At 54.2% G+C, this 121,896-nt stretch overlaps 3 protein-coding genes across 3 annotated transcripts; 2 read left to right on the top strand and 1 right to left on the bottom strand.

The window, feature by feature from the left end:
• Positions 1–14,122: 14,122 nt before the first annotated feature.
• ARSI (arylsulfatase family member I) lies at positions 14,123–20,113 on the top strand (the record flags this gene model as incomplete). The annotated part of the gene is made up of 2 exons (XM_082835586.1): positions 14,123–14,439; positions 18,709–20,113. 2 exons carry the CDS (start codon positions 14,123–14,125, stop codon positions 20,111–20,113), a joined length of 1,722 nt encoding a protein of 573 aa, XP_082691712.1.
• Positions 20,114–27,440: 7,327 nt separating this feature from the next.
• CAMK2A (calcium/calmodulin dependent protein kinase II alpha) lies at positions 27,441–89,862 on the top strand (the record flags this gene model as incomplete). The annotated part of the gene is made up of 17 exons (XM_082835587.1): positions 27,441–27,502; positions 43,790–43,884; positions 51,863–51,922; positions 58,883–58,937; positions 59,827–59,892; positions 60,005–60,077; positions 63,063–63,165; positions 64,475–64,558; positions 64,706–64,800; positions 65,877–65,999; positions 66,588–66,671; positions 68,198–68,240; positions 70,819–70,859; positions 76,568–76,616; positions 83,099–83,174; positions 85,796–85,890; positions 89,630–89,862. 17 exons carry the CDS (start codon positions 27,441–27,443, stop codon positions 89,860–89,862), a joined length of 1,437 nt encoding a protein of 478 aa, XP_082691713.1.
• A 12,241-nt stretch (positions 89,863–102,103) lies between these two features.
• SLC6A7 (solute carrier family 6 member 7) lies at positions 102,104–120,674 on the bottom strand (the record flags this gene model as incomplete). Its single annotated transcript, XM_082837346.1, has 14 exons — positions 102,104–102,313; positions 106,012–106,179; positions 106,727–106,827; positions 107,019–107,118; positions 107,609–107,740; positions 108,066–108,178; positions 108,868–108,992; positions 109,115–109,218; positions 110,131–110,265; positions 111,796–111,934; positions 113,608–113,842; positions 113,978–114,109; positions 115,803–115,986; positions 120,642–120,674. The coding sequence occupies 14 exons, from the start codon at positions 120,672–120,674 to the stop codon at positions 102,104–102,106; spliced, it is 1,911 nt and encodes a 636-aa protein (XP_082693472.1).
• Between the last annotated feature and the right edge of the window lie 1,222 nt (positions 120,675–121,896).

Consider the following 121,896-nt stretch of genomic DNA (forward strand, 5'->3'; position numbering starts at 1 on the left):
TCTAAATTGATGCAACAAGCATGTTGCTTTTATAAACAGAAAGGCTTTAGAGCTTCTTTCCAGTTCTCTTTTAGCTCTGATCTTTAAAGGTTCTTTTATTTATTAAACAAAAGTATCATTTTCTAAGAAGAGCACGTCGTCTCCCACCTCTTCAGGAAATGTAGCTTCTCCCAACTGCAACCATGTAACCAATGGGAGCTGCCATCTCTTTGCACATCCACCCCTACTCCCTGTTGATTGGCCAGGGTGGGCACCTGATCTCAAGCTAGGCCAATCAGAGCTCTCCTATGGGACTTTAAAATTTTACTGTGGTGAAATTCACATAACCTATGATTATGTGAGTGAACAATTCAATGCAATATTGTGCAACCACCACCTCTATCTAGTTCCAAAACGCTTTCATCACCTCCAAAGGAAACCCCATACCAGTTAAGCAATTGGTCCTGATTTCCCCTTTCTAACTCCCCTGGCAACCACCAATCTACGTTCTCTCTATGGATTTACTTCTTCGAGATCTTTCACATAGATGGAGTCATATAATACGTGAAGTTTTGTGTCTTGCTTCTTTCACTTTACATGTTCGTTTTGAGGTTCATCCACATTGTAGCATGTTTCGGGACTTCCTTCCTTTTCATGGCTGAGTACTATTCCGTTGTATGTATTTACTACAATTTGTTTATCCATTCATCCCTTGAAGGCTATTTGGGCTGTTTCCACCTTTTGGCTATTGTGAATAGTGCTGCTATGAACATTCATGTACAAGTATATGTTTGAGTCCCTGTTTTCAATCTTTTTGGGTATATAGCTAGGAGTGGAATTTCTGGGTCATGTGATAATTCTATGTTTAACTCTTTGTTTCCCACAGTGGCTGCGCCATTTTACACTCCCATTCACAATATATCTACAAAGTCTCTAGGACTTCTTAACTTGGACCAGGAAAGACTGGCTCTGAATCTCTTCCTGGTGAGTCTGGGATTACTTGTCTGGAATAAAGAAAATGACACCCACAGAAGGGAAAAGGCAAAAGATGGGAAGAATGCAAGTCATCCCCGAAGCTCCCCTCCATCCTCGTGGTGACGCAATTCTTGCCTAAGCTGGGCACTTGGGTTTCTGTGCCCCCAAGCGTCCTGACTGATACTCTCTTCTCAGTGCTGAGCTCAGAATCTTGATGGCTCAAGCTGTGTTTGAGGGTACTCCAGACGCAGCCCTCTACGTCGGGAGCCACCTGGACCCTGCAGCCGAACCGCTCAACCAAAAGCTCCCTCTGCTGCTCCCCAGGTCCTTAGCCAAAAGCCCAGACAGACCCTAAGGAAAATGTGATGCTGGCTGGTCCTCTAATGAGAGAGTCAGCCAAGGAGGCTGGTGGTAAGCACAGGCGGGAGGTGGGTTAGAGGGGAGAAGAGGGCAGAGGTTCTCCTGAGGACACTGTGGAGCTGGGAAAATGGAAGGGAGGCTGGAGGCCAGACTGGGGGTGGGGGGTAGGGGTGCCGGGTCTGGGTGGTAGGAGGAGGAAAAGGTGGAAAGAAAAACCCAGCAGAATTGCCAATGTTAAATGGCCTTTCACAGGGTAATGGAGACAGCACTTCCGTGGCCAAACATAAAGGCAATGTTTCTTCAGGTTCTAAGAGGAAATAACTCCAATTTTGTTTTCTGGGTAGGCAAAAGGGATGGAAAATGATGGGGAAAGGTGGTTTCACAGGTAGAGTCCAGGCCCTTCTTACCCCTTCATTCTTCAGAATCTCAAATCTGTGATCTGGGCCCATGGGAACAGACCCAGCTGGTTGTTTTCTAAACAGGATCTGGGGAGCACACACTGGCCCCAGGATGAGGGCCCCAGGGGTGGAGGTAGGGAAGTCCTAATCGTGGACAATGGGAGAAAGTTCTGGATGGCCAGAGCAGTGTATTATTTAGGGAATGAGGGCAGGCCACAGGTGCCATCTCAGGTATACTGTTGTTAGGATAGGAAAACGACTTTGTAATCGTTTTCTATAGAGAAAGTGGAAAGGTAATCCACTCTTTCCTCTTGCATGGTTTTTTAAATTAATTAATTAATTAATTAATTAATTTTTGGCTGTGTTGGGTCTTCGTTGCTGCGCACGGGCTTTCTCTAATTGCGGTGAGCGGGGGCTACTCTTCGTTGCAGTGCACGGGCTTCTCGTCGCAGTGGTTTCTCTTGTTGCGGAGCATGGGCTCTAGGCGCGGGGGCTTCAGTAGTTGTGGCTTGTGGGCTCTAGAGTGCAGGCTCAATAGTTGTGGCACATGGGCTTAGTTGCTCTGTGTGGCATGTGGGATCTTCCTGGACCAGGGCTTGAACCTGTGTCCCCTGCATTGGCAGGCGTATTCTTAACCACTGAGCCACCAGGGAAGTCCCTCTTGCATGGTTAATTGCATTTTTCTTTTTAGTTTCTGATAGTTGGAATGCATACAACATGGGACTTCACACAGGGATGTACTCACCATTTGTGGTACTGCTCCAGGTTTGTGGAGTACAGACACAGGTCTTCTGACAAATTCTATTCCACATGTGTATTAGTTCACCAGGGCTGCCATAACAAAGTAACACAAACTGGGTGGCTTAAACACCAGAAATGTATTGTATTATTGTCTCCCATTTCTGGAGGCTAGAAGTCTGAAATCAAGGTGTCCGCAGGGTTATTCCTTCTGAGGGCTGTGAAGGAGAATCTGCCCAGGTCTCTCTCCTGGCTACTGGTGCACTGCTGACCATCTTCTGTATTCCTTGGCTTGTAGATGCTGTACCCCAATCTCTGCCTCCATCTTTACCTGGGGTCTTCCCTGTGTTTGTGTCTCTGTATCCAACTTCCCCTTTGTATAAGGACACTGGTCATATTGGGGTAGGTCCCATCCTATTGACGTAATTTTAACTTGAGAACACCTATAACCCGTTTTTCCAAATTAGGTCACATTCTGAGGTACTGGGGATTAGGGCTTCAACATATCTTTTTGGAGGGACACAATTCAACCCACTGACAACATGATACTCATTAAAAGGAAGTAAAAGGTTACGGTGCACTTCTAATTGTATGAACTGTTTTATAGAGAATATTGCTGACAGGAAATAACTTCCATTTTGTCTAAGTATCTCTGAGCACCTAATCCTCTACTTACAATTGGACAGGCCTGATAATTGGAAGAATTTTGCACAGTCTAGTTTCTGGCTCCTTAGATTTCAAACTTCACTTATTCAGACACATAGTTCTGTTGCCAGTTATTGAGGGACACGTTCGCATCACTGTGTGAGCTCTGAGCCTGCACCTTTGGACAGGTGAATTGGCTCAGTGGACAGAAAGGGGGTCCCGATGGCATTTACATACAAAGACAGCTGACTTAACTATACATGGAACCTACACAGACACCAGATGCAGACTAAATGTTTTCCCAATTCACCTTCCCCTTAGCCAGACCCCAAGATGCCACAGCCATTCTAAAGCCATCTGACAGGAGGAAAATATGACAGTGAGGAAGGAGGTCAGAGTGGAGTCAGTGATCTCAACCCATTGCAGTTAAAATGACTTGTGCAAATGTTACAGAAGCATATGACCATGTGAACACATTGCTAGGGCCCCTCCTGGGGCTTAGGGAAAGGCCCGTGCCAGCAAGGGATCCTGGAGCTTATGCTGTACTAGTTTTATGGTCAGTCTGCCTCAGAATGGGCACCACTCTCCATCTTAAAAAATCCCACAAACATTCATTTGAGAAAAACTTATTCATCTACTATATGCCAGACCCTGTGCTAGACACAGATGAGGCGGAGACAGATAAATCAAGCTGAGTGCAAATCCAACTTCTAGACATCACAGCCTCCCTGAGGGACCCAGCCCTGGAGAGACTGGGTTTTCCCAGGCGTGAGTCATCGGATAAAGTAGAAAAACTAGCCACAGCTTAGGCTGGAAAGTGGGGCCCTTCTCTTTGAAAAATGTATTGAAAACTCCTGGGAGAAGAAGCCTCCTCCCAGATTTTTCCTCCCAAGATAATCTTGTTGCTGGAGAGCCTTTAACAATCAGAGTTCCAGCTCAAAAGGAGAAGTTGTCCATTAAGCCAGGAGCATGGGAGTCAAATCCCCCAAGTCAGATCTCAGAGCCATGCTCCTCCCAGGAAACTGTCACCTGCCTGGAGCTCTGAACCCAGGCGACCAGAGCCTCAGCCTCTGCATCCAACCTCTGGCCTGGGCCCAGAAACTTCCTGCTTTGACCTGGGATGAGCAGAAACTCATGACTCCCTAAACCAGTCCTGCTGGTAACTGACAAGTCCCAGCTGCCTGCCTCAGCTGCTGCCCAGCTTCACTCAGGGTCTTGGTCCTCTAAATTGTCTGAAGGGCACATACTTTGGGGCATCCCCCTCCCCGAGCCTCAGTCTCTTCATATGTGAAGTGAGATGACAATAGGCTATTAACTCCCAGAGAGCCTGGTATTATCCTCTCCACCACTGTAGCCTCAGGCCAGCTGAGTGGATGGCAACAAGTGTTTGTTGAGTGAATGAATGGGATAAAGAGATCCTTGACTTCTGTGTGGAGGAGCAATAGTTGGTAGTTGTTCAGGTGCAAGTGACAGACATCAATGCAAACTGGCATGAGGAAGACCGTATTGGTTCACGTCACTCACAGCCAGGGGGGTTCTAGCTTCAGGATTCTCATGCTCAGATGCTGTTATTATGGGTCCATCTGCTTCTGCCTCTGCATTTTGCTTTCCTCTCTGTCAGGGTTAGCCCCAGGCAGGTCCAGGCTTATATTTCAGCAGAAAAGAGAAAATCTCGTTCTCAAAAATTCACACAGGGCTTCCCTGGTGGCGCAGTGGTTGGGAGTCCGCCTGCCGATGCAGGGGACACGGGTTCATGCCCCAGTCCGGGAAGATCCCACGTGCCGCGGAGCAGCTGGGCCTGTGAGCCAGGGCCGTTGAGTCTGTGCGTCCGGAGCCTGTGCTCCGCAACGGGAGAGGCCACAACAGTGAGAGGCCCGTGTACCGCAAAAAAAAAAAAAAAAACAGAAAAATTCACCCAAAAATCTCAGACTCGAGTCTCATTGGACAGACTTGGACCCCTTGTCCATCCCTGAACTAATCACTGTGGCAGAGGGACATCTGATGCTCCGATTGTCCAAGCCTGTCCCTGGAGTTGACACCAGTGGAGAGGAGTAATTCTGCAAAGGAAAATCTGGGTTCTGTCTCCAGGAGAGGGGAAGTGGCCCCAAGGCAGACGGCAGGTGCCCACCACAGCACTCAACTGATGTCTGAACATTTAGGCAACTCTTCCCCTCTCTGAGCTCAGTCTCTTCGTGTGTCACTGATGATAACACTGACAAAAGCCCTGCCCTTCTTCATATCCTAGAGCTTTTGTGGGGACCAAATGAGACCCCACAAAAATGATAATAGCTAACATTTATTGAAGCACCACTAGATATCTGACCCTGTGCTAAGTAAACCTTTTACACTTTTATTTTATTTTTTATAAATTTATTTTATTTATTTTTGGCTGCGTTGGGTCTTCGTTGCTGTGCTCGGGCTTTCTCTAGTTGCGGCGAGCGGGGGCTACTCTTCACTGTGGTGTGTGGGCTTCTCATTGTGGTAGCTTCTCTTGTTGTGGAGCATGGGCTCTAGGCATGTAGGCCTCAGTAGTTGTGGCGTGCAGGCTTCAGTAGTTATGGCACACGGGCTTAGTTATTCCACAGTACGTGGGATCTGCCTGGACCAGGGATTGAACCCCTGTCCCTGCATTAGCACGCGGATTCCTAACCACTGCGCCACCAGGGAAGTCCCTACACACTTATTTTAATATTTACAGCAATCTATTTTACTGATGAGAAGCCAGTTGAGAGCATTTCCAGGGCTTGTACACTGTCACACAGCTAGCAAAGGTGGAGCTGGGGTTTAAAGAAGTACCCTCAAGCGTGAAGCTATATATAAACTGTTAATAATTTTACAAGCATAACAGATTATTAGTAATGGTCTGTACTGTTAATAATAGTAATTTTTAAAAACCTTGAAAGGGAAATTCAAATAAATTCAGACAAATATTTGTTTAGTACCTACTATGAGCTGATCACTCACCAGGGGCTCAGAAGGAGACATAAATAACTGTGAAACAGGCAGACTGTGATCTAATAAAGCCATAAACACGCCCCAGGGGAGTGTGGCAAGCAAGAGATTGACTCCACGTGGGGAGGGGAGGGGTGAGGGAGTATGGAAAGGTCTCTTAGAAGAGGCAGGATTTGGGCTGAGCTTTAAAGATGAAAGGATTTCAATAAAGGGAGGAAAGAGAAAGTCAACTTTATAAGAGACCTGGAAGGATCTGAAGACCCGGAACAGAGTTCCTGGATATGAGTTAAGCATTTCTTTGCAAAATAACTTTCACACCAGCAGGAGCTTCAAAAAGTGATCGACTAAGTGGAGGGCCACGGTTGCCATGGAAACAGAGGCAAGCTTCATCCCTGTCATTAGTGAGCATCCCTGCCTTTGAGCTGCCTAGCCAAGGCCAGGAGGCAGCAGGGGCTGCATTGTGCTGTCCCTGAGAAGAAAATGCCCAGCAAGATTGCTGCCCTGAGAGGCTGACTCTTGTTTCACATGGAAGCAGAGCTGACAGGTGACATCTGGGTCTGAGAAGATAGACAGCCAGGGGAAGCCTCTGCCATGAAGGGCTTTGGGACATCGTGAAGCTACTGGAGCCCGCAGTGGGGCCTCAGGGACAGGGGTTTGAGGGCAGGGAACAGGCCTGAGAGCAGGCCTCCAAGGTGGCTCCCATCCCCCTCGGGGCCTGAGGGGTGAAGCCCTTCAGGAGGCAGCTCCACCTGGGATATTGATGTGAGGGAGCCTCCCAGGGTATGTATCCGTGATATTTCCAGGCCCATGCAGACCTCTCAGGGGCCCTGGGACTGCCAGCTCATTCCAAGTACATTGGGAGAGTTGACATTTAACCACTCAAGTGCAGAGGGAAAAATGGAAGTGAAGACACTATTGGCGGGCCTGGTGTCTCTAACGGGAGGGAGAATGGTATGGTATTTAATACAGCAGGTGTTAGATTTTAGACCTAGGCTCAAATCCTGGCACTGACACATCCCAGCTGTGTGACCCTGGGCAAATTACTTACTCTTTTTTTTTTTTTTTTTTTTGGCCATGCCACAGGGCATGCAGGATCTTGGTTCCCTGACCAGGGATCGAACCTGCACCCCCTGCAGTGGAAGTGTGGGGTCTTGACCACTGGACCGCCAGGGAAGTCCTGCAAATTACTTACTCCTTCTTTGCTTCTCAGTTCCTCCATCTGTGAGATGATGATAATAATTTTACCTACATCAGAGGACTACATGAGAATTGTGAGATAATGGATATAAAGTGTCATGCGTGGTACCAGGCATATAGTAGATATTCAATAAATGCAAGCTATTATTATTATTACTTCTGAATTTCAATTTGGTATTGATTCAGGGTTGTTTTTGTTCCCCCAGGCAGGGTCTCCTTATAAATTTGTGCTAAAAGCCAGTTTCTCCAAGTAGTACAATAGACGATGACCATGACAACCGTAATATAGTGATGGGACTTATTTATCTTCCATGTATCCAGTGACTATTATGAAGGAGGAAATCAAAGTTCTACCCCTAAGTGCCAGGCCAAGGGGCTGGATTTTTTACTGCAGACAGTTGGTAGCCATTGAAAATTTTGGAGGAAAGGAACGACTTGATCAAGAGAATGTGGATTTTTGTCCCTGAAAGTGGATTTTGTACAGTTGTAGGAATAGATTCTAAATATAATGACAATAGAATCTAAGTATAATGACAATATCTAAGTATAGTAACAATAATAACAATAGTTATCTGTTCTCAAGAGCTTATTATGCACCAGGCACTGTGCTAAGAGTTTCACTTGCCTTGTCTGCTGTGATCCTGACAACAACCTTATGAGGTGGGTACTATTATTATCTCCATTTTACAAGTAAGAAAACTGGGGTACCAAGAGGTTAACTCAGATAACTAAGTCACACAGCTAGCAAATGGCAGAGCTGGGCTGGAACACAGGCAATCTGGTTCTGACGTCTCACATTTAAACCGAACACTCTTGCCATCTCTGAACCTGCAAGGAACTTGGAGCCCTGGGGTGGGCGGGGGTGGGGTGGGGGGGGTGGCAGCGCTGGTGCGCAGCCTGCCATTCTCTCTTTGAGGAGCCCCTCCATTTATCTGGATCTCAGTGGCCCCCACTCTCCATCTGATTCTCTGAGATTTCACCTCTTTCTTTGAAAGTCCCATCTGATGTGTGTGTGTGTGTGTGTGTGTGTGCGCGTGTGTGTGTGTGTGTGTGTGTGTGTGTGTGTGCGCGCGCACATATCTGCATGTGTGTGTATGTGTGAGAAAGAGAGAAACTTCAGCTGACCAGTGAGGACAGACGCCTCTGGACATCAAAGTGGGCAGAGCCTCAGGTAGATGGATGGATGGATGGGCTGGAGGCAAGCCTGGGACACGTTAGGCTAATTCTGCCCAAGGCTGGCAGAGGTCGCAGCGGGAACTTCTGAGAAGGCGGAGAACAAGTCCTTTCATACGGCCTCCCTCTAGCGAGCTGGCCTTGAGGTGGGGCCGGGGTCGGGTGGGTGGAGGGTGGATGGTGTGCGGAGAGGGGAGGCCGCAGTCGGGCTGGGCAAACAGATTGGGCAGTGGCTGTGAGCACAGAGCGCCCATTGTGTATCCAGAGCTCTGCTTTCAATAATCTACTCGGAAGAATGTTTCATTGAGCGCCAGAGAAAGGAGCCATTGAAATGCCCAGGGCCAGAGCCCAGTGAAGGGTTAAAGGCAAGGGGCTTTGGGTGCCCGGGCTCTTGCCACTCCAGGCTCAGATGTCTGATATGGGATTCTGACAGACAAGGGGCACTCAGCGAGACCACCAAGAGGGCCTGGAAGCAAGGGTCAGGGGAATGTGTGTCTCCCCTGGAAATGCTAAAGGGGCTGCCCCAGCATCAAGGAGGAAAGCACTTTTCCTCCCAGAACCATTTTGCCCAAATACAGCGATATCCAGCAAGAACCGGGCCTCAGCCTGCCCACTGGGGAGAATGGCTCACCCTGGCAGGCCGGTCTCTACCTGGACTTCTCACATGCACCCTTAACTGGGACCCTGGCAATACATTCTCCATAGGGCAGCCATCCTGGCTTTCTTAAACACTACTGACCTTACCATTAATCATTAATTAATTATAATGAATGATGCACTAGTCAAGAGCGTGGGGGTTAAGGCGAGAACCAGGGGTTACTAGACAAGGTGAACAAGGGCACCTGTGGAATATTCTCTTGCGGGAGGTCTTTGCTCTTCCACAGGAGGATACAGCCCACCTGTGAGAAAGGGAATTTCTGTGCTCCCACTTGGCATGCTGCTTTCCGAAGTGCCACTCACCCTTTCAAGCTACAGAGGCTTACGGGGCTTGAAGTGCAGGGAACATAATGCTGGCATCTGAGGGCAGTGAGGAGGAGGTAGGAGGTGGATGAGCTAGACCTGTCCCTGGGAAGCATGCTCTATGGTTGCTGAGCCTGACCTCCAGCATCACAGCTGTGCAGGATCCTCCTCGCCACCCCAGAAGCACTGCAGAAGGTACTGCCTCCTGATCCTGCAAATTCTGGGAGGATGTTCTACAATGGAAGCTGAGCTTACACCATGAACTTGTCATAGTGACCATTTTGGATAGAAAAAATAGTTGATGCCTTCCCCAGTTTTCTTCAAAAGAGGATCCCGAACAGGATTTAAACTCTGGAGGGCGACCCGTCATTCATTTCTATGCTGGGTTGTGATCTGGTGATGCCCTTGGTTCTGTTCGGGTAGATATGGCTCTTTGCTTCTGCATCAAATGGCCCCAAACTCCCAGGCTTTGGGAACTCATCAGTCTGATTTTATGTTTATTCTTTTGTTTCTCCCTAATGTTTTCACTATGAAACTGTATTACTATAAAACAGGCAGGTGCCTCATGCCACCTTCTTATGTATTCCCTCTGAGCTGCTTCCAATATTCTTGGGCTGGCAAATGAAATCATTAGCCTTATAAGATTTGTATATGAAGTAAGAGTCAGTAGGCTTGGAGTGAGGAAGGCCTGAGGAGCTCTACTCTAAGTTAAGGGATTGAACTCTGTGACATTTTTGTCTGTCCAGAGGCCTTCTATGTTTTCTTGTAGCTCCTTGATTTGGTCCAGCATAGACAAATTGACTTCCAGAGGATGACAACATGCACAATCTGTACATAAGATCTTTGCCAAGGTCAATTAAGTCAGAAGGAAATAATAACTGTACTAAGATAATTTTACTTCAAAGACGGCCAAACATAACTTACACAGCTGCACACCTACACACATACACACCTACACAAGTATACACACACCTACGCACACACAGCCCCCTACACAAATACACACACACATACCACGCACAGCAATGAAAGACAAAGACACAAAAAAGACTCCCCTGCGTTTCACTTTTATATCTCTGTGTCCTAAAAAAATTGTCTGGGAATAAATAATTAGAATCATAACGTTTTCAAGTTGGAAAGAACTTTCAAAGTCCTTTAGCTTTGCTCCCCATTTTAGTTCAGGAATCTCTCCTATTACCTCCGGGACAGACGGGCACTTTTTCCCCTTCTTGCATAGTTCCAGTAATGAGGAACTCAGTGCTTTTTGAAGTCTGATTTCATCAATGGAAATCTCCAACAGCAAGTAACAACACCAACCCCTGCCACATCTGATCTGCATTTCGTGTGCATGTGTTACGCTTCTAGCAGGGTTTTCATGTAGGTGTCCTTTGGGGGTTATGGCGTATGTGTGCACCTATGGGAATGGGGGGGTGGAACTTCCCTGTGGATGTTCCTGCTGTCAATCATCTTGGAATCATCTTGGATCCTGAGATAGGAACTGCAAAGGCTGGTTTAGCTGGAGAAGGGACTTCTGTTTCTCTGAGCCTTACTTCTTGGGTCTGAACTGAAGACATCTTGGAGTTCTTGCGATCTACCTGGATGGGGTAGGGCTGATGGACATTGTCCCAGGGAAGAGGACAGGTAGGCATACGGTAGAGAACACAAAGGGAAGATGAGTGAGCCACATTCTGAAAGTGGCATGACCTGGATTCACATTACTCTGTGTGTTTATTTCCCGGTTTGTCATCCCTAAGCCTTTGGAAATGTCTGGCTTCAATGTTGCACCCTGGCCCAGTTGTGTAATGGCATTAAAGGAAGAGTTGAGGGTCAGAGTTTATTTCCCTAGAACATTAGAGGCGGGGGGGTGGGGGTGGTGGTGGTGGGGGGTGGAGCCCTCTGAAGCCACTGTGGGTTTCAGTGATTACTGAGGGACTCTTCAAAGAAATGTGAATATTGGGGAACAAGAGTCCACCCACTCTTCTCCACATGGTGATTCACCCATCACTGCCATCCTTTTATTAAGCAAGCTGCCAGGTTTCCTACACAAGTAATCCCTTAAATTGGCCTGAAATCTGTTTCCCACTAACTTTCACCCACAGGACGCAGTCTTTTCTCTCAGAAGCACAGAGAACAATCATCATAACCACTGACATTCGTCAAGTGCTTACTATGTGCTGGGCATTTACTGAGCACTGTGTTGTATCTCATTTATATTATCACCCCATTTTACAGATGAAGAAATTGAGGCTGAGGGAGGCAAAATAATTTGGCCAAGGCCTGACCTCAAATAAGTGCCAGGATTTGAACTCAAGCAGTCTGATGTCAGAGCCCACGGTCTTGAACTCTCAGAAAGTCTGCTTGTCTTGTCCGTGTGGCAGCTCCACAGAGATCTACAGCCCATGGGCTGGCCTCCCTGGACCTGTTTCTTCAAGTCTGAATCCCCACCCCAACCCCCTCGCTGTTTCTCCTTGTGCCATTTCTCAGGAGGAACTTGGTCAGTTCCTCCTGACCAAGGTCTGGGACAGACAATGTGAAGAATACAAAACCCAAGTCCATCTGACCTCCTGTGACCTGTCCCACTTTGACACCCTGGACAGCCTCAGGCTGAAGCCTCCGGAAGCACCATTTTAGCTGCATTCCCCGCAGGAGGCTGTATTTTTCCTGTCCATCCTCAACATTTCTTCTGCCGGAACAACAGGCTCAGTTTTCCCTTCTGATAAATCTGGTCATCCTAAATCTGGGGCTTTGAGCAAACAGGAGTGGCCAGCCCCACGCAGCCCTCATTTCGAAATGCAGATTCACTTGGGCTGCTATTTTGGAGGTCTGGTTTCTTTCCCCACACACAGTGGTTTTAAAGAAAAGGAAAGGGAACATGGCAGAATATTGGCAGGGGAAAGATGCTGGGAGAGAAGACCCACCTGGGCAGTCTTTGTGTTTCAAAGTTCCCAAAACACGGGCTCTTGGAGAAGCTCTGTGAAAAAGAGGGTCCTCAGTCACATAAAATTGGGAAATACAGTTTTAGCAACCCCTACTTTTGGAGATGAGCATATTAAAGATTGAAGTTCCGGGAGTAAAAAAGCCTAACTAGTTTTGTTTAATTCAGTTTTCCCACTAAAAAAATACAGCCTCGTTAAAAATCTGGAAAACAATGATGCAGAGTGGAAGTTGCAAACAGGCGCCCGATGGCCTAAAATATTCCTCAGATAGGTTTGATTTGGCCTATACAGGGCTTCAATTTACTTTAAATTAGTTACTAGCTCTTAACAATTGGAATATTTCTCATAATAATCTGTATTTGGGTGTTCTCGGGAAAATCAGAAGATCTGGAAACACTGGTTCACATTCTTTCATGAAAACAGTCAGCTGGACACGAGGCTGAGGTCTTTTGCTCCATGCAGTCCCTGCCTTCCTCGGCCAACACGGTGGCCTCTCTGCTTTACTCATTTGTGATACTTGCCTGGCCCAGGAGTTCCCCAACCTTGCTTTCCCTGCTGTAGAGATTTCCTTGGGTGGGTGTTGGCCTGGGCGACCTCTGAGGCCTCTTCATCTATTCATCCCTGCAATATGTACTGATCGAGCTTCTGGAGCCTGTGGAGAACAAGATGTATACAACAGCTTCTGTCCTCGGGATTCTAGGGCTGCCAGTCTAAGATTCAAGCTGTCAATTGAAGAACGAGGAGGGGGAGGGGTTGGGGAGAGAGGTAAGCCCCTGGCAAGGCCAGAACCTACTTCTGGTGCTTGCCAAAGTCGGTGCTTGCCAAGTCGTCCCTACTTTCCATTGCTGTCTCTACTGCCACTCAGCCAGCCGCTGTTAGCCCCAAGAGGGAAGAAGCCACCAACTTGCTCGTGATTTAGACGAGTTCCCGGCCATCTCAGGGCCTCAGTTTCACCAGCTGTAGAATGACCGGCTTGGCATAGAAAATTATGCGCCTCCCTTCCAGGACTGGCACTCGGAGAAGCTAAGACTCCATGATCGAGGAATGTCCGACCGGGCCATTCCAGAGCTGTTCCATCGAATTCCGCGCAGCCCCCTCCCTCCTTTCCCCAGTCTGGGCCAGGGCGGAGGCTGGAGCCAGAGGGCCCAGCCGACCCGGGCTTCCCGCCCAGGGGCGGGGCCTTCGCTGGACGCCCCGCCCCTCTACCTGGGGCTCGGCCCCGGCAGATGTTACAACTTTTTCGCATTCTCTCCCGCGGTGTCCCCCACAGACCCGCCCAGCCCGTGCTTCCTCCCCCTTCCCCGCTGGGGTCCTGCCCACCACCCTACGGAGCCGACAGTTCTCCGGTCTCCGGGCGGGGCGAGAGGCTGGGCCAGGGGCTGGAGGGTCGGGAGGAGGAGAAAGGGAAAGCAGAGGCAAGAGAAATTAGGAGACGGGAGAAATCGAGGGCTAGAAGGAAGAGGGGAGTCAGAGGATGGTGGAGAGCACTTTTCGGAAGCCGCCACACCAAGTCTCAGGCTGGCCTGGCTGAACTGGGGGAGAGGGAGCACGGGCGGCGCAGAGCTGGCGCTCAGGCAGCGGGAGGCAGCTCGGCGCGGGCCTGACCTCCCCAGAGCGCCCCGCTGCGGCCGCGCAGGTCCGGCCTCATAGTCCAGACAGTCGCGGACTGGCCGCTGGGCCTCCCCTGGGGACGCTGAGCGCTCTCGCGGTGTCCGGGCGGGCTGGCCGGAGGGCGTGCGGGCCGTGCGCCCTGGGCGCACGAGGCGGTGAGGCCCTGGGAGCCCTGCGCGCCGGGACGCACGGGCCGGCATGGCGATGCACGCCCTCACCGGCTTCTCTCTGGTCAGCCTGCTCAGCTTCGGCTACCTGTCCTGGGACTGGGCCAAGCCGAGCCTAGTGGCTGACGCGCCCGCGGAGGCCGGCGATCAGCCCTCGGCCGCTCCACGCCAGCCTCCCCACATCATCTTCATCCTCACCGACGACCAGGGCTACCACGACGTGGGCTACCATGGCTCAGATATCGAAACCCCTACGTTGGACCGGCTGGCAGCCGAGGGTGTCAAGTTGGAGAATTATTATATCCAGCCCATCTGCACGCCTTCGCGGAGCCAGCTTCTCACGGGCAGGTAGGCATGGCCCAAGCCACTGATGCTGGTGGTTCAAGCCCCAAATAAACCCAACTGTAGGTCTCACTTGTACCGACATTACCCCCACCGGGAAGCTCGGGCTCACAGCCAGTTCTGTCCCCAATTGGCTGTGATCATTAGTAAGTCCTTTGCCCTTTATGGGCCTCAGTTTCCCTACTGTACGCTGAATGGGTTGGATCATCTTTGGGGTCTTCTCCCCCTGATGTTCTAGGACATTCAAACTCCACGCCATGTGAAGGAGACATCTGCTCATCTCTTTGTTAGAGGGACATGGCAGCCTCTGACACTTAGCTTTGAGTGCTGCTTCAATTTACACACCCTGAGACTCTGAGCAAATCACTTAACTCCTCCAAGCCTCAGTTTTCTTGTCCATAAAATGGGGTGAACAGTTTTAAATCTTGGAAAGGAGTGGTGAGGATGAAACCAGTTGCATATAGCCTGCTTGACTATCAATAAATGGCAGCCTCTATGTCACTGGAGGGATTAGGGTCCCCAAATTGTTTGATGACAACATTGGGAGGAAGCCAAGGAGTTGATAGGTGGAGGAGAAAGACACACACAGGATGCAGTGACCTGTGTAGCCTTGGGCTAGTCACTTCATTTCTCAAAGCCTCTGTTTTTTCATCTGCAAAATCCTCCCAAGTTGGCTGGGGGCCCCAAGGAGATGTGTTGCTTTCTCCATAAGGAGTTGTCCACAGGCAAGGTGGTAGGATTACAGGATTAAAAGAGCAGGGAAACAGGAGGCGTGCGTGTGTGTGTGTGTGTGTGTGTGTGTGTGTGTGTGTGTGTGTGTGTGTAGAAGGCAAAACGCTGGCCACTTAGGAGAAAATCCTTTGGCACGGCTGAAGCTAATCCTTGGATGGGGCATGCTTTCTCCCAAGTTCTACCCAAAAGCCTCTAGTGTGATCTCAGAAACCAGACCCATAGTCTCCCTGTTTCCTGGATGGGAGACGCTGAGGCACAGAATCAGGGGGGGCCAAACTCGATGCCTGGGCCAAACTTCGGGGTCTGTAGGAGAGAGGACTGAGAGGCCAGGTGCTTTAGAGGGGCCCTGGAACTGGGAGTCAAAAGGGATGCCTTTTCTTTCTTCCGTCTGCTGCTCAGCATTGAGCTCTAGGAACTGGGAAAGAGAACAGGAAAGAGGAAGGGACACCAGTGCAAGTGTTGAGGGTTGGGGGCTGATGGTAAAGACCAAGTGTTGACCAGCCTCCAGAAGAGGGAGGAGGAATCTGCATTCCTGAGAGCTGTGCACATGTTTGCATTTCTCTCCGAGAGATGACTTTTGGTTTAAGCAGGGGAATGAACAGCATGCAGGGCAGTGTTCCAGCCCCCCCAGCACTTCCCCACCCCCCTGGATCTGCAAAGTTAGCTGAGCGTGGCTGGGCAGCGTCTGCCCTCCGCCCCCTGCAGCTGGCCCCATCTGACTGATGCTGACTACTCTCATTAGTGTTTGTTAGTGCGTCCAGTTGTGTTTGGTAAAGCTGGAGAGACCGTTTCCTGCATTACTCACTTGCAGACAGGCTGTGGTGACTTAGCTGGCCCACTCACTTTATGAACCAATGTTCCATGGCGCCCAGCCCCTATGAAGAGAGGCTCGCTGTGACTCAGGGGCCTAGGGTACTTCCTGTATCAAATCTAATCGTTCATTCGCTTGACTGAGGTCTGCAGAGGCCACGTCACTGAGAGATTTTGAGCATGAGTCTCAGAGATCTGAGCTCAAGGCTCAGCTCCACTGCTTGCCAGCTGTCTGAACTTGGGCCCGTTGCTGCACTTTTGGGAGTCTCAGTTTTGTCACCTGTAGAATGGAGCTAATAGCAGTCTTCACTGTAGGTTTCTTATGCAAAGTAAGTGAAATAGTGTGTGTGGCATAGTGTTAAAAATGGCAGTAGTGGGTCTTCCCTGGTGGCGCAGTTGTTAAGAATCCGCCTGCCGATGCAGGGGACACGGGTTCAAGCCCTGGTCCGGGAAGATTCCACAGCTAAGCCCATGCGCCACAACTACTGTGCCTGCGCTCTAGAGCCCATGAGCCACAACTACTGAGCCCATGTGCCACAACTACTGAGGCCCTCCCACCTAGGGCCTGTGCTCCGCAACAAGAGAAGCCACTGCAATGAGAAGCCAGCGCACCGCAGCAAAGAGTGGCCCCCGCTCGCCATAACTAGAGAAAGCCCATGTGCAGCAAAGAAGACCCAACGCAGCCATAAATAAATAAATAAACAAATAAATGGCAGTAGTAGCTAATGATAGCTAACAACCAAAACAGCTTTTTTTTTTTGCAGTCACTTTTGGAGAGGGGCACAATTCAACTCACCCCAGCAGTGAAGCAACGGGGCCAACAGGCTCCAACTTTTTTTTTTTTTTTAATTTATTTTATGTTTTGGCTGCGTTGGGTCTTCGTTGCTGCGCGCGGGCTTTCTCTGGTTGCGGCGAGCGAGGGCTACTCTTCGTTGCAGTGCGCAGGCTTCTCACTGTGGTGGCTTCTCTTGTTGCGGAGCACAGGTTCTAGGCGCAGGGTCTTCGGTAGTTGTGGCTCGTGGGCTCTAGAGCACAGGCTCAGTAGTTGTGGCGCACGGACTTCGTTGCCCCGCGGCATGGGGGATCTTCCTGGACCAGAGCTCAAACCCATGTCCCCTGTGTTGGCAGGCAGATTCTTAACCACTGTGCCACCAGGGAAGCCCAGCAAAACAGCTTTAAAATAAGGAAACCAAAACAGAAAAACCCATCCCAGTGCCTGGCTTAAAGTTCTCAGGAATTTAGGTCTGGGCTTGACTCTGATGCCCGGGAGTGAGAAAAACGTGTGGGGTTCTAATACACGTGTGAAGTTCCAGGCTTCTTATTTAGTTTGGGACTTGTAAGACTTGAGTAAAGGCAAGACACCCTAAGCAGATCACATGGGTGCCTTGACCACAGAAGGAAAGGGATATGAATGAATAAACGAGGAATGCAGAGTCCTGCTAACCATTTGCTCCTGCCTCAGGGTGTTAGCCTGTGTGAGTGACCTGGATCTAGGGGCCACATAAACTTGTGGACAGACGCATGAGAACTGGTCTCATAAAATTTGGGAACTGGAAGGTTTTTAGAGGTGTCCCATTCCAACCAACTCACTCCTACACATGACAAACTGAGGCCTCAGTGGGGGACGAGAAGTGGCAGCCTAGTTTGCCAGAAGAGGGTCTGTGCTTGGACTCTGATTGGATTTATGTTCAAGTCCTGGCTCTGCTCCTGACCACTGAGTGACCTTGGGCAAGGTCTTTCCCCTCCTCTGGACCTTAGTTTCTTTTTAAGTTGAGGTGAATAAACTAGAAAATGACTTGGGTCCCTTCTGGCTCTAAAATCCTTTGAGGGCCATTCTTCATTCATTCATTTCGTAACTGAGTGTCCTTGAAACATCACCTGAATGCTAGGAATGCAAGGATGAGTAAGGGACAGTCTCATTAAATATCATCGGGCCCAAGAGCATGTACAGATGACTGAGTAGAATCCTACGGCCAAGTTGGACCAATGAAGATTTGTACTAAATGCTGTGGGAACCCAGAAGCAAAAGTGACTCATTCTTTGAGTGAGAAACTTTACAGTGAGGGTAGCATTTGGGCTGGGCGTTTAAGAGTGAATAGGAGTTTTCTTGGGAGTGTAAGACTTGCTCTAGGCCCCATGGCAAGTTAGTGGCTTAGAGTGTAGGGACTCTGAAACCTGGAGTCAGACTGCTGGGGATACAAATCCCAACTCCAGTTACTAATTGTGTGAATCACTGGACAAATGACTTAATTTACTGAGTCTCAGTTTTCTTATTTGGGAGACGGGAATAATAATAACGATAGGCACCCCCTAGGTTACGGTGAGGATTTAGTGAGATAATTCCTATAAAGGGCTTGGCACAATGCTGAGCATACAGCAAGCGCTTGGTGTCAGCTTTTATTATTGTGGTTGTTATGATTAGCCTGGGTTCAACTCTTAACTCCCCAGCTTCCTAGCTGTGTGATACTGCACGGGTGGCTTAGCCATTCTGAGCTTTTTCCTCCTCCTCTGTAAGATGGCAATGAGACCTGCTTCAGTTGATTTTGAGGATTCAATGAGATAATGCATTTGAAGTGCTTGGCACATTTGATAACACCTACTGGTTACTGTTACTTTGCTTACTGGTAGCGCTTGGGTCAGAGCCTACCTCAGGGTGAGTGTTGGGGGTTGGGTGGCCAGAGCAGTGGTTTCTGGCTCACTGGTGCCTTCTGTGTCCTCCCCTCTTCCCACCAGATACCAGATCCACACAGGACTGCAGCATTCCATCATCCGCCCTCGGCAGCCCAACTGCCTGCCCCTGGACCAGGTAACACTGCCCCAGAAGCTGCAGGAGCTGGGTTACTCTACCCACATGGTGGGCAAGTGGCACCTGGGCTTCTACCGGAAGGAGTGCCTGCCCACCCGCCGGGGCTTTGACACCTTTCTGGGCTCTCTCACAGGCAACGTGGACTACTACACCTATGACAACTGCGACGGCCCGGGGGTGTGCGGCTTTGACCTGCACGAGGGCGAGAGTGTGGCCTGGGGGCTCAGCGGCCAGTACTCCACTCTGCTCTATGCCCAGCGCGTCAGCCACATCCTAGCCAGCCGCAGCCCCCGGCGGCCTCTCTTCCTCTATGTGGCCTTCCAGGCGGTCCACACACCCCTGCAGTCCCCTCGCGAGTACCTGTACCGCTACCGCACCATGGGCAACGTGGCCCGGCGGAAGTATGCGGCCATGGTGACCTGCATGGATGAGGCCGTGCGCAATATCACCTGGGCCCTCAAGCGCTATGGTTTCTACGACAACAGTGTCATCATCTTCTCCAGTGACAATGGTGGCCAGACCTTCTCGGGGGGCAGCAACTGGCCACTGCGAGGACGCAAGGGCACTTACTGGGAAGGGGGCGTGCGGGGCCTGGGCTTCGTCCACAGCCCCCTGCTCAAGCAAAAGCAATGGACAAGCCGGGCACTGGTGCACATCACTGACTGGTACCCGACCCTGGTGGGTCTGGCGGGTGGCACCGCCTCGGCAGCCGACGGGCTGGACGGCTATGATGTGTGGCCAGCCATCAGCGAGGGCCGGGCCTCGCCACGCACGGAGATCCTGCACAACATTGACCCGCTCTACAACCAAGCCCGGCATGGCTCCCTGGAGGGTGGCTTCGGCATCTGGAACACTGCCGTGCAGGCCGCCATCCGCGTGGGCGAGTGGAAGCTGCTGACGGGAGACCCGGGCTACGGCGACTGGATCCCACCCCAGACGCTGGCTGCCTTCCCCGGCAGCTGGTGGAACCTGGAGCGGATGGCCAGCGCCCGCCAGGCTGTGTGGCTCTTCAACATCAGTGCTGACCCCTACGAACGGGAGGACCTCGCTGGCCAGCGGCCGGATGTGGTCCGAGCCCTGCTGGCCCGCTTGGCGGACTATAACCGCACAGCCATCCCCGTGCGCTACCCAGCTGAGAATCCCCGAGCCCATCCTGACTTTAATGGGGGTGCTTGGGGGCCCTGGGCCAGTGATGAGGAAGAAGATGAAGAAGAGGAGGAAAGCAGGGCTCGAAGCCTTTCCCGATGGCACCGTAAGAAAAAATGCAAGATTTGCAAGCTGCGATCCTTTTTCCGTAAACTCAACACCAGACTGATGTCCCACCGGATCTGATGGGGGGAGGTGAGGTCCTTCCCCACGCAAGCCTGGCCCTGGTCCTCACCAGCGAGGGGCCCCAGGTCAAGTCCTCATCTGCAGGGAAATGGAGGGCGTCGAGCCCCTCAGTTGAAGGGTGGGGAGCTCGGTTTAGGAGTCGGGAGAGAATACACTAGACTGGGATCCCTGGGTCCCAGTCCCACCTCTCCGTTGACTTGCTCTGTGACCTCGAGTGACCTGCATGAGCTCTCTGGGCCTCAGTTTCCTCATCTGGAGAATGAGCTCTAAGAGCTTTGTCGCTCTGTGGTGTGGACCTGGTGCCTGGGGCTGTGGTGGAGTTCCCATCAACTTTGTCACCTCCTAGCGCACTTAAGGCCTTGCTCTTGAACCCTGGACCTCTGTGGTACTTCTTGGGTGAGGGACCACCTGGAGGCAGCTCCAGGCCTGGACCCCAGCCGAGGCGTGGTGATGCGGCTGCTCTCTGAAGGGACCCGGGGGTGACCTTCCTGGATCTTCATGTGGCCTGGGCTAGTCCTGGGAACAGACTCGTGGTGGGAGCAGTGGTGGTGAGCTCGTCTTCCTGGGAGGGCAGGGGAGGACTGGGCATGGCTATTAGCTCCTGCAGGATCAAGCTATGAAAAGAGCCGTGCACCCACACTCAGGACATCTGGGTTCTACTCTGACCTTCGGCCCAGTCCTTTTCCCCTGGGCCTCGATTTCCCCACCTGCAATGGGAGTGCTAGCCCTGGCTCTGCCTACCTCACAGGCCTGTAGAGGACTGGCCGAGGTAATGGTTGTGGAGGAACCCGTGAACTTGATTAAAGCGCAGTAACACGGAAGCGAGGGCTGCAGTGCGGTTGCGAGCTCATGTGGGTGTGTGCACGTGCATCCTGGGCCAGGCGTGAGCTCACTGTTGGTCCAGGGAGTGGGAGAGGAGGTGGGCGCCCTGGGCAGGGGCAGAACGTATGGGACCTGGTCACAGAGCCACTGTGGGGGCCTCGGCAAATCTCAGGCCCGCTCCGGGCCTCACTGTCCCTGTGTACAGTGGACAAGCTGAGAGCCCTCCCCCTAGGTGTTCTGGGCGCCCCTAGGTGTGTGAGTGTTGGGGGACACGGGCTGGGCGGTGGGGAGAAGAGGCACGGGGGTCTCGGGGCTCACTGGCTGTGTAGCGGGCCTCTATCCGCACACTGCGTTCTGCATATCTCCCTTCAGCTTCCAGTCGGTGCAGCGTGTGTAGGCGAAAGCCCTGCTGTGAATTTTGAAAATAGTTATTTTTGTCTCTGGCAAAGGAGGCCTGTTAGGACTCGTCAGCATGTGGATGAGCGGGACGGGTGGGGTGGGTGCGGTGCAGTGAGGGGGCTTCGAGAATTGGTTACAGAGCTGCATCCCTCCTGCAGAGGTTGCTGAGCCCAGGAGGGAGGGGCCGGCCTGGGGCTGCGGGGTGGAGGTGACCGTCCATGTCCTGGGGCCCTTCCTCCCGGCCCTGCTCTCTTTACCTCTTAGGGCCTCCCCCCAACTGGAACCCTTCTCTGTCTCCAGGATGTTGATGCCTGGGTCATGATGGGGCAGGGGCAGGACCAGCTGGGGCCTCTGGGTTCCGGCCACCCCCAGTTCTTCTGCCTGCTCTGGAGGGAAACTCTGAAGTCCCAGGTCTGGCATACCCCAGGGATGGGTTATCCATGGTCTGCCCATGACCCAAGATATTCCAGCTCTGCCGGGTCCTTGTCCCAGCTGCGTGGGCTGGCCCTTCCGGAGTGGCTTGGATTCAGGGCTCCCCTGCCGCTCCAGGCTTACACCAGTTGAGTGGAGGCCTCTCCCGTGTGTGCTGAGTTGGCCCTGCCCAAGGTGGCCCAGCCTCCAGCTCCAGCCCTGCTTCTCTTCCTGGGTCTCTGCCTTTTGGGGCCACAAGTGCAGGACCATAAAAGGCCAATTTCCGCTCTTCCCTAGGCACCAAGGCCTACCCCCTGTGGCCGATCTGGCCCCCAACATGGAGAGTCCAGCTGGGGCTGGGGGCTAGGGGCTGGTGCCTGCTCCCCATGCCCTGAGAAGGAGGCTTGATCTTATCTTAAACCCAGCCTAGAGCTCATCTGCCTGAGTCCTGCCTAACCCAGAACCCAGCTAACAGCCCAGGAGCCCCACTCAAGCTTCAGTCTGTAACCCCGTCCACAGCCCAGCAGTCCCCAAGCCTGCCTAACTGGGGCACCGGCAGCTGGCCAGGGCCTGGGATTCGTTGCCCAGGATGAGGGGCAACTCAGGGCTCAGGGCGTTGTGACGAGAGACTCAGCCTGCTTGCTGTGGCATCTGCTCTGCCCAGCAATTAGCATGGCCCCCGACCCCCTTCTTCCCACCCCCTCTGGCTCCTGCCTTCCCCCCAGCCAGGGCACCTGGGTCTGGACTCTGTGTCAGGCCCCTGAATGGCATCTCCAGGCAGATGCTTGCACCGCCTATGGTGAGGAAGGATGGAAGGAAGGGCAGGACAGAGGCAGCTCTGGCCCCTTAGGGGAGTGGAGCCTGGAGATGCCAGACAGGCCCCCTCTTTCCCCCTTGGCTGATCTGCCAGCCAGATAGGTTAGAGCCAGGGGCGGCCCTGTCGGAGTTGGGCCCTGTCTGTGGGGCCCTGGGCAGGGATGACCAGTCCCCTAGGAGCCAGGAGAGAGCCCTAACCTGGCTGGAGGAGCAGGGCTCTGGGCCCCACCCTGGGCCTTGGCACTATTTCCTCTTCTTGGTTGGTGCCTTTGGGTACCTTGGGACCTAGGCGAGTAGCCCCGAGTGCAGGAAAGAGCGGGGCAGGGAGGGGAAGGGAAGGAGCGCTGCTGGGGGAGTCAGGCATTCTGGCTTGTCATCCTGACTGCCCCGGACTTGTGCGACTGCAGGAGGGCAGCTTCCTCTCTCTGGGCCTCAGTCCCCTGTCTGTAAGGGGCCTGGGCCAAGTGGAGTCCAAGGAACACAGGGTAGGGTGCTGCAGTCAAACAAACCTTATATTGGTTAAGTCCCGCCACATCTCTGCAAAACGGGAGATGATTGTACCTCTCTCACGGACATTTGTTATGAGGTATAAATAGTGCAATATGTAAAGTGCTTAGCACAGGGCTTGGCTCTGAAGTGGAAAGAACTATTTTTCACGTCCTTGGAGTCAGTGAAGGAACATCTTGTCTTTACATTTCTCAGGAAGGAATGGAGGCCCCGCTGGGAAAAAGACCTGCCGTACACACTGACAGCCAATGGCAGGACTTGAACTTGGGTCCTTGAGCTGAAGATTGTGCCATGCAGACATGGGCCCAGTAGCTGTGGTTCTCTGTCCCTTGGCTCCCTGTGTCCCTCTCCCCTGCAAGGAGTGCCACGTATGTGGGACACCTCAGGGGACTGAGCTGCTGCCTGACCCCTAGCTCCTCTCCCTTCTGAGTGCGAGGCTGGCATGACTTACTGCAAGTAATGAACCAAATCACTCTCCACCTAGACCCTCTGCAGAATCATTTCTCTCTTGGCCCACTTTCCACCGATTCTGCCCCCATGCTCACTGCCCTTAATGGGACAGGCCTCATGGGGACCGCGCAGATGGCACGTGTTCTGTGGTGCCTACCCAGACCCTGCAGGACCCTGAGGCACTCGGGCGTGTGTGTGTGAGCACACGTGGAGGCTGTGCAAGGTGGGATTTGAGTCGGGTGTCACCCCCTGCTGTGGCTCAGGAACTTGGCCCTGGTCCCCGTTTGTCCCTCTCCAGCTCCATGGGGTACAGCCTGTGTTCCGGTTCCCTGTCCTAGCGTGTCAGAGCCAAGCTCAGTGCCCTCCAGGGCTCCCGCCCCTGGCCACCAGCAAGTGGCAGGCAGGCCTGCTCTTGAGTACGGCACGCAAATTGCAGCTGGGGGCACACGTGCTGGCTCTCCTGCTGCCACATCCCTGGGAAGTGGGGAGTCTGGCAGAAACAGTCCCTCTGCTGCAATCAGCAGCTCGTGCTCTCAGCGCCACCGAGGCAGGGCTGGCTCCTTGCTGCCCGCTGCCACCGGGCACAGCTGCCAGCTTCTCGGGCTCAGGGGAGGCAGTGAATTAGCGGTTGTGCCTCCTTGGCAGGGCAACAGTTACAGTCAGGTTGGGGGTGCCTGTCTGAGGCAGTGCCCACACCCCTGTGCTAGGCTCTCGAAGGTTCGGAGGGGTGTGTGTGTGTGTGTGTGTGTGTGTGTGTGTGTGTGTGTGTGTGTAAGAGAGTTGCCAAAGAGACCTTTTCCTCTTCTCCCTTCTCTTCCTCCCTCTCCATCCTCTCCGGGCATCTCGACACCATCAGGATCCTACAGCCTGGGTCCTGCCCATCCCCCCAGGACCGTGTGCACAGGATCCAGGCCAGCACCGGAAGGGAGAGAAGGATGACTGAGATTGAGAGAAGGAGAGGAGGGGAGATAGAAACAAGAAAGGGGATGAAAAGGAATAGGAAGGATAGGCACACCTGAGAAGGAAGAGCTCAAGGGAAGGAAAGGAGGGGTGAGGAGAGGGGAGAGGATCAGGCCAGCTCCAGGCCAAGCAGAACTATCACCTCCTTTATTCAGAACATTAGATTCCCATTAATACAGCCTCAGGGCACAGTTGCCTTTTGTCTTATTTGTTAATTTCTAAAGCACCATTAGGTTGACACCTGACAGCTGGAGGCCTTGTGACCCCTGCCTTCTAGCCCCAGTCCTTTGTTCTGTGGGAATTTTGCAAACCAGGCCAGGGCAAGGTGATGTTCAAACCATGAGCTCAACTCCAGTGGGGACTCAGAGAATGGTACCCAAAGTGCTGGGACTTGAAGATAGTGATGTGTACTTGCATGATTCAGAGAGAGCAGTGTGAAGACGGAGGGACTTTTCAGTCCCTTAATAAGAATAATTTCCCATCTATTGAGCATTTACAGTGTGTCAGACACGGTGCTCATCTCATTTAATCCTGAGAACAGCCCTGGAGCTAGGGAATGTTTTACTCTATTTTGCTGATTAAGAAATTGAGACACAGGGAAGCTAGGATACCCATCCCAAATCACACAGCCTATAGGTCATGGAGTCACTCTAACCACTGCAGAACGCTGCCGCTTCTCTGGACAATGATGCAAGTGGTGACTGAGGACTGTTCCAGTGCTTTCGTGTGTGGTAGGCATCCCCTCCTGGCGACAGGCTAGAGGGTCTGGGACACGGAGGTGGCGGTGCAGCCCTTCCTCCAGTTGTGCGCATTCGCCTCTGGCCTCTAGCGGTATTCTGTGCCCTGCCCGCTGCCCACCGGCTGTGCGTCCCCCCGAGCAAAGGCCTCTCTTCTCTGCCTCTGAATTGCAACGTTGGCGGCAGAAGCAGGAAGCATATTGTGCGCAGAAACAAAACTGAGTGGTTTTTCCCTTTTGTGAAGGTGGTAATGGTGCAATTAGTGGCTAAGCCATTACTCCCTCCTCCCTGGCTCTCCTCCCCTCCTTCCCCTCTGCCTCCCTCCTATTTCTCTCCTGGGAAGAAATGGCTGCATCAGAGTCAACTCCATCTTTCTCTCCCACTCCCAGCTCTCAGGAAGAGGGGCAGAATTGTGGGGGGGTGTACCCAGATTTCTCCAGGGGCTCCTGGACCTAGGGTAGTGAGTCAGGGATCTGCTGGGGTTGGGGATGACCAACAAGCAGACAATGTGTCCAGCAAGTGAGGTGACCAGTAAGGCAATTTGGAGGTTCAGAATGGGTGGGTTAGAAACCCAGAGGGTTTGGATCCTGGATCCTTTTATCCTGTGCTCATTGTGGGCAAGTGCTGGCATGAGACCTCAGCCTGGTGGGCTGTGAAGTGAGCTTGAATGGAGGAGGTGGGTGTGAGGGTCTGAGATTCTGAGTTCAAGCTAGAGCGATGGGGGTGGTCATGGTCTCACTTTAGACCTTCCTTCTCCTCTTCTAGAAACTAAAAAGAGGCCTCACAGTTACATACTCCCCAAAGGCCTCTACAGCCCTCAGCCTGTTCTATCTTCACAGCCTTCCTCTGCAGTGGCAACTTTGTTCTGTTTTGTAGAAAAGGAGCTAGAGGCTCAGAGAGGGGCTGTGACTTTCTCAGCGTCACACAGTTAATATATGTTAGGACTGGAATTGAATTCAGACCTTTAAACGCCAGTCCTTTTCCTTCTTAACCCCCCGGGCCTTGGGGTGAGATCTTGGGGCCATAGATATGGTTATTGCCCTGAAGAGCTGAAGTTGGCCAGGAAAGTGCCCACAAAATTTGGGAATGAGGATTTTAGGGCAGGTCCACGGCCACTCCCCTCCAAGCCAGGCCATGCTCCCCTCCCCACTGCCGCCTCCACCTCTTTCACCTTGACTTGAAGCACAAGCAGAAACTGGGACATGAGCCCCAGGAGACCAGATCTCCATGGCCCCTCTGGCAGCCTGGGGTAACGGAGTGGTTATGGAAGAGACCTCAGGAGGGGACCAATTGTCATGGCTGAGAGGGGTTGGGGTGAGCAGGCAGCCAGGGATATTCCCTCCAGAATCCTGATAGCTTCTGTGCACTTCCCCCTAGCTAGGGTCCCAGTGTGATGGACAAGGTGGCAAAGAACAGAGAGAGAAAGAGAGAGAGAGAGAGCAAAATAAGAAAGACAGAGGAAGAGGCAAAAAAAAAAAAAAATTAGAGGGGAGCAGAGAGATAGTTACAGAGGTTACGGTGAGCCATTGAGAGAGAGAGATCCCAATGAATTAGCCATCGTTTCCCTGTAAACCTTAGAACCTGGCTGTTGCCAGGGCAACGGGGCAATACCTGTCTCTCCAGAGGAGATGAAGTTGCCAGGGTAACTGCATCCTGTTTTTCCGGGGGACCATCCCAGAATGTGGCACCCACCAGCTGTTACCATGGCAACTGCCTTTTTGCCCCATTTAATCCCATCTTGTCTGTTACAAGGGCCCCACAGTTGGAAGTGGGGGAGGTGGGAAGATTGAAGATTACTTGTGGACTAAGTTTGTTCTCCTTCGCCTCCTCCAACCCCTCCCTTGGTCCATCACCTCGGGGGTGCTGGGTCCGCCCACCCCCGGGTCCACACAGGCCTGCAGTACTGTGTGCAGTAGGGCCAGGGCGCCAGGGAGCAGGTTTTGAAGTGGAAGGCAGGCAGGTGTTGGGGAGGCAGTTACCGGGGCAACGGGAACAGGGCGTTTCGGAGGTGGTTGCCATGGGGACCTGAATGCTGACGAAGACTCGCGAGGCTGTGAGCAGCCACAGTGCTCTGCTCAGAAGCCCCGGGCTCGTCAGTCAAGCCGGTTCTCAGTTTGCACTTGGCAGCACGGGCAGGCGAGTGGCCCCTAGTTCCGGGAACAGAGCAGCGGCATCCCAGTCCTGGTCCTCCAGCCCCAAGCCTCGCCTGCCCACCCAGCGCCAGGATGGCCACCATCACCTGCACCCGCTTCACGGAAGAGTACCAGCTCTTCGAGGAACTGGGAAAGTGAGTTGCACCTCAGAGAGTCCTGGAGGGCTCAGGGAGTCAGTGTCATGGGTGGGGGTGTGCACCTGCAGTGCTTCCAGTGCACACACAGGGAGGAAGGCTGCATGTGTTTGGGGGCACTTGTACGTGCAGAGTGCCTAGAGCCAGGTGCGGGCATGTTTGCCAAGATGAGCCAAGGCCAGCCCGGCGAGTGTGTGCGTAGAGGTGAAGGGTTGACAGTGCATGGCAGTGTCTGTGCGTGTACACACACACACACATACACACACAAATGCACATGACCTGGGCACACACAGATTCTTAGAAACAGGATTAAAAAGGGATCTTCCCAGTCAGCTGAGTCTAAGGCTGGAATCCCCTGTTGAGTTTCTCTTGAGGTGGCCATCTCCCTCAACTTGGTTACTTCTGGTGACAGAGAGCTCACCACCTCCCAGGTAGTTCCTCCTGCCTTTAGGCACCTACAGCAGCTGTGCAGAGTGGCCAACTTCTCCCTGTAAGCACATCCCCTCCCCACCTCCCCCCTGCCAGCTCCTGCCAGGGGTGAGGGCAACGATACAGCAGGGGTTAATAACGGAGCCACTGGTGAGGCTTCCTAGGTGTTGGGAGGAGGGGAGGGGATGAGGGGAGGGACAATCAGGCGAGCAGTGGGGGGACACTGCTGTTGCAGGGGCTAGTGATGTGAGGGTGCACCAGCTCTGGTCTCTTGACAAAGTTGTCCAGCCCCAGAGCTCGTTTCCTGCCTCTGATGACTGGTGTAGAGAGAAGGGTGGGAGGATGTGGGGGGTGGAGAGCCCTTTGGGGTAGCCCGATAGATTGTGGAGTGTCAGGGAAGCATTCCCGGATGCCGCCAGCTAAGTCTGGATCCATGGTAGGGGTACAGTGTAGAGGCAGAGTTTTCCCCGTGGGCAGAGCAGCTCCAGTGCCCTGGGTGGTCCCCACTGTAGCAGCAGGAGTGCAGGGGAGAGGGGCCTTGTGAGCAGGTATGTGCTGCTGTGAGGTCTGGATGTGCACACACAGGGGTGTGCTTTGTTGTGTGTTGCTGCGTGAGGACTGACTCTGGGGTACACTTGCATGCACTGAAAAGGTGTGCATGTGTTCACATGTGTGTGTACCGGAAGGGAGGTGCTGGTGTGTGCTTCATGTGTAAGGCCTAAAAATGCAAGTGTGCCCTGCAGGGGTGGGTGGATGCAAGTGGCACAAGCAGGTCCATTGGCTGGTTTGCAGGGGAAGGAAGGTGTGTACATGCGTCACTGTGTGTACACATGTATGGCCGGTCAGAGCTGTATGCACATCAGCTGTGCGTAAATATATGTCTGTGTAAGGACGCACACGTGGGACTGGGGCTCACTGGTGTTCCTGTGAGGTCTGGACCTGCACGTCTGTGAGGAACAGGGGGGCATGTCCACGGGAAGGTTTATGTGGGTGCGTGTGAGGCCTGGACCCATGGGCTCGGGTGGGAGTGTGGGTGTTGAAGGCGTGTGTGAGCTCAGGCTGGTGTCTGCATATATGTGGGAGGTCGGCCTGTGGCTGTGTACAAGTAGGCTGCCCGCACACACACACACACATGCACTCACACACACACACACTCACACAGTTGCACACCAGGCTATCCTGATGCCTACAGGCACACACCAGCTCCCTCATACAGACACACACCCATGTGCAGATGTGTGCTCACTCCTGTCTGCAGACTTCCTGTCTTTCTGAGTGTGTTTTTGTGCTGGGGATGTGGGGGGCTGGACAGCAGGAACGAAACGTTTGGGGCTGCTCTGGAGGACCGAGGCTGTCTGCTGCACTTGTGCAGGGACCCCTTCTCAGCTGGGTTCTGGCACCCACGGAACCAAGGATTCCCTGATCAGCTGGGAGCTGCCTTTCAGGGTGCAAGCAAGCCTCGGTTTCGGGAGGACTGCGTCACAGAGTGCAGTGAGATGGAGTTGAGACATGACTCAGGCGCTCAAAGTGAAAATAAAAGTGATGTTTTGCCCCAAGAGGAGATGGATATCATGCAGACTGGGTGCTGTGGGGGTGACTTGTCAGGGAGAGCCTGCGTGAGCCTTCTCAGCCCCGCTGTCTGCTGGGGCGCTTGGAGGGATTGGGGCAAGGGCAGAATTTCAGGGCACAGGGAGCCCTTTCGTGGCCATGGCAGGAAAACTGAGGGTGGCAGGCATGGCCAGGCCTAATCTGATCAATTTCAGACCTTTTCCTTCCACAACCATCAGCGCTCTTAACCTTTTTAAGGTCACATATTCCTCCAGGTATATGATGAAAGTCTAAGTCTACCTTCCCTAGAAAAACACACAAACTTACGAAATGGTCCAGGCAATGTCAGGACTTGCAGGACATCGGAAAGGCTAAGGATGGGCCTGAGGTTCAGGATGCTTGTATCGGAAAAAAAAAGGAGATGAGGCTCTACACCTCTAATGCCTGGATCTAAAAGGCCTGGGCGCATCACCGAGGAGACAGGGCTTTCGTGCTCCGCGTGCAGCTTCAGTCCAAGTGCCTAGTGGACAGGAAGTGGCAGTGCCCACAAGGTCTGGACCTCACCACCCATAGCGCTGTGACACTGGGCGGGCTATAGCACTTCTTTCCCCCCACCTGCAACCTGGAGATAAAAAAGCGCTGGGAGGATGAAATGAGATGGTTCTCATAAAGACATAGTGACAAGCCTGGCACGCTGGGGTCACTGTTGCCCTCAGACGAGCAGGCTGAAGCTGACCTGCCACGTCTTTACCTTTTGTCTGGGGTTTGCCCAGCTTGGCAGAGGGGGCTGGCCAAGCCCTGCCCCCCACCCCCACCCCCAGGCTGGCAGGGATATGCAACAGCTCCTGTTCTGTGGGGATAAGCAGCGAAGGTACCTGCAGGGCCCATCCTTCAGTTGGTGACCCAAGGTCCCTGTCAGCCGGGACACTGCTGTTACCACCCAGAAACCGAGCCCCCATTCTGGGAGCCCACGTCAGATCACTGGCACGGTGACTGCCTGAGGCAGCTGGGCTGGCCCTCCAAGGGGACGTGGGGGTCTTTGGACCTCCTTCTGAAGGGCCCTGGCTGCCCAGCTGGAGAGGAGGACACGTGCCTCTCGAGGGCTTCCTGGCACCCTGCCCAGTGAGGCCTGGCTCCTGCCTGCAGGCCTTTGAACAGCTCGTGGGAGGGCTGGCAGTCCCTCCCCCGCCTGGTGGGCAGCCAGTTGAGGAGGCGTCGGCTGGAATCAGGGCCCTGGGGCCTCTTGATGCCACTAGACGAAGGTCGCACTGCAGCATATGATTCACGTAAGCCAGGAACTTGATTCCAGTCTCCCTAGAGGGTTGAGGTGGCGCTGTCTCTTGGGACCCGGAGACTAGCTCACTCCCTCCTCCCTTGACCCCAATCCTCCTTCCTCCCATGGGAGAGAGAAATGGAAGCCCAGACCTTAGGAGCACAGATGCCTGTTTGGAGGCAAAAGGCAGGCTGCAACGACGCCAGCTGCAAGGTCAGCGTGGGCCCGGGCAGTGGGACCAGAGCTCCCCCGCAGACCCAGCCTTCGCCAAGACCAAGATCAGGGGAAGGGGTTGGGTTCCAAGAGGTGGAGAAGGAGGATGCCTCCACCAGCCTTTGACACGCTCTGGGCTTTGGATCCCACTCCCAGGAGAGGTGAGTTAGAGAGGCAGAATTACCCTGCAGCCCGTGTAATCACTGGGCTGCACAGAAAGAGGCGCAGAGGGGATTTTACTTGAGAAAGGGGTGCGGGAGGAGGGAGGGAGGCTGGAGAGCTTGCAACCCACTCTTTCCTCTCTAGAAACAGGGGCCTGAAACTGACTTAAGGGCGGTGTTGGGGCTGGGGAGGGGCTGCAGGCGCCAGCAAGTTCGCCCAAAGGAGTGGGGAGAGCTACCTCCAGAGCCCCCCCAACCCCGCTTACCTCCATGGCTTTGTATCATGAATGGGGCTTAGGCTGGGATGATCCGTGGGGGACACTGGGGACCAGAAGCAGCTCCTTGCGCTGGGCGGGGGTCGGTGGGGGCGAGCCCAGGGTCCTGGGTGCTTAGGTTCTCTCTTGGGACACAAGCTCTAACATCTGCAAAATGTGTTCAGCAATCCCGCCCTTCCCTGGCAGAGCTGTTAGGAGGATCGATGGTGTAATATTGGAGAGGGAGAAAATACATGGGCATCGATGTACTCCCCCCACCAAAGACCGGTATTGTGCTTTTATTGTGCTTCTAATAACCTCTCACCTTCACAGCATTTGGGGGCCGGTGTGACACTTCTCCACCCATTAGCTCTGAGGGAGGCAGAGAACTTACTCGCCCATCTTACAGATGAGGAGACTGAGGCTTGAGAAGGTGGAATGACCAGTTCAGCAGACTGGTGGCAGCTCTCAGGCTTGGGTTTGGGTCTCCAGCACCCTGCGTGTGGGGGGAGGGTTGATGAGAGGGGCCGCTTCTGGTGCCCTGTCTGGGGAACACTTCCAGGGAAGAGGGGTGTGGCCTTGTGGGTGAGGGAACTCTGAACTGTCACTTATATATGTCCAATCATGATTCTCCTTCTAATTTGAGGCACCACCCTGGGTGGATTCCTTGTCCTTGGTGTACCTCAGCTTTACCATCTGTGAAATGGGGATCAGAACACTTCTGCAGATGCTGAAATGTGCCGTTAGAGCTGCTACCCTCTTTAGCCTCCGTCTGTGGAAGGCACCCTTGAGGAATTTCGGGCTTCCAGAACACCAGAGCTGGGAGGACCATAGACACTGTCTCTCACAAGCATCAACGGTGGAGCCAACGCCCAGGGAGAGGTGGTTTGCCCAGGGCCACAGGGAGAGGCAGAAGCAGGGTCTGGTAGGGGACCAGATGGTGTGCAGGGGCCAGAGGCCAAGGATGGGAAGTTGGGGGGCAGGTGGGAAGGGGACAGCCTTTCCTCCCTCCTCCTCCGAGCCAGCAGAGCGGAAGGCACGCACATGTTCTGGTGCATGCCGCAGGCCTCCGCCTCCACACAGCCTGAGACACACTGACACTGCCGAGCTTCCCTCCCGCCTGCCTGCCTCCCTGCACAAGCGCGGTGACTGCTGCCAGCACCCCTGCAGTCTTGGGCCCCGGTCCTCTCAGTGGGGTGATGGCAGAGCCTTGGAATGCAGCGCCTGCATCCTGTTGCTAGTGCACGAACACACATACACATACACACACACACACACACACACATGGGTGCATGTGGACGTGCAAGTACACAAACACTGGCTCCAACAGGGCATCGAGCAAGAGTCTTACCTCCCAGTGCAGGGAGAGCCAGATGATGCTGGCTAGGCTTCTGGGCTGTCTCTCTCTCTCTCTCTCTCTCTCTCTCTCTCTGCCCTTGCCTCTCATCCTTCCCTGTGTCTCTCTGGTCTCTGTTTCTTTCTCTCCCCTTCCCTCTTTTTTGTGCTGGTCCCTTGGCCACAGTCCACCCCTCCTGCATGCATGTTGCCCGTGTCACGGTCTCTTCTGAGCCTCTCTCTGGCACAGTAGGAAGCCTCCCTCCCCAGGCCAGCCTGATGCAGCCCCCCGAGCATGCCACAGCCTGCTGACATCCAGCCCAGGCACTAGATCTAGGTCCTCGTGGGGCTTAGCTGCCCACCAAGGCATCAGGTGGGCCTGTAAGGCCGGTGGGACTTTCTGTGCTGGAAAACGCTGACAGCCTTGGTGTCTTGGCATCACATAAAAGGAGGAATGCTTCTGTGACTCTTGCATCCACTCAACAAGTATTTCCTGACAACAGACTCTGTTCCCAGCCCCAGGCTGAGCCCAGCAGATACCACATGCCAGACTTATGTCATCTCTGCCCCTTTGGGGCTTATGGATTAGTGAGAATCTGACATTAATTAAATCACTTCAGATATTATTATTTAAATGCAGCTGGTTAAGGGCTCTGAGCACAAACATGGGGCTATGAGCTGCAAAGAGACCTCAACTAGTTGGAATGAGGGAAGTATCAGAGAAGGCTCCCCTGAGGAGGTGACACTGGGGAGCTGGAAGCTGAATAAGAGTCAGTCAGAGGGAAGAGGGTGGAATAGTCTTCCTCAGAGTGGGAACAGCACAGGCAAAGGCTTTGAGGTGTATATTTTGATGGAGCATGTCAGCCCCAGGGAGGTTGGTGGGCCTACTCTTCTTAGGCCTGCTCAACTTGCCTCCAACTTTTGGATGCCTGGGTACTAAAAGGAATATTAAAAACCTATAGAATGTCTAGAAGAGGGGGCCTAGGCAGGGTGGCCAAGGTCTGGAAGCCAAATTAAGTGAGAGAGGGCTGAGAAGCTGGGGGAATGTAGCAGGGAGAAAAGACCCCTCAGGGGTGTGTCCTCTCCCCTCATCTCTGCAGGGACATCATGTGGCCCCAGAGATGAGACAAGGCTGCTCTGTATGGCCCTGGAGGGCAGAGCAGGACCAAATGTGTAGAGTAACAAGGAGGTGGGTTTCAGCTCAACGTAAGGAAGAACTTTCCAATGGTCAGAACTGCCCTTCCACTGCCCAGACGGACATGGCCTTGGGAGATAGTGAGCACCCTGCTAGCAGAGATATGCATGCATTTCCACAGCCCTCTTCTCACCCCGTGCCTCCAGTTCCCTCCTGCCCTGCATCCCTGTCCTCGCCTGGTGAGATGCCGTGCTGCAAGCACGAAGTGGGCGACGGTTTCGGGGCCAGAATAGCCTCAGTTCTGCACAGAATACCAAAATGAAGAGTGCTCCCTTGTCTTAGGGACGGGGAAATAAGGCCCAGAGAGGGTCAGGGCCTTGCCTGAGGTCACACCAGCCAGTGACACATGAGGTTTGGGCGCTCCAGCCTCCTTCCAGTCCAGTGCTTGGCTTTTTACCCCTTGGAGCCTCTCTCTCTGAAGCTCTGAAAGTCTTTGCTGTGTACATGTCGATGGAGCCAGGCCAGGAGGCCCTTGGAGCCTGGGGAGAAAGCAGACCCTCAGCCTTTTTCCTGCTTTGCCTGCTCTGATCCTGTCACCAAGCTCTGTGGAGATATATATATATATATATATTTACACAGCAGGTTCTTATTAGTTATCCATTTTATACATATTAGTGTATATATGTCAATCCCAATCTCCCAATTCATCACACCACCACCTGTGGATTTTTTTTTTTTTTCCTTTTTGTAACCCATTCAAGAAAACCCAGGCATAGCCCAAACAAGGAATATGTTGGAACTTTTGTTGGTTCAATGTTCCCTGCAACAAAGAGACTCTTCTGGTTCCCAGGCCTTCTGTGTCCCCCACAAGACTTCTGCTGGGTTGGCGCACGGCAGGCCTGGGGGGGTGTGCAGGATAGCTTGAAGACACTGTGTCCCTGCAGGATCTTTTGGAGTCTGGAAGTGGGCGGCTGCAGCGGCTTGGGGAGGGATGTGTGGTTTCAGAAAAAGGTCCTAGGATTTTCTGGCTCTCAAATGCTAGTTTGCGGAGTTTGGGGCAGAGCTGCCATGCTGAGCTGGGGAGAAGAGAGAGAAAACGAAGTGGAAGGGGTCCTGAGCTGCCAGCCCCTACCATCTCAGCTTTATTTGCCGTCTGGTGACCTGCATAGCTGTGTTTTGTTTGTTTGTTATTAAGAAATGATACTATTGGGCTTGCCTTGTGGCGCAGTGGTTGAGAGTCCGCCTGCCGATGCAGGGGACACGGGTTTGTGCCCCGGTCTGGGAAGATCCCACATGCCGTGGAGCGGCTGGGCCAGTGAGCCATGGCCGCTGAGCCTGCGCATCCGGAGCCTGTGCTCCGCAACGGGAGAGGCCACAGCAGTGAGAGGCCCGTGAACCCCCCCCCCCAAAAAAAAGAAATGATACTATTGCTTCAAACGAAGAAAATAAAGAGGGCTTAAAAATGATCAACAGTTGATTTCACAGATGGGTAAACTGAGGTCCCCCCAAAAGTGAAGGGAATTGCTTAAAGTATGTAGAGGTGGGTGTTTTGGAAACCAAGATGTTCATTTCATTTCTGAACAAATCTGATACCAGATTTTTAACTGTTTGAGGAATCCAGGAGCCCTCAGAGAATCTCATATGAGCCATAGTCACCCCTGAAAACACACACTCACCGAATGTTGTATAATATTTCCCACAGGTCCCCCCACCCTAACGCCCATCTGTGGACCCCAAGTTAGGGCCCTCTGATCCGAGAGTATGGGTTATTGGAAAGAGCAAAAGACGATGAGTCAGGAGTCCTGGGTTCAAGGTTTTGGCCTCAGTTTTTTTATCTGTAGAATGGGGAGAGAATGGACCTCAATGGCAAGATACTATTGCAGCTTCCGATGTAGCCACGTGTGGCCCACACTCTGACCCCTGCGGTGGAGCTGCTCTGGTGGCCAACCCCAGCTCTGTCCCTTCCCCCAGCCATTCAAACTCCATCTGCTCTGGGTTCCATGCCCCCAGGGCTTGCTCTTTGCCAAGTGATCAGATCAGCTAACCTGGTCTGTAAGTTACTGACCACCAAGAGGTATTGGAAGCTAATCCTCTCGGAGATAACAGGTCTATATACATTTGAGCAAGAACGTTCCTTTTTTTTTTTTTTTTTTGGCCACGTGATGCACCATGTGGCATTTGGGATCTTAGTTCCACAGCTAGGGATTGAACCTGTGCCCCCTGCATTAGGAGCACAGAATCTTACTACCGGACCACCAGGGAAGTCCCGAGCAGGAACTTTCTGAAGTCACCCCAGCTTGTCTCAGAGAGGTAGAATGCTTAGGTATATTAACCCAGAGTGGGGAGATTTGGGGGGAGGAGAGTGGACTTTGATTAAGAGGTGCCTATCACATAGCATCCAGGCAAGATGGTGAGTAGCTAGAAATTTGGGACTAGCATTCTGAAGAGAGGAGGGGCGGTATAGAAGAAGATTTCAACCTTGGGTGATAGTCAGTGGCTTTCATCATTTTTGGGGGGACGGGTGTCAAAGAATCCTCTGTCAAGCTAATGAAAAATATACATCCTCTGCCCAGAACAATGCACAGACATAGAATAAATTTGTTAAAGTTTTAGGTGTGTTCGTGAACGCCCAGAGCCTCCCCAGAAATCCCAGCTAATGGTCCTGGGTAGAAGGGATGGAGGGGGAAGAGGTAAGAATGGGTGGAGAGCGAGCAGGGAGCAGCAATGCTGTGGGGAGGAGGGATGAAGCAGTGAAAGCACTGTCAGCAAGTGGTGGGGGCGGTCCGGGGAGAGTGTGGCAGAAAGAAGAGGGAAGCTAGGTCTCAAAGCTGGGTTGTCAGTGGGGCAATCTAGGCAGATCAATCAGACCTAGTGGGGGATGCCGGGGCTGGCAGGGGGCTGGGGGGACGGGCCTGGCACAACTTTTCTTCCAGGGAGCCCGGAGGTGGGAACCAGATTGTGGTGGGTTCATGGAGTGTGGGAGGTGGGAAGAGGAGGCGGTGGATGTCGGACACTTGTTCTGGAAGTTTGGCAGCAGCAAAGGGAGGAAGGAAGTGGCCCAGGTTGCTGGGTCGAGAGAAACACTCTTGCTTTTTTTTCAATTTTTTAAGTTTGGGAGAAGGAAGGTTGTTTATTGTTGCAGAATGTGGGAGACCTGGGTGTGTTTGAGGAAGCAGCCAATGAAGGGAAGACCCTAGAGATTGTCAGGACTCCTGCTCATCAGACCCCCAAGGAGGGCAGAGTGGAGAGGGGGTTCGGTGACTGAAGCCCCGTAAGCAGTGTCCCCATCTGCTGACACCCACAGGCAAATGCCGTGGGCTCTGGGAGGCTCCGGCATAAAGGAGGGGAGGGTTCCTTTAGGGGAAGTTGGCAGTAACCAGTCTTGGGTATCAGGAACCTCTTCTTATCACTATGTAGCAGACACTTCTCACAGCTGGCCCAGGAGGAAATGGGGCTGGGGCTCCTCATCTCCATTTTTCAAATGGAAGGATAAGCAAGTTGGCAGCCAAGGACCCAGGCCTCCTGAGTCCCCATCTAATGTTCCTGGTGCCGCCTCTGCAGCCATGTCAGCATTTTGGGGTGTCTTAGGCCAGAGAGGGTGATGAGCCTGCTGTGGGTGGCAGCCAGCAGGTCCCAGGACACTCTGCTTACCAGGCAGCTGAGAAGCAATCTCCCAGTGTGAATCCTGCTTCTCACGGCCCATTAGCACGTCCGCACATTCTCAGCCGCACTGGACCCACTATCACGGCAACCTCCCCATCCGTCAGTCGGAGAACCAGGTGCGGCCTCCCTGCCTGCTCATACCCAGGGACAGGCTGCTGGGCCCTGGGGAGCACCCCACCCCCTCACCATGGCCTTCCCACACCTCCTGTCCTGGCTTGCTCCTTCCCCGAGCTTGGCAGACAAGGTCCAATTTGCCTCTGATGATGCTGACTGTTCTCATCACTTCGGAGATCACGATGCCTATAAAAGGTGTTTCTTGAGCATTTACTATACTCCAGGGACTGGGCTAAACCCACTGCATACCTTACTCTCTCACTGGATCCTTGAAACAGCTGCTCAGGGTGGGTACTATTCTTACTTACATTTTACAGGGGAGGAAATAGTCTTACCAAGGTTAAATAACTTGCTGGTAAGAGGCTGAACCACGATTTGAACTCTGGTTTGCCTGGTTCAGGAGCGCCTGTTCTTATCCACATAAAACCTCACTATTCAATATGGTGTTCACTAGCCACTTATAATGATTTAAATGAAATAAAATTAAAAATTCAGTCCTTCAGTCCCACTAGCCACACTTCAAATGCTCTATAGCCATATGAGGCTAGTGCCTGTCACAATGGACAACACAGGGTATTTCCATCATCACAGAAAGTTCTGTTGGACAGCTCGCTACAGAATATTGAAGGTGGAAAGGCCTGTGTACCTTTTAGCCCCATGCCCACCCCACACCCCAAGTTGCAGATGAAGAATTTGATGCCCACGCTGGGCCGGACCCCTGCCCAAGACCTCCCAGCAGGGCTGAGAGCTGAGGTCTCATCCCTCCAGTGTCTATCTTACACACACACCCCTCCCAGCCCACATTCTGTGACCCTCTCCTAACATGGGTACTTACCCAGGGTGACGCACGTGTGCTTTGTCACACCCAGAGCCTCTTGACATCACATACACAAGGGCATTGATGGGCTGCTGACACACACCTGTGGGCAGACACCCCCCCCGCCCCAAACACTTTGCACCCAGGAACGCTGTCACAGGCACTCCCAGTACCCCCCATGGACATCCCCCACTCACGTAGGGCCCTCGCTTGCAGGCCTTATCCCTTCTTCTTGGGACCCCTGGTCTCTCCCTCCCACCCTGCCCTCCCCACCTTGGCCTCCTCCCCTTTTCCACCCTGTCCTGTTTCCAGGCTCCTACCCACCCACCCACTGGCCACCTGCTCAGCTCAGGGCCGTGGGAGGAGTGGGTTGGCTCTTCCTTTTGCCAAGGCTGCTGGGCTGTGGCCACTGGCTCATGCGGGACGAGAATGCAGAAACATGCCTTTTTTAAACAAAAGATAAAAAAGAGAGGAAGTTAGGGCTGCGAGCTTGCTGCCCACACTCTCATTTTGCTGCAGATTCTCCTCTGCCCCTCCTCTCCCTGATCCCCAGCACCGGGACAGGCAGGGAGGAGCCCTTCCACTTGTGGATGGAGACCTGAGGCTGTGTGGGTAGAAAGAGGGGCTCCTTGGCCCAGACCCTTTCCTCGCCCCATTCAGGCATTTGTGTACCTGGCACTGTGCCCAGTGTTTTGCATGTGTTACCTCCCTTAACCTCCCCAACAAACCCAGGAAGGAGATATTATTATAGACCGCATTTTATAGGAGGAAACAGACAGTTGAAAGGCCAAGTTCAATATCACACAGTCGGGGCTCAGTCACGATCGGATCACAGGGCTTTGTGAGCCCAGAGCCCCTGCTTTTTAGGGTCACACTCTCTTGCCTTTGGTGGAGTCAGAAGAACAAGGGCAGGTGACCTGGATTCTCTTCACAGCCTCGAGAGGATTATGCCTGCTCCTTTAAGGCTTCAGTTTCCTGATCTGTGAAATAGGGGATCATAATTCCAACTTCACAGGGTTGCTGTGAGGGCCAAGGAGCTCAGTGGTGAATGTGCATTTGAAGGGAGGACATCTTCTGGGTATGTGAGAGGCTGGTGTTCTCTGGGTCAGTAGCCCTGAACTGGATTTGATAAACTCCTCGCTCTGAGAATCTGCTAAAAGCTATGCATTCTTGCCCCAGAAAAAAATGCATATGCCTACGTTCAGAGACACAGAGTTCCTGCCGCTGCTCCGCCCTTGGCCCGGACCCCTAGTTAGAGCCTGGGATTTACACAAATCTTGGTGCTGTGTTTTGAGGAGGAAGTTCAGCAAGCGTGCCTTCTCTTGTTTTATAGACATGGCTCTTAGGTCCTCAGCTCCTGGGGCAGAGCCCAGGGTCATAGAGCCTCTTGAGCCTCTCTGCACAGAGCCCCATGTGATGGCCCATCAATGCTGATTTCTAGGGGGACCAGGCATTTAGCAGGACTTCCCCAGAAGGCGGGCAGGGCAGTGCCAAGCTGGCTGGGAAGCAATCACTTGGGCAGCCTGTTAACTGAAAATACTGATTTCTGGGCCTGCATCTGAAGGTTCTGATTTGGTAGGTCTGGGAGATGCCTTGGAATATGTTTTTTTGTTTGTTTTTTTGAAATTTATTTTTGGCTGCATTGGGTCTTCGTGGCTGCGTGCGAGCTTTCTCTAGTTGCCGCGAGCGGGGACTACTCTTTGTTGTGGTGCGTGGACTTCTCATTGCGGTGGCTTCTCTTGCTGCAGAGCACGGGCTCTAGGCGTGTGGGCTTCAGTAGTTGTGGCATGTGGGCTCAGTAGCTGTGGCTCGCGGCTCTAGAGCGCAGGCTCGGTAGTTGTGGCTCACGGGCTTAGTTGCTCCACGGCATGTGGGATCTTCCTGGACCAGGGCTCGAACCCGTGTCCCCTGCATTGGCAGGTGGATTCTTAACCACTGCACCACCAGGGAAGTCCGGGAATCTTTTAAAAAGAGATGGCGCATTGGTTAAGAATCCGCCTGCCAATGCAGGGGACACAAGTTCGAGCCCTGGTCCGGGAAGATCCCACATGCCACGGAGCAACAAAGCCCGTGCGCCCCAACTACCGAGCCTGCGCTCTACAGCCGCGAGCCACAGCTACTGAGCCCACGCACAGCAACTGCTGAAGCCCGTACGCCTAGAGCCCATGCTCTGCAGCAAGAGAAGCCACCACAATGAGAAGCCCACACACCGCAACGAAGAGTAGCCCCTGCTCGCCACAACTAGAGAAAGTCCGCACGCAGCCACGAAGACCCAATGCAGCAAAAAAAAAAAAAAAAAAGATTCCCAAGGCATTCTGAAACAGCCAGTTTGATAACCATCGATCTAATGTCTTTATCTAGAATGGAGTTTTGTTTCTCTAGTGAAGAAATTATATTTCTCCCTCCCTGCCTCACATCCTCCCTTTCTCCCTCACTCTATCCATCCATCCCTCCATCCAAGTTAATTAAACTCCAACTCTGGCCCAAGCATGAGCTAGATGCTGGTGAGTGAGACAAGCCCTCCTTCTCTGCTCCTCCTCTCCCTGGAGTTCGCAAAACCTTTCCCAGAAGTGACCCCTTGAAACATTTTCTCTCCTGGGGCTTCTGAGAATCATGGCCTCCCACTGGGCAGAAACCTCCCTGTTTGGGTAGGGTGGGCACCTTTGAGAGACCAGTGTGCGCCCCTTCCTCAGATGCCTGTTCCTATTCCTAAAACCCCAGACTGAAATCTTCTCCCCGTCTCATTTCAGAACCTCTCACCTAAATGTGCCTCCTGTTCCTATAGTAACATTTATGGAGGCCCTGTTGGTAGGTAGCATTGGGTACCTGTGCATGGGTGTGGAGAACATTCCAGTCCTGGCCCTCAGGAACCCTCCGTCTGGTGGACAGACAAGCTGAATGAGCAAGCCCAGTCCTAGGCTAGATGGGGAGGTGTGGGGTGCTCTGGGAGCACAAACAACGGGACGTGTCGCCAGGAGGCTTCTCAGGGAGGGGCACCCGGTCTGCTGCTCTCTCCAGGTGGAGGACAGGCAGGGCTGCACACCCCACGGACGGTCTGTTGCTGTGCCCATGAATTCTGGCCTTCCTCAGCTTTCCTACGAGGTCATATTTCCTGGTCTCTAGCCCTCCTCCCAGATCTTTCTTACTTATCCTTCGCCACAGTTTCCCACCCATTCCCTTCATGCTGCCCGGACACGAAGAAGCCAGTGACACAACGCCCAGGGGTGTGTGTAGGGCAAGCACCTCCGCCAGCCTGCGGGCTTTCCCGGTGCCTGCCAGCATCCGCCCCAGCTCCCATCAGCCTCATTTTTGTGGCTTGGACCTGCCTGTGTGCTTAAGAGAGGGGATCAAAGTTTGGAGGATATGGTGGGGTGAGGCCATTTCAGGAACCTGGGCATTCAGGCCAGCAAGCGGCAGGCTCCCTGGGTGGAAGAGAAGCCAAAAACCTGGGGGAGGAAATACCTGAGTTCTAGACATGACATGGCCTGTGTGACCTTGAGCAATCAATCTACCCTGAGCTACACTGAAGCTCAAAATCTTGGGCTCCGCCTCAGACTTAAGGAATCAGAATCTGCCTTTTAAACAAGATGCCTGGGTAATTCATATGCACATTAAAACTGGGGAAGGCTGCCCAGGAGACTTGCTTCTTGACATTAGCCGGTGGTTAAGGTGGTAATGGTGGTGACCACAGGTAGCGTCTGGCCCCTTAGGGGGCCTCCTCTGTGATGTGAAGGAGCTGGACCAGCTGACCTTTGTGGTGGAGGGTATAACATGGCACCTAGATGACGGATCTAGCCCTCAAACTAGTTTTGTTTGGCAAAATACTGTGTTTAAATTTTTTGGAATAAGGTACCAGTATTTAAAAATTGGGAAATGTCACGAAAATACCCAGACTTCCAGTTTTTCTCGAAAAATCAAACAATCTGGGAAATGGGCCACATTCCACATGGCAACAATGTCTTCTATGAGCAGTGAAACCCACAGCCCTTGCTCCAAGTTCTCCCAGCCACGAATACGTTGAAGATAAAAACCCAGGAGTCTCTTAAAACATGAAAAACTGCTCAGCTTTGCTCTTGATATGAAAATTCCAAATCAAATCTGCACTGAGTCACCACGTTCCACATCTCACTAGCAAAGATATGAAAGTTTGATAACACGTTGTGTTGACAAGGGTGGAGGAAAATGGTCCCCTCACATCCTAGTACGAAAGTAAGTTGGTACACCTCTAAGATGGATCATCTCTCATTATCTATCAGAATTACCACACAACACCTACCCTTTGACCAAATAATACCAGTTCTAGAAGTTTAGTCGAAAACACTTGTACACATGGGAAATGTAACTGTAATGCACGCATACAAGGTTAGTCATTGCAGCACTGTTTGTAATAGCTATAGATCGCAAGTAACCTAATTGCCCATCGACAGGGGACTGGCTAGGTAAGTTATAGGACAGCCACATGATTAAATGAGGAACTCTTTTTTTAAAAAACATTTATTTATTTTTAAATTTTTATTGGAGTAGAGTTGATTTACAATAGGAACTCTTTATGTTATAATACAGAAGGAGGATCTCTAAAAAATTTCTGGGGTTTCCCTGGTGGCGCAGTCATTGAGAGTCTGCCTGCCGATGCAGGGGACACGAGTTTGTGCCCTGGTCCGGGAAGATCCCACATGCCGCGTTGCGGCTGGGCCCGTGAACAATGGCTGCTGAGCCTGCGCATCCTGCGTGTCCGGAGCCTGTGCTCCGCGGCGGGAGAGGTCACGGCAGTGAGAGGCCCGCATACCGCCAAAAAAAAAAAAAAAAATTTCTGAAAAAGAGGAGAATGTAGAACAGCACGCAAGGTCCAGTATCCAGTATTGGGGAGAGTATCTGTGGAAAGATGCTCTGGTAACACTGGCCATCTCTTGGGAGGGGACTTTGGAGACTAGTGTACAGGGATGGGGAGGACTCTTTTAACTATCTACACTTTTGTACCTTTTGAACTTTGAACCATGTCAATGTGTTACCTACTCAAAGAATAAAAAACTGAAAATTTCCAGGGACCTAGATTCTGTGATTCTAACACTGCATGATTCTAATGTTTTAGAATTTGGTGAACCTAACTTATTAGGACTCTACAAGTCTCATGTCTCATGAGGCCAAGCTCCTAAAGATTTACTACCAGTGGTTCGCCTGGGTCTCCGGGCCTGCTCCGTCCCTGAATCGGGCCCCAGCAGCCCCTACGAGCCCAAGCAGCACTGAGTGAGGGCTCCCTCCCAGCACGGTGTAGCTGCAGGAACTGTGGTGTCTCGGGAACGCAGCCCTTGGGCCCTCCCTCACCCTCTTTGCCTTCTCTGTCCTAGGGGAGCCTTCTCAGTGGTGCGCAGGTGTGTGAAGGTGCTGGCTGGCCAGGAATATGCTGCCAAGATCATCAACACTAAGAAGCTCTCGGCCAGAGGTAGGCGGTGGATCTGTGCCTGGCCTGCCCTCCGGGGCTCTCCTCCCTTCAGCCCTCCCTCTACCCCTTGGGTTAGAACCAGGATCTGGGTCTGTCCGCCTGGATGTTGCTGCTGTCAGAGGTGGGGGCTCTTCTTCCTGTGGGTATGATGAGAATAGACACCTCCATATTCCTTCCTTAGAGGGTCTGGGCTGGAGGCCACACCCTCTCCCACAAGCCAGGCCCTCTGCCCCTCATCCACCCGTGCAGGTAAAGACTAAGGTGCTAGGTAGGCCTTCCTTTCCCTGCTTTTCTGCCGCTTGCCTCCATTCTCACCGCCAGACCTCTGTACCTACCTTTCTCTCTACCTGGATGCTCTTACCTGGCTCCTTACAAGGATAGCTCTTTCTCAACCTTCAGGTCTCAGTTCAATGTCACATCCTTTGAGAGACTTCCCTGACCCCCAGGCCTGAGGGGGACTTCCCCATTTTATATCTCTCATTACTGTTTCCTCTCTTTGTGGCTTTCTATCAACCTGGAGCTATCCCACTGACTGGCTTGGTGCCTTGTTTAATATCTATGTTCCCTCACGACCATAAACACCAAGAAGGTGGGAGTGGGTCTCATTCCCTACATACGCCCAGCACCTAGGACGGCGCCCGACGCGTCTGGGGGCTCAACCAGTGTCCCGTGAACTCCAAGTGCACTCGGCTTCAACCAAACCAGTCCACCCTCTGGTCCCTATATACTCCCTTGGACAGTGGCTTCCAAGCCTGGAATCCCCTGGAGAGCTTCAAACACTCCTGATGCCTGGATCCCGCAGGTTGCGATTTAATTAGTCTGGGCTGCGACTTGGGTTTTGGAAATGATCCCCAGGTAATTCTAATTAGGAAGTGGTCCTAAACCAGTAACATCAGCATCACCAGGAGACTGTTAGGAATGCAAATTCATGAATCCAGATATAAGGAATCAGAACCGCATTTTTTTTGGTTTTGTTTTGTTTTTTGTTTGGTTTTTTTGCGGTATGCGGGCCTCTCACCGCCACGGACCCCACCCCGCTGTGGAGCACAGGCTCCGGACGTGCAGGCCCAGCGGCCATGGCTCACGGGCACAGCCGCTCCGTGGCATGTGGGATCCTCCCGGACCGGGGCACGAACCCGTGTCCCCCGCATCGGCAGGCGGACTCCCAACCACTGCGCCACCAGGGAAGCCCCAGAACCGCATTTTAACAAGACACTGGTGATTTGTATGGACGTTAAAACTTGGAACGCCTGCACAGAAGCTTTGCTTCTTGCCCTTAGCATGTGGTTAGGGCGGTAATGGTGGTGACCATAGTCAGCGCATTGGGGAGGATTATCTTCAAAGATCTCCGCGCTAGGGCTTCCCTGGTGGCGCAGTGGTTGAGGGTCCGCCTGCTGATGCAGGGGACATGGGTTCGTGCCCCGGTCCGGGAAGATCCCACATGCCGCGGAGCGGCTGGGCCCGTGAGCCATGGCCGCTGAGCCTGCGCGTCCCGAGCCTGTGCTCTGCAACGGGAGAGGCCACAACGGTGAGAGGCCCACGTACCGGAAAAAAAAGATCTCCGCTCTGAATGGTGGGTCTTTGCTGCCTTGGGGACCCCCAGTGGGTGGAGGACGTTGTGTTGGGTGAGGCGGGTACAGGTGCGGTCTGTGCAGCCCATGGCTTGTGCAGTGTGGAAGACATCGTGTGAGGGATTGGTGAAGTGTCCAGGTGTTTGCCTGGCATAGTGGCAGCTGTGTCTGGGCCAGGGCCCAGCAGGTGTGGATTTCACAGAGGCTGGCACAGGATGCCCATTGTCCCCCGCAGGCCTCCCAGCATGTTCCGTGTTGGACTGTGTGCTGCTGCCTTTCATCTCTCTGGCTCAGTGTTGCTGGGAGCCCAGTGCTTTCTCCTAGTTACTGAACCCCCCCCCATAGGCAGACCAGTGTCCTTCAGGGAGGAGAGGCTGGGCTGGGGGTGGGGGTGCTGCTCTGAAGACCAGGGCCCGCCGTGCCACACAGTCCACATGAATGCTGGCGTGGAAGGGCGAGACCTGTGGAAGGTTGAGGGCCAGAGCCGGGGGCAGGGAGCCAGGGCTGGCAGGAAGGCCAGTAGGAGGGCTGCCTCACCCAATTGCTGGGACTTGCCTTGCCGTTGCTGTGTGACTAGTGGCTGTCTGGTGCCCTCTCTGTGCTTTACATCACTATTGATCAAGGGAGATGTCCCAATCCCTGAGATACAGAGGGGGCGGGACTAGAGCCACGACTTGGGGTGATTGGTTGGGTTGCCCCCAAAATGAGGGAGGGTCAGAAACCAAGGTCTTGGGACTTCCCTGGTGGTCCAGTGGTTAAGGCACTCCTGCCTTCCAATGCAGGGGGTGCAGGTTCAGTCCCCGGTAGGGGAGCTAAGATCCCACATGCCTTGTGGCCAAAAAACCAAAATATAAAAAAGAAGCAATATTGTAACAAATTCAATACAGACTTTAAAAATGTTCCACATCAAAAACATCTCAAAAAAAAAAAAAAGAAAAGAAAGAAACCAAGGTCCTCCTTGGATTCTGGGGAATCTTGGGCCAGTTCACCACATTCTCAGAGCCACATCCACACAAGCACACGACAGAAAGAGACAGATGCATATGGGGGGCATGGAGGGAGCATTGCCTATTTTCTGGAAGGTGACTAAGCGTTCCAGGGACAGTGCAGACTCTGGGCTGTGCAGTAACTGCCCCCTCTCTGGATTTGAGGGGCCTATGAGCTCCTGGGAGGAAGGCGCTCAGGCCTAGGTGAATGTGAAGGGTGGGAGTGGGGAGCTTCTGAGAGAACCTTCCCAAAGAAGTCTGCCAACTGCCAACGCGTTTCTCCCCAGCAGGAGATGAGGGGCAGAGCTTCTTTTAGCAGGTTTCTTTGTTTGCCGCTCACAGTGCCTGGGGTGGGGACTGGTTTGATGCTGAATATTTGCCAACACGTTCCAAGCTTCTCCTGCTGGCACTCCCCCCACCCCCCCCACCCCCGTGACTTTGGCAGTTCCCAGAGCGGGGGCATGCCCCCGTGGGGTGTCGGTTCACTCCCCAGGGAGCTGTGTCTTCCTCTTCTCCACGGGGTCAGCCTCTTCTATCAAGCGTTTCCCAAACCCCGGAGAGAATTTTTGTGTCTATTTTTAAACTACTCTTTTATATAAAATGCTCATAGTATAAACAATTCGAGGAAGCCATAAAGACATGAAATGAAGGTAAAAATATTTTCCTGTCCCAGTCCCTGCCAAATCCCCCTGGGGGCCTTTTGAAAAATACAGCTGCCCCAGTTCCACCCCTGAGGGTGTGGGATTCAGGAGGTGAGGCCCAAGCTCTTGCATTTAAAAAGTCCTAAAAAAATAAAAATAAAAATAAAAAAATTAAAAAAAAAAAGTCCTGTCAGCAGTGACAACAGCCAGTACATGCTCAGCGCCAGCTCCCTGCCAGGGGCTCTGGAAGCTTCCTAGGTATAGCCTCGCCAGGCAGGCACACACAGAATTCATCAACGTTTTAGGGCACGCTGGGCAAGCGGATGTGGCTGGTGCCGCCAGAGGTGACTGGCCCTCATACAGCGACCTCCGTTAGCCCCACTGTCCACCTGAGCGCTGAGGGGTCACTTCCTCGGCTCCCTGGCCATCAGTCCCAGGACACTGGGTGGGAAGCACGGGGTGAGATCATTCAGGCTGCCTCTGAGCTTCAGGTTCATGCAAGGGAGCCTTCGAAGAGGCAGTAAGACACGTCTTTCCGGTCTCTCTCATCTCCTTCCCCACCCCTGCCCAGGACTCCTGGCCCTCGGGATTATTTCTCCAACCTCCTAGGATCTGGAGGCTTGTTGAAGACCTGTGGGGGGAGGGGACATTTTCTGTTCTGAGACTCAGAGGTCTATTTTCTGCCCTGGTTCCTGTGCCTCTAGCCAGAATCCCGCTGCCCACCTGCCTGCTAGAGCCCACCCCCTCTGCAGGCAGAGCCCTCAGGCTGCCTGACTGCACTTCCCGGGGCTCTGCTTTGCCCCGCTCTGCCCTGCTGGTACTGTCTGGCCCCAGGAACCTCTCCCCAGAGTTTCCACCCACCTGCTGCCTGCCGAGCTCTGGGCAGGGCTGGCCCCCTTAACCCCAATATCTTGCCCCCAGGCCTGCCCCAAGGGACAGAGGGAGAAGCTTCACAAAGCATTTATCATAATGGGCATTGGGGGCAAGTCTTCCTGGTACCCAGGCAGGAGGCTGCAGACTAGCTTCTCTCAGACCCCTCACCGTCATGGGCCTCTACTGCGCTGGATGGATTAATTTATCAATTATGAGAATGGGAGGCAATATAGTACAGTAATTATGAACATGGGTTGAAATCACAGCTCTGCCACTTCTTGGCTATGGGAACTTGGACAAGCTGCTGTGTGGCTCTAGGCCCTGGGAACAAGGCAGAGACCCACAGACAAGGTCTTGCTCTCATTGCACCTGTTTTCTACAGGAGGGAGACTGAAAAGAACATTAAACACACAAGTAAGCTGGGTAATTTCAGGTAGCAATGAGTGTTACAAAGAAAATAAGACAGGGTAATGGGGAAGTGATAGGGCTGGAGGGACATTCAGAAAAGGCAGCCGGGGAAGCTCTCTGAGGAGGTGACATTGTGCTGGGACCTGCCTGAAAAGGAGGCAGCCATGAGAAGACCCAGGAGAAGAGTGTTCCAGGCAGAGGGCGCATCAGGTGCAAAGGCCCTGAGGTGGGAAGGGGCTTGCAGTGCCTGAGGCCGCAAAGGAGGCCAGTGTGGCTGGAGCTTCAAGGCCAAGATGAGGTCGGACCCAGCACCCAGCAGTCTTCCTGGATGTGGTGAGGAGTTTGGATTGTATTATAAGTACATTAGGAAGCTGTTGGCAAGTTTGAAGTCAGTATCTAATTTATATTTTAATAAGAGGTCTGTGGCTGCCCAGGACTATTGGCTGGGGGTTGGGGGGAGTGTTCAGGAGTAGTTTCTCAGAGCTCTGAGTTGTAATAAGGCTTGATCACCTTGATGACCACCTTGATTTTGATAAAGAGACTGCTCCTTTAGCACTGGGCCTCAGTTTCCCCATCTGCCTAATGGAGCAAGGCCTCAGAGGTCAAGAGGAACTCAGTCCCTACGTTTCTTGAGGTTCCCTACATATTAGAAAATGAAAACATTTCAGAGTTACAAAAGTTATTGTATAAAGTACATGTTTACATTCAACAAATTAATGATTTTAGCGCTGAAATTTGCAATGCAGTGTAATTGTACTATGCACAAGATGATTACAAGATTTATAAAAAGAATTAGTCCCTAGCTTTTCCAGCAGTGAGGTCTGGTAACCAGGCACATTTTCTTTTTTTAAAAAATAAATTTATTTATTTATTTATTTTTGGCTGCATTGGGTCTTCGTTGCTGTGCGCGGGCTTTCCCTAGTTGCGGCGAGCGGGGGCTACTCTTCGATGCGGTGCGCGGGCCTCTCATTGCAGTGGCTTCTCTTGCTGCAGAGCACGGGCTCTAGGCTCGTGGGCTTCAGTAGTTGTGGCTCGCGGGCTCCAGAGCACAGGCTCAGTAGTTTTGGCGCACGGACTTAGCTGCTCCACAGCATGTGGGATCTTCCCAGGCCATGGCTCGAACCCGTGTCCCCTGCTTTGGCAGGCGGATTCTTAACCACTGAGCCACCAGGGAAGTCCCCAGGCACACATTTGAAGCTGTGTGACGAACGTTTTCTTCTTTCAATCCTGTCAGTGTAGCTCTGCTCCCCGGTGACCTCACGTGGAGAAAAACATCAGAATTCTGGATTTAGATCCTTTATCCCTTGAATGTGTAGCCTGGGTCAGGAGGCCCCCAGACCCCACTGATAGGCCCCACTTTGAGCTGCCTGGTTTCTGGTTCTGCTGGGGATGGGTGGGTGGGGGGCAGGGTTTGGAGCTGGGGAGGGTCCAGCCTTCCTCAGCTCAGGGATGGACCTTGACCAGCCCTGGATGGAGATCCCCCTCCTTTGCCTGGGAATCAGCATTCCTCCTCCCGCCCTGGAGGATATGGAAGGATGCAGAGAGGGAAGAGGAACCAGGGGATACCCCTAAGCCTGGACCAGCCTCCCCTCCCCTAGCCTGTAGCCGCCTTTAGCTGGGGAGTGGAGCTTCCACTCTATGGAAGAAGGATTGGTCTTAATTGCTTTGCTGATGGAAAAGCCACATGTTAGTATTGATCTTGGTTTCTGCAGCCCTTGGAGGACGGCTGGTGATTCCTCTAATGGAGGAGGAAGGGGAGAGGGAAGCTGGCTGCCTGGAGACAGGGCTGGGACTTTCTCCATCCTCATCATCCTCCCTGGTGCCCACCTGCTTTGGAGGGGCCATTCAGAGACAGGAGTTCTAGTCCTGGCTCCGCTTCTGAGTGTCTGTGTGAGTTCCCTCCTCTGGGCCTCAATTTTCCCATTCGGGAATAGGGGGCAGGTGGAGGAGGTGGTGATGAGTCAGGGTGTGGAAAATGGGACAGCACCGGGTTGTTTGTTGTTGTTTTGTTTTGTTTTTTTGCCGTGACACACGGCTTGCGGGATCTCAGTTCTCTGACCAGGGACTGAACCTGGGCCACGGCAGTGAAGGCCCGGAATCCTAACCACCAGGCCACCAGGGAACTCCCTGACTTAAGGTTTTAAAGCTTACGCCTGGAGCCTGACTGCCTGAGTACAAAGCGTGCGGCCACTGCTCACCACAGTGTGGCCTTGGGCCAGATACTTAATGTCTCTGAACCTCTGTTCCCTCCTCTGTAAAGCCAGCACAGTGGTAGCACCATCCTCAGAGGACTGTCATGAGGGCTTACATAGTCTACATTTGCAACTGGCTCCTTTTATATACTGTTTTGTTTTTTAAAATTAAGGCATTAAATACCAAATTGGAGAAAAGCACCAAAAAGGAAATTGCAAAACGCTTAAAATGGGGACAGTGATGCCCATCGCCCAGGGCTGTTGGGAGGACTGAGTGGGGTCACGGGTGTGCTTGCACTCAGCAGCCTCGGTATCAGAGACCACAGGTGCAGACCCCAAGCAAGGCCTCTCTCCCAGGTGGGCAGGGAAATCCAGGGGATTTGGACAAAAGTCCTGAGAAGCAGGTGGGAGATCTCTGAGTAAGCCCTGAGGCTGCCATGGCCAAGTTCTACCTGCAGATTCTTTGGGGCTCTCTGTGTCCCTGGTCCCAACTCCTCTCACGGGAGGCGGCTTCTGTGAATTAATATGGCCCTTCTCCTGCAGAGAATTCCCACTCCCTTAGAAAGTTTCGTTCATTCAGTCGTTTGTTCTTTCATTCAGTTATTTCTTGAGCACCTACTATGGGCCAGGCATTTGGGTAGATGCCACAGGCACAACAGAGACCAAGTCCTCGTCCTCAAGGACAGCGATCTCCCTGAGACAGAATGGGACGTGCTGTCCAGGGGCCCCGAGAGCACAGAGGAGGAGCCCCTACCAGCTGGTAGTCAGGGCAGGCTGCCAGGAAAGGGCGACATCGAAGGATGGGTAGGAGTGAATGACAGCCGGTGAGGAACAGGTGGGAGGCCGAGAGGGAGCTTTCCAAGCTGAGAGAACCGCGTGTGCGAAGGCTCCAGAGTGGGAGGGCTGAGCAGCGCGTGCCTGGAGAGGTGAAGTTCAGCAGTTCAGTCCGTCTGGGGTGTAGTGTGAGGGGCAGGGCTGGAGGAGGGGCAGCTGGAGCCTGTTGTGGGAGTGGGGATGTTCCAGGCTGCCTGGAGCTTGGCTCTGATACAGGAAAGAGATGCCCCTCGTTTGAGAGCCCTGAAAGCCAAGGGAGGGGAAGGGACTTCTGCGTCACTGCAAACCCAGCCTCCCTCCCTTTCGCTGCAGCCCACTGCCTTCCTGGAGGACACAGAGGCTCTGCCCAAAAGGCAGGCGAGCTTGCCCGGGGCCCAGGTGCTGCCCTGGAAGGTGGAGGCTGTGAGGAGGGAGAGATGGGATGGGTGGAGGCTCCTCCCTCACCTGGACTCACCTGGGCATCTGTGTTTCAGACCACCAGAAGCTGGAGCGTGAAGCCCGCATCTGCCGCCTGCTGAAGCACCCCAACATTGGTGAGCATGGGGGATGGGTGAGGGGTACAGGTGGGGCCTGGCCCAGCTCCCCTGCCTGCCCTGGTAGGTGTTTGTTGAGGGGAGCGGGTAGCTGCTCTCTTCTCGGGGACTGAGGCGATAGAGGTGGGAAAGGGTGTGTCTTGGTTTCCGCACTCCTCGGAGAGCAGCTTGGTTGGGGGGGGAAGGTGAAGAAGGGGGCCTTCCTCCCAGCCCACGCTGCCGGCAGCCTCCTTCAGAAAAGCTGTTTCAGGAAAACTCCCCAAGCTCTGAGAGAGACGAAAATAGGCCAAGCTTGGCCTTGACCGGTGCAGCCCACTCCCCAAACCTACCCCCACGCTGAGTCAGCCTGGCTCCGTGGCCCTGCCCACCTGCATAGACCTGCAGCGCCGGCCTCTCCGAGGCCAGCCCCAACGCGGCCCCTGCCCAGGGTGGACTGAACACAGGCTGCATGGAGCGGCTGAGCCCAGGGCGGGCAGGATGGCGCTGAAAGAGCACATCGCTACCTGACCTCCCCTCCCCCACCCCTGCACAACTTGGGGGCTGCGTCCCAGCCTGGCAGCGTTCTGAGTCATGGAGGGGAGGGAGTGCAGAGTCTAGATATAGTTCTGTCAGGGAATGGCTGTGTGACTTTGGGTAGGAGCACTACCCTCTCTGAGCCACTTCTCCCATCTTCACGAGGAGGGGACTGTCTGGACCAGCTGGGCATCTTGTTAAAAGGTAGATTCTGGTTGAGTGGGTCTGGATGGGGCCTGAGGTTTTGCATTCCTAACACACTGCAAGGTGATGCCACGGCTGCTGGCTTACCAACCACACTTGAGGAACAAGGTCTAGGTGCTCTGTAAGGAGCATTCCAGCTCTGACAGCTACCAAGCCTTCTCCCTCAGGAGGCAAGCATCTCTCTATGTCCAGGGCCCCAAGGGTTAACTTCCCTGATGAAGAGAAGCATCTCCATCTGCTATTTATACCCAGAAGGCACCTCCCCTTTCCCAGGGCCTGGGAAAAGGAGCAGAGCTGTACACACAGCAGCTAGAGGTTCCAGGGCTAGAATCAGAGAAGGGGTGGCAAGGTGGCTGGTGGGGAGCAACCCTGGTTGGATCCTGGCCCCTGACCTGTTTATGACCGTGGGCAGCTCCTACCCTCTCTGGGCCTCCAGCTCCCCAACTGTACAATGGAGGGGGTCATGAGTGGTCTCTGACTATATAATCCCATGGTGCTTAGAAAGGCCATCAGTCCTGGAGGAAGGAGGTGGGGAGTGTGTGTGTATGCGCGCACGCGTGCGCCAGTACACAGTTGCAGCTGTCTCAGGTCAACGCTGCCTCCTCCTTCGCCCGCTCATTCCCAGCTCTAAAGGGGAGGAGTAAGTTATGGGCTCTGGGGCTGACAGACTGCAGCTCAAATCCTGGGTTTGCTGCTTAATTGCTGTGTGATCCATGACATGTTGTTTAACTGCTCTGAAGCTCAATTTTCTCATCTGGAAAATGGAAATGATACATAGCTTGTAGGATTATGATGATCACATAGAGCATAGTACAATAACAACCCCCCGTAAGTGCTTTATTATCATTAAGCTGCTCCACTTTTTCTCAGCCTATACCCTCCCACAGAGCAACCTTACCTGGAGTCTTGCCTCTTGCCTAAATCTTCATATGATTCTCATTCCTTTGAGCCATGAAGATTTTGAGTCGTCAGTTTGGGGCATTATATATAACACAGTGGTTTAGAGAATGGAGTTTGTAGTCAGACACACCTGGATTCAAATCCCAGCTCTGCCTTTTTAAAAATTTATTTATTTTATTTATTTATTTTTGGCTGCGTTGGGTCTTCGTTGCTGTGTGCGGGCTTCCTCTAGTTGTGGTGCTCTTTGTTGTGGTGCACGGGCTTCTTATTGCAGTGGCTTCTCTTGTTGCAGTGCACGGGCTCTAGGCGCACGGGCTTCAGTAGTTGCAGCACGTGGGCTCAGTAGTTGTGGCTCATGGGCTCTAGAGCACAGGCTCAGTAGTTGTGGCGCACGGACTTCGTTGCTCCGTGGCATGTGGGATCTTCCCGGACCAGGGCTCGAACCCGTGTCCCCTGCATTGGCAGGCGGATTCTTAACCACTGCACCACCAGGGAAGTCCCCCAGCTCTACCTTTTATATGGTGTTTGAATTTGGGCAGGCTATGAAGCTCTCAGACTCAGTACCCTTCTCTGTGAAATGAGGATAATCATGCCACTCACTTTCTAGAACTGTTGTGAGGGTTAAGTGAGATGTTGTGAGTCAAGCACTTAGCACAAGCCTGGCAGGTGGTAAAATCTCAGAAATGGCAGCTGTCATCTTCATCATCGTCACTGAGTCATTTACTCCATTTGTTCACCTGATGTCAAGGGCATCCGAGGCCCCACCATGTGCCAAGGCCTCTGCTAGTCTCTGAGGATGTGCGGAAGAAATGAGGATGGGGGCGATTGCCCTGGCGGTCCAGTGGTTAGGAATCCTTGCATCCACTGCAGGGGTTCCGGGTTCAATCCCTGGTCAGGGAACTAAGATCCTGCAAGCCGTGTGGTGCAGCCAAAGGGAAAAAAAAAAAAAAAAGAAATGGTGGGGAGGGGGTGGGGGTGGCTGATGGACAGGGACGTGGAGAGCAGAGCTGAGATCCAGAACAGGAAGACACTCAGAGGAACTTGAAGCTATTGTTAGGGCTGGAAGTGTCCTTGGAGGGTACCGCTTCCTGAGCCTCCAAGCATCTCAGTTCAAAGTAGATTGGAATCTGCCCAAAGAAGTGCAAAGAGGTCCAGATGTGGACGCAGAACCTGAGAAGTGGGTCCGTGCCCAGAGAAACTAGGCTGAGTCCTATTCAGGCTGCTTGGTGAGTCCAGCCAAGGTCACTGGCTGCTGCCTGTGTATGGCCACTGCCCAGCCACACACAGGGGACTAGGTCAGGGAGGTCCCTGGCTCAGCACAGGTGGGTCCAGCTGTGCTACGCACAAAGCATTTACCTCCTAGATCCTGCTTCGGGGAGGACAATACTCTATTCTCTGTACCATTAGCACCTGCTGTTGAGGCAGACCCGCCCCTGAACCCCAAAGGCCACCCCAGGGAGCAGGAGACAACATGAGAGTTTAGCAGGTGATTTGGGATGGCCAAGGGAAGTGAGGTTAGTCAGTGATGAAGATGATGATGTCTTCATTTATTAAGTTCTTCCTAGTGCCAGGCACTGTGTTGAGTGCTCTACGAGCATCACTGCATTAACTCCCCACACCAGTCCAGTGCAGTGGTATTAGCACTGCTGCTAGAAGAGGAGGCTCAGAGAGGTTATGTAATTTGCCCAAAGTTACACAACTTCTAAGAGGTGGAGCCGGAAGGCAAACCCAGAGAGTCTGACTGCAGAGCCCATGTTCTCAGTCCTTCTGTGACTATCAGGTGCTATCAGGAGTGTGCTGTTGGGGGGCGGGGCAGTGGCCAGGGGGTCAAATAGACCCTTCAGTTTCAAAGAAAACAATGGTAACTGTTGGAAATAGGACAGGAGTGTCAGAAGTTCATGAATCCAGCTACACAAATGAAAACTAGGTTACAGATTTGTTTGCTCTTTGACAAGCAGTGACAGCATAAATCAATGAGCACACACATGCCAGTCTCCCCACCAGGAGATGGGACTGTCACATAGGCCATGGCCCTTGAATCCTTGCCTCTCTTGGGCTCTGGGTTGAGTTTTCCCTGAGGACAGCTTCCATCCACGGGAGGCGAGGTTTTGTGTGTGAAAACAGCACTGAAATGAGGAGTCCTGTCTCCTGAGCTCTGAGCCGTGATGCAGCCATCTCTCGGGGATTGAAGCCAACTCCAGTATCATCCCGCAGGTGGAGGCCGGAATCCAGCCCATATCCCCCTCGCCTGGCTGAGCAGAGGGCCAGCCTTTTACAATCAGCACAAAGGCACCATCTGAGCTACAGGCAGCTCTGGATACGCCCCTCGCCCCCGCATTCTGTCCATTTCCCTGAGCCCTGAGGACCTTCTCTAAAATGGGCTGAGGCTCCTGGCCAGAGGGTAGATCTGGAACCCCAGTTTTCTTGGAGCTCCTCTGAAATGGCTGTTGACCCAGTTCTAAAAGCTCTTTTTGAGACGGTTCTGGATGTAGCTTGGCTTCTCAGAGCTTCTCACACTCAGGAAAGAGGAGTTAAAACACCTGAGCAGAGTAGACAGGAAGGAGTCTGCTGCCCAAGAATCCTCTTGGAGGAAAGGGTGTTTTTCAAAACTTTGCCCCACTACACTGTTAATGCAAGTTTATGGTAGATGAATGAGAAGACGAATAATTTTAGAGGCATCTCCTATAACCTCAGCATCTAGAGCTAACATTGATGATGTAGGCGTCCATGTAATATCTGATATCTGTACCTTCTCAAGTACATCTAAACATATTACCTCAGGTCAGGTTTCTTAGAAGCAGAGCCTGAGGCAAGGATTCAGGTGCGTGTGGTTTACTGAGGGTGTGCTCCCAGGGGAAGCCTGTAAGGGATGGGGTGAAGCAGGATGGAGGGAGGAGAGGGAACTGAGCAGAAACGTGGCCTCAGGTCAAGTCTAACTCTGACCTGGTCCCAGGTGGAGGGTGCAGTGGGGAGGCCTCTGGAACATAAACATCTGGAGTTGTCCCTCCTTGAGGAAAGGAGACTGGCCCTTTGCACAGACTCTGCCTCCCCACATTAGTCCATCATTGGCTGAAGGCTATAGGTAACCATGTGGGCAAGGTGGCTCCGTCAGCAGTGCGCTATTCTCCAGAGAAGGAGGGCAACTGTGAGTGGTAAGCCAACCCACTGCAGCTGCAGGACAGCTGCACCATCTTACTAAAGGGGGTCTGGGCAGGGCACCAATGTACAGTTGTCAGATTCTGCACTCAGAAAATACAGGATGCTCAGTTCAAAACACATACATTTCAAAAGTCAAGCCTATCTTTGCTTTGAAATGCATTAACAAATTGAAATAGGTTAAAGGATGAAGGGATAGATAGAAATATAATAAAGTAAGTATAATAAGACATTAATGATAGAACCCAGGTGATGGGTACTTGGGTATTCACTTGACTCTGTTTGAAATTGTTTTTTTTTTTTTTTTTTTTCTCTATGCGGGCCTCTCACTGTTGTGGCCTCTCCCATCGCGGAGCACAGGCTCCGGACGCGCAGGCTCAGCGGCCATGGCTCACGGGCCCAGCCGCCATGCGGCATGTGAGATCTTCCCGGACCGGGGCACGAACCCGTGTCCCCTGCATCGGCAGGCGGACTCTCAACCACTGGGCCACCAGGGAAGCCCTGTTTGAAGTTTTTTATAATAAAATGTTGATAAATAATGAAAGCAGGATTATATTATATGTACTCTCAGGCTACCTACTTTTTAGTTTTGCTTTAAGATAGTTTAAAAACATTTTTCAGGGGCTTCCCTGGTGGCGCAGTGGTTGGGAGTCCGCCTGCCGATGCAGGGGACACGGGTTCGTGCCCCGGTCTGGGAGGATCCCACGTGCCGCAGAGCGGCTGGGCCCGTGAGCCACGGCCGCTGAGCCTGCGCGTCCGGAGCCTGTGCTCCGCAACGTGAGAGGCCCGCGTACCGCAAAAAAAAGGAAAAAACAAAACAACAACAAAAAAAACATTTTTCAGGCGCTCGCTTCGGCAGCACATATACTAAAAACATCTTTCAGTCATTATTTATAAATATATATCATTTAAGATTTTTAAAAGACATTTTATTTAAATTTGTATCCCCTTCATCCTCCATCTCTGATCCTCCTCTCTGGAGACACACTCTGGGGTATTTAACGCCTGCTTCTCCAAACTTTATGTGCCAATGTGAGGGCCACAAGCTCTTTAGGGGGCTCGGTATTGAGTCAGAAATACACGTACATGGCAGGAATTCAGATGGCACTAGGGCTTACAGAGAAAAGTCACAACGACCCACAACCCCAGCTGTCCCAATTCCCCTCCTCAAGGCACCCTCAGCGCCCACATCTCTGTATCCTTCCAGAGAGACTTATGCCGTACGCAAGCTGAAATACATCCTTTCAGAAAAGGACTATGCATACTGCTTTGCTCTTTGCTTTTTCACCAAACAGCATAATTTAGAGACGATTCCACACCACACCAGTGGATACGTAACTGCCGCATTATTTTAACAGCTGTGTAATTTTCCATTGTGCAATGTACCGTAATTCTTTGAGCCCACACCCCCCTCCACGGCCATTTTTAAGTTGTGGTGCAGGGGAGGACATGAACTTGTCCTGGGAGAACTTGTCCTTGGTTGGCAGGGTGTGGGACCCCACCACAGAGTCAGCCCCAGGCCTTGGGCCCCCCTTTTTTTTCCCAGAAGCTCAGGGGGTAATTTGGAAGCTCTGGGCTCCTGGGAGCTCTGCCTTTGTTCTTGGTAAATGAGGTATGAAGAGATGACAGTTTCTCAGCAGCCAGAACTGAGGGACCAATGTCATTCCCCCCTCCACCAGCTCTGCTGTCACCTCAGACCCGGAAGCAGAGCAGGGCCATTAGCACAGGGCCAGCACTGAGTAAACATCGATTGTGTGCCTCATGGAATTCTCACAAGAAGGCTGCGAGTCTAGGAGTTTTCATTCTCATTGTCCAGGCAAGGAAAGAGAGGCTCAGAAAGGGATAGCAATTTGGCCAAACTCACACAGCTAGCATAGTGGCAGAGATTTGAGCCACAGGTCTTTCCATGACACTGGCCTTCCCAGCAGGGAAACTGAAGGTTGCAGTGGGAAGGGGACCAAACTTTGACCAAAGCAGGAGTCTTTAGTCTTTAAGCCCAGGCATCTTTTGGGGATGCCTGATGTCAGTGATCCATTGTTCATATGTATTTGTCAGGCACCTGGCAACTGGCTTGTGCTCCGTGACTTTCGGAGAAACTGAAATGTTGGCTATTTGAGGGGTGAGAGGGAGGCTGGGGGTGGGAAGCCCTGTGTCCTGCGTAACCAGCTGCCTTGGCCCCTCCTACAGTCCGGCTCCACGACAGCATCTCCGAGGAGGGACACCATTACCTGATCTTTGACCTGTGAGTCTGGCCCCATCCTGGGATGTAGAGTGGGGATGGGGACAGCCTTGGCAGGGATGACCTCACTGGGTCTCTTGGCCTGAAGAGTCCACATGCCTCCTAGGTTGGGCTGAATTACCTCTTCTGATACAGAGTTTCCCAAAACACGGTAGGCCTGCCACCTGAGCAGTGCAGGCTGGTTTTCCTGACACACCAACAAACACTTTTAACTTCCATCATCATATATTTAGTTTCGTTTCTATTTGTGGCCAGTGATGCTGGTCTTCCATTTCTAGTGGTGATATAAAGTTTCCTTTTGGAATAAATTTAAAGTTTTTAAAGCCAGTCAATTGAATGAAAAGCAAACATGAACTGAGAGGTCTCAGTGGCTCCCGGTCTCATGGGTAAAGGACAATACTTGAGACAATGGGGGAGTCTGTTCATGTCAGGGTGGGGGGATGTGCAGCGGGGCTATAGGAAATCTCTGTACCTACTGCTCAATTTTGATGTGAACCAAAAAATTCGTTCACAAAAAATTTCACCACGTTCACCAAAAATTTAGCTACCCCCTCCCCCCTAAACTAATCTATTTAAAAAACCAAAAAGCTCCAGTCATTGGGTTTCCAGGAGCCTAATGAGTCATAATGACGTGTTCTGAGTGTCTCACCCCCAGTTCTAACCTCAGCCTGGCTCTCCCCGAGGGTGGATGGGAGAGAGGTCAGTGGAAGGGTGGGCTGGAAGTCCGGAAGGGGGTTGTAGCTGGGAGCACCCCTGTGGCTTCTGGGGCCCCTCCCTTTGGGCCTGAGGTTCTGAGGTCCCTGGGCCCCACTCTTAGCTTCCTGGAGACTTTTCCAAAAGACGTGGCACCTGGGGCCTCTGTGGGTGAGTGACTCTGTGCCTGTCTCTGCAGCGTCACCGGCGGGGAGCTGTTTGAAGACATCGTGGCCCGGGAGTATTACAGTGAGGCAGATGCCAGGTGAGTGCCAGGTGCAGCCTGGCAATGGTGCCTGGGGGCAGGGCACTCCCTCCTGCTGGCTCCCCAGGGGAGGCCCGCCCTCACCCCCTGCCCCCTTCCTCTCTCTCTTCAGTCACTGTATCCAGCAGATCCTGGAGGCCGTGCTGCACTGCCACCAGATGGGGGTGGTACACCGGGACTTGAAGGTGAGCGACCCACCTGAGGGTGCGGCTCACCGGGAGCCTGCCCCTCCATCCCCTGCCCTTCCCTCCACCTGCAGAGCCAGGGGTACTATCAGAACCCTGTTAGCTTCCCTGGATTGGGCTGGGTGGGGAATATCTCCCCCACTCCTCAGATGAGGAAACTGGGCTCAGGGAGGTGGAGCATCTGGGCTGGGGACCCAGGTTTCCCGATTCCCAGCCTCAGGTGCTTTGTGCTAGGTGAGAGGCAGCTAGGCCACCAAGGCTGACTCTGGTGGAGTCCAAATCCCAGCTGGGCCACTTTCTAGCTGCACTGCCTCAGCTTCCTTATGGTGAGGTTGTCATAGCAACCTCGTTACAGGGTTGCTGAGGATGTCAAAGGAGACAGCACGGTGCCTGGTACACAGACACGTTATCAGTCTTGCTTCTGGGCCTCTGAGGGGAGTGGTGAGGTAGGAAAACAGGCTTTGGGGCCCTCCACGTCCTCCCTCTTCCCACTTGAAGGAGATGGACTGGACTAAGCAGATGTGGAGTCTAAGCTTGGCACCAGCTGCACGGCCTCGCCTGGTCAGCACATGCTTCACGGTGCTCCTCTGCTGGGCTTCAGGGCATCAGTGTGTGGTGGCTGCATAACACCACCCCCATTTTGCAGAGCAGGAAACTAAGGCCTAAAGAATCCAGGGGATTTGCCCGAGAACAGGCAGTTCAGTTGTGCCTGAGCTAGGGCTGGAGCCCTGGGCTTCTGACCCCAGATCCCATGCTCCCGGTGGGCTGGGACCAAAACGCCACTCACTGAACCTCCTGCTTCTGCAGGTTGCCTAACCCTTCTAGGTGACTCTGCCAGGTGTCCATCAAACCTCTGCTTTTTGACTTTCAGTGACTATGAACTCACTTCTTATGGGGTAGCCCCTTGAACTACTAGGAAATGCTCCTTCAATCTTTCCCACTGTGGGGCTTTGCCTGTGAACCCCAGGTCTACCCTTTGGGGCCACACAGAGGTCAGGCCTCCAGCTCAGAGCACCCTGGAGTCACGTGAGTGGCTTTGTAGCAGCTCCTAAGGCTTCTGCGGGCTGTTCTCCTCCATTCCCCCCAGGATGGGATTTCCAGGCCTTCCTCATCCCGGGTACCCTCTCTGGGCATCCTGCAGTCAGTCCAGCTCCCTCTTTGGGGTGCAGTGCTCTGACCAGAACCCCTGCTCACCTCTGACTGTCACGAGCCATTTGTGGCTCTGCACCTGAGCCCAGGTGAGCTCCCAGTGTCTCAGTCTAGACCCGCAGGCAAGTGTGCACGCAAAGAGAGTCACTGGTCAGACTGCAGGGCAGGTTTCCCCGAGGGCCTGTTCCCATTATAAGCATAGCCCCTGCACGAGAGGAGGAACAGGGAGAGGCAGCACAAATTTAGGCCATTCCGGATAGATTAATTAGTGGCGCATTCATCAAATCAGGGCAGGACAGCTACTGAGACCCAGGACGTGTTGGGAACACTGTCCCCAGAGGACCAAAGAGGACTTAACGAGGGGCAGAAGGAGCTATACTTGTTTGCCTCCTGCCTAGTTTGGGGCAGTGAAAGGTCAGGTGTGGGACTCCTCGGAAGTCCCAGTAGGGAAGGGGGTCAGAAGAAACTAGCTGTCTCCAGGGACTCGGAGCCCCCGCTCTTCCTCCCCAAACAAAAAATATGAGTACTGATACTTATCAAGCATTTGTGGTCCACTGCGAAGTGCTTTACAGGGACTATCGTAGTTAATCCATATGCCACCCCACGAGGTAAGCATTATCCCCACTTTTTGGAGAGGAGACTCAAGCTCAGAGAGGTGAAAGAATTTGCCTAAGTTCCACAGCATAGAAGTGGCAGCACGGGGAAAAGAAGCTAGGGCTTTCTAACCGAAAAGTTCCCACTTTTAATACCTCTCTGCCCTGAGGAGGGGGATTTCCTGTCTTCCAGACCCAGCAGAAGATGACAGCCTTCATGCCCCACAGGCCAGGTGGCACATAGGAGGCCCCACATCTCTCAGCCTAGAGTGGTTCAGAGCACGGCTCTGGAGCCAGACTATGCCTCGATCTGGTTCTATCGGTTACTAGCTGTGTGATCTCAGTCAAGTCACTTAACCTCTCTGAACCTCAGTTTCCTCATCTTTATACATGTGATAAATACTTAAGTGCCTGCTATGTGCCGCCCACTGTTTTAGGTGCTGGTGATACATTGGTGGACAGAACACATAAGAAACTCATATTGTACAGAGGTGACGGATAATGAACAAGCACATAGACAGATGGGAAAACACATTAGAAATTGTGATGAGATCTATGAAGGTAACAACAAGGAGCTAAGGCAGAAGATACCTGGGGACTCCTCCTTTAGATAGAGTAGTCATGGAGGGCTTCTTGGAGGGGGTGACATGAAGGTGAGAGCTGGATGATGAGAAGGAGCCAAACCTGTGACGCACGGAGGGAGAGCAAATCAGGCAGGGGGAGCAGGAAGTGCAAAGGCCCTGAGGTGGGAACAAGCGTGACTGTTTCAGGGGATATAAGAAGGCCACTGTGGTTAATGGAGATAATAATGCTTACCCCAAAGGGTTGTTGAGATAATAAATGGAATGATGTATGCAAAACCCTGAGCCCAGGGGCTGGCACATAGTGGAAGCACAATAAATTTTGCTTCTTTTTCCTTATTGTGGTGATGGCTGTTTCCCCGCTGCCCCACCCCCACCTCAGCCCCAGAACCAAACTCTGAGGGAAGGGGAAGGAGGGGTTGGCAGGTTGAAGAAGGGTCTTCCTATTGCAGAAGGTGGAGTGTTACAGTGGGGTAGTCCCCTCTCTGGGAAGCTCAGGGTTCTGTGTTTGGGGCTGGGGGTGGGGGGTGGGCGGTGTGCCTCTGGGTCGCTCAGCTGCTCCTCCTGTAAGCCCAGAGCTCCAGAGGTGAGGTTCTGAATCTGTTCACTGTCCTCTGGCTTTTTCCTCTCCCCCTTTCCCTCTTTTCTCTGGTCCTGGGAAGCCGGAGAATCTGTTGCTTGCCTCCAAGCTCAAGGGCGCCGCAGTGAAGCTGGCGGACTTTGGCCTGGCCATAGAGGTGGAGGGGGAACAGCAGGCATGGTTTGGTGAGTAGGGGCAGGGGATGTCAGGGGTATTGGGGGCCAGCCTTGAGTTGACACGTCAGCCACTAGGAAGCCTCTGTCCCAGCAGAGGAGGTGGCTGTTGCCCCATCTGGGGCTCAGGGAGCAGAGCCCCCCTCCCTGCAGCTTCTGAGTCAGTGGGGGTCACCCACCCTAGCTCCCTGGGGGCCTGATGCAGGGACATGGTTGTCATTAAAACAGTATGTGACTTCTTCGCACGCACATCCGGCACTGTTGGCTAGGGGCTTCCGTGAGTTCCCCTAACAGCCTGGGGGCTAGATTATTATCCTGATTTTACAGATGAGGAACAGAGGCTAAGAAACTAAGAAAAGTTGTCAAGGGAGATGAAAAGGGGTAGAGCCAGGATTTAAGCTCAGACGATCCAGTGTGCTCTGAGATTTTGGCATAATTGAGTCCTTTCAGCTATCTGGGGTTACTTTTTAGTGGGCAATGTTGATCAGTGGTTAAGAGCCAGAGCTCTGGGTTCAAATCCTGACTCTGTTACTTACAAGGTATATGATTTTGGGTGAGTCATTTCACCTCCCTGAGCCTTTGTTTCTTTATCTATAAAATGGGGATAAGAATAGTATGTTCCTTGGGGTGGTGTGAGGATTAAATGAGATCAGGCATAGAAAGTTCTCAGCCCTGCTTAGCACACACACTCATTAAATAGGAACTATTCTCACAATTACTTGTTAAAACATTTTGGGTGTCCATGATTTCAACGAATCCTCCCAACAGTGCCGGGAGGTGTTTAGGATAGGAATCCCTAATCCATTATTCATGGATGAGGAAACTGAGGCTCAAAAGAAGAGAGACCTACTTAAGTGACTTAGGGCAAAGCCAATGTTGGGGACAGGCCTTCTGCCATCCCAGGACCGGCTCCTGGAAGGGGTGGGGAGTGCATGAGTGTTCAGCTCAGCCTGGACCTGACAGGCAAGGACATTTCACCTCTAGAGCCACCAGCGATGGGTTGGTAGTGGTTGCCAGGAGCGTTGTGCTAGAAGTTTGTGACTCTGAGGCAGGACCCTGGGATGGATCAATGACTCTGCCGTGAGGCTCTCGGTGCTGGGGGTGCGTGGTGACAGGTATACTCCGTCCTCGTCCACCTCGGTCTAGAGTCGTTGGTATCTTACCAGGCCAGGGCTTCCAGCCTTTGGCCGGCTCTGGGGGCAAGGGCCGTTTTCCCCATCTCCAGGGCAACCTCATCCCTCTTCCAGCAGGATCTTGGTCCAGGTTACTTACTTGCCAACCTCTCTGTGTATGTCTGCCTGTCTGTGTGTCTGGGGAGCAGGGTTCGCAGGAACACCCGGATACCTCTCCCCAGAAGTGCTGCGGAAGGACCCGTACGGGAAGCCTGTGGATCTGTGGGCCTGTGGTGAGTCCATCCAAAGGCCCCTTAGTCCTCCTGGCTGCCTGACCCTCTGGTGCCCTGTCTGTCCTTTCCCATCATTCTCCTCCCTCACCGCCCCCACCCCCATCACTACTCCTCCTGAGGCTGAAGGTCTACTGGTTCTCTCCTCAGGGGTCATCCTGTACATCCTGCTGGTTGGGTATCCCCCGTTCTGGGATGAGGACCAGCACCGCCTGTACCAGCAGATCAAAGCTGGCGCCTATGATGTGAGTGTTGCTCCTGTCTCCAGCCTCCCTGTCATCCTCTGGGCCCCATCCAGTGAGAGCCAATGTCCAGTGAGGCCAGAGACCCGAGGATGACCCTGTCCCACCCTCCCAGCCCATTTAGGCCTCCTGCCACTCTCTAGCTACGGGGTGGGGATGGGGTGAACAGCAGGTAGAGCCTGAGGGCTGACTGGGGCCAGGCCATGAGCTGGCAGTGCCTAATGACTTGGGCATCTAAGGGATGGGACTTAGTCCATGGGGCCCCAGAGGGCAGAAGCAGCACCAACGTGGTGTGAGAGGTCAGGGGGCAGGCCCCAGGAGCCAAGTTCTCTCTCTATGTATAGAGAGATAGATAGATACATACATACATACATACGTATATAGATATATGTACACACACATACACACATATTATATATTGTATATACAAATAGTAATAATAACTAACACATATAGCAGTCTTCTAAATGCTTTCTATATATTACTCCAGTTATTCCTCACACCAGTCATGACACAGGTACTATTGTTACCCCCATTTTACGGATAGGGAAACTGAGGCACAAAGAGGTTAAATAAATGCCCAGACCACTTAGCTAAGAAACGGCAGAGCTGGGATTTAAACCCGGGCAGTCTGGCTCTAGTGTCCATGCTTCTAACAACCAAGCTGTACTGCTTTTCTGCATGGCTGATGTCTATTGAGCTATATGCTACGTGTTCTATATCGTATTCAATCCTCACAACATCTCTCGGGGTCCCATGACTTGCCCAAGCTCACACAGCCCAGGAGGCAGAGCCAGGACTTGAACCCAAACTTCTGATTTTGAAGTCTGGGCTCTAACCACCGTCTGGCTGCTTTGCACAGAAGGCACAGCTCCAGAAGGGCAGAGGGAGGCCTCCTTTCCCCAGCCATTGTTCTGATCTGTCCTGAGGTCAGGGGACCCTGCGCCATTTCCTGGTTGTGGACGCCCGAGTAGAAGGACACTAGGACCCCTGCCTGCTCCCCTGCCAGTCAGGGGCTGGGGGATCGCAGGGGTGGCCTGGGGTAGGCTGGGCAAACCTGGCCCCTCTGCCCCTTCCAGTTCCCGTCACCAGAATGGGACACCGTCACCCCGGAAGCCAAGGATCTGATCAATAAGATGCTGACCATCAACCCATCCAAACGCATCACGGCCGCCGAGGCCCTCAAGCACCCCTGGATCTCGGTGAGCCGTCCTCAGCCAGGCCCCTCCTGGGAGCCCCTCCGGACCTCAGGAATAAGGCTCCTATGGAGGCCTGGCCCCTGCCTCTGGGCCTGAGGGCTCAGCATGGGGCCGACGGAGCTCAATCCAAGAGACACCGGCCCCACTGTTGTTGTCAGAGGGAGAGTGGCAAGTGGGAGGTATTTTGGGTTGGCACAATGACTGGGGGTGTTACTGGCTTTGAATGTCCATTGCCAGGATTTTTTTTTTTTTTTTTTTTTTTTTTTTGCGGTACGCGGGCCTCTCACTGCTGTGGCCTCTCCCGTTGTGGAGCAAAGGCTCCGGACGCGCAGGCTCAGCGGCCATGGCTCACAGGTCCAGCCGCTCTGCGGCACGTGGGATCCTCCCGGACCGGGGCACAAATGCGCGTCCCCTGCATCGGCAGGCGGACTCTCAACCACTGCGCCACCAGGGAAGCCCCGCCAGGATGTTTATACCATCCCCTAGAACAAAAAATCATTCCCCCAAGATGGCAACCACATCCATAGGATACTCTGGAGGGGGAGGGAGGGCTTGCCTTCCGCTCACAGACCTCTCCCCCACTCCCTTCAGCACCGGTCCACCGTGGCCTCCTGCATGCACAGACAGGAGACCGTGGACTGCCTGAAGAAGTTCAACGCCAGGAGAAAACTGAAGGTAAGAGCAGGTCCTCACCCTCCATGCCCCCCGGCTGTGGGAGTAGCTTGGCCTGGGTCTCTGCAGTGGCCAAGAGACCCGCTCACTAGTTCTTTCCTTTGTTGAGTCAACAAGTGTTATTGAACGCCGGCTGCCTGGGCTGGGCAGTGAGCAGCGGTGAGGACAGACGAGTGATGGAGACGTTATGGGGCAGTGGTGAGTGCTGTGACCACATGCCCTGAGGCTGTGGGAGTGCATAGCAGGGCCATGGAGCAGGCCATGGGAAGGATCCCAGAAGCCTTCCTGGGCAAGTGTCATTTCAGCTGAGATCCCGAAGGATAAGCAGGTATTAACAGTATAGAGACAGATTGGGCAGATGTTCCAGACACAGAGAAAAGCCTGTGCAGAAGTCCGGAGGCGTGAGCATGACCCCTTAGGGGGACTGCAAGTGCTTCGGCGTGGCTGGGAGAGGTTTCCGGGGGTGACATGGGACTGGGCAGGAGACCGTGGTGGGGGTGAGAGACCCAGCTGCCAAGCACTGGAGAGGAATGGCCGAGGGACTAGACAGGGGTTGTGGCTCCAAGGAGGCCACAGGGTGGCCCAGGTGGGCCCTAAGCTGCCAGCCTCTCAGCAGGTCTGTGTGTTCTCAGGGCCGTGACACCTCCTGGCCTAGACCTTGCCAGGGACCCCGTGAGCAGGTGGGAAGGGCAACCAAGAGGTCCCCAGCTGGTCGGAACAGAAAAGCCATCCACATGCTGAGTGACAGATGCTGAGGCCCTGGCTGCTTCAGAACCTCCTCACCAACTGCTCCCAGGCCTGGCGTGGTGGCTCAGGACGGGGACATGGGCCAACGGGGTGCTGGCCAGGATGATGCCAGGAGAATTGCATCTCACCCCCAACCCCGCAGTGGGAGCTGTCGCAGAAGAAGTCTCAAAATGTCAGAGTCAGGGAGTCTTAAAATCATGGACTGTCAGACCCAGAGAGTGTTCAAATCAGACAGCAATTAGAACCAGGAGGGCCACTGGTCCCCAGCCCCTCCATTGACAGAGGAGGGTTTTTCCTCATTAACCCAGGGTTCCAAACCCAGGAGCCACAGAGGGGCGAGCTAGTACTGGAGTGAGGAGCTGAGTGCCCTAGGCAGAGGGTGGGGACCAAGGGGTGCAGAGTCTACTGTCCTTGCCCCGTCAGGAAACTTCCTTGGCCTTTAGGAGCCCCACCGACAGGTGTCCCGGACACAGCCACCAGCTCTGGCCAGGCCGGTGGAATCTATTAATATCTGCTCCTAGGATGGCCGTGTACCCAGAGCAGTGCCAGCTAAGGCCTAGCTCACCCCTGCCTCACCCTTCTCCAGGGAGTTGGGGATGATCTCGGGGCTGTGGGGTGAGAGAAATGGAGGAATGGACGGCAAGGGGCAGAAGGCTTTGGCTTTGTGTCTGAATATAGCACCTGCCTCTCCTTCCCCACTCCCCTCCCATCTCTCTGTCTCTCCTCTCCGCCCTCACCTCCGGCCTCCTCTCCCCCAAACCCCCTCCTCTTATCTGTTGCAGGGAGCTATCCTCACCACTATGCTGGCCACCAGGAACTTCTCCGGTAGGTGCTAGGACCTCAGATTTCCAAATATATCCTGCAGGAGGTAGGGGCATTGCCGTATGGGGTATCTGGTGCCCTCAGGCCAGAGGGCCTGGGGAGAGGGGGGCTGTAGGGGACCCCGTGACTGGGGACTTAGCTCACCTGATGCAAACCTGCAGAAGTAGATAAAGGTCAAAGGTCATCAAGCCAAGGGCCCACCAGGAAGGGTTAGAGGTTAAGTCTGGCTCCCCCACCTCACAGCAGTGCTGGGGTTCTCAGGCTGGGCCGGCCAGAGGGGAGGGCCTCACAGATGTCAGGGTACAGGTCCAGGAGGGACTGGCCCAGGCCCAGGGAGTAGCAGTATTCCTGTTCCCCACAGTTATGAAGCAGTGCCTGTGCTTTCACTCACGTGGTCTTTGTGACAAGGTGATTGCCATCCCTGTTTTCTGAGTGAGGAAACAGAGGATCAGGAAGGTACACTCTGACTTGCCCCAGGTCACGCTGTTAGAGGGAGGCTTTCAGTGCAGTTGTGACCAGACCCAGAGCAAGTGCCTTACCAGGCTGGGTCACCAAGGAGTCCAGGGTAGGAGGCTTTGGCCTCGGCCTGGGCTGGTTCAGGCGGGAAATGCCCCATGACCTGTGGCATGTGGCCCCGAAGAGAGAAGGGGAGGGGATTAGCATCAGGGCTTAGCAAGAAGCTCCCCTTGGCATGTTAGAGAGTGCCACGGCCAGCGTCCGCCAGAGGCTGCTCTCTGGGGAGCCTGGGGCGGCGGATGGGGCAGTTGAGCAGATACAGCAAGGCTCACCCGAGGGACCCTCTGGTTGGGGCAGCTGGAGCTGCTGCGGCACGTGGCTGGCTCCACCGCAAGGGGTCAGCTCTGGGAAGCTACAGCCCTGGCATTGCTGAGAGGGTCCACCTGCACATTTAACCAGCTGGGAGAATGAGACCCAGGGCTGGGAAGACCCTGCAACTTCAGATTCGGGCTTTCCCTACCACACCGGACTGCCTTCCCACGCTCTCCCCAGACAAGGATTCTGCAGTTCCTTAAACTGAAAGCTGAGCCACCCAGGCAGTCAGAGTCTTTTTTTAACAACTGAAGTGCCCCTAGGGCACTCTAGAGCTCACAAAACGGAGCCCATGGGTTAGTCTCTCTCTCTCTCTCTCTCTCCTCTCTCTCTCTCTCTCTCTCTCTCTCTCCCTCTCTCTCTCTCCCTCTCTCCCTCTCTCTCAATGTGCTTGGGGGCACCAGTGGTGTTTAACAAATTTTTTCTGGCAAGAGTTTCCAGCACTTAAAAACCAGGAGATTTCATAGAAAATCCCAGATTACTGACTTCTCTTGAAAATCAGAATATGTGGCTTCACGGGACCCACAGTCCGGTAATAGCGGGCTGGAGCTGAGAGGGGCCTCCTTGGAGGCTTGGGGGGCAAGTCCTCTCCCTGCCGCTGTTCATCCTGGTCTAGCTCACAAAGCCCACGATGATGGCTGGCCATTCGTCTCGGCTTTGGGATCCAGAGGTACTCCCCCAACCCCACCCCTGCCTGGCTTTGCAAGAGGGAAATTTTGCAAGAGGGAAAAGTTGCATGAGAGCCTGAGAGGGGTCATAGGTGGAAATGTGAGGATGACTGGGGAGCTGGAGCAGCCGTGAGCCCCAACCCTCCAAGCCTCTGGGGCATCGATGTCCAGTACCACCCCTCCTCCCCAGCTCGCTCTCTCCAGGCCACCAGGAAAAGGACTTACAGTGGCTACCATTTACATGAGCATCTACTGCATACACGTCAAGGGCTGTGCTAAGCACTTTATAGATACTGTGTGCTTTAACTTAAGGCCATTTGCTTGAGGTTTGAAGCAGCCAGGTGTCAGGCTGCACAGGGCTGGTCATCGATCCCATTTCCTGACTGATGCCCTCTCCAAGGGCTCTGACCGAGAGGTGAGAAGGAAGGGAATGGGAAATGACAGGTGGGGCCTCCCTGAGAGCTGTTGCTCTGCTTTTCCCAGCCACCAGGGACACAGCCAGCCCCAGTGTGGGGCTCTGGTGTTTGAGGGTAGGGAGGCCTCTGCAGGGGATGGGTGCTCTGGTAGGGGTGGGCCCCAGAGCGGGGGCATCTGCTTCTTATCACCAGCAAAATGCAGCTTCGCAGCTGTCCAGAGTGAGTAGGCAGGGCTGACACATGACCTCCGCGGCAGCATGGGGCTAAAATTAGAGCCGGCCGGGGCGGGGAGGGAGCGTCCAGCCCCGGGCTGGGCAGCCGGGCCTCCAGGTTGGCCACCACTAGCACGGGTGGTGACCAGGATCTGGAGGGAATCCCCAGACTGAAACAGCAATCCCACGGTCCTGGGACACATCGGGCACCTCCCTCAACCCATGGAGCCAGAGGGTCACACTTGAGACTGCTGAGAACCCAGGCCCACTCCCAACCAGCGGGCCACCGGCAGACCCAGGGCCGCCCAGGAAGGAAGAGGAGGGAGGGGAGGAGGTCTCCCCACGTCGCTGCTCCGGCTCTGTGCCCTCCGCTGCCCGTGGATGTTGCTCTTCCTCGCCCTGTGGGCCCTGGTGCCCTGCCTGGTGTTGGTAACCCTCTACTTTTTCTCCTCTGCAGGCGGGAAGAGTGGAGGAAACAAGAAGAACGATGGTGTGAAGGTAAGTCCCGGCCAGCACGGCAGGGTCTGCCTCTGACAGCGTTTCCGCCCACAGGGCCCGGCTTGCAGGGCTGGGACAAGAGGCCAGGCCTTGCCGATGGTGTTCTGGGCAGATGTGCTCACCCGTGCAGCCTGGCATCCCCAGACCCGGACCTGGGCTACGGTGCCCACCCTCCCACCAGGATTGGTGGGGGGCAGGCGGGGGAGGGGAGGGTTGAAAGAGGGTGGGAGAGGCAGGTGGCCTGGGGTTGGGGTGGGCATGAGGGCCGGTCAAAGGACATTTCTGCGGTTCTGGAGGACTGGTGAGTGAGTGGGTGCAAAGAAGGGACAGAGATGTCATGAGGGGTGACCTCCTCCTTCCCGAGTGTAGGCTGGCTGGAATGGGCCCCTGACCCAGTGCACGCCCCAGTCCAGCCTACAAAGCCTGCAGGGGATGGACAGCCAATCCTCTTGGCTTTGACACCCAGAGGTACCCAGCCCCATCGAGGCCTGCCGGTTCAGTGCTAAGAATCCCCACCTCTGCCCGACCCAGGCCTGCCCTGTCCCCACCCCTGACGCCCGAGCTGCTTTCCTCCACACCCCACTGACCCCTCCCTCCCTCCTCTCTCTTCTCCCTCTGCTCTCTGGGGCCTTGTCCCCTACTTTCTGCCTGGTCCCCTACTCTCTGCAGCTCCCTCCTCCCCTGCCACTGGCTCGCCTTGCGGACTCTCCTCTCTCGAGACCCTGCCTTTTTCTGGGCTCAGAGCCCTGCCTGGCCAGGGCCCCGGGGCTGGGCTGTGCCCAGGACGCTGGAAGGTGTGGGATGCTTTCCAAACACAGCCACCCAGGTGGGCTGGTGGCTTCATGGCTTGGTTTGTAGTGGCATTTAGGGTCTCAGGCCCCTGGCCTTGGTCTGCCGGGGGTGGCATGGGAGGGGATCTGGGCTGTCTGCCTGAGGCCGGGATATGGCCCTCCTCTCTGCCCTTGGCCCTCTGGGGGCTTGAGTTTCCCCATAGGTACAGTGGGAGGGGGGAGGGCTGTGAACTCCATGATTTCCAAGATTTCAACTTTAAAAACAAACAAACAAGAAAAAATCATTTTCCCTTCTCTTGGGTGCTTGAGGAATACGTAATTATTTGGTTATCAGTCAAAGCCAGTGGTTTACAAATGGAACTCCTTGGAGCCCAAAGGTTCTGGGGAGGTACCTCTGGCAGCAGATGGGGAGGGATTGGAAGGGGGAGGCCAAGCAGAGAGGATTGGGGGCTTCTCACACCCACTTCAGCCTGAACAGCTCCACGGACCAGCCATCGCAGTGGCTGAGAGAGCCTGGGTGAGCTTACAGCCCATTATTTGAATCTCCCGAGCCTGTGTTTCCTCATTCAAGCAACGGGTGAGCAGGGTTTCCCACCTCCCAGGGCTGTCTGTGAGGATGAACTAAGATACTGTGCATTGAGGACTTAGCATGGTGCTGGCGTGCGATACATGCTCATGAGATGCTAGTCAGTAGTATTATCTTTTCTGCTTTATGTGTTGGACTTGCGGGTAAGATTTCTCTTGAAGTTTGCTCGAGAAAATACTTGGAAAACACAGATCTAAAGCCAGCCCAATTTATGCAGTTGACACACATCCATCCCCAGTGCTGTAATGGAATCCAGAATTGAGTTTTGGCTTACCTGCTGTTTTGGGTTACCCATGAGTCACCCCCCTCCCCTCCCAATTTGAAAGGGTGATGGAGGGATGTGCAACTTGCGGGGGAGGGGGGTAGGCTTGGAGCAGCTGGGGCTCAATCTGGCCCTAGTGTGTAGACACTGGGGGTACTGGGTCCCCTGGGGAGAATCATATTTGGGGGATATGGGGCAGAGGTCACAGGCGCTAGTGGGCTGGGGCCCAGGTAGGTGGAGGAGGAGGGGATGCGGGAGGGCTGCCGCCGTCTGCTTGGCGCTCGGGTGTAGCCCTGGCAAAGCCCTGGTCAGGGCCTCCCTCAGGCTGGGTCGTGGGATGAAGCTCTTGTCTGGCTCCTCTCTGGGCAAGGCCAGGAGGCGGAGGCTGTCTGAGGGCAAGGGCATCTCGTAGCGTGGCGGGGCTCTGGCTGGTCACTGCAGGGCCTTCCAGTGGGCACAGCTGAAGAAACTGCTGCTGCTTCCTGTAGGACAGGACAGACCCTGAGTGACTTCTCAGGGTGGCCTGGGTGTGGAGGAAGAGACACTCAAAGGCTATTCCTGGCCCGACCCTTTCTCTGCAGCTCAACCTCCTCCCCTTCCTTGGGATGGAGGAGCGGGGACATCCAGCCGGAAGACGGGAGTAACCCAGGGGGATTTGCCCAGGATTTGGGGAGCCCGGCCTGCAAGAGGAGGGAGGTCCATTCATGTTTTTACTATGACTGAAACTGGACCTCAAGTCAAGAAGCCAGGGGTTTGAGCCTGGGCCCCACTGTTCCCTCCCTTGGGGACCTGGGCCATCAGTTCCGTCATCTGTGCAAGAGGAGAAGCGCTGTGTTCAGGGAGGCTGGTGAGAGGCTCCCGCCGGGGTGGGCCTGGTGGAGTCGCATCGTGATGCTCCCGTAGCCAACATGTGCTCGGCCAAAGCAGGAACTACAACTTGGTCCCTAGAGACAAACCACTGATTCCACCTGGGGCTTGACTGAAGAAGCAGTGCTCGGTTCCAACGCTGGAGGAAAAACTGGCGGGTTGGATTTCAAGATATGACACGATACTGTACTGTATGGGCTTTTAAGGGCTTTTCAAGGCTAACTTTGACCGTCCTCTGTTTCTACCATCCCTGCCCACCTTAGAACCATGCTCTTCACGTGGTTCTAAGAGATGTGACTCTCCTTTTGGTGACAGTTCACTTTCTAAATGAAACTAACACGCTGGTCGGTGTAGGGTTCTTATTAGTATCATCATCATTCTGTGATTCAGGAAAATCGAGTCTTTCTATTACCAAGAAGCGATGCCCCCGGTCCCAGCCACTCCTAGGCCTCTACTTTCATGAAGAGGGGCTGACCGCTCCCACCCCTCAACCCCACTCACTGCCCCCTGTTGGTGTCCCATCCGTGCGTCCTGACCCCTCTCCCCCATGTCCCATCCTGTCACTGTGCGTCCGAATTTGATGCAGTCTCTGCTCTGTGTTGCCTCCTCGTGTCCCGCCTGGAACCTCCTGGCCCTCACGCTGCTCCTCAGGTTTCCGCTGACAGCAAAGCTGTGTGGGCCTGTCCCCTCCAACACACACTGTGCCTGGCCCGGCTCCAGCCAGGAGCGAGGCCGACGCTAGGAGGACAGGGCAGGGAAAGAGGGGCTGGCTGCAGGCTGCTGCCTTGCCGGAGTCACACTGCCCGGGCCAGCTGGGGCAGAGGCAGGGGCTGTGAGCACTTACACTGGAAATGCCCAGTGAGCCACCTCCATGCAGAGGCCCTGGATGGAGAGGACAGGATAGGATCTAAGGCTCCTGGCGCTCAGAGGCTCCTGGATCTTGGAGTCAGAAAGCCCAGACTTAGACCTGAGGACGCTTGGAGAATATCCAGTGCCTCCCACTGGCAAAGGCCTACCCGGAGGCATCTCAGGTCTCTCCTCTGCTCCCCACACAGAGCAGCAAGGGGAGAGCCTCCTGGCCTCTCAGATGTAAGTGCTTCCAGGATAAGCCTTTGAAGAGCCGTCAGGCTGTGGGTACCTGGAGACCGGGACAGAGGAGAGGGCCTGCACTGGGGGTTCCAGCCTCTTCTTTGCTAGTAGCTAGCTGAGCGACCTTGGGTGGATCGCTGCCCGTCTCTGGACCCCAGGTTCTTGTCTGCTCAATGCAAGTGTCGGTCTTGGCCTGTAACCTTCTATGAGTGTGAGTCTTTAAGACTCCAGGCTTAGAGCTGAAGGAAGGAGAAGACAGTCTACATGTTCCTCTCTCCTTCCCTTGGTTCCACAGTTGATTATACAGGGGAGATGACAAATCCCCCCAAAGCTAGAATAGGCTGAATGGCAAGGCCCAAAGACTCGAATTCTGGGCTCAGCTGTGCGTCTGCCTTTGCCGCAGTCTCTCTATCAGCATAAAGGAGCCGAATAGGCCAGTCACTGGGAAGCTGTGGGCACAACCAGGACGTCTGAGGCCACTTAGAGGAGTGGTTCCCACACCTGTCTCTGCTTTGGAATCACCTGGGGGTAGTGTTTAAAATAAAGATGCCCAGGCCCCAGCCCAGACCTAGTTCTCAGACTCCTTAGAGGGGGTCTGGTTATGTATAGTTTGGACAAGTTTCCTGAGTGGCTGTGACACTCAACCAAACTAGGAGTGGGGTCTTTTCAGCAGAGACACAGGAGGAGTCTAGGAGGAGACACTGGGCCTCATCTCCAGACCCGAGCACCTTGTTGTCCTTCAAGAGCTTAGGATTCTGGAGGCCTTAGGCGCCTGGTGTCTGAGACCCAGGATTTGCCTCCTCCCTCTGAACTTAGCATAGGGGGAGCCCTGATCCAAGAGAGGCTTAGCCCGCAGCTCGATGGTTGGATTGTTGAGACCCAGGCAGCTGTGCATGAGGCCCCAGAACGCTAGGCTGAGAGAGGCCTGGCCCTGCCGGGTCAGCTGCTGCTGGTGGCCCTGACTCCTTGTCCCAGTGCCATTGCTGGCAAGGGACCACAGAGGATGACCCCGAGGCCCATCCTCCTTCCACCCCTCCCCTGTTGTCCGTTCCTCTGCTCCCTGCCGTTTTCACGCTGTGTCTTTTCCTGTCCCATCTCTTCTCCTTGTTTTTCCAGAAAAGAAAGTCCAGTTCCAGCGTTCAGTTAATGGTGAGTGTCTGCCGTCTCCCAAACGACGGTAAATCCTGGGCCTCGAACCCTCGCTCCTGCCTCGCTCCTGCAGGCTACACTGGGAACCCGGGTGGGGAGAGGGTGCTCAGGGTGTGCTTGGTACGTGTGCCTCGTGTGACAATATGTGTGTTGTGTGTGCGTGTTGTTGGCGTGTTTCTGTTGACACCTCCAACTCCATGACCCAGGCCAGCAGCCTGATGGTAGACCTGAGAACTCCCTCAGCTGTGAAGGTTGATTTGAAGCCCATCCCACATCCAGCCCGTGGCTTCTCGCTTCGCCTTGCCCTCTGCTCTGGAGCTCAGCTCAGGACTTGGTTTGTGTCAGTTGTGGCCACTGGGGGGCTTGGTTTGGCCGAAGTAGCGGGCGCCGTAGAGGCCCTTCTTGAGCTTCTGTGAGGCTACCCAGGGCCTGCCGGTGGCAGAGGAGCCACCAGCCCCTGCCACCGTCTAGGGGTTCCTGCGGTGGCATGGTGGCCCACGTCCCTCTTCTTCTGATTCCATTGCTGTCTCCCTCAGTTGTGTGGTTTTTCTCCCCCTGGAAAGCCCAGCCTCTGTCACACTGGGCCTCCCCCCGTCTCTCTCTTCCTCTCCTGCCAGTGTGTGTACTCCTTCCCCGTCCTGTGGCCACCATGTGCCTCTCTGCCCTCCACACCCCCTCTCTGCTCCCTCAAGCAGACAGGGCTCAGGACCCCCTTCCAGAAAGGCCAGGGCTCTCCACACATCCACCCCTTCATTTACAGCCCCGTCCCCGCCACCAGCCACCAGCCACCTGCTTAGTTGGGCCCGTCCCCTCCTTAGGCTTGGAAGTCTGACAGGGTTTTCAGTGCAGCATCTGGATGGCAGAGCCCATGAGGCTTACGGCAACGGGGCCGCAGCATCAGGCAGACCACACCTCTTCCCGCTTGGCAAGCGGGTCTCACCACCTCCCGTGTTCTCTTTGGCAGGAATCTTCAGAGAGCACCAACACCACCATTGAGGATGAAGACACCAAAGGTAGGAGGGGTCTTGCCTTCAGCATCTGGGCCCCCGGGCCTCCTGGCAGGCCCCCTTCGCCGACAGTCTCTGGCCTGAAGGGACCGCAAGGCCAGCTTTGTGTCCTGTTTCTCTACAGAGAGCCTCGCTTTGGCTCCTTATAGGCTGGGTACACAGCGGGGTGCCATTTCCCTGTGTGAGGTGCCTGGATGGACTTTTCTCATGGTAGCAGTTATGGGTTGACTTTAACACGTATTAGAAAAAATTAACATAGTCAAGTCATAAATGTATCATAGTAGTATACATTTTCCTTTGGCAGTGTTTTTGGATTTAAAAAAAAAACCACAAGTTGATTTTAAAAACTTGAAGTAATTATAGTAAGGGAAGGGAAAGCAAAAATGTATCAATAGGAAATTCAACAAACTGGAATATGGGAAACACTGCCTAAGACCGACCCAAACTGCGGGGGCTACTGTAGCCAGTGGCTAATAGTCTTCACAAGCCCTCGGATGAAAGGGGGAGCAAGACCCCAGATAACGGTGATCTGATAGTAAGAGAGGAAATAATAGGATGGTAACAGGAATAATGGCTGCCTTTTATGGGGTACTTGCTGCATGATAGACCTGTTGCAAGTGCTTGGTACTCACCTGAGCTTTACAACAAGCTAAGAAGTAGGTACTGTGATTAACCCCATCCGACAGCCCAGAAACTCAGGGGTTGAGTCAATTGGCCCAAGGTCCCAGAGCTCGTAAAGGGGACAGTTAGGATATGAACCCAGGCAGTGTGGCTCCAGGGCCTGGCTCAGCTGAGGAGGCCTTGGCATGTGGAAAGATGCTTGGAGGAGGGAGGATGGAGCGCTGGCTTCCGCCCAGGGGACACCAGATCCTTGGACGAGTTAGTGACATCCTGCTGTTCTGCCTGTACCCAGCCCTTCTTCTTCCCCCAGGACAGGGAGATCGGCAAGGGAGGGGGTTCTCACACTCCGGTGTGTGTCAGAGATGCCTGGGGAGTCTCTGAAATCTAGAAAAACAGCATTGACCTGGAGAGATCACAGCTGTGCCAGTTGAGATATTTTCAGGAGTTTAGATGATTTGCTTCTAAAAGAATATACAATGATGGGGACAAGAGCATTCTGTTATGTAATAAATATTTTCGCACAGTTGCCGTTCAGGCTTATTTAAGGCAGTTTTGACACACTCAACGCCGTTGACTGCCTCCTGACTCTGCCACGATGTTTGGAAGACCAGCCCCACCCTATGTGTGTCCCTCTCCAGTCATTCCCAGCTGGGGCGAAGCAGGGGCAGGAGATGGTCACTCCATCACCATAGCCTGGTGCTAGAGCAAACCAAGCGTCTATGAAAGCACCAGGGACAACCTTCAAAATGCATTATCTCGAAGAATTCCCTTGGGATCAGGTCAGCATTCTAAGTCCCTCAAGTATGATTTTTAACCATATTCCTGGCCCTGCTCCAGTGGCATCTGATTCCATAGCTTTGTGGTGGGCCGAGATAGGTTGTTTCTGAGACATTCACCATATCTGAGGCTCATTGTAAGGTGCTGGGAGTTTTGAGGAGACTTGTTGTGGCCTCATAATCCTGGTCTCAGAGCAGACAGGGTCTGTGGAGGCAAACTGGCTCTGTCATTCTTCATTGGAGTCCAGCTGCTGGGTGACCTTAGACAACTGACTGAACTTCTCTGAGCCTCAGTTTCCTTAACAGTAAAGAGATGATAAGAGTATCAAGCTCAGAGGATTGCTGTGCAGATGAGATGACAGGCTGTGTCTAAAGTGCCTACACAGTGTTTGGCATATGGCCACTGGTTAATAATCTTAATTTCTCTTCTTTCAAACTGGAGCTTATGGTTGAATGACAGGGAGCCATGTGACGTTTTCTTGGAGCGTCAGTTTTACTCAAAGATTATTTTAAGACAAATATTTATACGTTCAACAGACAGAGAAATGTTTGGAATAGAATGTAAAATTTGTGTGCGCTGTTAATGTAAAATGTGACCCGTTAAAGACATTTTCCACCTGGGGTAACGGCTCTGGGTTACATCCCTGAGGCCTGACATTTACAATCATTATCCTCTGCTTTAGAGATATCAGGATGGGAACATTTGCGAAGTCTTGAATTTTAGTTCACTTATGCCCCTTTTAAAGAGGGGAGGATGGGACTTCCATGGCGGTCCAGTGGTTAAGACTCTGTGCTTCCACTGCAGGGGGCACGGGTTTGATCCCTGGTCGGGGAACTAAGTACCCACATGCTGTGCAGCATAGCCAAAAAAAATAAAATTTAATTTAAAAATAAAATAAAGAGGGGAGGCTGAGGCCTAGAGAAGAGAAAGGGCACGTCGATGTTATTAATGGTAAAACTGGGACCCCGTTCCCTGCCTCAGTTTCCACACATGTAAAAGGCCATGTCTGATGGAAGAGTTGCTGGCTCAGCCAGGAGCTCCTCCCCCTGTTTGGCAGGAGAGAGGAACTCTGTGCCTCCCCCAGCTTCTCCAGGCCTCAGAGAAAGTTTCCAGAGAACCATTTTCTGGTGTTAATTTGTTAAGTCTTCTTACTAAGTGAGAATAGCAGCTGGTGGGGTGGATTCTGACCTAACATTAAAGTTAATTAGAAATGTCATCCTCCAGGGAACATTTTCCCCTCAGCAAAGAAAGGGACATTAATATTTCAGAGCCCCTCAGGCTTAATACACAGGACTCTCACCCTCTGAGCTGCACGGGGTTCTGCCAGACATCCTCCCCACCTCCCTATCCTGGTCAGCTCCTTGAAAATTCAATTTCCTCTCCAACCCAAAGAGCTGCCTTAGAATCTGGGCAGAGACATTCTAGGAACTATCAGTCAGGAATGCTGATCCCGTCTCAGCCTCCTCATCCTGTGTGACCTTGAGAGAGTGCCTTAACCTCTCTGGAGCTTCAGCTTTCCCATCTAGAGCGGAGCCCTCCTGGTTGTCTGGGTGAACACCTGGCAGATGAGAAATGCCAGAGGGTGCCACTGAGCAGCTGCTGGATGAATCTTTCGTAGAGCAATAGGTCTGCCAAGGGCATGGGAGGGGCTCAGAACCAGAGTGAATTCCTCCAGATTTAAGGAGCACCAGACCCCCAGATCTTTGGTCCCAGAGAATGAAGCCAGGGAGGGTCCTGCCTGCTAGGCTTCAATTGTCGGCAAACTTGGTGTCCTGAGTGGCTGGAGGCCAAGTTAGGCACTGTCTCAGGCTGCATTCATCGAGATGTAGTGTCCAGAATTGGGGAGGGGATAGAGAGTGCTACCCTAGACCTGATATTCTGCAACATTCAAGCCACATCAGGGATAGTGTGCTCACACTCAGAGAGGCAGCTAAGCAGCTTGAGTACCCTCGAAAATAGATGGCCAGCTGGAGCCAGATCCTGCGAACCACATGCGGGAGGCCTTCAGCCCTGAGAAGAAAAGACTGGTGGGGGAAGGCACCTGGAGAAGCAGGTACACACTGAAGGATCCCGGAAGGCAGACCAGAACTATAACTAGGGACTTTTAGGGGGAGATTGCAACTTGAAAGAAGGAGGTGGATGCAAATGGCAAAAGCCGTCCAGCAGTGCGGTGGCCTGCCTGGCAGGCGGCAAGCCCCAAAGTTCCAACCGAAACTGAACCATCATATATCAGGCTGCTGGGAAGTGTCCCTGCCCAGGTTAGAGGCTAGAGACCGTCCTCAGGGAGAACTTCCAATTCAGAGCTTTCCAGTGATGGTGATCACAGCGCTTGCTTATGGAGGGCCAGGCAGTTCTCTCAGTGCTTTACATAATGCATCATATTTACATAAGTGAGTCGATATAAAGGGCTTGGAACAGTAGCTGGTTCTGAGTGAGGACCATATGTGTGTTAGTTATTTTTATTGATATATTCTTAACTCAATCCTCAGAACCACCCTATGAGGTAAGTACTATTAGTAGCTCCATTATACATATGGGAAACTGAGGTAGGAGGAAGTATCTTGCCCAAGGGGACACAGTTACTAAGTAGCAGAGCCAGGATCCAAACTCAGGGGCTCTGGCTCCAGAATCCATGCCCTTGACCACTTGAGTAGCCTCTCTGAGATGGCGGTGAGAAGCGGCCCACGGGACACAGGGCATTAAGCACGGGCTCGTGGAATGTCAAGTGGGAAGGATTCTTCTTAAAGCATGTGGAGTCGCTCTGCATCATCACCCTGATTTCATGTGGGAGCAGCTGGAATGAGGTGTCTCCTGGTAGAGGTGGGTTTCTCCCCATCCTCAATCCCCAGCTTCCACGAAGGAGGTCAGAGTTGACCAGGAGGCCGGGTTGTTGGGCTCCTAGGGACAGAGGCCACAAGGCAACTTGGGCAATTCCAGGGAACAGGGCAAGGCCAGCAGCCCCAGACCCTGATTTGGTCCATCTGCTCGTTCATTCATTCAAGCTGCCTCCGCCTGAGCCCGAGGCAAGACCCCAGAGTCACCCGGCTGACCTCATGGTCTAAGACAGACCCGTTCCCAGCCCTGGTGATTCTTTGCAGAGCCAGGAGATAAAGAATTAGCGGCTCACTGTGGTGACTGACATTGGAGATAGTAACTTCAGTGATGTTACGTCTACTGAGCACCCACCACGTGCTAAGAGCTGCGCTGGGCACCGGGCCCTGCCCTGAGGGGGCAGGTGCGGGGGGAGAGGGAGATGGGCTTTGGAGCTGCACAGTCTGCTCGGGGCGGTTGGTCCACTGGAGCAGCCTATTTCACCTTTTGCCTCCACGGTGACTGGAGCTTGTCTCTGACCGGGAGGAGAGAACTGCATGAAATTGTGCTGGGAGGCTTCAAAGATTCGCGGCTTAAGCACTGGCGCAGTCACTCACTCCATAATGAATGCCTGGCCAGGCCTGCTCCAGGCTCCAGGGATCAGCGAGCCTCCATGGAGCTCACATTTGAGCTGGGGAAGAGACAAGCATGTGGGCCCAACACATCACGGAACGCGTTGGAGCTCCTGGGTCCTGTGGAAAAGGCCCTGGGCTGGGAGCCAAACTCTGCACCCAAAATGTTCTATGTCCTTGGGCAAGTCACACCCCTTACCAAGCTTCTGTTTCCCCAATGTTGGATGAGCAGGCTGAGTCCCTGGTCCCCAAGCGTTCTTGTGGCCTGGGTGTCCTGCGATTCTTTATCCTCTGGGCCTGAGGTGAGCTCCCCAGTGTGAGGGGGGATGGGATGGCACCTGTAATTGGTGAGGAAAGGGGCAGGGACAAGGCCTCCTCCAGGAGCCGTCTCCCTCCCATGCTCCCAGCCTGAGAAATGGGCAACATGTCCACCCATCTCACCTGAGACTGCTCCAGCAGGCCAGCTCACTGACCGGCTTGGAGGTTAAGCTTGAGCCTGTGGGAGGAAGGGAAGCAGGCCTGGCCCTGGGAAACACGCCTGAGGCTGCTGGGTGGATAGCCCTGCTGGGAGCCAGAACACTTGGCTTCAAATTCCTTCATTGCTGAGGCTTGGTCTCCTCATGTGTCAGATGGGGGGAAACTGGCCTCGCCTCCCCCTACCCCCCAGGCTGTGAGGAGCAGATGCAGTAATGAGCAGATGCAGCACTTACAGTGTATACCTACTGTGTGCCAGGCTCTGGTCCAAGTGCCTCAGGCACATCTCATCCCATGCTCATAACAACTCCGGGACGAGGGCATTGTCATCTCCATACGATGGACCAGAAAACAACCTCGTGCCCCACGGCTGCACAGCTTGTAAAGACCTGGGCTGGGATTTAGAAGAAGCCTGTCTGGTGCTGAAGCCTGGGTTCTTTACACAACTTGTTCAGCACTGAACGTATGAGAGGTGATGGTGTCCCCATTTTACAGATGGGAAAACTGGGGCTCAGAACATCACACACCTGATAAGAAAACTGATGTCTAATCCTCTACCAGGAAGACAGCAGCTGTTCGTGGTGTTTCAGTGGTGGACAGGGGAGGCCAGACGTCAGTAACTGGGATTCATTCTGCCTAGAAAGTTCTGGAAGGCTCAGTGCCTGATTCCTATAGGCACCCAAATGGAACAAAAACTGACTCAGACCTAAGGGATGAGTAAGCCCTAAGCCCGCCCTTAGTGGCCCCAGTTTGGACCGTGGGGGAGACCCTGGTGACAACCTCCACAGGTGACCTTGCTTGGATTCAGGTGGCAAAACAAGGTAACGGAGAAGCATATTTTGGACTCGAGACCTGGGTTCAAATCAGGCCTAGAGCCAGAATCATGCATGCTGTTTCGAGGCAGAGGCTGCCAACTAGGACACTGGCTCTGCCCATTGTAGTTGAGGGAACTTTCACACTTTTTTCTTCACCTTTCTGGGCCTCAGTTTCTTCTTCCATGAAATGGGAGTAATGATACCCAGGGACAGTGTGAGGATAAACGAGACAATCTCTCTGAGGCCCTCAGGTGCCAGGACAGGGTCTGGCGCATGTTAGGGGCTCAGGAAGCTGTGGTTGGCGCTGCATCCCAATCACTATCGCTATTATTTCTCTGTGTTCCCTCCTGCCTTACAGTGCGGAAACAAGAAATTATAAAAGTGACAGAACAGCTGATTGAAGCCATAAGCAATGGAGATTTTGAGTCCTACACGTGAGTCGGCTGGGTCCATTCTGCATGTCCCGCCTGGATTGTTGATCAGGGGGTGCTGATGGCTACCTTTGGGGGTCCTTGTCTCTGACCCTCATTTACTCACTCTGCATGTGCTGTGAATCAGGCTGAACTCATATTTCTGGTTTGCCTTCAGACTTCACGCTTTCATTAAGCTTTCTGTTCACAATACTTGTCTATATCTCAGTCCTGCTCCTATCTTGTTCCCCAGGAGGAACTCCAACAAAACTCTTTTGCTTCCCCAAGGACAGAGTGGGTGGGTCTCCACCACAACATGGACCTCCTCAGGAGATGAGCTGGGTCCTGCCACATGGGCCTGGGGCCTCACCCTGGACCTCCTATGACCTCAGATGAGAAGAAGCAGGCAGGAACCCATAGCGTTTGTACATCCAGTGAGTAGGGGTGAGCAAAAGAACCTCCAGAAGGAATCTTACATCCTCTGGGGATAAGGCAGAGTGCACAAAAATAGCATGATATGAAACAGGTGGTATGAGACATCCTCTACACACCTGATCAGCTGTTGGAGGGGCAGCTCTGTGCAAAGGCTGGGCTGGAGCGCCCCCTGGTGGCCACCCTCAGCCTTGCTGGTCTGGCCTGGAAGCAGGCCTTCCGCTGGCCCCCAGGAGAGCCAGGATTCTGGGCTGAGGCCTCAACATCTTGGCCAGAGCTAATGAGGCCTGGGCCTGAAGACCCCACATATGCTTTTTGGTGGACGAAAGCTGCCAACTAAGGGCAGAATGAACCTAATGCTTATTGGGTTCAGGTGAGATGGGAATAACTGGGCTGGGCTTTGCTCCTCGGGCAGCCTGATCTTGGTTACCACTATGTCCAGGAGCTGAAGTTTGTCTCTCAAAGGCTTGGCAGTCCAGGCACATCCTAACTGTGGGAGGGTTTCAGCAGCAGCGGGTGGCAAAGCCCCAGCCATCTACTGATTGTCTCTGGAGGAACAAGGATCTTGGAAGGTGCAGGTGTGAGACGGAGGCCGCTTGTACATGTGAGTGTGATGCAGTTGCCCACACATGCACGTTTGTGACTGCGTGCACAAGGGGTGTGCACGGGTGTGTGTGCACATGTGCCCCTGCGGGTTGCATAAAAGCATGGAAATGCGCTGTTGAACGGGTTTTGCATCTGGTCCTAGAAAGAATTAAGTCAGCGATGGGAGAGCCCGAGAGTGGCTCTGGAAGGGCACAGCCAGGGAGAAAGGGAAATAGAGGTGGCCCCTATGGACCCCAAGCCTCCCACCTCTGTGATGTCACTTCCTCTGGCATCTGCAGCCCAATCTAGGTTCTGACCACTTGCCATGACCTCTGGGGCCTATGGTGCCGAGTCTGGCCCTGTGTCACCCTGGATAAGCCCCTTCGTCTCACTGAGCCTCAGTTTCCCTACACGTACAATGGAATTGGAGCAGAGGGTCCTTCAGAGGCAGGGACACCCAGAGACCCTCTGGAGAAGGGCTCCTCTTGGCCAGGGGCTGCTTAGTCTTCCAGACGGTCAGGGCTCAGACCCCCAGCCTTAGAGGATTCTGGATCTGGAAGGGTCCTGAGCATCCCATATGGTCTGAGCACAAACCCCCAGCTCCTGGCTAATCCATCTGGAGAATGTGAGGTCCTGAGTGGAGAAGCGAGTTGTCTGGAGTCACAGAGACAGGGCAGTCAGGGCGGAGCAAGGGCAGAGCGCCCTGCTCTCCCCACGGCATCCAGCTCAGACGATGCTGGCCCAATGCCCTCCTCCACTGTTTTCAGTCCCTCCCCGTGTCAGGATCTTTGATTGGCCTGGGGTGCTTCCTGTCCCTGGCTTCACTGTCATCATCACAGGGGTCCATGTTGTGTTACAGAAGATCCCAGAGACCTAGGGGTGGGGGAGACAGCTTTTTCCTTCCTCCGTCTGGCTGTCAGGGTCTCCCAGAAAACAGACCTGGGTGGGAGCACCGAGCCGAAAATGCAGAGCAGTGGGCCTCCTCGGCCATGCCCTGCGCTCCTTCCTCCCAGGCATCACTTCTTGGAATGCTGTTTTCCTCATCTTACAGAAGAGGAAAGTGTGGCTCACCAGGAGGGCTGCTGCCAACAATAGGGCAACTTTGTTTAAAGTAGCAGAACGCACTCCCTCCAGGGACACACCTGCTTGGTGAACAGAAGTTGCTTCACTTTAGTGAAGGAAAATGTCTCCCCGCCCAAGGAAGACCATTTAGGAAAAGCCCTCTCTGGATGGATCTGCTGCCCTGGGCGGGGGATGTAATTTGGAGAGGAGTGTACAGGCTGAATTATCCCCGCCGGCGCCTTGGGGCAGCGTACCATGCACGACATTCATGGTGCTCTTGCTTAGAGAGGTTAAGCCCCTTGCTGGGGGTCTCATAGCCTGTAAGTGGCAGAGCCACGACCTGGACCCAGGCTTCCCAGTTCTCAGTGGCACTAGCCAGTCAGCAATGCCCCACACCGTAACTGGACCAGCCCTGTCCCATCCGCCAACCTCACTGATCCTGTGAGGTGGGTGCAGTCACTTTTATTTCACAGGCTTGCCTTCCCGGGGTCCAGGCCCCTGGAATTTAGAGGGGGGCACCCGAGAGGCCACCCTAGCCCATCTTTCCTCTGACTTCCTCCCCCCAGGAAGATGTGTGACCCCGGGATGACAGCCTTCGAACCCGAGGCCCTAGGGAACCTGGTCGAGGGCCTGGACTTCCATCGATTCTATTTTGAAAACCGTGAGCAATCCCTTCCCTCTGGGCTGCCTGTTGTCTGCTCTTTTCCGTGTCCTGCCAGATGGCACAGCAGGGTGACGGGCAGGGCCCCCGGGGCAGCTCAGGAGGCAGCGAAGAGGAAGGTCCTGTGTGGACAGGGGTTGGTACCATCTTGGCTCCCTCTCCGAACCCTGGACCGTCCGACGCCAGTGGCTGCGGATGGGGACTTGGGACGAGCGTGACAAGCCCTCCCAGCCCTCGCCTGCCCATGACCCTGGTAGGGCCTGGGGAAGACCTTTCTTCCCTTTCTACGGATAAGGGAGCCTTCCCACCAGGGCACACCCCCAAGTTACAGTCACCTGAATGCCTGCAGCCACCCCAGCTGCCCAGCTGGTCGCAAGCTGGCACATGGGCTGTTGTTGTGCAGGTGCCCCCGTGGGTGGGCAGTCTGGGGAAGGAGAGGACAAAGCTCACACTGCTGTGCCCTGCCTATTTGTCTAGGTCTCTGTCCGCATGTCTGTCCTTCCCGGGCCTCTCCTTTGCAGGAGAGACCCTGGCAGCTTTGCAACCCGGGGCTGTCAGGGGGCTGAGGCTGGGCCTGACCTAGGGCGCTTTCTGCCTGTGTCTGTGTCTCACCTTGGCCAGGGGTCAGACGGGGACGAACCAAAGCACACACAGGTTAGACTCCTGCAGCTCAGGACCCGGAGGGAGGCCCTGAGAAGTGGCACATCCAGGGTCCCCCAGAGGGAAGGCACGTACCACCAAGGCTATGCTAGGTGATTTCCGGTGCATGTGGACACCAGCTGAAACAGCATTGGTTCACACAGTGAGAAAGTTTGTCCCTATCTAAATTCTCTTTCGGTACATCCGGCTCCGCCAAGAGGAAAGGGTCAGTTTAACGCTAGTCTGTCCTAAGCACCTAATGCTTTCTAACTCACCTCATTATCAAAGAGAGTGGTCTCAGGCTCAGGTCCCTTGCAGGCAAGAGCATGGAGCTAGGATTACATAACTTGGTTTTATTTTAACTGGACTTATTATTAAAATTGTATTCTATGAGACTGGTTATTCATTAATGATTGTACTAGAAAGTTTTCTTTTAAAATAAATTCATATAAATTAATAAAGTGAATCAATTTAAGGAAATATTTTCATAAAGTAAGTACAGGTAGATGGTAAAAATAAAGGTGATACCTAAGCAACTGAAGTTGGATCTAGTCCAACTCTTCATTGTACAGAGGTCCAGAGAAGGGAATGACTTGTCCAAAGGAACCCAGAAAGTTGGCGGCAGAACCCGGTCCTGATTCTCTCCAGCGCCTCCTTCCGTCCCTGTGCTCCCCCCTCACCTGGGCATTAGTGTCCCCTAGATGGACACTCCTCTCCTGCCTGCACGCAGTCTGATGGAATCTTGTAGAGTATGAGGGCTTAAGGGCATCCCCAAAAAGCCGTGAAGAAGGAAGTTGCATTTTCCTTTGACACATCAAACTCTGATTTTCTAAGGCTAGCAATGGAGATAGAATGTGAGGAGAGGTGGCTGGACCCCACCGTCCCCGTCACCCTGGAGTTCCCTAGCTGATCACCATGGCCACCTCTATACTCGTCTGTCCTGGGGGGTGGGGGGCACTGGTTCCCCAGAGAATTCCACAATCCCCACAGAGCAGAGCAGAGACCAGGCTGAACCGGCTCTGAAGACTGAGGGATGGCAAAAGGGAAAAAAAACACAGACGGCTGTGCTAGCCCTTGATCTGCATCCTGGCAGCGAGCCCCATCACGGCACCAGCCCGCTGGACTCTGGGCTTGGACACCTGGTCACATCAAAGGACCCACAAGACCAAGACTGCCTGCCCTGGGGCAAGTCCCACCCTCCTGCCTGCTTTATCCTGCGGGAGGACCTGGCCCTTTCTCCCATTCTATCCATGAGGATAGAAAATGGAAGCCTAGAGTCTGTTCAAAAGATACCACATGAGGGTGGCCATTGCTCTACAAATGACCCTCAGGACCCTCGCCCTGGCAGACAACAGTAAGGCCCAGCGCCCTCAACAATACTAAGCTCTGTTTGTCCCTTTGGAGATTGTTCTAGATTGTCCTAATTTAGACCCACCTCGAGACCGACTTCTTTTAGGTTCTACTGCATTTCTTTCAGAAACTGGCCTAGCTTTGGACAAGTCCGATTGCTTCTCTGGACCTCAGTTTCCAGGTCTGCTAAATGGATGCATTGAACTAGACGGTGTTGAGTGCCTCCAGCCCCAGATGCTGTCAAGGCTGCTTATGGAGGCCTCCTTGCATTTTGTGGGAGGGCCATGGGGTGACCTCTGACCTCTGACCTTGAGGTCACCCCCAAGCCTATATAACACAAAAGCTCTGCACTCTCTCTGTCCAAGGTCCCAGAACTGTTAAAGTTTCTTAGTCTACATATGTAAAACTCAGTGATTTTGAGTCATTTATCCAAAGCCTGGGTATAGTGTGATTGGAATATTTAGGGGTGGATACTATTGGATGCTTTCTGAAGTCCTGGGAAAAAAAAAATTTTTTTAACATTTTTCAGGAAATCAGTGGCTCACAAACCTGTCTGGGCATCAGAATCAGAGGATGGGGGAGGGAGCGGGGAAAGGGAGCTTTTTAATATTATAGATTCCTGAACTGGCATCTTGAAGGGTGGGGCTGGGCAGTCTATATTTTAAATCAGCTCTCCATGGATTCGGATACGTTTGGGCTGCACTAAGAAAAGGCATGAGGGTTCCTCTGAAGCCAAGATCCTGGTGATCCCTGTCCAGCCCCTCCCTAGGTCATCGTCTTTCTGTGCTTTTGTTTTCTATCTTGCTGAAAACATTGAGAGTTCCTAGAACCAAGATGATGATGATGATGATAGTGGTGATGATGATAATAATAATAGTAATATTTCACATAGAGAGAGCTGGTTTCTGGTACTTTTGTCAGTTCTGCCATGATTACAAGAGCTATGCATTGCCCTCTAACTCTGAAAAGTTCCACGACTTCACCCCATCACCACCAACACCATCCTTATAATTCCAAGATTCTAAGGTTATACAATTTTAATATTCTTCAAGTTTCCGTCATTCTACATGTTGAGAATAGAGGTGGCAAATGAGGGACCCACAAGCCATAGCTGGACTACACATGTTTCATGGGGTCTGTATGATGTTTTAAATTTGAATTTGATGCCAATAATTAAAAATGAGGCATTCGACATAAAAATCCAGATTTCTAGATTCTCTTGAAAAATCAGGTGTGGCAAAACAGGTCCCACTTACATAGCAAACACCAGGGAAGCTGTGTGCAGGGCACCTCCATAGAAGGGACATGGTGCCCTATTCACCACAGTCTCCACCACTCCCTATTGTCCCCCTGGCCCAGAGACAAAGGGTCCTTTGTCATTCAGCATCTTACATCCAGTTCAGCCTCCTTGTTAATGTACTCTCCTGGCCTCTACAGGGATCTGGGTTGAGACTCTGGTGTAAGCTCACCTGGTTCCCCATTCACCTGCGTGTCTGAGACACTATGATTTGAAAATTCCATTCTCCTGCATTTGAAGAATTTAGCTTGTTTTGAAGTCCACTGTATCTCAGCTGGGATATGAGCTTGACTCCCAGGGAGCTGAGCCCTGTCACAGAGCCCCACTCTTCGGGAAGCGAGGCAGGCAGAGGTGCCTCTGCCGAGAGGGTTGCTGAGAATTGGGGAAGTGAAGGAAGCGAGGCAGGAGGCTCCCAGGTGCGACCACTCTGCCCCCTCCCATCCCCGCCTGCAGTGTGGTCCCGGAACAGCAAGCCTGTGCACACCACCATCCTGAATCCCCACATTCACCTGATGGGTGACGAGGCGGCCTGCATTGCCTACATCCGCATCACGCAGTACCTGGATGCGGGCGGCATCCCCCGCACGGCCCAGTCGGAAGAGACCCGCGTCTGGCACCGCCGGGATGGCAAATGGCAGATCATCCACTTCCACAGATCTGGGGCGCCCTCCGTCCTGCCCCAGTAAGAGCCCCTCCTTCCTGCCATCTGTTATTCAGGATACTCTAAAGGAACGGGGTGGTGCCTGTCTGGAGACGGTACACGTTGGGGAACCCGGCGGCTGGGAAGACCACAGGGAGGAGATCAGGCCTGGAGGCCCCAGGGGGTGAGGGGGAAGAGCTGGGGGGACCCACAGGAGGCAGCTTGAACTGCATCCAAGGAGGTGGGCAGGCTGGGTGCCCTCGGAAGCACCCACGTTACGCACCACACATGCCATGTCTTACAGCTGAAGGACCAGGCTGGGGGCACTGCACCGCAGAGATCCACCGTGCTTCCGTGGAGTGTGGCTGCCGGTTCTCCCACTTGGATTTAGCTGGAATTCCCCCCATCACATCATCCCATCACCACCACCATCACCGTCACCTTCATACCTGTGTCGAGAAAACCTGCCTGTTCGCAAAAGCCATCATGACTTCAGAGCAAATGGCGACATCTCCCCGTCACCACCCGTCCCCTGCCAGGGCAGGGCTTCCTCAGGCCCACGTGCCCTGGGTGCTGGACCCGAGGACCGCCCCCCCTCCCCTCAGCTGTCATTGGCCTGGTCTTGCCTTGGCCGGAAGCCACAGTGCCCAGCTGTGTATTCATCCAGGGGCTGGGGAGGAGGGGCGGAGCTGGGAGGAGTGTAGCATCCTCCAGACCCTCTCCCTGATCTCGCCTCTCCTGGGCTCCTCTAGGGAAGGGCAGAAGAACGCCCAGTCCCCCAAGCCAACCTCCCCCGGGGGAGAGGGGGAGAGAGGAGCAGATGCCAGGAGCCTCCCGCCTCAAACTGCTTTCCTAACTCTTCTCCCATCCTGTCCTGCTCTCCTGCTCTCCAGCCAACCCTCCTCCCTCAGTGTGGGGAGCGCAATCCTCTCAGGGTGCCCCCACTTCTTTCCTTCCTCCTCCTGCTGACATTTACTTCCAACACTAACGGCGCATTCCACCCTTCCATCAGGCCCGGAGAATTCCAGCTTCATCACATCCAAGGGAGAGAATCTGATTGCTTTTGGGGGGCGAAAGAAAACAGCGTTTAGGTATCACTTCTACTTGGACCGCATGCCTTTTTATAGCCAAACTTCCGTGTGTTTCGTAAATGGATTTTGCGTTAATGGATATTTATGTAATAACTAGACCTCTCAAATTGGTGAGAAGGTCTGGGTTGGGAAGGGAGGTGGGAAGAGGGCTGAGGGGTATTTTTTTCTGTTCTTGGTCTTTTTTTTTTTTTTTTTGGTCATCGCTGAGATGGACTTTGTCACTTGTGGTTATCTGGGGCTGAGATGGACTCAGCCCCCAGGGGAAGGATGTCTCTGACATTTCAGTCCCCAGCTTCCCTTGCGGACTGGAGAAGCATCAGGTGTTAGAAACAGCAAATCAGGGCAGAGAGAGTGGGGGAAGCTGTCAGGGTGGCAGTACCTGGACTTTACCTTGCTTGCCTGCCAAACTGAGGTCCTTACTACCGTGCTTCCCAGGATTTCATCCCCCACATCTGCACACCCCCCCTCAGCGCCCCCCACCCAGCTCTGGGGGGTTCACGAGCATGTGTCTTCATGCGGGTCCAAAAAGAGCGCTGGGATTTCTCCTCTTCACGCCTCCTCCTGCAGCTGTGGGTTTGCATCTCTTTCTTCCTTTCTCTTTCCCTCTTCCCTTGGGATTGACTCTGATGTGGAATGCCTTGGTACCTCCACCAGGATCTACTGTCTGCACTGTTTTTCTTTGCATGACTTTATATGCAGTAAGTATGTTGAAAAAAAAAAAAGAAAAGAAGAAAAAACACTCAGCAAAACCAACCTACATGTTTTGGACAAAAAAAAAATAGAGGTTGTATTCTCAGTGTCCGACTCGGAATTATGTTGCTGCCTCTCTGTGCTTTTGGCCTCTGTGTGGCCGTGTTTTGCCAGGATGAGATACTGTCCCCTCTGGAGGATTTTAGGGGAGGAAGAGCCACATCCCCAAAGATTTGGAGGAGTCTCTGATTCCCCCAAACCTCTGGGGAATCCTGGGTGTTGAGTGGAGCCGGACTGGTGGGGATGTGACCCAGGACTTTCTGAGTTTTCCCCTATCACGAGCTGTCTGCTGGGCCCATTCTCAAGAGTTCCTGCCCGCGGGACAGGTGAGGCAGGCTGGGTGGGGGCCGTAGGCCAGGAGAGAGGCTGCCCAGCCCTCCTGGTCTCCAAACTGGTCGATCACTGGACTCTATCCTTGGCAGAGACCCTGCTGCCAAGGCCCGGGTGGGCATTTGGCCTGCCCCAGGTCCAGAAGGCTTCCCAGTAAGGCCCAGTGAGCCCAGCGCTCCAGCAGCCAAACCGCCTGCCTCCCTTGCTGTCTGCCAGCTCCCACAGCCATCCCCAAGCCAAAGGTGAGCGGTTGCTGCCATTACCAAGGCAAAGTCTGGTCCTTCCTTCAGCCTCAGTTTCCCCCTCCGTTAAAGGGGTTAAATATTCCCTCCCAGCCTATGTGGCAGGGCTGATGCGGGATCAAACAGGATGGTGAGGTGAAGCCCAATACGCCCATGAGAATTGACAGTGTGAGTCACTGGCTGGACTCCTGTTCTTTTCTGGGCCTGGCCAGTCCCTCCTCCCTCCCCCGCCTGCCCCTCATCCCCCTCTTTGGTGCCTGTCCTCTGCTAATCAGCAGGGGACTGCGGGGGAAAGAGCCACAGTTTGGGGGTTATTAGAATTCCATTCCCAGCTCTGACCAGACTTGCTGTGTGACCTTGGGAAAGTTCTTTCCCCGCTCTCCCCTCGGTTCCCCACCAGAGGGAGCTGAGCTGGAGGACACCAATATCCTGCCTTTCATCTGCTGACGCACCTCCTGTCCACCGTGCCCCTCTCTGGGTGCCAGAGAAGTGGAGGCCGGTCCCTACCCCAGGCCAAGATGGCCCCACTGCGAAGGCCAAGCCTGTGGGTGCGCAGCCAGCCGGTGTGGACCACAGGGCACCGGTGTGATCCCAAAGCAGCAGGCAGGGGAGACTGGCAGACAAAGCGCGGCCCAGAGCCCAACCCCACCGGACAGTCAAACGTCCTGCAGATGCAAAAAATCCACACCGAAGACAAGTCCTAGGCTCCAGCATGCAAACACGTTAACGGGAAAGCATTCTCCCGGGCGTGCGCCCAGCAAGCGCTGATCCTGACCCCTGGCCTCCTGTCTCCCGTCAAAGGGAGACCCTTTTGGGGATGTATTTGCCAGACTCCCTGTGCTGGTTTCTTTGTTACTATTTGTTTGGGGTTTTGTTTCCGTTCTTCCTTTTTTAAAATATGTGGCTGTGAACTTGAATGACCACTGCTCAAACTTTCTGCTATTGTGGGGTTGGGGGGAAGAAGGGGTGTCTGTTTTATTCTTGGTGTTTTCAGTGCAATAAATAGCTACAAACTTCTGTGCACTGGCTGTCTCTGTCTTGGTCAAGCAGGGCACTGGGAGAGTTTGTCAGTTTCCGGTTCTAGTTCTTGGCATTTGCAAAAATGAAGGCCCAGGTCTTCATTCTGATTGGACTAACGTGGTCACGTGCTTAAGTCTGAGCCAATCACTGTGGGATTATGCCTGGACCACGTGCCCCAGCCTTAGAGCCTGGGATGGGGTTGGCTCCCTCTCAGGCACGTGGAGTGCCCTTAACAAGAGCAATGGGTAGGCGTGAGTTGCCTCCAGTGGCCAACAGCAGAGTCTCCCTCGGGGGCCTGGGGCCAGGCTCTTCTCCTCTGGGCCTTGGTTTCCTTGTATAATGAGGAGGTTGTTCCAGAAGAAGTCCCTCCCCACCCATTCCTTTTCCTCCCGCCCAACCTCACAGGCAAGCCCCCAGGCCTCAGAGCCCCTGGAGAGGGGTTTGGAGAATGTCAGAGGGAGAGGAAGGGTCTCTTTACCCACAAATTATCTGTGAAACTAGTGTTGGGGGCAGTTTCACCTGTGCTGGGGCTGTTGCGAGGGGTGGTGGACTGGCTTTACTGGAAGAAGGGAGGCCACTGCTGCATTAGAGGCCAGTGTGGTTCCCTGAGCCCAAGCTGCTCAGGCTGGGCCAGGGTGGTGATGCAGAGGCTTCGGCCCCCTCAGGCCATGACAGGGTGACCAACCATCCCGTTTGCTGACATGGAATTTTCAGTGCGAAACCCGAAGTCCCAGGCAAAACAGATGAGTTGCTCACTGTAAGCCATGCCCCCCCCCCCCCACCTAAGAGGCCTGATTCCACAAGATTGGGGGGTTGTGACTTTTGGAGCCTATGGTCCTCTCCAGACCACGCTACGGGTGTCTGGGTTCCAGAATACCCACGCCAGCTGCTTTCTGGGTCTGTCCTGCCTGCTGGCCTGTGAGGTGGCCAGGGGGGCGTGTCTATGGGGCATGTGCCCCTCACACACGTGAGGACCTTGGCAGTAAGGCTGAAAAGCACAAGGAAGCGGGCCGCAGGGGGACCTAAGGCTTTCATTTGCACTCTTGCCCTGGAGCCTGGCACGGCAGCGCCAGGACTGCTTGGACCTGAGCCTTCAGGCGCCTTGGATCTCCCGCCTGGGCAGCAGGAAGGACTTGAGAGCTTGGGCTGCCATTGCAGGCACTTGCCGGCAGGTGGCAGCCTAGGAGCAGGTTACAGGAGGTCCGGGGTTCTGTGTGCCTGCGAAGCTCTGGGAGCTTCCAGTAGACCTCAGGAAGTATCCTTTACCTCGCAAAGTACCCGCTCCACTTAAAGCACTATTATTATCTACAGAGGCATGATCCTTTACAGTTCACAAAGTGCTTTCACACCTCTTGTCCCAGTTACAACAGCCCTATTTTGAAGATGAAGAAAAGGAAGCTCAGAGGCAAAGAGACTTCTTTCAAGACAGAGAGCCGGGACTCAAACACGCAGAGCTCTGTTCTCTCCAGGCCCCTGGTCTGTGTTTCTCCATCTGTGGATGGCCAGCAAACAGTGGCTGGGATTCTCAGGAACCCCATCTCTTTGACCCCTATCCCTTCCACCTGCTGCCTCATCTCTTAGTGGTCTACACCTGTAGTCTCCACCTGTTCACTGCCCATTTACGCCAGAACTCACTGCAGAGGGCTGGTTTCCCTCTTATTCCTTGCTCGGTGCATAGCGATGCCTCCGCACCCTTCAGGACACAGCTGCGGTACCTTCTCCGGGAAGGCCCCGCCTCCTTCCCAGCATGCACTGTGTTAGGTCCCTCCATGAGCTCCGCGACCTCCTCTACCCACCTCGCCGAGCATGCTGGTTTGAAGTCACCTGAGCAAGTGTCTACATAACGTGTGCTCCTTGAAGGCGGTCAGCGCTTGGTCCACGCTCAGGATGCACTCAGCAGGTATCATCATCCTTGCCCCGGGGTAGACCCCTGACAAATGTGTGCTGCTGGAATGTGTGCACACCTGACCTCCTTTATATGTGCTCTCACAACCCTCAGTTCACCCCCCTGCTGGGCACTACTATTCTCTTCATTCCACGAACAAGGGGACGCGGTGGTGCAGAAAGTGAAGGCAGCACTTGCCCAAAATAGCCCAGGGAGGGAGGGAGGTGAGACTCGGAATAGGAACCACTCCGAACAACTGCTAGGGCATGTGGCAGACGGGCTGGGCTCTGAGGGGGACCCAGAGATGAGCTAGCTTGTCTCCTGTCCCCAGGAATCCCTGATGCCACCCCAGAAAGTGAGAACCGGCATTCAGGGTGGGCTGGGATGAGGGCTGGCCCTGGTGTGAAGGTTGTGGGAGCTCTAGAAGAAAGAGTAGGAGGGGCGTGGCAGTGACTGGGGGTTCTGGAGGGGATTTGAGGGGATGATCAGAAGATTGAGATGTGGCAGAAGAATGCAGGCAAGAGCCAGGCTGAGAGCCCAGAACAGTGGGTCAGGTAGTGGGGAGAAGGGGCTCAGAGGTGTCAGAAGGCCGAGAGGGCCCCGAACCTACCGTGCTGGGGGTGTGCCTTTCCAGGGCATGGGTGGGTCCCCAGCAATGGAAATGGCCTTTCCCAGACCAGGGCCATAGTATACCTTCTAGGGAACATCCCCCAGCAGGTGCTGGGAGTGTTTGCAGAGGGCAAGGTGGGGCAGGTCCAGTCCTGTGGAAATGGACGCCCTCCTTGTCCTTCCTCCTGGGATGAGCCCCACCCTCCCTTCTCCACCTGGGCCCGCAAAGTTCTCAGAGGCCACTTCCCTCTGGGCGGCCATCCCTTCCAGGGCCTTGGGCCACAGCAGATGGTGAATGGAGTTATCTAGAAGTGGACTATCTCGTCCCGCAAGAAAAAGGAGGGGATTATCATCATTCTCTCCTGGTGTGACCTTGGGCGTGTTACTTTCCCTCTCTGGACCTCAGTTTCCTCATCATTACAGCAACAGGGGTGAACCCGTGGGCCCCAAATATATATGGGAACTCGGCTGGCTGCTCAGAATCGCCCGGGAGGTTTGCTAAAAATACAGATACTTCAGGCTCCGCCCGCAGGGATTAGGAAACGCTGGACTGGGCAGGGCTCCAGGCGGCTGTAGTCTTAGCAAGAACCCAGTTTGGGAATTCTGTGCTGAGCACCCCCTTCCCCGGTTCCCACAGTCACGCTGGCAGCTGGAAGATCCAGTTATCGGCAGGCCCCACCCCAGCCTTCCCGCTTCCCCATCCTGCTCCCCTGACTCAGCTAGATCAATATTGACCGTCGGCCCCTCCCCTGGCTCTGACTCCCGTCACCCCAAGCCCCCAAACTCTCTGAGACCCTGAACCCGCTCAGCAGAATCAAGGTCCAAGCAAGGCTTCTGGCCCAGAGGATTTTATTCCTGTCCCACTCCCCCCAGCCCCACACCACATCCTCCACCTCTGACTGGTTTGGCAGGCAGGGCACCCTAGCTCACTGCAGAAACCATCAGGGCTCCTACTCACAACTCCATCCATCCTGCAAGAGGGGACAAGCCCTGAATCTGGCTCCAGAGAGGTGGTGCTCCCCCTGTAGCTCTCCACGGCATGGTCACTGGCAAAAGCCTGAATTGGGCAGGCAAGGGCACAGAGCTCCCCTCTGCCCACAGCTCTCCCTCCAGCCACCTCTGTGGGGCACAACACGGTTCCTGTCCAACCCATTCATCTTACTGATGGGGACGCTGGTCTAGCCTCCAAGGCACTTGCCATGGAGCTGGAAGGTGCAAGCCATGGGCTCCGTCTTGGCCTGTCTCTGGCTCCAAGCACACCACCCCCGCCCTCCTTCCCCCAGGTTGGTTGGTTGAAGGAGCGAGCTAGGCCTGTTTCTTTATTTGTGCAAGGGAGAGCAGGCTCTTGAGAACCATGACACCCGGAGAGAATTTCTACATGCCACGTTTTACGTTAAGCATTCTGATCTTTTTTTTTTTTTAAATAGGCATCAAGCAGCTATATTACCTCATTTAATCCCCTGCCAGGGGAAAGTTATTCTCCCCATTTGACATCTGAGGACACCTGGGTTCAGAGAAGGGCAGTAGATTCAGCTGGTCACACAGCCAGAGAGCAATGGAGTCGAGACTGGGCTCTGACCAGCGGATGTCCGAGTCCTCCTGGGCTGCTACCCACTCCAATACTCGAAGGGATACAGCTCACAGATGCTGTGGGCTTTAGTGGGAAAATTCCCCCCAATGAAAAGTGATCCTGGATGGGGGTGCCGGGAGGAGGCCTCCATGTGGCCAGAGGGGGCGGGCTGCTGCTTAGTCCTGGGGGAGAAGGTCAGGCAGCAGGAAGTCAGGCAGACGTGCTGTAGGGGTGCTGACCAAGGCTCCGCGGGTGGGAGGCGGCTCTGGATGCCCTTCCAGGGCAAGACCAGCGTCAGGGAGGCCTCAGGCCCCAGAGGGAGTGGTCTGGAGCTCAAGGAGCCAAACTTTCCATGAGCCATTAGCAAAAAATGAGTCTGGAGAACGGTGTCCACCGCAGACCCGGAGGCTCTGCAACCCGGGTCACGTGGAATTCGGAGGGGCTGGGACCGTCTTAACTCTTCGCTCGCTGTCCCCAGAGCCACCAAGAAACTGCTTTTAGATTGATGCTGCATCCATCGTGCAAAGCTGTGAACTGGCACTGTGGGTCCCCAAGGCCACACAGCCAGGAGGGGCAGAGCAGGGAACGACCCCAGGTCTGTGTGGCTGAGAAGCACACCCGCCCCCCCCATGGTGCCCTACTGCTGCCCCAAGTACTCTGGGGTCCAAAGGGCGTGATGTAAGGGTCTTAACTGCACGGAAATTAAGTGGGTTGTCTCAGAACACCGTGAGTGCTCTGTGCAGGCTGGGCTGGGCAGGGCTCACCAGATGTAGGGCTGAGCCAGCCCCCCTGAAGACCCCAGGAGTCCATACCTGGGGGTGATAAAGACTGTATGGAGGTGGGACCTGAAAGGATGGACAGGATTCCAATGGGTAGATGGAGAAGGCACTGGGTCAGGGAACCTGGGCCTATTCAGGGAACCATGCAGAGATGAACTTGGCGGGGGTGGTGGAGGGGGCAGGGCCTACTGAGGACCAAACAGCAAGATAACCAGCGACCCCCGGTGTTATCTGTTGACCCTAACTTGACCTTGGGAATATGGCTGCCCTAATGGTGTGGGCTCTCTCTCCTCTGCCCCACCCCCACCCCCATTTGCTCTCACAGATCATAGGCTGGAAGTCACGGCAGATGGTCCACGGCCCCATCTCAGTGCCTCTCGGTCTCTGATGACTCCCAGAACAGGAATGGAGGGCCCCAGGTCACCCCTCCACCACACCCCAGCCAGGCACATCCACTGCCTCCCGGGGCTCCCCATCAGCCTCCCAGGGTCAGGGGTCCATGGACACAGAGATTAGCGAAGACAGGAAGCAGAGCACTGAGCAGGGGTGGGGAGCCCTGGGCCTGGCTTCAGCTCTAGGCCACTCTCACCGTGGATCCCCAGGCAAGCCCTGCCTCTCCGACTGCTAAGGCCCTAATTCTGCTGAGCTGTCGGCGTGCACTGAGAGGCTGACAGGAGGCCCTAACTGAGCCGTGCTCTTTTACACGTTCTGAATCAGTTTCCCACATTTAAAAATGGGAAATGTCTCGTGAAAATCCAGATTTCCCTCTTCTCTTAAAAAGCCAGGATATCTGGAGACCTGGGCCCACACTTCTGAGGTAGCTCCCCCTTAAGAGAGGCATCATACCTTCTTCTCCAGTTCATCACAGTCCCCACCAGGCCCTCTTGTCTCTCCAATAGTCACCAAGGGTCAGATGCCACTTACTCTCCCACTTACACCCACAGCTTTGCTCGCCGGGGTTCCCTGCCTGGCCCTGTAGGCACTTGGGTTTGGCACCTGCTGGGACATTCTAGGATTCCAGGCTGGGCTTCTACTCCAGACAGGGCTGATGTCTCCTGTCCGATGCGTACTGTGCTGTCAGGGATGCCTCCAGCTGTGGGTCCCTGGTCCTTAATCAGCTCCCACTGCGATCGGGGCCTGGCTGGCATCTGGTATGAGGCAGGGAGACCTGAAGTCAATATGGAGATCAGGACGGGAGCAGTAGGGAGATGGCATGGGCAGCAGAGGAAGCAGAAGCCTAGGGCAGCTGGAAAGGCTGTCGGAGCAGCGGAAATGGGAAAAGCAGGACAGACTGGAAGACTGGGCCAGGGAGGACAGTCCAGGAACCGCAGCGGCAGGGCGGTGGCCAGGAAGAGCGGAGGCAGGAGGAAAGCAGGGCAAGGGAGGTGAGGCTGGAGGAGCTGAGGCTGGTGGAGTCCGTAGATGCCTAGAATCCTCCAACTGCAGACTCGGGAATCTGGGAAAAGAAAAGCCTGGACTCCTAGGATCCTCCACTCCTGACTTCCAAGATGCAGGGCTACAGCCAGGGGGTTGGGTGAGGAGTACTCATGAGCCACGCTCAGTCCTAGAGCTCAGCCTCAGTCCTGGAGCAAGCCCGGAGAGCGCCTCCTTCCGGGCCAGACGTGGCTGTGGGGGTGCTGAGAGGGCCGGGCGCCAGGGGCTTTGTGAGCAAGGCTGGAGCCCGCCCCCAGGGTGTGGGAAGAAGCATTGTGAACTGTGAAGGCCATTCCTGCATCCTCTGCAAATTAGCAAACCCATCTCTCTTCCCCCACCCAGAGCCCCAAACAAAGAGGGGGCAGGAGGGGGCCCAGGCCCTTTGTTAGGGGAAATTTATTAATATCCGAAGTATGCAGCAGCCCTTCCTCTCCACCCGCATTCAAAGCCTTTGCAAACACCTGGGCCTCGCATTTGAAAGGCACTGGGGCCCTTTTATATTGGCAAGGTCCTGCCAGGTGGGGGTGGGTAGAACCAGGAAATTCTTCCGGCCTGGGAAAGTCGTGGCTCCTCCCAATTCTACTCTTGGAGGTCCAGCTGCAACTGCAGGTAAGGCTGGGAAAGAGCTGGGGAGGGAAGGAGGGCAGCTGGCCAGGGAAAGGAGATGGCTGACAGGCCCTGGTTTGTCCCCAGCTCTGCCTGTCTCTGCTGGGTAACCTTGAGCAGGTCTCTTCCCCTCGGTGGGCCTCGGTTTGTCCGTATGTATAATGGGAGACTAGGTGGTCTTTAAGGACCTTCCTCATCTTCGTCATCCTTCCTAAGCCCCACCCACCGACCACTGCCACGGAGAAATGGCAAAGCTAGGGTCAGAAGCCACGTGGGCCAGGAAAGGAGGCAGCTGAGCCTCAGTTCCCTTTATCTGTCTGATGGGAACCAGAAAGTTCTGTGCTGTCCCCCTCGTGGCTCTCAGCAGTAAGGAGACAGGGTAAGGAAGATGACTTCATTGGTATTTATTAACAGAACACAGATGGGTTGGGGAAACACCAGCAGAGAGGGCACAGGGGTTGGCACAGATGCACCAGGCCACCCTGCCCCACTGGAGGATGCCATGTGCAAGGGACCTGATCAGGCGTTTTCTCACCCCACCCTCATCTCTCAGGGAAGGAGAGACCCCAGGGCAGCCCCTCCCAAGCCTGGGGATTGAAGATGCCAAGGTCTCTGGCTACAGGTCTGGGGTGTCGCCTGCCCTCTGCTCTCTGCCTCCACTCGGGTGTCCGTGCCCAGGGACCCGTGTGCTGAGGCAGAGTCGGCAGCACTGGGACCAGACAGCCATATGTGTGGACCACCTCCCAAGGCTCTTAGTGGCCTGGTCGTCCACAGCCAAGGCCCATTCCCCAGCAGTGCCTGGAGCTAGAGGAGACAGTGAGGGCCGCCAGGACAAGGGAGAAGGGAAGAGAGGGGCCCCTCGTTCCCACCTCCACAGTGCAGGTCAGGCACCTCCCTCCCTTCCCCGGTTCTAACCATGCCCAGGGCTCCCCACACGAGAGGGCATGGGGTCCAGAGAGGGAAGCTCTGGGGTCCTCCTTCTTTCCCTCCCTCCACCCTCCTAATACCCAAGCTCAGGCAGTAGCCCCTCTGGTCTCTCCTCTGCAGGCTTCCCGCCTCTACCCCATCCCCTCTATTCCACCTTGCACGCTGAGCCAGAAGGATATTCTATCTAAAGCACATGATCCTGCAAGTCCCCTGCCCGCCCGCGTCCCTGGCTCACCCTCTCCAACAATCTGCATTCCCACTTGAATCCTGTCGAAACCTGGTAACACCTGCTTCTCCCACCACTCTCCCGCTCTCCTCGCTCCCTCACCCTTGGTCTCTCCCTAGGCCACCTCCTGGCCCCAGGGGAGGAGAAGGGGGCTATATTCTGACCCCCACACCTTGGCTGGGTCAACGCCTTGGCCAGAGGCCCTCCCCACCCTGCCGTCCTCTTCCTCTCTCTCTCTCCAAACTTGCCCATCCTCCAGGGCCCTCAGGTCCCACCTCCTTCAGGAAACCTGGCCTGCACACGTGAACCCACAGGGATCTTTCTCCCACTTGACTTGATAACCCTTGATGCCCGGGGCCTCGTGGGCCTCGAGACAACCTGAGTGTCCTTGCCCAGCTCAAGATTCTGATTCGTTGAAGTGTATGGGGCAGGCTCCCCAAGAGAAGAGAAGGGACTGGGCCCTGAACAGAGATGAGAGGGTGGTCCCAGCTGCCACATGAGAAAGGGAGCTGGCCGGTCAGGAGGCCTGGGGTCCAGTCCCTTCTGTCGTGTGACCTTGGGCCTCAGTCTGTCCATCTGTGAAGTAAGGGCTGAGCTGGCTCATTTTCAGCTTTGAGTGTGTGCGTGTGCGTTTGCGTGTGCATGTGCGTTGGGAGTAGACAGAGGTTTTAGGAGAGGCAGAGGCCACAAAAAGGGACTTGCTCTGGGGACCGGCATCACCATGGCAACCTCCCGCAGCCTCAGGCCTCTCAGAACCCCAGAGGGTGTGTGGCAACCCTTGGGAGCCGGCAGGGCCTCCTGTCTGCCTGCTTCCCATCTCACATCATGGATTCCTCCTCCTCTGCAATCTCTCGGTCCACCTCGATGGCTGTGTTCTCGAAGCTGGTGATGCCCCCGTACTTGCGCATGTGCACCATCAGTGGCTTGGGGGACTGGCTCCCGGCCAGCGTGGCCACGTACATGCCTGTCCGGTTCTCCTCCAGTGACGGGCCCCAATCTAGGGCTGGCCGGCTGGCCTGCTGGAGCCGCTGCAGCAGAGCAACCACAGGGCTGAGAACCAGGGCTCAGGGACTGCTTCCAGGGTCACCGGCAAAACACTTACCGCGTCACCTGGATTAGTCTGTGCAACAACCCGGGGAAAGGGCGGGGGCACTGTCACTTCCCCAAGGGAGTGAGCCACATGCCTGGGGAGAATTCTGCCCTGCCGCTCACAAGTTGGGTGGCCTTTGGGCATGGAATTTAAGCTCTGCTTCCAGCATCTGTAACTTGGGAATCATGATGCCTTCAAAGGGTGGTTAGGAAGGCACTGCTGAGCAGGGTGCTGGGAACAGAGTAAGGCCCCGTAAATGGTGGCTGTTGTTATGGTTACATGGCAGGCAGTCCAGGAGTCCACTCTGGGTCCCTCCCCTAAATGCTGAGTCCTGAAGAGCTGGGAGCTTTGGGGAGAGAGCCATGCACTGGGAAGATGGAGACAGAGTGGCCATGGTCAGTCTGACTCAGATGTCTGACCTTTCCCTCTCCAAGCTCCAGTTTCCATGGAAGGAGGGAGCTAAGGTGATGACTAAGCCTGGACATTCTAGGGTTCTGTCTTCCTCAGACCAAACTCCCAAAGCCCTCTGCCTGCCCTGCTAGGGAGAAGAGCCCCAGACCCTTCAATGAAGGGAGACAACCAACATTCAGTGGAGCCTACTGGGTGTAGATTCCAAGGGAGATAATGTGTGCCATGCCCTTAGCGTGGGGCCTAGCACAGCTCTATACTCAAAGCACAGTGATGCCCATTAAAATGCACTGTCAGTAATGTTACCCCACCACTCAGGAACCTGCCAAAGGCTTGTCATCTCACTTGGAATGAAATCCAAAGTGCTCTCATGGCCGCCACGTCCTGACCCCTGTCTACCTTCGTGATCTTGGTTCCCGCCACTCTCTCTCCACCTCCTCCGATCCAGTCTCGCTGACCTCAAACGTGCCGGCCCCTCCTGCCTCAGGGCCTTTGCACTGACTGTCCTTCTGCCTGGAATGCTCTCCCCTTAGACATCTAAACCAGTCACCTTGGCGATTTCGTCAGGTCTCTGTCACCTCCTCAGAGAGGTCTCCCCTGGTCACCCTGGCCAGAACACCGTCCTCCATCACTCTCTATTCCTGTACTCTGGCTTTGTTAGGTTTGGTTTTGTTTTTAAGTATTGCACTTACCACTGCCTTCATGTGTTTGTTTGTTTATTGTCCGTCTCCAGCATTAAAATACAAGCTCCCTGAGTTTAAGGACTTAGATTTGTTTCCAGCTGCACACTAGTGCCTAAACCAAGGTTTCTCCACCTGAGAGCACCACTGACATTGTGGCCTAGGAGGTGTTCTGCACATTGAACCCTGTGTAGCAGGATCCCTGACCTCTAGATGCCAGTAGCATTCCCCCTCCAATCCCACCCTCTCAGGACAATCAAAAATGTCTCCAGACATTGCCAAGGGTCCCCTGAGGGCAAAATCACCCCTGATTTTGAGGTGAGAAGCCCCCAGCTTAGAACTGAGCACTCACCGGGTCCCAGCTCTGTGCTGAGTATGGGCTTATTTAATCCTTACACTATCCCTATGAGAGGAGTATTATTATTACCTCCACCCCCCCCCCCAACAGATACTGTCTGAAAGTACGGTTCAGAGACATTAGTTAAGTTGGCCAAGGTCACACCGGTGGGAAGCGGTGGTGTGGCATTTGAACCCAGGCTGTCTTGACCCCATCCTGAACTTTAAAAATACCCTGCTTTTCTGCCTGTCACAGTACTGACTTCATTGATGAGCTTTTTTTCTTCTCACAGCAACCGTATGGGCAGTTATCACTATACTTTTTTTTTTTTTTTTTTTTTTAGGGGAAAGCACAAACGCAGTCCCCCACTGCTACAAATTCTGCAGTCGAGTTTCCCACGTTTGGGGAAATCGCAGGGATCAGCCGTGCACTGCAGAACCACCTTTGTGATCACGGTATCTCCCCTGACAGGTAAGGATCACTGTCCTAATTTTAAGGACTGAGAAAGCAAGGTTCAGAGAGGTGCGTTCACTTGCTTAGGGTCACAAAGCTGGCAAGTGGCAGACCCAGGATTCCGATCCTAGTGGGTCAGTGCTGGGAAGCTTGGTCTCTGAAGGTGGCACCCCCGAGCGGGGCAATGACTTCTCTGTGGGGCTCTCCGATCCCCCAACAACCTGTCCCCTCCGCCTGGCTGTGGGCAGCGGTGGCAGCAGGACAGGAGGGAGGCAAAGCAAGGCTTGGGAACCATGAGCTTCCTGGGAGCTGGAGCCCTCCTCCTTCCCTTCGCAGACACCCTGGCTCTCAACAAGGAGACAATTTTCCTTTAGCAGCACAGGTGGGGCTCCTGAGGTTCAGAAAAGGAAAGGGGTTTGCCTCAAAGTCATACAGCAGCTGGAGGCAGAGCAGTGGCTGGACTCCAGGACTCCCCTGTGATCTGCGCAGTGTGACCACAGCCCACTTCTGCCAGGGAAGGGCTCTGAGCCTCCCTCCAGAAGCTGGAAGATGGGGCAAGGGACAGCCAAGGAACAGTGGAGGTATATGAGGTAGGGGTGTGGGCAGTAGTGAGCTGGTTAGCAGGCTGGGGAGGGATGGAGGGGCACAGGAGCCCTGATTTGTAGCCAATCTCACTGTTGTAATTATCCCCACACTTGTCAATTTCAAGCTCTCAATGGTTTAACAACCGGGTCAGCGTATTCCTGAATATTTAACAGTTAGCTCTCATGAAGCAGTACTAGTGGCTCCAGCACACCTCTGATGGGGTGTGTGTGTGTCCCAAGGCTGTCTCTGGGCCCTAGCAGGCTCACTCAGCTCCACTCACTATGACAGCCTCTTGCTACTAGAGGACTCCACACCCACGGCCTCAGAAGTGGAGGGCTCAGACACGGATGTAGAGAACAAATGTATGGACACCAAGGAGGGAAAGTGGGGGGCGGGGGGTGGTGGTAGTGGGATGAATTGGGAGATTGGGATTGACGTATATACGCTAATAGGTATAAAATAGATAACTAATAAGAAGCTGCTCTATAAAAAATAAATAAAATTAGATTAAAAAATTAAAAAAAAAAGAAGTGGAGGGCTCAGTGTGCAGAGGGCACCTGAGGCTCAGAGAGGGGCAGGATCTCCAGCAGCTGCACAGCATCCCAGCATGTCCACTGGCCCACAAAGGGTCCCTATTCCCCTCTTCCGAGCCTGCAGAATCCCATACCAAACAGCTTGCACTCTGTATGCTTTCTGGGTCTCTCCACAAAGCCCTGGCCATGGGTGGGAGGAGGGTGACAGCCCACCCCTGGGGTCCTTCAATGTTGCCTCTGACCCTGAGTTCCACAGGGAAGCTAGCAACCTGAGTTCAAGTCCTGACCCCTGCCCAACTCACCATGGACCTTGGATAAGACCCTTGTCCTTTCAGGTTCCCCCAAGACACGTGGGCAGTGGCCAGTATCCGTGGTCTGTGCCCCTCCCTTGCCAGGGGCCCCAGGTGGTGGGAGGGGCCACAGGATAGGACTCTGGCCCCAGAGCCTGCCACAGACCAAGCAGATCTGAGCTGATTCATAGCCCAGGCTACTGGTTAGAAAAAAATGCTCTTCCCGGTTAAAAGAATCCTGCAGGCTCTGGAAAAGGTGTTGGAGCAGACATTTTCTCTTCTGGAGGTTGGGCCCAGGGCAGGGCCACAGGTCAGGGGGCTGGGAGCAGGCAGGGGTGGGGCAGACTCACCTCCCAGAGCGAGCCCTCCTCTCGAAGCACAGCCACCAGCATGCCGGCTGGGATCATGAGGCAGGACAGCAGGCCCATCAGGATGCCCAGCAGTTCCGCCCAGGCTGGGAAGCGGTAGCTACCATATTCTGAGGGCTGGTACTTGACGATGCTATACACCAGCAGGGCCTGCAGGTGGGGGGCTCCCAGCATCAACGTGGGCCTCGGGCATGGCCCAGGGCTTGGGATAGCCCAGGTCTGAGCTACCTTAAAGCCTGAGACAGCTCAGCCCAGAACCACCCAGTTTCTGAGACAGCCCAGTCCTAAGCTGTACCAGAACCTAGATGGTCCATCTTTGGAGCCTTTGCAAGTCCTCAGACAGCCCTGCCCCAAGCTGACCCAACGCCAAGACCTGAGACAGCCCAGCTCTGAGGCGCCCTAATTCCTGAGACGGCCTACCCCTGAGCTGCTCTGACCCCAGCCTTAAGGCTCTGAGGCCTGAGAAAGCCCCGCTCATTTTGCCAACCAAACGCAGGACCAGCCTCAGCACAGCTACAAAAGCTGGGGGCATCAAGGGGGAGGGGAGTAGACCAGGATCCCGGTGCCCGCCCCACCTCTCAGCCCTGACAGAGGCCCACTATGGGCCAGGGCAGTCCTACCAGACTGAACGCCCAGAGGGGCCCTGCTCTCAGCCCTGAGTCCCCAGCCAGCAGCCCTCCCTCCCACCCCCGGTTACCAGGAGCGTGGCCGGGGACAGGAACAGCCAGCAGGCCCTGAAGTAGAGGCCCGGCTTGAAGCCCAGCATCATGTGGATATCCCGGCAGAACCTCTGGATGCCTGCACAGGGGAGGGAGGAGCATGGTCCCACCCGCAGCCCCACAAGCGCCAGCAGCCCCTCCTCCACTCCAGCTGCCCCCACCGGAAACCCTGGCCCTCGGGACTGGGAACCCAGTGCAGGGGGGCTCCAGGGTAGACTCCCGCTCTCCCACGGTGGGGAGCCTGACTCCACCTCCCATGGCCCCTCTCACCATACACCCGGGTGACAGCGAGGCACGTGGTGATCACCGCCACCATTAGCCCGAAGCTGGCGCTGTAGTCGTCCAGAAGGACCAGCCAGTACATGCCCCCCTGGAACACAAGTCGCAGCTCTGGGGTCCCCTTATCCCAGTCTCTCTCCCTGATGCCACCCCTTCCCCAGGCAGGAAGTGAGCAGGAAGCAGCCAGACCGCGGGGAGGGCAAGACGATGACAGCGTGACTGCTGTCTGCCTCCTGAGCCCTTTATACACATCATCTGATTTGAGTCTCACAGCAAGCCTAGATGTAGACCCCATTTTATCAGCGGGAAAACAGCCTCAGGAGGGTGAAACCACTTGTCCTGAGGTCGCTGAGCAAATGCAGGAGCGAGGCTTGAACCCAGGTCTTTCAGACTCCAAAGTCAGGACTCTGGGTCACAGGCCAAGCTGCCCCTGGGAGAGAGGGCCTGGGGTGGACCAGGTTCCTCCCAAGGAGGAAGAAGCAGGTAGTTCAGGGAGTGCTTGGCCTGGCCGCAGACAGTGCCGCAGGTGTCTGCCCCAGCCTTGCCCACCAGCTGCCCGCCCACCCCGCAGCGCCACTCACATCCGTGGTGAGGACCAGCCCCATCAGGTACATGGCCACACAGATGAGCCCTGAGAACACAGCCTTCTTGGGCCGCAGGTAATACGGGAACTCATCTGTAACAGCTGTCACAATGGTTTCCAGGAAGGCAAACTGGGGGGGGGAGAATGGGGGGGGTCAGAGTTCTTCCCCCCACACACACACATACAAACACACACAGATACACATCTCACAGGCACAGATACACACACGCCACACATACACACACAGGTACACACATAGATATACACAGGCACATCACACAGATCCACGTCACACACATGCCATACACACAGACACAACACATGAAGACATACACAGTCATGCATCTCACACACGCACAGACACACATAGAGATACACACATCACACACACATACACACGCACAGAGACACACACACACACCACAAGGTGCACCCACTGGCGTGGAGCAGCTCACCTGGCTGTCCAAGCCAAGAGTCAGCAGCATGAAGAAGAAGAGGAAGGACCAGAAAGGCGATAGAGGCAGCATGGTCATGGCCTGTGGATAGACGACAAAGGCCAGGCCAGGGCCTGGGCCAAGGGCACACGGCGTCAGCAGTCTGGGGAATGCGGGGGTCCCACATACGTACTCAGACGCACATGGTCGCTCACACCCACTTGGGCACACTTGGTTCAGCCAGACCCAGAGACGTACACTCACTGCACACTTCCAACACTTTCTTAATTTTTAGGATACAGGCCAGCACACTGTCAGTGCTCCATAAACACAGGTTGATAAAATAAATGAATTAATAATGAGTGCACGAGAAAACACAAGACCAAATAGAAAATCTCATTTGAATACACTTATGTACACAATCATTTGCACAAACAGTTCCATGAACACACATACTCAGACACTCCCATTGGCACAAGACACTGATTCACATCATTCAAACCCTCAGTTAACTTGCACAGCCATCGGCACACAGGTTGTGACTCATCTGGACAAGCAAGGCAAGTTCCTAAGATGCGGCAAAACAAGACAATCTCTACAGAAAGTCACTTATCTCCAGACACAGGTTGACACATACTCATTTGTACATTCATCCCTTTGCTCTAGGACACCCAGAGAGCAGCTAAGACACATTCATTCGTGTGCACGCACACGCACACGACATACCCATCCACAACCTTGCTGGGCCATGTGTATGTTAATGTGCCCAGCCCAGCTGTCCCCGACACACTCTCCACCCACCAGGGCTGGGCAGCCTGCTCACCTGCTTTGGCTACTTGGTCCACAGGCACACCCAGCTCCTGAGACATGTAGCCCAGCACGGAGAAGATGGCAAAGCCAGCCAGGATGCTGGTGATGGCGTTGCCCAGGGTGACGATGAAGGTGTCTCTGCCGGGAGAAGTCCAGGCACAGGCCAGGGTGAGCGGGCCACGCCTTCACCCACGAGGCCCTCCCCAGCCAGCCACTCTCCTCCCCACTCCAGCCCCTGGGATCTGGGAGGCAGCCCTGACCTATAGATGTTCTGGTGAAACGTGTTGTAGGATGCAAAGGTGAGGAGGCCCCCGAAGCCCACACCCAGGGAGTAGAAGATCTGAAGAGCAGCTTCGATCCACACCTGTGGCAGGAAAGGATGCAGATGGAGGGCAGAGAGAAGGGGCTGGCCCACCATGGTGTCCAGAGGAGGAAGGAGGCAGGGCAAGAGCCAGCCGACAGGTCCAGGGATGCTGTGGTGAAGAGCCTGGCTCACGAGTGACACCGGCAGGAAGCGAGCCCTGCTCCAACACTTACACTGCAGGACCTGGGCAAATCCCTTCCCCTCCCTGGGCCTCAGTTTCCCCATCCAGGATCTAGGAGATACTCTCTAAGCTTGGTCCGGTTTTGAAGGAAGTAGTGCCTCGTGTAAATTTTCAGTAGATGCCTACTGACAATAAGCCCCTGGAACCCCTTTACTTCCTCCCTAGAGTTGGAGGGACCTGAATTGGAATCCCAGCTCTACCATGTTTTATCTGTGTAACCTGGCCAGGCCACATCACCTCTCCAGGCCTCAGGACCCTCGTCTGTGCTGAGGGGATAGGAACAGGACCTCCCTCGTAGGGTGGTGGTAAGGATTCTGTAACTACATGCATGCAAAGTGCTAGACCAGGGTCAGGCACAGTCATCCACCAACACATAAGAAACCTTAGGTGTCAGGACCGTTGCTGTTTCTATTATTATTACAATGCCCTCCTTGGGGTTTGGAGTCAGACAGATCAGGGTGGAAATCCCAACTCTGCCACTCCCTAGTCGTGTGACCTTAAGCGTATCACCAACACTTTTGCGCCTCAGCTTCTTCATCTGTAAAATGAGAGAATAATGCCTACTGCATAGGATTGTGAATAATAATCAAGGAAAGTGCCAAGCACAGCGCCTGGTACACGGGGCTCCCCATGTGGAAGATTCTTCCCCCCACCCCCTCTTTTCCCAGGGAGCCCTCTTTCCTCTCCCCAGCCTGACTCTTCCCTCTGCACGCAGGCTTTGAGGGCCTCACCTTGGAAGACAACAGGTGGTGGAACTGAGGGGTGAGATAGAACTGGATGCCCTTCCAGGCCCCTGGGAGGGTGACTCCACGGACCAGCAGCATGAGCAGGATGAGGTAGGGGAACGTGGCCGTGAAATACACCACCTGAGAGACAGTAAGGGGGTTGACCTTCTCTCTCCTTTGCTCCTCTCAGAAATCCCCACCTGGGCTTCCCTGGTGGCGCAGTGGTTGAGAGTCTGCCTGCCGAGGCAGGGGACACGGGTTCGTGCCCCGCTCCGGGAAGATCCCACATGCCGCGGAGCGGCTGGGCCCGTGAGCCATGGCCGCTGAGCCTGCGCGTCCGGAGCCTGTGCTCCGCAATGGGAGAGGCCACCGCAGTGAGAGGTCCGCGTACCGCAAAAAAAAAAAAAAAAAAAAAGAAATCCCCACCTTACTAACTCACCTATGCCGCCTAAGCTGGGAGCAGTCCCTCACTCCCTCCACACATCACTGCTTTCCAAGGCTGTTCCCAACCGTCCACTCTCTCTAGCTCCACTGCACCCTGGTCCAGGCCCCCTGCAAACCCAGCCTGCGTGGTCATCAGACGCTGGACATGCCCAAACTCCCCTCTGCCCCGTCTGTGCCTGTTCCCAAACCTCCAGCCTCGCCCTCAGCAAACACCATCAAGTCTCAAGCCCCTCGCTGCCTCGGCTTGCACCACGGTGACCTCTCCTGGCTTTCTAATGGTCTCTACACTGTCTTTCTAATCTTTCTTTTAGTGGTTCTCTTCCTCGTGGACAACATCTCCCAGCCCTTTGCAGAGGGACAAGTTCTAATTTATAAATGATTGATTAAACCACTCAGAAGGTTTCCAAGTCCTTCTGAAACAGCTTTAAGGCCCTTCCTTCCCTTCATAACCTAAAACGGGCGTCTGCAGCTTTGTCTTCCCAGCATCTAGTTGGCCTTCTTCAGATAACAGTCGCCTAACTTTCCCACCTGGCGCTGACTCCATTCCCAGCCCCAGCCAAGCTGAGCACTCCACCCTCCTGCCCACGGTGACTGGTTCAGGGATGGGTATCAGACCTATGTATCCAGTGAGACTCAGTTCTAGGATTTTTGAAACTTGGGACAAGGGAGAATACTAAGCAAGTAAGATGTAAGCCTAGAGCTGCTAGGGGCAACCTCATGAAAAACGTAGCCTGAGAAGGAAGCCAATCTGGAGGAAAGTACTGCTGAGACACCAAGAGAACGACATTCCTCATAACTCCAACTGAACCTCTAGATCCAGCCATGCCTGAAGCAGACCCTCTAGACTTTCCAATTGAGTGTGACAACTGGGTGTTCTAGTGCTTGCATTTCAAAGAGCCGTCACTCATACCCACCCTCCAAGCACTCAATGAACACTTGCTGAGGTTCTTCAAAGCGCCAAGCACTAGGTTAGGAAAGAAGCTTGAATAACAGATAGGTCCCGCTCTCGGCGTGTTTCTAGTCTAGCGAGCCAGCCTAGCCACCATCCAGGCTCACCCCCACATCTTTCTTCAGGCAGTGCCTCCCTCCCCCAGTCTCAATGCACTCTCCCTCCCCCTCTTCCCAGTTGAAGTCCATCCATCCTCTCAGGCTCAGTCCACACCCTGCCTCCTCAGGAAGACCTCACCCTTCCCAGCCTCTCAAGCCTCCGGGGCCTCCCAGCTTCACCTTGCCTGAGGACTTCACACCCTTGAGGATACAGAGGAACACGATGACCCAGGCAAGCAGCAGGCAAAGGCAGAGGTTCCAGCGGATCTGCCCAGGACTTCCGATGCCCCGGCTGCCTTGGATGTGGAGGACGTAGCGGCTGTGGGAGACAAGGTCTGAATGTCCTCTGGTGACCCTGCCACGTTCCACAGACATGGAGTAAAGCTGTGGCCGGCCTGCGAGACTATCCTGGCTTTTTTCTATTTGATTCCTCTCCATCCTTCTCTGACCAGCTCAGCAGCCACGAGGTGGGCCTCTACCGACCCCATCACGCAGGCTGCTTTCCTCTTCAATTTCCATCTGGGTCTGGCTAATGGGAGGCAACAGCAGGAGACTGGATGATGGGTTGGGGTATTTGCACACACATGTGTACACACGTACACGCATACATGCACGCACACCATCAGAGGGTCTGGCTGTGACTGCCTTCTTCTATAGCACAGCTTTTGTTGGGCAGCCCTTCCTCCAAGGCTTCAAATTTTCCCTGGTTCCGGTAACACTGCCTCCTTGCCTCAGGGGTGGTATGGCTGTCCCTCTTGCTGGTGCCTCACCTTTCCATGTGGATCCCCTCTGTAAAGTCCCTCCACTCACTCAGCTCCCTTCAGCCCTGTGAGAGTGCCAATCAACTTCCTGCCTGCTCCCCGCAACTGATGCAGTGGGCCGTGGCGTTGCCATGGAGACCCCTGGCAGCTGCCAGTGACCATGTCATGTTCTTTGGCTTTTAGCTGCAGACCCAAGCCCTTCCCCACTGGTCAGACATACTCCTCAGCAGGTGCAGACACTTTGGATGGACTTTAAATGGATAAACGGATGGACCATGTAATATGTGTGGGTTGGAGATTAAAACATTTCAAGACATGCGGCTCATTTGGGGGAAGATTCCTAAGAGTAGCCTTTTGCTACTAGGTAAAGGGTTGGGGGTATCTGGTCTGTGTCCTCTGGTTAACCAATGGTCCCTACCTAGGAACAAGGCTACTCTGGAATGTTCCAGAACAAGATCAGGGATCAGGAGGCCTTGATTCCAGTACTGCCTCTGCCAGTAGGTACTGAGCAAGCCTCTGGGCCTTGTTTTCTCAGCTATAAAGTGGGACTTTGGGACAGGCCAATGGGCAGCGATGCCCTTTTGATACCCACCATTCACAGGGGCTTGCAATGTGCCTGGCACTGTGTTAAGGGTTTTACCTGCATTACCTGCATAATTCGCATAGCAACCCCTTACTCTCTCCTACAGTCTTCTTTCTCCTGTTAGACTCACCTGAGATGGTCCTGTAGGATCATGGCCTCTGCTAACTGCCTTACCCACTAGTACAGTCGGTACTCAATAAATACAGACTGAAAGAACGAATGAGTGAGTGACTGACTGATACCATCCTATGAAGCAGGGACTCTTATTACCCCCTTGAGCAGAGGAGGAAACTGAGGCTGCAAAAGTTGACGATTACTGTTACCGTCGGCATCATTGCCATCAGCTAGCACTTACTGGGCACTCACAGTCCACCAGGCTGGGCAGCACAATTTATAAGCTTTCTTTCCTTGCATCCTCACAGTAACCTTCCAATATTATTAGAACACCCACTTCCAAGATAAAGCAAAAGAAACTGTTCACGGTCACACAGCTGGCCAGGTGAAGAGCTGGGATTAGAACCCAGAGTCCACCTAACACGAGCACCTGAGCTTGGCCTTTGAAGTGCATATGCTGAGCCCCTTGGGGACACGGGCACACTGATGCCTTCTGTCCCTCCCTGACCGTTGCTGGGCCGGCGGGGGCCTGACCTCCAGTACTCCTCGCTGGGGCTGACGCTGCTGGTGAGGTTGAGGGGCAGGGTCCCGTTGCCATCCTTGGAGCCTCTGTGCTCGAGGCAGAGGTCCGTGTTCCACCAGTTGCCACAGTGCTCCCAGGGCAGGTTGCTGGTGAGGGAGGCGAAGAGGTAGAAGAGGACGTAGGCGATGATCATGTTGTAGTAGATGGCCACCAGGCCCACGATGAGCAGCATGGCCGCGCCGGCACCTGGGCGGGGGAGCGGGCGGCCTTCAGGCCAGGGAAGCCATCCCCTTTCTGGGTTTCACCTCCCTCTCTGCCTACAGGCCGTGGCGGGAACCTCCCCGCCTCCCTCAAGCTCAGAGCACCCCACTGAAGCCTCACCTTTGAAGAGGGGGCTGATTTTCCAGACAGCCAGGGGTCCCAGGCTGGAGAACTGGCCCAGAGAGAGCTCGAGGAAGAAGAGGGGGATGCCGCAGATGGCCAGCATGAGGAAGTAGGGCACAAGGAAGGCGCCTGCGAGGAGGAGAAGGGAGGGTGGGGAGGGTCTGGGGCTGGGCTCGCCCTAAAGCCCAGCTCTAGCCCCGCCCCACCCCTCCGCTGACTGGCAGACACCACCACTTCTCACGTGGATTAGGGCTGGGCACTACAAGACTGTCTTCTCTTATGCTAGGAGATCACTGAGGGCCAAGGGGTCGGGGCGGGGGGGGGGCGGGGGGGGGGATTTACTCACCTCTGTAGCCCCAGCGCCCAGGCCAGGACTGGGCTCAGAGCAGACATTGAGTGAATGAATGAACAAATGAGTGAATGAATAAGTGCATTCCCCGCCAGAGGAAGTACAAACCCCTCAGTACAGAAATCGATGCCCTGCAGAACAAGGCTCCAGTCTACTGCCCCTCCCCTCTCCCCAGCTCCACCTCCGAGGCTTGTGGCTGCCTCCTGTGGTCCCGTGTGCCCAGCATCCCTTCCCCTTTTCTTCTCATGTCAGCAGCCAGCTCCTTTACAGGACTGCCCACCACCATATGGCTCTGGAAGTGCTGCCAGTTACACCAGCCAACCCCTGCCCACCCCTTCCTGGGCACATATCCCAAGGCAGGCCAATTAGATACCTTCCCTGCAATTCTATATAGATTCATTCAGAGAGAGCAGTGCTGGGAAGGAAGTCATTCCAGAGCTGTCTGTGGCCACCCCCGACCCACCTGTAAGGAGGAAGCCTGGTCCAGGGAAAAAGGAGGTCAGCACACAGAGAGGGAAGAAGCATCAGAACCAGGGAGAGGGAGGACAGAGACAACTATGGACATCCCTGAGTTCCTGGAGCTCTGGAGGTCAGCACTCGTCCCACACTTCCCAGTCATCCCACTTCATCTCGTCCTTGCTTCATCTAGTTCTACTTGGATTTCTGTCACTCTGCCAATATGCGCTTCTTTAAGGAGTTTGGTAGAGTTGGGAGGAGACACAGTGCTGGTGGGAGCACATTGGCTCTGGAGACGATAGCCCTGGGGTGGAATGTTGGATCCCCATCGTGTGACCTTGGGCAAGGAACTTGGCCTCTCCAAGCACTGCGGCCTCATCAAGACGGTGCCCACCCAGGTGGTTGTCATCAGGGTTAAATGAGACAGGCCTGGAGAGCACGGAGCCTGGGGCCTGGCCGAGGGTGAGTGCTAACCCCAGCTATTGTTAATGAGACTTAGAACAGCCACGTGATGGAGAGGCAGGGACAGAGAATTTGTTTAAGATGAAAGAGATGCTGGGTTTGCAGCGTGAATGGAAGGAACAAGAGAGGAGGCTAGATCGAAGATTCAAGAGCAGGAATGACTGATCGAAGGAGCGAGGTTCTGGAGGAGGTGAGGTGGGAGAGGAGTGTCGAGGAGAAGACGGAGCACAGTGATCACTGACAGGCACACACAGCCCTTCCTCACCAAGTAGAGGCAGCCCCCTCTGCCCATCACTCACGGCCCAGGAAGCGCCAGGGCTTGTCAAGAGAACCGAGTGTGTATCCATGCTGGGGATGAGACAGGAAGGAGGGGACTGGGAGAGGAAAAGGGACACGGCAGGGTGAGCTCCCCCTTCCAGCCCCAGGTCACCGCTTTCAACTAATTCAGCCCAAGGTCACATAGGAGACAGTGGCCAAGGCCACTTAACACCTCACTCCACCCTGAGCCTTGGCCCATTGGACTAGATGCCCCTCATGCAGGCATCAGGCCCATACCTCCTCCGTTGGTGTAGGCTCGATAGGGGAAACGCCAGACGTTCCCCAGGCCTACACAGTAGCCGATGCAGGACAGCAGGAAGTCCAGCTTGCCTGTCCAGTTCCCCCGGTCTGCGGCAAAGTCCACGTCCAGGTCTACATTGCCCTGGTCGCTGGGGGTCATCAGCAGGTCTGGGGTGATGGGCTGCCAGTAAGAGAGACCAAAGGGGTGAGGGAGAAGGTGAGGCCAGGTTGAACTGGAACCCCCAAAATAAGAATATGGAATCAAACAGGGCTAAGTGCCAAGAACTCTATTGGTTCAGATAATCAACCGCTCTCACCTGGGCTGACAGGTTAGTAGGCAGGAGCTCCTTGGGGTTTCAGGGGACTACAGACTTTTGAGACTAGCAGGGTGGCTCAGGCACTAAGAAAGCCACCTTGATCTTAGTTTGGCTAACACAGGGGTCCAATGAAGGGATGGTCCTATTTTGATGGCGACGACGATGACGATGTTAATAACAGTTACCGTGTGTGAGCACTTACCAGGCACTCGCTGCACTAAACATTTCACTCACATTACCTGATTTCATTCCCAGAACAACTCTATGAGCTAAGTACTCATCTGAGGGAAACTGAGGCTCAAAGAGGTATGATGACACACCCACAGTTTTCGCAAGGCTGGCTAGTGGGAGAACTAGGTTTCCGGCCCAGAGCTTCCTGATGCTGGAGCCCAGGTCTTCAACCACCCAGTGCTGGGGTTCTGCTACTCCATTCTGGGCACCATAGTTTAAGAAAGACAGTGGCAGTTTGGAGCATGTGCAGCTGACTAGATTGGAGTGTATTCAGGAAAGGCAGTTACAGGAGGACAAGAGGAAGAATTGGGGCCCCTTAGCATAGAAGGGACGGGGCATGGAGAGAATGTGGGCTCCCCTGGGCTTAGATTTATGCTGTGCGGCTCAAGAAGGCCTGCTGAGGACTGTGAATTTTAGCTCACAAGCAGGAAGAAGCTACTGAAGCCCCAGTCTGCCTCAGAAAGTTGTAATCTTCCTGTCTCTGGAGGAAAGATGCATGCACAGAGGGGAATGGCAGCCAGCTGTCCCTAAAGTCCCCTCCTGTGATTTAAGGAGGGCAGGGAAGTCCACTGGGCGTTCTCCCTTCAGGCTGGGGCTGGGCGATGGAGGCCTTCCTCCAGGTGCTTGGAACCCTGGCCCGAGAGATGAGTTAGTGTGTCCATGAGCTGTCCAGGCTTAGGGCCAGGAAGGAAGCCCAAAGTTACCAGGATGACTATCTAAAATTCAGACAGCAATTCCCAGAAGTGGCTCCAGGAATGGGGCAGGAGAAAGGGGCAGCTACACCTTTTCTGCTTGCCTCTGAAAGCCATGCCCCATGGCAGAGGAGGACGGAGCTGCAAAGAAGGCCCATTATCAAATAATGCTCATGGTTTTCAGAGAGGAGAAAGGACCCTCCTGCTTCCTGCTGAGGAACAACCGTGGGGAAACAGTGATTCCACTGGACTGGGCGTCAGGAGACCACGATTCTCATCCCAGGTCTGTGCCAATTCACTGTGCAACTTTAGGAAAGACTCTTTTGAGCCTTGGTTTCCCCATATGGACACTGAGGGGATTGGATAGATCACTAATTCCAAAAACACATCACTTGAAATGTTTGTAGATGTTGGGTGGAACAAAGGATTCTTGAATTTAAAAGTTTGGGGAAAGCTGGGTTATCACAAGGTAAAACAGGTTGCTTTGCTGCAGGACTTGTCAGATCCTTTAATGGACCAATATGCACTGTGACTCTCCAAGTAGAGACTAGAACAGACAGTATTCTCCAATTCTACTCAAGAAAAGGGTCTCAAGGAGCTAGCATGTCAGGATATACTTGGCAGAAATGCAAGTCTAGATAATCTTTAGCTAATAGTCTTCTGGCTCTGATGATCTGTGAGGCAAGATTCATCAAGGAGACTTCACCACAGTGGTCGAGGACCAGATCAGATCCCAGCACAGGGACTCAGCAAATAGCTACTACCCAATTTGCTTTATCCCCTAAAATTGCCCTTCCTGGCACCAGCTCAAGTAGGTGTCTACACACAAATCAGGTGACAGAGGAAACCTTGCTGGGATGAGGATGGTGAAAGGAGAGTCCGAGTGTCACAGGACTGGAGGTGCCTGGCTGCAATGACACGGTTAGGGCAACGGGCTCAGGTGGCAGAAATGTGGTAACAGCATTGGGCTCTCAGTGATAGTGACAACCATGGTGGTGATCCCGCCTGAGGCTGGCTATTGGCCAGAGGGGCAGTGGTGATGGGGGCAGCCTGGCATGATTATGGGTGATGCTGGCAATGATGAAGAGCATGAAAAAGCTGCTTTTCAAGTAACTGGGCTCCAGGGGTTGAAACAAATATGTTGCTGGTGGTTCTTTAGCTGTGATCTCAGACATGCTGGGGTGAGGATAGCAGCAGCTCCTAGATCTGTATGAAACCCACCGCTTCCCTCGGGTGCCCCTTTCCCCAAGTCTTCCTCTCCAGCTGCGTGAGCATCAGCCCTCTGGAACCACTCCCTCCCAGGTGAACTCCAAGAGGGATGGGGTAGCAGCCAGTTGACACTGGCCCCTAGTATTGGGTAAGGAGGCAGACCTGTGACCCCCCCACCTCAGGCCAGCTGGCAGGAGGCCCTGACGATGAGGTTCCTCTGATCCCTCCTGAGAAGTTGCTGCCCTTTCTGTGTTCACAGAGCAGTCCCGGCTCTCTGTTTCCATGGTGACAAGAGTTCCAAGAGCAGGATGCTGCCAGCTCTTCCGTCCCCTCCTCCCCCAATCAGAGGGAAGCCTGCTCCTGCTCCAGGAACAGGGGATGGGGTCCTCCAAAGCTGAGCCAGTCCAAAGCCCACGTGGAGCCTCCAACCCCACCACGCGGTAAATCCCAGGAGGCTGGCACAGAGAGGACAGAACTGAGAGACCGAGAAAAGCAACAGGATCAGCGGGGTAGGGCTGGGAGCTGGATGAGTTGCTTCACACTTATGCCTGGGTGTGAGGCTCCCACCCCTGATCCCCCCACTCTCCTCCCAGAGTCACACAGGCACACACATCTGAGTTTGCCAGACCACACCCCCTCTTTTAGGGGCCAACAGAGGTAGGTCACCAGCAGTGTCGGGGCTGAGAGAGGTACGACTTCCCAAGCCAAGGCTTTCATACCTCCTTTAGGATGAGAGAGACAGTAGGAATCTGGAGTCTGACTTCATTATTGTGCAGATCAGGAAAGTGAGTTTCAGAGGAGAAGGGGCGAGCCCAAGGTCAAAACAGCAGGTTAAGGGCAGAGCAAAGCCAGGACTCAGAGCCCTGACCCTCAGTCCCGTGCTCATCTCTGAATAACGCTGCCATAGCTGGCACTCCCTCACTCCCCAACCCCCTTCTCCTGGAGACCAAGGGAGGGGACACTGAGGCCAGGGGTCCCACCCCTACCCTGCTGGCCCTAGGTGGCTCAGCCCACCTTCAGGAAAGCAGTAACCTGCACCCCTCAGTTTCCTTGTCTATAAATTGGGGATAATAAGACTTAGGGCCCAGGATTACTTGAGATCAGGCTTCATACAACATGGCTATTTACATAATGAGTAGCCCTGTGCCAGTGAGGGGCGGGGGCTCTTGTGAGAATAGAGAGGAAGGAGGAGAGAGTAGGATGGAAAAGAACAGGGGCTGGACTCAAGAAGACCCAAACGACCCACAAATGACCCCAGCAAGTCACTTATGTCAGGAAACAAAAAGGACCCACTTACCACAGTGGTTCCACGCTCAGCTGCCCAAGGGCAGAGAGCTTGAACGAGTGTATGGTGGCGGTGGGCCTTGCGGGAGAGGGGACCGTCCACCACACCAGCAGCTGGGAGTTCACAGTATCCACCCCCCAGGACTGTGGGGCCTGCTTTGGTGCCGCACACTGGGGATGGACCAGTGACGGTCCAGGCTAGAACACAGACTTGCCCCAAGTCACAGGGTAAGCGGCATCCGTAGAAACAGTACCCAGGCGTTCTGACTCCTTGGCTAAGACTGGTACTCTCAAGCCAAAAGCTAAAAAACTTCCCCTGAGACTCTCCCTCCCCACATACATGTGACTTGGCTGGCAGGTCCAATCCCACAGGACAAGGTGGGACGGGGCTGAGGTCTGGGCCCAGGGCTCCAGGAACACATAGACTTGGCTTTCTCTCTCATGCCAGCTTCCACCCCAGCTCCACAGCCCTTGGGTCTCCCATTTCCTCCCTGCTTGTCTTTGCCTCCCTCTTGCCCTGCTGAGGGGCAGCCTGGGGTCTTATCAGGGAAGCCAAAGCTGCCAGGAGAATGAAGGGGGTGGGGAGGAAGCAGGAGGTGGACACTGCAGGGCAGGAGCACTGGTAGGAAACCAGGGCGCAGCTGCTGGCTCACGGAGGCTGCTTCAGCGCAGAGTGCACAGGTGAGGACCTGCTCCAAGCCCCCACCCCCGACCAGTCCTGCTCAAGGCTGTCTCAGCTATTCTAACATCTCCCACCCCCACAAATCAGCCCCTGGGGGAAATGGACACGGGTACTGGGGAGGGGCGGGTGCCTGGCCCCAGCACCCCTACCTCGTGCCTCCTGTGGCTTGAGACACCTGTTCGCAGGACCTGGCCCAGTGAACCCCAGGCCCCATCACACTGCATCCGGATCCCCAGAAGGGGAAGGCCACTCTCCACCCCGTGCAGGCTGTGACCCCTCCCCTCCCTGCAATCCAGCTCTGCCGGCCTCCTCCGGAGCCCTGAGCCGGTTGCAGGTGCCCTCTCCCACCCTCCCAGGGGGCTCGAGAGGGGGCGGGCCTCCGCACCCCTCCCTCAGGTGCGCCCCTGCCCTCGTGCCCTACCTTGCTGAGGTGAGCTCCCTGGAGCTTCTTCATGTTGGAGGGCGGGTCTCTGGGGCTTCCCGTCTGGGCTTTTCCTGAGCGCAGAGAGCGAGCGAGGGAGCAAGAGATCTCGCCGCCGGCCGGCTGCCGCGCCCTGTCCTCCGCGACTCCCGCGCACCGGCTGGGGAGCCGCGGGCGCAGGCGCTGCCGTCCGTGGGCTGCCGGGCGCTGCCTCTCCCTGCGCAGCGCCCTAGGCTGGGGAGGGGTGCACCGCTGCGTCCGCGTAGACAGACGGGCTGACTGACTGACAGCAGGGGGATGCGCGCCCCCGCACGCAGAGCTGCCGATTGGAGGGGCCCGAGCGCGTGGGGAGGGGGGTCCGCAACGGAAACCCTCAGAGGTCTCCAGGCCTCCGCCACCGTCCCCTGCGTGACCTTGGGCAAGTAATCTGCCCTCTCTGGGCCTCCCTTTCCCTAGCTGGGCAATGAGGGAGGCAGGCCATGCACATGGACAGTAACAGCCCTGCCTTGGGTTCCAGCATCTCTGTACCTCCTCTTTGTTCTGTGACCCTGCCCACGTTACTTAAATTCCCTGTGCTGCCATTCTCTGTCTAGAAAGTGGGGACAAGAATCTTACCTCCCTTATAAGGATGTGAGGAATCCAGGAAGATTGTGCATAGAAAACATTTAGCACAGAGCCTGGCACATCATAGGAGCTCAGTTAACATTTATGGACCCACTGTGTGTTGTCCACTCTTGCCAACAAATGAACAGCCGATAGTCAGATATTTATTAAATCATCCAATCTACCAATACTTACTGAGCACCTAAAGTGTGCCGGATCCTGGGCTAGGTCTTATTTTTCTCAACACAGTGACCTGGAGAAGATGTTATTATCCCTGTTTTACAGAAGAGGAAACCAAAGCACAGAGAGGTTGAGTCACTCACTCAAGGTCACAGAGCTAGCGAGTGACACTAGTGACAGAGTCAGGCTCATGGACCTTCCGGGCCAGCAGTGGTGCCGAACAGGCCTGTTTCCTTGGGATGAAAGTGAAACAGGGAATTTGGGGTGAGGAGGAGGGACAGGGCAAGTGCCACTGTATGGTTGTGATGGTTTGTGACTTAGATCCTGTCCACCCGCAGTATGACCTTGGGAATATTAACGGTTTCCTGTCTGTAAAGTGGGCCATCCGCCAACTGGGGCCAGAGTGTTGTAAGGGTACAGTGAGCCCGCAGCTAGGATGGGAAATTATTAGCTAGAGTGATCATATGCGTTG

This window comes from Leucopleurus acutus (genome assembly GCF_964270905.1).
Source record: "Leucopleurus acutus genome assembly, chromosome: 3".
NCBI lineage: Eukaryota > Metazoa > Chordata > Mammalia > Artiodactyla > Delphinidae > Leucopleurus > Leucopleurus acutus.